General features: G+C 39.8%; 3 protein-coding genes and 1 long non-coding RNA gene across 4 annotated transcripts; 2 read left to right on the top strand and 2 right to left on the bottom strand.

Annotated features, from left to right (window-relative positions):
- The first annotated feature begins 1,935 nt into the window (after positions 1–1,935).
- Positions 1,936–12,687, top strand: GPX7 (glutathione peroxidase 7). The gene is made up of 3 exons (XM_020788143.3): positions 1,936–3,094; positions 8,685–8,946; positions 10,974–12,687. Exons 1-3 carry the CDS (start codon positions 2,888–2,890, stop codon positions 11,135–11,137), a joined length of 633 nt encoding a protein of 210 aa, XP_020643802.2. The 5' UTR covers positions 1,936–2,887; the 3' UTR covers positions 11,138–12,687.
- Positions 11,149–49,771, bottom strand: SLC26A8 (solute carrier family 26 member 8). The gene is made up of 19 exons (XM_072999537.2): positions 49,353–49,771; positions 48,738–48,877; positions 46,697–46,813; positions 43,423–43,598; positions 40,663–40,827; positions 39,041–39,190; positions 35,124–35,206; positions 33,717–33,864; positions 32,428–32,541; positions 31,047–31,124; positions 30,294–30,389; positions 29,397–29,503; positions 28,658–28,727; positions 25,781–25,873; positions 25,556–25,690; positions 19,060–19,401; positions 17,607–17,661; positions 17,296–17,489; positions 11,149–15,593 (listed from the first exon to the last, which is right to left on the bottom strand). Exons 1-19 carry the CDS (start codon positions 49,556–49,558, stop codon positions 15,330–15,332), a joined length of 2,733 nt encoding a protein of 910 aa, XP_072855638.2. The 5' UTR covers positions 49,559–49,771; the 3' UTR covers positions 11,149–15,329.
- On the top strand, positions 49,771–85,526 carry SHISAL2A (shisa like 2A). The gene is made up of 4 exons (XM_078392890.1): positions 49,771–58,380; positions 68,146–68,291; positions 77,572–77,651; positions 82,400–85,526. The coding sequence occupies exons 1-3, from the start codon at positions 58,199–58,201 to the stop codon at positions 77,601–77,603; spliced, it is 360 nt and encodes a 119-aa protein (XP_078249016.1). The 5' UTR covers positions 49,771–58,198; the 3' UTR covers positions 77,604–77,651; positions 82,400–85,526.
- Positions 85,527–93,959: 8,433 nt separating this feature from the next.
- LOC144589054 (uncharacterized) lies at positions 93,960–106,490 on the bottom strand. The gene is made up of 2 exons (XR_013544930.1): positions 96,742–106,490; positions 93,960–95,389 (listed from the first exon to the last, which is right to left on the bottom strand). It is a non-coding gene; the product is annotated as an uncharacterized LOC144589054 (long non-coding RNA).
- Positions 106,491–134,228: the final 27,738 nt, after the last annotated feature.

Consider the following 134,228-nt stretch of genomic DNA (forward strand, 5'->3'; position numbering starts at 1 on the left):
TGTCTCAGGAATTTAAAATCAAAAGAAGTTATTCAAGGGCAAACAATAGGGTATTAACAATTAATTGCTAGTTTAGACTAATAAAATAAGCTGAATGTTTAACAAGGAAGCTTGGAATTAATGTTATGGAGAACCTTAGTTCAACTGGAAATGGCATGTGGTTTAATATGTATGATAAAAAGGATCCTAGTCATAAAAATAAAACCCTGATGGATAATGTAGCAATTCCACTCCCTGTTCATGTAATGGCTCAGCACTGTTAGGGCCTGCTAAGATAGCCTTAAATCTTTTAATGGTTACATAGCAAACCCTTACAAACTTCAAATGTAACATAGCAGCAACTGATTCAGCAAGCAGCTGGAATAATTTTCATCCAGTTAGTAATTTTGTTGTTATGTGGCACCAAGTCTTTTCATTTATGGCAACCCTATGAAATACTGACTTCCAAAAGGTACTGTCATTAACAGCCCTTCTAAACTCATGGCAGTAGCTTCTTTATTAAATGAATCTATTTCTTATTTGATCTTCCTCTTTTCCTGTTGCATTCAGCTTTTCCCAGCATTACTGTCTTTTCCATTGAGTTTTCTCATGGTGTGACATAAGTATGATACAGTAGTTGCACATTACTTATTATGGCTTCCAGAGAGATTTCGGGCTTAATCAAATCTAGCATCCACTTATTTATCTTTTTGGCTGTCTATAGTATCCACAAAGCTCTCCTCCACAATTCCAATGAATCCGTTTTTTCCTGTCACCCTTTTTCACTGTCCCGTTTTCTTCTCAGTATTTAATGTTTAGTAACAAACTGCCACACTGTATTATACCATGGTATACATAAGGCTCACCTTTATCTTCAGTAACACATCCTTACACTTGATGAACCTCTCTAGTTCCTTCATATCTGCCCTCCCAAGTCTCAGTCATAATGATGATAAAAAATCTTTAACCATTTAAATGTCTTAATTAAAATATCAAAGTTGTAAATGAAACACTGGTTATTTCTTCCTCAATATGTGGTAAAAGTATTTATTGCAAAACCCAGAGTATCACTTTATTTGCATGGGAAATTTGTACAATCGTGTTAGAATTACTGCACTCTTTGGTGCATCCTTTCTTGAGGACTGGAATATATACTGAACATATCCAGTCCAAGGACCATTGTTTTCTCTTCCATATTTATTGGTCCATTTTTGTTAGAATTCTTACAGATTCCGTTTTTGTGACTTGAACTAGTTCTATTGGTATAATTATAAGAAGTGTACAGTAATCTGAATTTATTTCCTTCTCTCTCTCCATAACTTTTTGTGTCATATCTTAAATATAGATTGTAATTCTGAAAGCAGAAATTGTGATAAAACTACTCAGCAAACAAAAGAAATGAAAATTTACTCATGTTCACTCATTGTGAGCAGATGGAGACAGCAGCCACAAAATTAAAAGATGCCTGCTTCTTGGGAGGAAAGCGATTACAAACCTTGACAGCATCTTAAAAAGCAGAGACATAACCTTACCGACAAAGGTCCGCATAGTCAAAGCTATGGTTTTTCCTGTAGTGATGTATGGAAGTGAGAGCTGGACCATAAAGAAAGCTGACCGCCGAAGAATTGATGCTTTTGAATTGTGGTGCTGGAGGAGGCTCTTGAGAGTCCCTGGACTGCAAGGAGAACAAACCTATCAATTCTAAAGGAAATCAACCCTGAGTGCTCACTGGAAGGACAGATCCTGAAGCTGAGGCTCCAGTACTTTGGCTATCTCATGAGAAGAGAGGACTCCCTGGAAAAGACCCTGATGTTGGGAAAGTGTGAAGGCAAGAGGAGAAGGGGACGACAGAGGATGAGATGGTTGGACAGTGTCACCGAAGCAACCAACATGAATCTGGCCCAACTCCGGGAGGCAGTGGAAGATAGGAGGGCCTGGCGTGCTCTGGTTCATGGGGTCACGAAGAGTCGGACACGACTAAACGACTAAATGAACGAAACGAACTCATTGTGAAGGCACCTCAGGACATTCCACTTTCCCTAGGTCTGTTAATATTAACTGATCAAACCAGATGAGAAGAGGAAAACCTTGTGTGCAGCTCTCTGGTAGCCCTGCAGGAGGAGTATTTACAAGGAACCAATGTACCTAATAAACTGTAAAAAGGGTTTCTCCTCTTATTACCCTTTTTTAAAAAAAGAAAAGTCTTGTCCACAAAGAGAGGCTTTGTTGCTATGGGTGTGTACTGGCATGGTGGTCTTTCAGCATCGTTTCACGTGATCACACTATCTGAGTCAATATGAACGGATCCCGGGGATTCTAAAAAGTTGAGCTATCAAGAACATAGTCAAGAACTGCAAATTGAGGGTGGGATTCCCGACTGATTCATATTTCCTTTTGGTCATATGGTCAATGGGAAAAAATGTGAATCACCCCATCCCAGTCCCTGACCATTTCCTGCATTTTTTAAATTAATATAGTTGCACCCTAATTCTTGCAAAGCATTTCCAAACAAGGAGACGCAAAAAGAAGCAACGTTGATCTATGGAAATTTTAAAAAAAATTAAAAAAATCCACAGGTGGGCCTTTATTAGGATCAACTGTAAATGCACAAAATATGCAAACTTGTGTACGTCGCTGTGGAAACCTTTTTTGAACAAACGCTTTAAATAATGCAACAGTTATATAAATCACGAAAGCAGAGGTTTAACAGGCGGATTACACACACGCAAAAGCCGAGTGGCATTGCTTATTTTTATTTTATGTTTTGAACGATGCTTCAACTAACGGGGGCGGGGGGAAAACTACTGTTGCAATTCTTCCCCCCCCTTTTTTTTTTACAGCAGCAGCCCTTTCTTTCCGGCAGGGCGTTGCGAGGGTGGTGGACGTCAAGGCAGGATTACCGTGCAGTATGATAGACCCTGAGGACAGTGTGGAGCACAAGGCGGATTTTTCGCTCGGCAAAGTTGTCTTAATCCTCTTAGCCATGCTGACCCTCCTTTGCGCGTTCCTCTTCTTGGCGTTTTCTGCCTCCGAGCAGAAAGAGGATAATTTTTATGCGTTCAAAGTGGTCAACATCCGGGGCAAGCTAGTCTCCCTGGAGAAATACAGAGGCTCGGTAAGTTTACGGAGGAGGAGGAGAAGAAGAGCTGAGCCGCCCCGACTAACCCGCAAGTCCCCTCTCGGCATGCCTGCATGGCGGAGCGGGGAGGGAGGGCTGCCTTTTTAGACGGGCGCGAACCGATGGGGTCCCCTCTGGCTTTGCGTCTACGGTTCTCTTGCGTCGCTCTATTAAAAACATTTGCAGCCGGGTCCTTTCCCTGCTTGTGTGAGAGTCTCTTTCTTCTGAACATCTTCTGCCGTCTACGTGGCAGGCGAGCCAGACGGCCGCGCGTTCCACGCTTTCGGGCTGCAGCCACGTTGCGGGTGTCCACGCGGTGTCTTTAAGGGAAGCTTTTACGGGTCTGTATTGCGTGGACGTTCATTCCCTGTTCTAACAAACAAACTAAAACAAACAAACAAAACCAACTTTGGTTTAATTGGGATTGAGAACGAAATGGGGGGAAATCTCAGTAAGTATACAAAGGAGTATACGTCGGGTGTAATATTTACAGCTAAGTAAAACTCTTACTCCTCCTTTCCATGCTAGCCATGAGATGCACAAAGTGACCTGAAGAAGACGCAGTGGAAGACTGATTGCGTGTTCCCAACAGTCTCTTCTAGTTTTCATCACATTCCACCATCCCTAGTTAGCAGGGCTATACATACTGGCTGGTGATGAGAGAAGCTCTAATCACATTTATTTTATTTATTTGAAACATTTTTACCCCGCCTTTCTCCTTAAAAAGGACCCAAGGTGGCTTACTTCCTTGAAATACAATATTTAAAACTGAAAACAATGACTATACAACAGTGGTTTGCATCCTTGAAAGACAATATTTAACACTAAGGACAGTTAGTATAAAGAGATGGGGAAAGAAGGCAACAGATTGCCAATGCTGTTCTAGAGCATATTCTGAGGATTTTCTCATATGTTACTCAGTTGCAGCAAAAGTACACATGTGTGGCATTTTTTAAAGTAACTGATTTATTACACATGCATTTCTGTGGTCTACAATTCATTTCTGGTGGATGACCTGTTAGGTAAAGGTAAAGGTTCCCCTTGACAATTTTTTTGTCCAGTCGTGTTCGACTCTAGGGGGCGGTGCTCATCCCCGTTTCCAAGCCATAGAGCCAGCGTTTGTCCGGAGACAATCTTCCGTGGTCACATGGCCAGTGCGACTTAGACATGGAATGCTGTTACCTTCCCACCAAGGTGGTCCCTATTTATTCGCATTTGCATGCTTTCGAACTGCTAGGTTGGCAGGAGCTGGGACAAGCGACGGGCGCTCACTCCGTTGCGTGGATTCGATCTTACGACTGCTGGTCTTCTGACCCTGCAGCACAGGCTTCTGCGGTTTAGCCCGCAGCGGCACCACATTCCACAAGGATGACCTGTTACCTCGAGTTAAATACATGTGAAATCAGAATGAAGGTATAAGTAGTGAGAATTTGGTTATTATAAACACTTTGAGGAATTCACAAGTTCTAATATATATTGTGCAGCACCTGTGGGTTTCTGCGGGAGAAGTTTTGGGGACCACATGGAACACACAACTTCTAGCCATAAGTCTAAGAACAATATGGAAAAAAAACCATCCTATCTGAAGCTATGTGAGGAATTATGTACAAATACTAAATTAATGTAGGTAAGAAAGCTGATCAAATCCTGTTTACGTAGATCACTCTACAATAAACGGAGTAGTATTGTAACACATATAAAATGTGTCTCATTACATAAGCTTTCTGTGGGCTTTATCCCCATGCACACCACTCCATAGAGGTATTCTATGCACTGATTGTTCATATCTACACAGAATATTACAGATTAACTCACAGAAAGCACAGGACAGTAGACATGACTATTTGAGTTTTTGTAAGAAATAAAGTATCATATAATGCATCAATCTATCAGTAATAAACACTACTCTGATCCTCCTGTTTAAATAGGCTTCTCGTAAGCAGCTATTGCATCCAGTTCCTCAGGGCAAAGAACGTACGTTCTACCAAGGTACAGCATCCATCCCAGCCTAATGCAATCAAGGCACAAACGGATGTGCATCCCATTCTTTTGTCTGGTTATTTGTGGATGGCCTTTACAATCACTCTTTTTGCTTTTGCAGTACAGCAAATTTCAGTGTGTGCATTCCAGAACCTTGGAAATGGCATGCATTAAATTCATTCCAATGAGCATCTGGAAAGGTGCAGCGCATTACAATGAAAATTCTGTGCTCTCCATTTTAACACATACCTACCACAACATGCCAGTGTCTCTGCCACTATCTCTCTGATCCAGAGGTCTAGTTTAGGGACATATTGGCAAGCAGCTGCTGAAGAAAATGTGGCTGAAACGCAAACCGGGAAAGTCATACTTACACTGGTTTTATTTTTATTTTTAATTAAAATTATGCATACAAACAACATTGATGCACCATCTTTCATTTACCTAATTCTTTTTTTATTAAGTTGTACTATTGTTCATAACAGTATTATTATCCACAGTAAATTTTAAATATCTAGTCCTTTCTCTGGCCCCCTTTATTCATTTCTTCTGTTTCCTGCACTTGTCTGTAGATAATCCAGGTAATCCAAAATTCAAAGTTTGGCAATAAATGTTTGAAGCACAAAGGTTTCAAAACACAACAATATTTCTGCTAGTTGAAACAAATGAGAAATTTCTATTTATATTGAGTATATTGACATTCCCACGTAATTAACCTGCTTTAATTTCACCCTAGTATATTTGTAACTTTCCTCCTGCATCTCCCTGACACCCAAGCGCAAGGTGCTTGCAGCTTACACTAGATGGCAAACTTGTTTCAGTTTCTTCACCACAGTGCTGTGCTAGCTATGCTGCTGGTGGCCGATCTTTGCAATAGCTGTTACCTGTCGACAGAGGCCAACACCCTCCTGAGCTTCATCCCAACACCTAAAGATTCTAAGGGGCGAGGACAGTCCATCTGAAGGAAGAAGCATTTGGAGTTCTCTCTTCACCCTGGATGTCTGCATTGCTCAGTACAGACTGTCTATTTGAACAGTTTAAAAATGTGCATAGGACACACCTCATAATGCTTATGCAAAACCTACTTCACTTTCCGCACTTATATTTCTTTATAAACCCCAACATGTTCAGAAACTATATAACTCATATAGTTCCCTCCCTTTTTTTGAGAAAAAAAGTGTGAAAGCTGCATTATTACAAAATTTCTGTTAGGCATTGTATACTAAATTGAGAATAACTGGCTCCATCTGTAATGTGGAGCAATTATTTGCACAGTATTTTAATAGGGAGTATCCAGACAGAGATTTCCCATGCTTCTGGAATTATGTGCATTTGACTATAGGATGCTGCTGTTAGCCATATGTCAGGTAGGAGCCACCTGACAAAAGAAAATGTTAGTTAGATCGTAGCTTCCATTGCCATTCAGCCACAACAAAAGCAAAGATGTGCATAGCCAGCAGTGATTCCCAACGCAGTCAAAAGTGTTGGAAGGGGTATTTTTGCCTTGCAAACTATTTATTGTTGCTGCTTCTATTACCACAAGCCAACACCATCCTGAAAAGAAGCATCGCAGCATATACGATGTCACAACAGAGATGGAGAACGTGTGGCTCTCCAAACATCGTTGGATTGTACTTCCCATTAGGCATCAGCACTGACCCTACTGGCAAGAGATGATGGGAGCTGCAGTTGAGCAACAGATATAGAGCCATGTGTTCCCTACCCCACTGTGGTAGATGAGCATCTGAATACGTGTTTAAAATGTTAAGCCTGCCAGTGGCTTAAAAAGAAAAGTTCTGTGTTTCTTCCTCACCTCGCTCGAAAGCAGAAGGAGGTAAAAGTAGCCAGCAATAGTTCAAAAGTCAGAGTCTCTCACACCATGGTTTCCTGGAGTGCATTAACAAAAATAGAAAAACACTTGCTTTACTTACGGTGAATGATAATGTCCTTTCCTTAACAAATCAATTATTCTAGAGCAGTTGAACAACATGATGTCCTTGGTTTCATTTTATGTAATCTTTGGCCTAACTTCAAAACCCTGATCAGTGCAGATCTGTTTCTAGACTCAGAAAAGTTAATTGTCTAGACCAGTGGTCCCCAACCTTTTCCCAACCGTGAACTGGTTGGGGGGGGCATGGCACGCTTGCACAGGGGGTGTTGTGCTCGTGAGGGGGGAACCAAGTCTTCTGATTGCTGTTAATATTAATATTTAATTCTTCTTCTCTTGTTTTATGATATTCCCCTTTAATTGCCATATTGTTATATATATATATTGCCATGTAGGGTCTTTGAGATGTGTAAGTTTTAATTTGTAAACTGCCAAGAATAATGTGTGCACTAATGGCATGGTGGTATGTAAATAAAATAATATAAATAATAAAAGAAAATCCATATATATATATGGATTTTATTTCTCCTGGTATCTACTTGGCAGGGATGACGGGGCAGTACAAAAAAGAAAGAAAGAAAGAAACCAACAAACAAACTAGGGAGTGAGAAAGAAAAGGCATGATCTGGCCCCCATTTGCCCCTGGTTTCACCCCTTATTGACATCAACCACATCCACCACCAACAGATAATTCCTGAGGGAATTTGGATCTGCCCAACATGTTCTAGTAATCTCCTATCCTCAGTTCTGATTGAAACATTTTACACTTTTAAACATTAAATACATCAAACGTGATATTAAGAAATACAAGCCCCATGGGACATTTTGATATCTGGATGACTGAGTGCTGCTTTTGGTAAATAAATTCTTCACTTTATTGTCTGTTCAGTTCTATGCAAAGCCTTAATGTCCAGTCTCTGGACATAACTGTCATGTTTTGTTTGGTTAAGTAAGAACGGCAAGCATGGCTTTCCCCAATGATGCTGTATGTCAAGTGATGCATCTATTCTGTGATAGCGCAAATAGTCCTAACTACATCCAGATGAGATAAAGAAATGGCATGATGCTTCAAAATGGTGCAAAAAGCTGTTGCTGTAAAGAGGTCTTGGTTCACAAGAAATATTGTTGCAATAGCTACAGCTAAGACTACAGCTAATAATTCTTATCTTTGGTTTTCCATGTCTTCAGTTAATTTGTATGTCTCTAAGAAGCAAGTGGACCTCTCATTCAGGTATCAATCAGGCTCATATCTATTTAGCACCAAAGATGAAACCATATAACAATATAAAAAATTTTAGTTCAATGACTCACAATCACAATGGTCTCCAGAACAGAAATGTAGGAAGCTGCCTTATAGTGAAGATCATTATCCATCTAGCCCAGTATTATCAAGTCTGACTAGTGACACTTCTCCCAAGATTTCAGACACACACTGCAGAAATGTGTACACAAATACATATCGTATTTTCTGATGGTATGCAAATAACAACATTTGAAAAATTAAAATTATTTTTGGATCTAGCTGGTAGGAAACTGGTAAGAGTTCTTTCTCCTCTTTTAGTGTAGGTTTGGAATAGCTTTAATTCCTAAAGTTCAAATATGATTTTTATTTGATACTGCTTTTCATTTCATAATCTATCAGCTAAAAGCAAGGCGATTGCTAATAACAATATTCTCTGTAAGTTCTCAACTCTACTTTTGTTATTTTTGTTCCTTTAGGTATCCTTAGTTGTCAACGTCGCAAGCGAGTGTGGGTACACTGACAGCCACTACAAAGCCTTGCAAAAACTGCAGAGAGAACTTGGCTCACATCATTTTAATGTGTTGGCATTCCCTTGCAATCAGTTTGGACAGCAAGAACCAAATAGTAATAAAGAAATTGAGAGCTTTGCCAGAAAAATGTATGGAGTCACTTTTCCTATGTTCAGCAAAATTGCAGTTAAAGGAACTGGGGCCAATCCTGCTTTCAAGTATTTAATTGGTGAGTGAGTATACCAGATACACTAAAGCATCTGCCCTTGACTTTGAAAGGCTAGGGCCTGATAATTCTAGGTGACTGATGGCAGCAGTCTCATTGCAAAATAGGAATAGGGTAGACTAAGTTACATTAATCTAAGTCCAATGCTCTCATGTGTGTTCAAGGTCAAATAGTGAAAAAGCAGTGGATTTTAGCAGTAGCATTTTTTGTGATTGTTTTAAATTCCCCTCCCCCTTTTCTGGCATTAGGGCAATAGGAATTCAGCCTAGATTTAATTGCCTTATGATTCAAACCAATATACCAGATAGATTAGATGCCTGAAAAGGTGAAGAAAGCCTTGCCTGCCACAGGGATGGTGAAAGAGTGGCTTCCCCAGTGATAGCAGGCTGCAGATCCCATCCTTCCTTCCCACTGACTATGCTGATGATGAGAGTTACATCTTGAGGGCCACCTCATGTTCTGTAGGTTCCACTCAAAATTTTGCAGACGCTGCTCATGCAGTTTTTGCAAAGGTGGTGAAATTCAGCCTGTGTCTAGTTCACTTGGAGCACAACAAGAAAGACTGAAAGAAGCCCTCAGTCATCTCAACTATTCTGCTCCAACTAGATTGAGGAATATGCCCATAGGGTCTCTGGCAAAAATATGACAGTTTATGTTTAAATTAAGGATGAAGCTAGGCAATTAAATGATCCCGGGCTAGATCCGGCTAGACAGTGTTAAAGAGGGTCACTTTGAGGTGCCATCTGTCATTTGGGACAACCCTTGCATCCATATGCAAGTATCAAGTGGGTTCGGAACAGAAAACCACACCACATCACAAATAATCCTGTTTGGCCCAAATTGAGAAATTTAAGAAGGACTTTTTAAAAAATCCCCTTCTTGTCTCCTCATCTCTCCTCCATGGGGAAGGCAAGAAGAAACTTTCAATTTTTAAAAAATACAAGTGGCATAGTACATCATCACTGCCTTACAAGTCTTTTGTTTTAAAAAAAGCCAAAACTTTTAATTCCGCTCTCTCTTTCTCAAGTGGAGAACAGGAAGAAGCTTTCAGTTTCCCAAGATCATGAAGTACCTTAAGCAGACAGCTTAAGCCATCTACTTTGGTTCAGTTCTGGTGATCACATATGCTGGAACCAAACTAAAACAGAGGGGCCCTTTCTGCACATTTTTTTAAAAAAGCTCCTGATATGACCCCAAAAAAGTGCAGGTAGACTTTGATGTGAGATGGGCTGGTTCATGATAGTCTGTTATGTCATGTGGTTCCAAAAAAAGGAGGAGTGAACCAGCCCATCCCCAGGCTAAACCACAGGATAAATTGCCATCTAGTTGCACTCTATGTCACTGAGTCATCTCACTCAGTCCATACAAAAGTACCAATGTGACGAAGTCGACTGTGTGACAAATTTGCATGTGGAAAATGCACGTTCATTGATCTCTTGAATGGCCTCATAAAAGTTCCTATCTTTCTGGCTAAGTTATTTCATGGAACTTAGTGAGGTCAACCAGTTCAGATTACTCTAGGCTGCTTTGGAGAGAAGAATAAAGGGAGTCATGTTAAATAATGAGCAGAACTGTCTATATTACATTAATATTGAAAATATATTGCGCAGAACATCAATACATAGCATGTGCTTTTATTTTGCTGAAAGTTATAAATAAAATATGTATGTCTATTCATGCAATAAAGCCCATTTTCAAGCACATCAGGAAGCTGCTGCAATATTAAACTTAAGAAGAAATACGCTACTGTTAGCCCTTTCCAGGATTTTCCTGTCAGTTCCATTTGTCCCATGTTGTTGCCAATAAAACTGATCTGCCACTTACCAGCATTGCGATCTGTACACAAAAGGGCTAAAACTTTTTTCTTTTCCTAAGATGTTTGATATACCCCCATTTTTATGTTTCTGAATTTGCAATATCATTTTGGAAGTCAAAATAATCCTTAAATCTAATATGCCTTTTGAAATGAACTGCATTGCTGTAGCCATTGTACATAACATGGCTTGTCTGTACTTTATTTTTCTGCATAGAATCCACTGGTGAAGAGCCAACCTGGAACTTCTGGAAATACCTTGTAGATCCCAAAGGGAAGGTGGTAAAGGCTTGGGATTCTAATGTCCTCATTGAAGAAATCAAACCTTATGTCACTGAACTTGTGAGGAATATCATCCTGAAGAAAAAAGATGAATTGTGACTTTTACACTGTTTTATTTTGTGTGTGTCTAATTAAGATTTGGACTACTGTTTAATTCCTTACATTCCTAAAAGGAAATGCAATTGAGAACAATTTTTGTCAAGATGAGTTAGCTCCCAAACCCAAGTATACTGTAAGTTCTTTTTTTTTCTTATATGTAATTATTCAGAGTAAACCAAAAGGCAATTGTGTTCTCTCTTAAGAAACATGAAACAAATACCAAGGTTATATTTATTTGAAATCTCTAGCTGGAATCTTGTCAGTGCAGTTCTGTATGTGGAAGTCTGATGACATCATCAGCTGCAGGCTTTAAACTTTAACTAAAGTTTCCTCCCCCACCCCAGTTCTCTCATGAGAAGAGAGGACTCCCTAGAAAAGACCCTGATGTTGGGAAAGTGTGACGGCAAGAGAAGAAGGGGACAACAGAGGATGAGATGGTTGGACAGTATCATTGAAGCGACCAACATGAATTTGGCCCAGCTCCGGGAGGCAGTGGAAGACAGGACGGCCTGGCGTGCTCTGGTCCATGGGGTCACGAAGAGTCGGACACGACTAAACAACTAAACAACAACAAAGTTTCCTCCCCCACCCCAGTTCTAAGGCTCTCTAGGGATCCCTTTTAACATATTTGTGGGCCTTTAATGTTCACAAATCACCCCTGTCACCTGTCTCAATCCTATCAGTGGTACAGTGGAAGAGATTTTGGGACATTAAAGGCTCCTCCCTATCCTGATGACTTCAAAGGCTTTGCTAGGGAGCCTCAGAATCTGAGGGGAAGAGAAAAGGGAAAGTTTTAATTAAAGATAGAAGGCCACAAGTAATGATGTCATCAGCCTTACATGGGTGGAGCTGCACCAGCAAAATTCCAGCCACTGATAGATTGCGGTGACTTAAAAAGCTGGATAGGATGTCTGGAGAGATAATCTCTCTGAAAACAGAATTTTCATAAAGAAACCTTGCTAGTAGCTCTCTTTCATCATGAACATTATTATCAGTATTATTTGGGAACCAAAAAACTGAAGAGGTTGCTTGGCTTTAGTCTTTGTGTAGTTACAGCTAGCAGTCATTATGCTGGGAAAACAGCACATTTCTGCATGAGTCATCTCTTGAACTGAAACAATTCCCTCACTCCTCTATTCCTGAAAATCCAGTCATTGGCCAAAATCCTATAGGTGTTTGTGTAAATTTCGTGTAACTTGTAGTGACAAATTGTGGCTAAATGCCAGGGTGTTAGGGTGTATCTTCTTTGTGTACCCGATCATGCACCTGATTGCACATTCAAGATATGTTCCACACTTCATCAATAAGCTGCAGATAACCAAGGCCACTTAAATGGACCTTATGGAAGAACAAGGATTCCCTCCATTGAGTCATATTTCAAGATCTTATGAGTTGAGTTCTGCTGACAGAATGGATGCTTCTAGCAGCAACAAAAGTGGGAACTTCTAACCATTCAGATAAGGTTCCTCATCATCTCTGAACAGCACTGTTGTTTAAGCTAGGACAGAGAAGAATGGTTGGCAATATTTTTGCTGAAATGTAAAATCCAACTCCCCCCAAGAGTAAGTGATCCCTTTGTTGGACTTCTAAAGTACCATAAACAGTTGCATTTTCAAGTCTTGTGGGACTCTTCCTCAGGCTGGGTATTGCAGAATTTTGCAGTTGGGGATGTTAGGGGATGGGAGACCAGGAGAGAGAAAAAACTGAAAATCATCCTGGCTAGAAATTGAAGCTTCAGGATCTGTAAGTCAACTAAAATTCCAAGATGGAGACTGCAAACTTGAAACATCTATTAGAGCTGTGTTGGCATTATCAGTCAGGGCATGAATGGTCAGCTGTTTTTCCTCCAGATGGGTATGAAAAAATGGCAGTCACTTTGTGAAATCCTCCACTGCCTAGTATTGAAGGAGATGGCATATCACAAAACCTGGAGAATACATTTAGCGGCACACTCAGGCAACAAACACACAAAGAATCACATACAGAGAAGTGTCAACTGAAGCCAAAGTCCAAGTACTGTACTACGTTATGGGTGGCAGGAGATGTAGTCTCCAGTAATTTGTTTAAGAAAGCCTGCTGCAGCTGACTCTGGATTTCTTTGAATGGAAATGAAGGAAAACTAACACAGCTGTACATATCTGTGTTACAGCAGTTTGGGGAAAAATTTTCCTCTGCCTCAGCAATGAGGTCCCCCCTCCCCAAAAAAGCTTCTGCATTTTCTCAAACTTGGCCAGATTCTCTGAAAGAGCTCCTTTTGCATGGGTTAGATAATTCTCAAACAGCTTTCAAGAAGGGTTATGCCAGTATAATATTAAAAGAATAATATAGTAATCTATGTTTTTACGTGGAATTATACGTGTATTTTCTGCATAGTAACTGCATTATTGTGATTTACTCAGAACATGAACTGTCTGGTTATAACCACTTGTGAAAGGAATGGGCAGTTTTCATTGACTGAAACAGAATAAAATGGGATCCTGAGGTCATTTTAAGTATTTCTGAATTTCTCTTAGATTCCAGGACAAACAAAAACAGTGCTTCTGTTGTGAAAAGTTGGAATAGTGGCAAACACAAAATTTGAATATGAAACACAGAACTCAAAAATAAACAGACATGAGCATATTGAAGAGACACGCCACATATGAAAAAGAATTGGCTTCTTTTTTTCATTTCAAAATGAAACACATTGGATACCCATTCTTAGATGCTATATATCTGAATATTTAAGCCAATGCAAATATATGGTGAGTGACAGTGCAAAAATAGAGAAGTGCTTTGTGTAGGGAAGGGGATCCTTGGTTAGGCCTTGGCACCTCAAAAAATGTTTGTGTTGCAACTGGACTACAATATGGGCTAGCAATATGGACTACAATATGGGCTATATACATCTTTTTACATTTTTCACATCTTACTGTTGATTCATTTTTCCTTCTTAATCCATGAACAAGATTCTCCTTTTTTTGTCAAAGAGCTGATGTGTTTCAACTCATCAAAACATTACCAGCAATTTACTGGTAAATTAACTGAAAGTTTTGAAGGGATGTTTTTCAGATGTATGTAGGTATGGAAGATTTGCCAAAGTTGGATGCTGAACCTGGCTGGTCCATATGAATCTTCCCAGTGATGTAGCTTTAGGTGCCAGTAGCTTACATTTTTCTAAAGCCCTATGTATCATATTAAGGGACAATTGTAAGTGACTCAACCATAAAAATCTGCCAGTCTTCTTTCTAGAGAAGATGTACACTTAGCCCATGCAGTCACACTCATCACCTTTTGTGATAGCCTCTCACACTGATCAAGTTTTACAACTGTAGAACATTTGAATACAGTACTCTTATTTGCTGATGATATTAGGAGAGTAGCACTTACGTGGGCACAACAACAAAAAAGAGGCAAAAGAAACTCATTGGGCACAAAGTTACACCAGCATACTTCCTATCCCCTTGTTTCAAGTACCCAAGAGCTCCCTTTTCCCCTAGGGAAGCCTTTGGGAACTTCAGGATGGTGGGGTCAAACCTTGGGGTCAAATCACTGCTGCTGGGATCAGGACTGCCACTAACAATCTGGTACCAATTTCTGACCATAAAGGGCTCCCCTTGTCCTGAGACTCCCAAAGGCTTCCCCAAGACAAAAGGTAGCCATAGGAAGCCTCAGGGCCTGAAACAAGGGGGATGTGAAGCTTTTGATTTATTTAAATGAATTATTTCCAGCACTGGGTTTTGTTTACACTGTTCTAACTTTACATAACAGGATTTTGCCTGCTATGTTTAAAAGACAGAATTTCCTACAAAGGACCAGACCAAGATATTTTGCTGCCTGAGACAGAGCAATCTAGGATGTGATGCCTCAGGAAAGGAGAGTGACTTTGAAGATGGGGAAAAGCAGGAAAAAAACATTAAAAAGGAAATTAAAGCTTTGAAAGTTAAGCAGCTTTTAAGTATTCTCAAGTTTTAGAACCAATTCTAATCAAAAGTCTATAATTTATAAAAAAAGGTTTTCTGTATTGCATGTATTTCTGACTAGTCCTATAAAGTCTGCAGCATTTCTCTCAGTAAAGTCAACAAAATAATGGTTATGTATTTTAACAGCATTAATGTAAATGTCAAAAGCAGAAATATGCAAATAGGAACTGCTTCAGGTTGATCACATCTGTCTCACTTTTTATGCAGGTTATAACAATAGCTCTTATAATTTATACATCACTAGTATATTTCCATTTCGCTTCCCAATTGTTCTCATCTTCATTTTCCTCAAGGCCAGGTGCTTCCAGATGGTGGTGAGGCACCGTCTCTGTGTCATTTTGGAGAGAAGATGCGCGGAAAAGATCTGATATAGGCTCATCAATATAAGTTTCATTCTGGTCTGTTTTAACTAAAGTAGTATCTCTGATCCCATTTAGCTGTAGACTTCTCCGGCCCGACTGCTGACTTCTTCCTGACTGTTGGCTCCTTCTATCCTGGAAGACACAAGCGTGTACAATGTCCATGCTTACATAAATCCATCTATGGTTATCAGAAAGGGACTACACATGCATACAAGCCCGTGTAGGATGCACAGATCCAGAACAGACCAAAGAGCTAAACTGGACAGGAAGTTAAACAAATATTTCTAGCATGTGATATGTCTGTTCTTCAGCAATGGACATTTCTCAGAAGTTAATGTCTCAATAGACTTGCAAAGGAAGCACATTGTTATCTTCCAGTGAATAATAATCACTGGCCGGAATCCAGTTCATGATGTTGTAAAGTAAAGTTAATAATAATTGAGTGCCATCAAATTGGCTCCGGTTTATTGCAAATGTTTTGAGGGTTTTCTAGGTGTTGAGTACTGAGAAGTGGTTTGCCATTTCTTTCTTCTTGGGGCTCCATGGGACTGTGCACCTTGCCCAAGGCCACATAGGCTAACTCTTCTCCCAGGAGGCCAGTGGGAAATTGAACTCTCATCCTCTGGCTCCACAGCCAGACATCTAAATCACTATGCCATCATAATTGTGCAGTTGTGTGTGTGCTCCACCCTGCACTAAGGAATGTGCAAGGTGTTTACGCAATCTATAATGTGGTTCTCATTTGACAGAATGTATAATATGCTGCTAGAAGTCCTTTATGGATAGCATTTCTGCTTTGGCATTGCAGGTGTCTGTCTGCATAGCTATGCAGTGGAATTTTAGCCATTATGTCTTATCAAGTTGACTCCAACTTAGGTGAACTTTTCTAGTTTTTTGTAGAAATCAAACACTCAGACATGATTTGCTATTCCCTTCTCCTGTGGATGCTCTGGGCCTGTGTTGCTTGCCCAAAGCAAGGAACACTGGAGAATCAAACATACAATGTCTGGCTCCACACTGAATTGAAATCTTCCTACAACCAATCACAAACAAAGTGTGGCTAAATTCAAAATGTGACAAAAAGCATAATACTATGGCAATCATACATTTTTCACCACACAGGGTAACACTGTTCTAAATATGTGCTAAGTGTATTGAATAAATAAAGTCAAAATAAAGGATGAAGTCATTCTTTCCAGTCTATCAGTCAACCATTAAGCAGGCAATTATTCAAGCTGACAAAGACCAAAATCCTTTTTGCAACATCTTTTAAAAAACAATTTTAAAAAATCTTACAGTAGTTCGGTTACTCTGAGGAGAAGAGGGTTTGCTGGTACTAAAGAATGGCCTTACTTTGTGCCCCTACTGGATCCTCTACATTTTGTGAGTATTTTGGTATTTCTGCCTGGCAAGCTTGGTGTACAAGTTAAAAACCTTGTGAATTTTGATAACTCCCTGAGGCACTGAGGAGTCAGGCTGACCGAGAGTGTTGGGAGAGGGTACAAGACAGGAATATTTCTTCCAGCCATCAGCACATTAACCCTTCTGAAATTTACCTACACCAGGGTAGTGTAGCTCAGAGGGTTCTGAGGAATTTTCTCTCCCAGCCATAATCTCGACACCACTGCAAATCTCTTGTGAGATTCAGGGTGGGAGAAAAACAAATAAACTGGCTGAACATGGAGTGGAGCACCCAAGGTCCCCCACCTCTGATCTGAAAGGGAAAAGCCAGTAAAATCAAATATTTAAATAATTTGTTAAGCTGCTTCTGCTGATTTACTGTTGTAAAACAAGTACTGTATCTTAATTATGGATTTGGAATCATATAGTATACCTTTTGGTCTTCTAAATACATCTCAGCGAACACTTCCTCAGGCAGTATATTGTTGGTCTGAACAGGTACAGTCTCTCCCAAGAGTTTCTGTTCTACAGCAAAGAGTACTGCATCATGTAGTGTTGGAAAAAAGCGTGCTTTAGTAAAACACTGGTCAAAAAAATCTGTCTTTTCAAAAGTTCGTATTACAGTGGCTGCAAGAGAAAAATGCAGAAAGAGGTACATGCAGCATCATGATTAAAAGAATGGCGTTTACCTTGATGCTATGAATAGAAACAATATCTAAAGTAACTAAATAGTATTGTACTTACGATGACATGCAGCAATCAGAATTGTGATACCAATATTCTGAAACACGTGACAGAGCTGTAAAATAAAGCCAGTATTTTAATATTATTACCATTCAAATCCACATTCTCTCTCTTTCTCTCTAACGTGGTGTAATATAATATAGTAAAATGTTTCTTCTTCTTCTTCCTCAGTCAGAACGTTTGCAAAATCACAAACCATTATCTGCTAGAATTATATCCAGAATTTAGGACATAATGCTGAATCACCTTTCCTTTTAGATAGAGAGCTGAAGCCCAGTAAAATGTGATTGATTTATATGTGCCTAGTGAAAGGTCATACATTTCTTTATTCTTTTTTATTATAAAATCATGAATGAGATAATTTTCCATATCTAAACTTAAATTTTGAGAAAATCTAAGATTATTTCTTCTGGTAAATAGATTTCAGTATCTCCTGTATAGTGTGACAAAGTCTCTATGCTTATTCTTTAGTTATTGCTGAAAGGACTCATTGAAAATTTTGTGAATGACCCACTGCATCCCCATGCAAATCTAAGAAGGTTCTAGTTAGAGCTCACAGGATTACAGTGTAGGGATATATACTCAGCACTCTTTTAATAGATCTGTTACTTACAGTTGCAAGATTTGTTACTACAGTATTTAGATATGGCCAGGAACCTGTGTATGACTCAGGGTTTCCCATGTTTTGCAAATAGTAACCAAATAATTGGAGAAGACGTTTCAGCATTTTAAAAATGTGTTAATAATAATTACAAGTGGTGAAGTCAGTTTTGACTTATGGTGACCCTCTCCTGGTTTTCTAGGTATAAAATACTCTAAAATTGTGGTGTTCTGAGGCTGTGTAATTTGTCCAAGGGAATGCAAGCTGGCTTTTCTCCCAGAAGATTCAGTGAGGAATCAAATTCCCAATCTACCCAATTCAAAGAGCTATCCAGCCATCCTATGCATTATTGGTTTTTCAAGACATTGCATTATTGCCTATGCAACATCTTGGAAAAGAGGACAATTAATAACTGGATTGAACTGTTTGCTTGGGAAAAGGGAGACTATTACTATATTAAAGTCCTTCTGGCATGGCAATATGAGATCTTGCACTTCTGCAAGTGATGTGGATACACAAGTGAGGAGCTTCCAGATTTCTTCTTGCACAATCAACAAAAAAGGTCAAATTACTTGTCCTATGTTCATTGCAAAAGCAGTTTGACTCAAAGAAGATGCTAGCAAAAGAAATAATTGTGGCTAGTGAGAAACAAGCTGCCTGAAGTCTTTCAGTTTCTTCAGAGACTTATTTATGCTATGTTACTTGCATGTGCCCTTGCTTATTTCTTTGTATAAAACTGCTAAACAGAGTTATGTCTCAGATTTTATTAAACATATCAATAGTGATGATGATAGAAAATAAATACTCTAGAATAATAAAATTAACTGAGATGCATTCGTGTAGGTGACTTACCTCCCGTAATAAATTGGATGCTTGTAAGTCAACGAAGTGCACCATGCTGAAGTCTAAAATAATGGTATGGATCATGCATGTTGCAGACTGTGAATCGAGTGGGTATAATTGAGTTGTGGATCTTGTTAAAGGAGGGTCTGAGCAAGACCAAAATTTGTTCAGATCTTCTTTCCTCTCTACATATTCATGCTCTGTTGCCCTTTCTATGATATTTGGGAAGTACTGAGCATCAGAGGGGTGTCTATTCTCATATCTTGTCCAACGTACCAAGGCCAAAGAAGAAGAAGAGAATGACTCATCAGCTGTATGATTTCGCCTTATAAGTTTCTCTGTATAAGGAACCTAAAATGCAAGAGATGCTGGATCAGAGTAGGATGATACTGTTTTTCATATATCTGTCTTTTATCAAAACTTTAGACAAAACTGTCTTTAACATATATGGATACTTAGATGTTTTTAAAAAAATCTAAGCAGACTCTGGTTACTTTATACACCCAGAATCCTCACGAACTCAAGACTTCTGACATTCTGAAGCCATGATGCAATCATACTTCTACACGCTATAAAGGAAGTCTGATTAGGCTTAGTGGGACTCACTTCTGAATAAATGTGCCTAGGATTGGACTGTGCTCTGGTACCAGTGTTGCACAAAATGAGCTCATAACTTTTAAGGCAAATAGGCATCTTAACAAAATGACATAATATAGTATCACCTGAAATCAGATTATGTATTGACTGCACTGCTGTATATACCCTGTAAATACACAGTTGGTGTTGGGAGAAGCTGCCTGTGTGTGTGTGATTTATTTGTACCTCCTAGACTGGACATTACTCTGCTGATTCTACTGGATTTCTGTGATTTTGCACTAATAAGGGGTTATGGGCCCAGCAATGCACCCTGTGATGCCTACTTTGCACCAAGGAAGCTGGTGAGTATCAGAGGGTGCTTTAGAGGCATATGGAAGAAGTCCAGGGAGGTGAGAGTTCTGCCATTGAGAGCCTAAGAGGGGAAAGAAAATGGAGGACCAAGAGAAAAGGCAGCAGCATTCAGTCATTCAGGGCAGCAGGAATGGGAGGCTTTCCCTTAACAAGGCTGAATGAAAAGAATTATGAGACATAGGCGGTTAAAGCCGAAATGTTGTTAAGAAGGGAGGACCTGTGGCAGATTGTTGACAATCCCCTGGCCATGCTTGATCAAGAAGAAGAAAGGCTAAATGAGAGGGCTTTAACCATGATAATTCTATGCCTGGAGGACAGCCAGTTAATCCATGTGCGTGGACTGACCTTGGCTAGTGAATGCTGGCAGGCTGTGAGATTAATTTATGTCAGAAATACAGCAGGAACAAAGATGTCTTTGACCAGAAAACTGTATAGAGCCAGACTTGAATGTGATGGAAGCATGTCTGAGCATTTACAGAATATGAAAAACCTGTTTATAGAGCTTCAGCAAAGAGGCATGGTGTTTATAGAAAGCCACGAAGTGTATGTAATCTTGAGCAGTCTCCCAGAGGACTTTGCTGTGCTGGTGACTAGTCTGGAGTCCATGCCAGAAGATGATTTAACCATTGAGTACCTAACAGGTAGACTGCTGGAGAAGGAGCAACGGAGAAGTGAAAGATATGAAAATAAAGGGAGGAATGACAGCCTGCAGCAGAAATGAAAAAAAATCAGCCCACAGTGGAGAAGAGCTGCTTCCAGATGTGAAGGAGAGCAGAAATCTATGACTGTAAGATGCTGTTTTAAATGTGATTCTGAAAAGCATTTACAGAGAGACTGCAGAGAAGCTGGCCGCAGAAGCAAAAGAAAGAAACAAGGGAGGATTTCTCTTGTACAGGCTGCTGATAAAGCCAAGGTCACCAGCTGGATACTAGGCAGTGGAGCTGTGTGCCATCTAACTAACAAAAAAGATTTATTTTATTTTCTAGGAACCTCGGAGCACAGCTTCGTGAGCTTAGCAAATGGAGAGAAGTCTGCCGTCACTGGAGAAGGGGCTCTATTTGTACCAGGTTTGAAAAGGGAACTTAGAGGTGTTTTACTAGTTACAAAACTGGATTGTAATATCCTAAGTGTGTCTAGCCTTGATAAAGAAGGTTATTCAGTGTCATTTGCTGATAACACTTGTGCAATTAAGAAAGGAAACAAAATATGTGCCTCAGCAAAGCTAGAAAATAATTTATATGTGTTAAAAGGTAAAACACAGAACACTGTGAAACATGCCATGATTAGGAACACACCTCAACGTGATCAGTGTGCCCACTTGTTGCATAGAAGCCTTGGTCATGCAAATTTTAGAGTGACTCAGAAAATGGAAAGCTTGGCTAAAGGTGCAAAAATGAAGCCTTGTAAAAATTATTTAGACTGCAATGTGTGTAAACTTGCAAAATCAAAAGAAAGTCCAAAAAGCAAAGAACATAACAGTCAGACACAAAGGCCATTTCAATTAGTTCATGCTGAAATAATTGGGCCTTTTGTGCCACCTATGGGAGGAGCAAAGTATGTTCTAGTAATTGTAGATGACTATACACGCTATTCTTTCTGCTATTTGATGAAAAGCAAAGCAGAGGTGTTCAACCATTTCAGAAATTGGGTGTAATTTGTGGAAAAACGTTATGACTGGAAAGTGGCTCAAATTCAGACAGACAGAGGATCTGAATTCATGTCAGGAAATTTCCAAACATGGTTAAATAACACTGGAATATTTCACAGGAAGACCAGCTCATATTCACCTTTCCAAAATGGGGTTGCAGAGTGTAGGAATGGAGTTCTGCAAACAATGAAGGATGCTGTATTAGCAGATGCTAATATAAGTCATCAGCATTGGGGTAATGCTCCTTTGACCTCGAATTATATTGTAAACAGACTGTTTTCTTCAGCTATAGAACAAACCCCATATTATATGTTGTACAGGAGAGAGCCTTCTTTACAACATATGAGGGTGTTTGGGTATAGTGCCTGGGTGCACTTACCAAAAGAAACCAGAAGAAAAGGGAGACAAAAAGCTAAGAAAATGAGGTTCTTGGACAGTGAAAGAGGATCCAAAGCATATTGTTTCCTGGATGGAAACAAAAATGTAGTAATCTCCAGGTCAGCAATTTTTTGTGAGCATGGGAACTGGGACAAGGTACACACAAATTCCCAAGTATACATTCCCATAAGAGAGAAAAGTCAGGGAAATGAGATAGAGCCAAAGGAAGAGACTGAAGAAAGTACAAGCCAACACACCTCAGAAGAGGAGGAGGATGGACATTGTAGTCAGATAGTGAGTCAGCCTGTAATTAAAGAAGAGCCACAAATCCCCAGAAGGTCTGAAAGGGCTAATAAGGGAATCCCTCCAACAAGGTTTGGTGTAGGGGAAATAAAAGTATGCCAAGAGCCCAAGAATTTTGAGTAAGTGATGCTTCTTCCAGAAACAGAAAGAAAGAAATGGCAACAGGCCATGAAAGAGGAATTAAAGTCCATGGATGAGCATGGAGTGTTCATAGAGACAAAGTTTGCCACCAGAACATAAGGTAATTGGTAGCAAATGAGTCTATAAAAGAAAATTGCAAAACAATGGGGATTACAGGTACAAAAGAAGATTAGTGGCTCAAGGGTACATACAAAAGAAAAATATGTATTATGATAAGATATTTTTGCCAACGATAAAAGCAGAAACAATGAGGTTGGCTTTAACTTCGGCTGCTTCCAGAAACTACATAGTAAACCACTTTGACATTACAACTGCTTATTTAAATGCAGAGTTACAGGAAGAGTTATACATGGCGCAGGCTCCTGGTTTTGAAAGCTCTGAACCAGGAGTGGTATACAGATTAAACAAAGCTATTTATGGATTGAAACAGTTGGTGAGACATTGGAATCAGTGTTTGCATTCAGCATTGGAAAGGTTAAAATATAGAAACAGTTTGGCAGATCCATGTTTATATGTAAAAGAATACGGAAAAGAGCTAAACATTTTGTTAGCCTATGTAGATGACATATGCTTTATGTCCAAGGATCGAAGCCAAATAGATTTATTTGGAAGGCAGTTGAAAAAGGAATTCAAATTGAAGAACCTAGGCCCAATACAAAATTACCTGGGGGTGCAAATTCAGAAACAAGACAAAGGTTTTGTGCTAGGTCAAAAAGTGAAAATAGAACAAATGCTGGCAAAGTATAGCATGCAAGAATGTAAAAGTGTTCAAACTTCTATGATAATGGACTTTCAGAAGTCAGAAACTGAAAGTAAGGAGTTTGAAAATCAGGAAATTTACCAATCAGCAATAGGAAGTCTGATGTATCTTGCAAATTGGACAAGACCAGACATTGCTGCAGTGGTGAACATCCTGAGTAGACATGTGTCTAAACCTACACTAAAACACTGGCAAAAGAGTAAAAAGGGTGTTCAGATATTTAAAAGGAACACTTAACAAGTGTCTAGTCATAAAACCCTCAAATGAATTAAAGTTAAAAGCCCATGTAGATAATGATTGGGCAAATGATACAACAGACAGAAAATCAGTGTCTGGGTTTGGAAGTCAAGGAAACAGAGTTCCATCACCACATCAACAGCTGAAGCAGAATTTGCAGCCTTATCAGAACTTTGCCCAGAAATTGTGTGGTACAGACAGTTAATCACAGATTTAAAAGTTGTAGTGGATCAGGCCATAAAGGTATATGAAGACAATACATGCATTCATATGAGAAGATGCGGAACAGAAGTAAGCACATTGATATAAAGTATCATAATGTCAGGAAAGCAATAAAGGAAAAGTTAATTGAGTTGCAAAATTGCAAAACAGAGAGAAATATAGCTGACATTTTGACAAAACCCCTGAGTATACAAAAACATAAGGAAATAACTGAAGAATTGGGTATATGCTCTGTTCAGACGTAAATTAGGAGGGGTGTCAAGAGTAATTTCCAAGGCTGAGCAGAACAAGGTATATTAATGAGCGGCCATGATGAACCGGTATGTAGTAATGCTGAGTCATGATGACTCATGAGTGCTGACTCATACATGATGTAATGTCTAATGTGATTGGCCACAGGCAGATGTGCATAAGTATATATGTGTAAGCCTGTACAGTAGATGTATCTTCCTGTTCTGTGATGAATGCTATCTTGTTATGCTGCTAGACTGCACTGCTGTATATATACTTCAAATACACAATTGGTGTTGGGAGAAGCTGCTTGTTTGTGTGTGATTTATTTGGACCGCCTGGACTGGACATTACTCTGCTGATTCTACTGGATTTCCGCGATTTTGTGCTAACATATCTTAATAACCCAAAACAGTTATGCTGAAAATATATCCTATGTATAACTGAATGACTGCCAGCACTAATAATGATTCAGTGGTGGAGTAAAAAATAACTTTGAACACCAAGATGGATTTATATAGCATCTGTTCGCACATCGCCCTTCTGTTTCAAAGCAAGAGTAATAAACATACTGTACTGTATTTGCCTGCATTGATTGGGAGACTCGTGAATCCAGTCATTTAAGTTTTATTAAGATGCACAAGAGAACAAAGGCATAAGCACATAAAAAGAGTTCTCCTGAATCAGACCAAAGTCCCATCAAGCAAAGCGTGCTGCTTTGCTTGATGGGTCCAGTGTCCCATGAGAAGCCTACAGGAAGGACATTACTGTCATATCACCAATTGTCCCAGCAACTGGTAGGTAGAGACAGATTTTATTCCACAAGACAGCTCCACTATCTATTCCTTTTTGTGTGTGGTATCAATGTCCAGAACTTCTTTTATTTTGTCATGTGGTGGGACCAGCTCTCACAGCCACAGCAAAGGAACAAGTGTCAAAGGCCATGAACTCAACCATACTTTGTCCTACAATGTAGAAGGCATAAGACGCAGATGGGCAACTCTGATGAGTCAGAGGTCTTCCCTTCCCCAGAATCTAGGGATCCACTTGGTGGGTGTATAACTTGGACATCTGAAATCTTCACCAAACTTGGAGGGATTGTACAGGAGAATCGGGGGAGCTTCTCAGCAATTTTGGTGACTTTAAGAGCTGGGGGGCATTTTATAGGGGTTTAATGGCAAAAATAAATTGACAAATCAATTCATCAGAAAAAATTGTAAATTCATTATTTGTGATTCATTGACTTTGACAAACCATGCATTAAAACAAATCACCATTTTACTGATTTGTTCTCATCTGTACTTCAAAGTATTGGCAAGTCATGTCACCTAAAGCCACTGGGGGTGTAATTTGTCATGGGGGGGCATCAGGAGTCCTGTGGACCACCGTTGATTTGTTTATGATATGAACCATTGTTCTTCACTTGCATGTTCCTGAAATGTAATGTTTAATTTATATATAGTACTATATGGAACATATGGATTATCCAATTCTATGTATGTACATGTATAAGCCAGTAACTGTGGGCTTTAACTGTATGGTTTACATTTAAGGAAAGTGGAATAATTCAGTGATCTCTGTCTAAAACATTTGGTAAAATCTGAACAGATAATAAAAACACACAAGAAATCTCTGACCCTGGGTAATGGTTCTGGGGGGTCGCAAACACAAGCAAAATTGAAATCTTTGTTCTGTCCTTTAACACTAGACATGCTGACTGAGATCAGCTCTCTCATTTCCTGCTCATCAAGTGGTACTGCTTTCATATCCATCTGAAACAGAAAGAGAAGTTGTTTATGAAAGGCAAGGCAACTGTTGATATGAGGGCAACAGTTTTGAATTTTTTGGTCATTGTCATTTACCTTATGCAAAATAAAGGCTTTGAAATGTTTCATATTTGCATACGAAATGGAGGCACAGCACTGGAATATTTTCACCCCCTGAATCTCTATGGCCTAGAAACAAAAACAAAATGTAATCTTTACAAGTAGGACCTGCAACAAAATGTGGAAAGTTGTGGTGCTCCAGTTCAGTTGTGGTATTCCAGCCAACCAGCAATATCCTTTCCAAAAATATTCCATTCCTGTCATCTTTTGTTTCATTCCAACACACACACACACACACACATACACACACACACACACACACACAGAGAGAGAGAGAGAGAGAGAGAGAGAGAGAGAGAGAGAACAAGCTTAGTCAGAATGCTTAACACTAATTGAGGTTTCCCAGCTTAGGCCCCTGGCTATATACTTTCTTCATTTCTGCTGATAACTGCCTTCCCCTGTGCTGACTGTGACATTTGAGTTGTGATATTCATTCTGAGAATTAGTTTTAAGAGGATGGATGGACAGACGGACAGGTTTTATCCAATGGTAGGTAAAACACTATGAATTGCTGACTCTGGAAATCTATAACAAGATTTTTGTTCAAGTTTTACCAGTATTTTGCTGGCACTGTAAATGACTGAGCTACCAGCACAGAAGAATGACCTCTTGATCCTGTCCCCCCTGTCAGGGCTAAGCCACTTGGAGTGAGAGGGAAATCATCCTCATATTGACATGATTCAGCAGTGCTAAGAAGAGAGGGAAAGGAATTAGACACAACCCTCTGGGAAACGATGGAAGGAGAGGACAAGAGGAGAATCAACCTGATGGGAGAAGAGAAAAATGGGGGGGGGGAGAGAAGAAGGGTTCTGAAGGGAGAGAAAGGAGGAAGGCGGGAGAGATGGGGAAGGGCAAAGAGTTGAGGGATATGACAGGTCTGTGGAGAGGGAAAGGAGTGACATTCCCTTCAACTGGAAATCAAGTAAGAAGCATGAACAAGACTTGGGGACAGCCTGTTTATTGGAGGGAAATAGGGAAGAAAAAGGAAAGCAAGGTAAAGGAGAGCCCAAAGAGGGTATCAGCAGAGTGGGATGTTAAATCTCCATGGCAGAGAACAGAAGGCCAAGAGGAAGAAATAGTGTGGGGAGTGATAGAGACAGGAGACGTGAGGAGAGATCGTGGAGCAGAGTGGCAATGGAAGCCAGGCAAGAAAATGTAAGACCCACAACACAACTCTATGTATCAACGCCTGCAGTGGAAGCTCACCCACCATAGAAGTTATGAGAAGACCGTTTGTAAAATTGTTACCTGTTCACTTTGATTATAATCTTAAGATGCAACCTTGTTTTGAAGAGGATGAACCTGTGGAAGTTGTGGTGGAACAGACCCCCCCCCCATGTGAATAAAGGTTTGGTTTTGAAGCATGAACATATCTCATATTTTGATGGAAAACCTGGGTACGAACTGAGGATGAGAACCAAACCCACAGAGGGATGTAACTTCTCTTCTGAAATCAGTAGTTTGCATGAGGGCTGGTTTCAGTCTCCTCAAATACACTCCCCAAACAAACAAACAAACAAACAAACAAACAAACAAACAAACAAACAAACAAACAAACAAACAAACAAACAAACAAACAAACAAACAAACAAAAATAAAATTTGAAAGTTTACATTCTATTTCATCTAAAATAAATAATTAATTTAAATGTAGAGCCATGTCCTAAAATAGAATTTTTATCAATATTTGATAAAAACCAATGGAAATGAAGTACAGTAGTACTTCATTTTAATTAATATCAAACCTATTGACAGCGGCAAAATTAATAATAACAAGGCATTGGAAAGCAAAATGTGGTTTTCAATTAAATGAATGGTATAAAGGAAATTGAAACTTGACCATTAATGACAAGTTGATGTGTAATCTTGTCATTAAGAATGATTTGTTAAATAGGAATAATTTTATAGATATCTGGGGATAATTCATTGATTACATATTAGTACAGGGGAAAGGCTGATTACCAGTACAAGAATTAATGCAGTTTTGGAAAGGGTAGGGGACTCTGTACGGGGAAGAAAATTGATTATATTTCCAAATGGTCCTGATGGCAGGGAGAACACATCGTGTTATATTGTATTGTTTACATTGATGTATGTTGTTATGTTGTTAGTTATATAAGTTTTAATTATAGCTTTCATTGTTATAGTCCTGGGATTTGTCTTTCTTTGTTGTATTTTTAATTTTTAACTAATAAAAATAAGAAGAGCAATTGGTCCCTTAGCATTATCTAAAAATATTAGCATTATCTAAAACTAATAATTATGTGCCATTAAGACAATTCCAGTTTATGCCAACCCTTCTCAAGGTTTTCTTGTTATGCAGCACTCAGAAGTGGTTTGCCATTCCTTCCTTTTGGTGGCAACTTGCCCAAGACTGTGCTGTTATTTTTCCTGGGATGAGCAATGGGGAATTGAACTCCTGACCCCATGCAATGCAGGCAGGTGCTTCAAGCCAATGAAGTATTCAGCCAACTTGTATGAGATAAATTCAACCTTATAAATGATGTAGGGCATGCAGGAATAAAATGCAAGTAATAACAGCTTGCATTTCATACCACCGCTTTCATTGCTGATGTCAGGCTATCAAGGTGAAATCAAGCAGTATGTACTGTAGCTGTTAATTATCTACTGTCAGAACAGCAACCATGTAGTGTATTTATCAGGATGTCAGCAACTGTTTTTTCAAGGATAGCTCTTCATTGCCAGTCACAGTTGTGGTAATTATTCACAATAATAGCCTTTGGAAAAAATCATTCCTGGAATTAATTGCAGTGGATGTGTCAGCTATTGGTGTGCTACTGACAGGGACTGGCCATAGCAAATAGCAGTTACTCCATCCCGTACCACCACTTACCTCACTGAAATCAGAAAAACTACGATAAATATTGGTGTTCGGAATCTGACCCAAAGTCAAAATCTTCATTCTGAAACAAGATATAAATCAGATCTTCCTTCATCTTAGCTACTGTACAGCCAATCACATCATAATTTTCAGGCTATCTGGGCTATTTTTTCTTGAGAGAACCTATCCTGGAATAATAATCCATTTACAGAAAAGTAAAGAAATCATGATGAACACACAACTATCTGGTTGTGAATAATGGCTTCAAATAGTAGAATAGTTACATACAACTGTCCTGGAGAATCAATACAAAAAGTGGCAAGCAAGGTCCTGCTTTTATTTTTTCCTCCACTAATAGAAAAAGAGGTTTCAATCAAGTAAGGGGAGGCAATCTCACTGCCATATTGAAAAGCCATCCTGTGGTGGCATGTGGCATGTTATGGCTGGTAAAGTTCAATTTTAGAACTGGTTGTATGCTTTGAGTGAGGGCACACATGAGCTAAAACAGCCAAGATGTTACACAATATATTACATATGTATTTTATTTTTTACAATATTTGCATCACAAGACCAAGAATGTCAGAACCAGTCCAACATTTTAAACTACCACATTCTATTTAGCAGGGCTCCTGTCCCATGTGAACAATATTTCTTAGCTCTGTTCTAATGTACTCCTGTAACAACATATTTTCCTTTCTTTGCAGACTTTTAGGTGCAGCCCAATAATATAACAGTCAATAGAAGACAGTACCTCTGTGACCTGACACTTATTACAAAAAATGCAAATCCCATAGCAATTCCTAAGCCAATATCCAGACCGAGACAGAGTACCGCCAGAAAGGTCACGATCCAAATTCCCTGTAATAAATGATGAAATAGTTATAATATTTGCTACTTAATGGAAAGAAGACAAAGAACTCTAAAAATCTGTATAGAATTCACATCCTAATTTCAGGATGGGATCCCCATACCTAGATATTTTCAGTAATTATAAATTCTGTGTGCAACTGTTCATATTGGTTCAGTTGAGATATAACAATCCTGGTGTAATAAATGTTTCAATAATGTGGGAACAAACAATGTGTACAGTACTCACATGTTCCTTGGTCACCTTCCTTTAATTGTATACCTAACTTCAGAAAAACTGTCCCAGAGTTTTAAAAATCAGTTTCCAAGCCATCCAAACTCAGAATCCATGGTTTAAAAACAAACTGAAAACTTACAAATGAAACCAAAATTTGATACCAGCTTTATATTCTGGTTTGGAGGAAGCCTTTAAGCTACTTTTTCCAGGTTGGGAAGTTGTTCCTTGTTCCATTATGAAACATTTGCCTACGCCTATAGAATGTGCCTAAATTAGTCATTTTCATCAGGAAAAAGTGTGTAGGAACAAGATGTTATTCTCCCTTCACCATCAACATGGTCCTAATTACAATGGGCCTAGTTTCAGCCGCTATTTTCTTTTAAAAGAGAGAGAGAGAGAGATGGGAGATCATCAGGCAATGGTTCTCTCTCTTGTTACTGAATCTATTTCCTTTGTCTAGTACAAGACAGATTTTGGTGGTTCTACAGTGGTTTAGTCTAGCACTGTTCTTGTGGTGATGTATCATTTCTCTTTCCAACTTCATGTAGATTATGTGACACTTACAAAATCGTATTTATCTTGCCTCCACAAGAAAGGGATATCCATAAATTTCTCAAGAAATGGGAACATGTTGACCAGTACAACAGCTGCCAAAACAGCCTGTGGAAATTAGAATAATAATAATAATTACTTTGCCGGTACTAGATAATGTTATGCACAACACCCACACAATGCTGTTAGATAGCCTGTTAGACTGAGCCCTTAAAATACACCACTAGGAACAAACTTTTTTTGCCAAGAAATTTGTATGTAATGCTGGAATCCTGTTGCACTTGATATAACATAAAATTATGACTGCTGAAGTTCCTAGAGAGTTGTGCCAAGACAGTCCACACTGAGTGCCTGATTGTACAGCTCATATATAGATTCAAGGAATATTTGAGTTGTTTTTTCTCCCCACATGCAGTAATGGAAAATAGGCTTGCAAGGCCAAGGACTTTTTTTATTAGCAAGGATAATGGTATTATGTGCTGCCCCTCTCAGACTTCCAGGTTCCGTGTGAATTTAGAGACAAGCTATACAGTACAGGCATTTAGCCCTCTTTTAGTTTGCTGTAGGGATAGGCTCATTCATTCCTAAAGATGGTGACTGGGCGACATATTAGCTGATGCAAACCAGACTGAGTATGCCAATGTTAAAAAAAGAGAAGATGCCCAATCTTTGCAGAGAGTTATCTTCTAAACAGATATACAGTACCTCAAAGATATTTCATAAATGGCATCAATTTAAGAGATTCTATTTAAGATATTAACTTACATTAGGAAGGGACTGGAAGTAGTATCCTAATTTTAGCACGGCTCCAAGCATTAAGGAAACTCCAATCAGGGCTGCAAGCTAATAATAAGAATATAAATGTAAACAAATGCATCTTAAAGTTATTTTGGAACTGATAGATATTGTTTTGTTCTGCTTCTGTGTTGGACTCCCAATGAACATCTGACTCTGCAGCCAAAGACTGAAACCACTGAGTTATCCACCAGTCCATATAAATTCATATTTTGTCAGTCACAACATTCTACTGAAGCATTATTTTGTATCACATAACGAGGTATTTTATTAATTTGATAAGGATAGCTTTAGATCTACAACAGCTGTTTTATGCAATGAAAGTATAATGTAGCACTTTCATAGTGATAAGCAGTTTCTTTCTAGGTCAGTTCAATGTGCTGATTATTACGTGTAAAGTTCTAAAGCAGTGGTTCCAAACCCTGGGCCCCCAAATGTTCTTGAACTTTAGCTCCCAGAAATCCTGGCCAGAACAGCTAGTGATTAAAGCTTCTGGGAGTTTGAGTCCAAGAACATCTGGGGACCCAAGGTTTGGAACCACTGCTCCAAACAATCTTGCCCAAAGATATCTGAATGAATGCCATTGCTGGCCTGTGATCCAGGTGGTGCATGGGAACTCATATGGCAGTGGTGTATTAAGACTCTGGCCGGACGACAAGCTACCATGCATACAACCATCTGCTTAGTTGTCTGAAGCAGGTATTTACAATTAACAAATTGTTGACTTCACAGAATTCTATGAGTCTGTTCCCTGCTTCATTTCTGACTCCTAGGCCCATTTCCCTAACAACGTAAGGTTCTGCTGTATTTTTGAATTTTGCCTACCATTCTCCCATGATTATCAAGACATGCTCTCTTTTTCTGTTCAAACAACCAATCAAATACTGTGCAAACAATGAGTCAAATGTATTCACCCTGTTTCCCCGAAAATAAGACCCAACCTGAAAAAAGCCCTAGTATGATTTTTCAGGATGCTCGTAATATAAGCCCTACCCCAAAAATAAGCCCCAATTTAGTGAAACCCCACCACCCACCATTGTGCAGCATTGTGCAGTAACAACAAGATAACATGACTGTATTTAAATAAATGTAGATTGTTGTACATGAAAAGAAATCTGCTGAAAATAAGCCCTAATGTGTTTTTGGAGCAAAAATTAATATAAGGCCCTGTCTTATTTTTGGGGAAACACAGTATTTGTTAGTCTGTTTGTTTAACTAAAAAAACAATCTATGCATTGTTTTAGATACTGAATCGACAAAAATGCGTTGAGTGTATTTCAGATGGCCCCTAATAAATAAAATGTGAATGAAAATTTGAAACAGTAAATGGCTTTAAGATCAGCCAACTCACCTGAGTTTTTCCACCCATCTTTTCCTGAATAACAGTTGTAGAAAGAGCACAGCTAACAACAAAACTCTTAAAAAATGAACTGAAGATGTTGCACAGCCCAACTGCCATTAAATCCTATATGTGATAAATCAAAATTAATCTCACTCAGATGGTTGTGATAAAAATACTTTTGAAGAATTATATCTTTTCTCAACTATGCTAATCTAAACAAGGGAATGCAAGAAGAGAGCCTTGAGGGGAGTCCAATTACATCAGTGAAGGCAAGACAAGATCTGAAAAAAATATTCTCTCCTCGTGAAAGTTCTAGAAAACTCTATAAACATGACTCTTATCTTGAAATGGTTGGGAAGAAACTTTTATCACAGAATCTCATCCTCCTGCGATGAAGAACGTGGGCCTAAATCTGATAACTAGAGTACATCAATTGAACCAATAGCCAAATAATAAATAAATACTTGTATAAATGCCATGAATTCAATGGGTCTATTGATTTTTTTTAAAATTAGGCCTAGATTTCCATAGAAATATCTGTTCCTTCTAATGAAACATTGAATCCTAATATGAGTTATCCTGAATTGCACAGTTACTTTATTGTAATAAAGAAAAGTCCTTTTTAATTGTGACATCCCATTTTAGAACCGTTCATATTTATCACTTTTGATAGTTTTTCAGATATAGCAACATCTGAAAACTATCTGTCCACGTTTTTGTAATGTTTAATGGTTTTGGGTTTTGTTTGTTTTTTGTTTTTGCTTTTAAATAATATTATATTCCAGCATATATCTCAGCATTGTTGGAGATAAATAAAGGTCAAATATTTGCATCCTGTCTATAGGTAAAGGTAAAGGTTCCCCTTGACAATTTTGTCCAGTTGTGTCTGACTCTAGGAGGCGGTGCTCATCCCTGTTTCCAAGCTGTAGAGCCAGCATTTGAAGGTTAATGGAAGTTTATGTGGTCACGTGGCCAGTGTGACTAGACACGGAACACCATTACCTTCCCACTGTGGTGGTCCCTATTTATCTACTTGCATTTGCATGCTTTCAAACTGCTAGGTTGGCAGGAGCTGGGACAAGCGACGGGAGCAAACTCCATTGCGTGGATTCACTCTTACGACTGCTGGTCTTCTGACCTTGCAGCATAGAGGCTTCTGCAGTTTAACCCGCAGCACCACCACATCCTGTCTATAGTCATCCATAATCATAGGAAATTCCACTTGATCTTATTTGCTTTAATGTCCCAGAGCTCTACAATTTTTTCAATATGTCTGGTGTTTGATGTTTAACTCGTACCTGGGTGTGTCTGATGTGATAGTTATGAATATCCGCATACTTCTTTCCCACAAAAATAAGAAGAAAATAGCTCACTATGGCCAAGGATGAAGCATGTAATGCAATCTTACTCCATCTTGAAAAATCAGGTAATGTAGGATGCAGAAAGCTGAAATAAAATAAGTAGTTTGAATTTTTTTGTACGCATTGTACGAAAAGCATTCTTGAGAACCTCATTTATGGTAATGACCTGTGTGTGTGTTTTGTGCAATCAAGTTGGAACCAACTTAGAACAACCTTAATAGTGTTTTCAAAGTACAGTGGTGCCTCGCAAGACAATGTTAATTCGTTCTGCGAAAATCACTGTTAAGCAAAAATATCATCTTGCAAAACACGTTTTCCCATTGAAATGCATTGAAAACCTTATAATCCGTTCCAATGGGAACGGATTGTCATCGTTATGCAAAAATCGCCATAGGAAACATCGTTAAGCAAAACATGTTTTCCAAGTGAATACAGCTGTCTAATGAAACACCGACCATTAAAAGACCCATCTAGCGAAGCAAGACCAAGCTGCCAAAAACATCGTAAAGTGAAAAATAGGGACCTAAAATGTAACCGTCTTGCGAGGCAAGGTCCCTAACATTGTAAAGCGAAAATCGCCCATAGGAAACATCGTTATACGAAGCGCAAGATCGCTCAAAAAACCTCATCGTAAAGCAAATTCATCGTTATGCCAAGCGATCGTCTAGCAAGGCACCACTGTAAGTGAGAAATGCAAGGAATGGTTTTCTCAGTTCCATTCCCCCAGTGAGTTTTCATAGCTAAGTGGGGATTTGAACCGTTTGCCAGAGTCCTACTCGCATCACTCAATCCACTACACCACACTGGTCTGCTTATTTACAGGGTTAACATTTTCTGTTTCAGCATAAATGCAGGATCAACAGTCAGATACTACAGTGAGAATGAGCTGTTAGACCTCATATAATTAATTTTAATGGATTGCTATTAGTTATATTAGAAGCATTTACTGAAAGGCAGGGTATAAAAATACTTTAAATGAGAGAGAGAGAGAAGGGCAGACAAACAGAATCTGAAATGGAAACCAATTGACAGAGCATGCTACTGTTGCCATGTTCTGTTGAGAATGCTTTTCTGCAGAAACATCATAGTAATTATAGGATGTCATGACTACTTGTGGTTTATATGCACTACTGGCTCTAAAGGAACAAATCCATTTCCACTGATATGTGACCGCTGCTATTAAATTCATTAAGTGTGCATGGTTACCTCAGGGAGCAGTTGATGAAGAAATGCTGTGTAATAATTCTAATGAGACAAATTGTGCTCAGTTTAGTGAGTGCTAGTGACTTGCATGTGAACACCATGCTAATGGATGGAAGTCAGCATGGGCTGTGAGTTACCAACCTGTGGGGGGCCATTGTAAATACTCCTTTACTAGATTCAGCATACAGTCGTGTTTGGGTTGAAAGTATGGTAAATACAATAATCTGCAAAAGACAACAGGCCATTATTCATGAGACTATACACTATTTGAGGCAATGATTATTAATTCCTGGTCAGCATCTGAGATCATGGGGAAGAAGGCTATAACATTTAATGTTAAGAAGGCACAATGGTAAGCAAGACAGAGTCATATAGAAAGAGGTTTCAGGAGACAGAGCGGATCCACTCATGTAATCTTCAGCTACACACTACCACAGAACACACCTGTTGGCATTTTCCTAACACTAATTGCTGCAGGGAGTAGGAAGTTGAAGCTGGGAGGGGAAAGCTGAAATACTCCCCTTTCTCATATTCTATGCTCCTGAAGATAACTGCCCCAAATTTAATGTTTAAAGCACACTACTTAATATTAATCATGTGACTAACATTACAATTATTTTGTTGTTTAGTCGTTTAGTCATGTCTGACTCTTCGTGACCCCATGCAGCAGAGCACACCAGGCCCTCCTGTCTTCCACTGCCTCCCGTAGTTGTGTCAATTTCATGCTGGTTGCTGCGCAGATACTGTCCAGCCATCTCATCCTTTGTTGTCCCCTTCTCCTCTTGCCATCACACTTTCCTAACATCAAGGTCTTTTCCAAGGAGTCTTCTCTTCTCATGAGATGGCCAAAGGATTGGAGCCTCAGCTTCAGGATCTGTCCTTCCAGTGAGCACTCAGGGTTGATTTCCTTTAGAATTGATAGGTTTGTTCTCCTTGCAGTCCAGGGGACTCTCAAGAGTCTCCTCCAGCACAACAATTCAAAGGCATCAATTCTTCGGTGGTCAGCTTTCTTTATGGTCCAGCTCTCACTTCCATACATCACTACAGGGAAAACCATAGCTTTGACTATGCGGACTTTTGTTGGCAAGGTGATGTCTCTGCTTTTTAAGATGCTGTCAAGGTTTGTCATTGTTTTCCTCCCAAGAAGCAGGCATCTTTTAATTTCGTGGCTGCTGTCTCCATGTGTAGTGACCATGGAGCCCAAGTAAGTAAAATCTGTCACTGCCTCCATATCTTCCCCTTCTATTTCCCAGGAGGTGATGGGACCAGTGGCCATGATCTTAGTTTTTTTGATGTTGAGTTTCAGGCCGCTTTTTGCACTCTCCTCTTTCACCCTCATTACAAGGTTCTTTAATTCCTCCTCACTTTCTGCCATCAGAGTGGTATCATCTGCATATCGGAGGTTGTTAATATTTCTTCCAGCAATCTTAATTCCGGCTTGCGATTCCACCAGTCCAGCCTTCCGTATGATGTATTCTGCATATAAGTTAAATAAGCCGGGGGACAATATACAGCATTGTCGTACTCCTTTCCCAATTTTGAACCAATCAGTTGTTCCATATCCAGTTCTAACTGTTGCTTCCTGTCCCACGTATAGGTTTCTCAGGAGATAGACAAGGTGGTCATGCACTCAGATTTCTTTAAGGACTTGCCATAATTTGCTATGGTCCACATAGTCAAAGGCTTTTGCATAGTCAATGAAGCAGAAGTAGATGTTTTTCTGGAACTCTCTGGCTTTCTCCATAATCCAGCGCATGTTAGCAATTTGGTCTCTAGTTCCTCTGCCCCTTCGGAATCCAGCTTGGACTTCTGGGAGTTCTCGGTCCACACACTGCTGAAGCCTACCATGTAGGATTTTGAGCATACCCTTGTTAGCGTGTGAAATGAGTGCAATTGTACGGTAGTTGGAGCATTCTTTGGCACTGCCTTTCTTTGGGACTGGGATGTAGACTGATCTTTTCCAATCCTCTGACCACTGTTGAGTTTTCCAAACTTGCTGGCATATTGAATGTAGCACCTTAACAGCATCATATTTTAAGATTTTAAATACAGTGGTGCCTCGCATAACGAGCGCACTGTTTAACGACGAATTCACATAGCGATCCATTTTTTGGGATCGCTAATGCGATCGCATTGCGATGTTTTAAGTGGCAAAACATCGCATTCCGACTGTCGGTAAGTGTTTCGCTTACCGATTTTCGCATTGCGATTTTTTTCAACAGCTGATCGGCGGTTCCAAAATGGCCACCGGACGCCCAAAATGGCCACGTGCAGCATTTTCGCGCCCTGCCCTAGCTTACCGAGGGCGCAAAAATGGCGGTTCTATGGAGGAACTTCGCTCAACGGTGAGTTTTGGCCACAAACGAAGTTTAATGCATTCCAATGGGTTTTTCCGTTCCATTTAGCAATGCTTCCTCATAGCGAAGGTTAATCCGGAACGGATTAACCTCGCTATGCGGGGCACCACTGTAGTTCAACTAACGTAGTTAGTCCTAGACAATTCAGCACCTTGGATAGTGCAGTGGTGAAGCCAGATTGTTTTCAAGTAAGGTCAAAAGAAAAGCAATTCTCAGAGTGCCATGTTTATTAAAATATTCAAGGTATATGTACACACACACATCTTTGATTGGGAATAGGCCATAAATAAAGGTAAAATACATTTAAAATTAATTAACTAAAGAAAATACTATTTCAACTTTTAAAAATGAACAGCAAACTGCAAATGCTTTAAAATGTGATCCACTTCTATATCACAGCATGCCCTATTTGTCAGAAGTGCCTGAAAAGTATGTTACTAAAATCATTATTTTTAAATGTCCACATTCTTTTTGAGAAAATTGTCAGCATTCCAGATCTACAGACCATGCTCAGTCCTACTTGATCCATGTTAAGCTGATTTTGTGACCCCTCCTTAACTTCCCCAATTACTTTTTATATTGCAGACTTGTGATTCCTCAAATTTTGCTGGCATTTTCCTCTTGCATGTGGGTGGTACACTTTGGGCTGGATAACGACTAGTACTAAGAGACTTGCGATCACAGTTAACATATCCAAATGAGACCTACAACAATACTGTAGTATAGAATGATCTTGCCAGTCAATTCCCAGACACACCCAATTTTCCATTCCATTCCTCTTCCTATTATTATTGTTTTATTTGTATTTGTATTCCTTTTTATTTGTATTAATTTTATTTGTATTCCTATCATACAATCAGTCAGTATTCCAATGCCCATTGAGCACGCTCATTCCCCAGTAGGTTATTTTGTCATTTTCTTCCCATCTTCCCAGCATTTTCTTTCTATTTGTTTATTTAATTCCAAGTAAATTTCTCTGTTCTCAAAAGCCTACGTCTGCCTTTTGTGCATGAATGGCCATGGAAGGAATGGCACTCAGAGAACAGAGTCTACTCTGTATGATGTATGATGACTCTTAGTATGTACGATGACAACAGAGAGGAGAACTGAATAAATAATTGAATCATAGAATAACTAAGTTAGAAGGGGCCTATAAGGCCATTGAGTCTAACCCCCTGATCAATGCAGGAATTCAAATCAAAGCAGATCTGACAGATGGTGGTCCAATTTTCTCTTGAATGTCTCCAGTTCGAACGCTAACGACCTCCCAAGGTAATTGGTTCCATTGTCGTCCTATTCTCACAGTTAAGAGGTTTTTCCTGATATTCATTGTGAATCTGGCTTCCTGATGTGACCATTATTACATGTACTGCACTCTGGGATGATGAGAACAGATCCTGCCCCTCCTCTGTATGAGTACCTTTCAAGTATTGAAAAGTGCTATCATATCTCCCCACAGCATTCTTTTCTCAAAGCTAAATATGCCTATTTCTTTCAGTCTTTCCTCAAAGGGCTTGGTTTCCAGTCTCCTGATCATTCTTGTCACCATCCTCTGAATTTGTTCCAGTTTGTTGACATCCTTCTTAAAGTACAGTGTCCAGAATTGGACACAGTACTCTAGACAAGGCTCAACCAGTGCTGAACAGAGGGGGACTAGTATCTCATAGAAAAAGTTACATTCAGAGTAAAAAAAATACCTACCAAAATAAGTTCCATAGGAAACTCAACAGGATAATGTTTGTAAGTTATCTTAATACATCTACTGACCCTCAGCATTAGTAAAGAAAGCAGGAACAGCAATATGCTGGTAGAATTGGCTTTTGGGAGACCCATGCAGTAATATACCAAGTTCTGAAAAAGAAAATGTCAACAAAATTTTTCAGAAACAGTTTATTTTTTAAAGGAATAACTCATTATAGCACCATGTTCTTGTACCCCAAGCACTAGAATGTTTGCTTCAATAATCAATTGAGGAAAAAAGTCTCATTTATTGAAAAATATTGGTCTGAAGGTTAATGGAAGGAACTGGTTGGAAGACTGCAACAGATGACTCAGGTGTACGATCTGAAATCTTGTCACATTCCAGTTGTATCAATGGGAGTTTGACAGACTTTGTAGATTTGGAACTATATCTGGAATATATTGAACAATTTCTCAACTTTTAAGAAAAGGGATCAAGTTGCTACATATAATTCCAAATCAATCCATGGGTATGAGTGAGACTGTTTGTCAAAATCCTGTCCTACAATGTGTCTGGGAGAAAGACAAAGGAAAAAGAAACATTGAGATTCTCACCAATTTTACTATTTATGCGTCCACTTCTGATATGTGTTGTGTAACTTTATACTAGAAGTAATTTCTGAGTAACCTCTTTGGGAACATAGGATTCGAGCCACACTGGTCTCTACCACATCCCAAATCAAACCTTTCCCTATCATAACCTGCTGCTGTTCCACCAGGTTTCTGCTGATTGAGACTTATTTTTATGCAGTGACCTCCATTTGATGACATACCGTAACTTCAATATGCTGCTCTGAAAATGCAAAGAGATTGGGTTCCTAGACAATGTAAGTGGAAGATAGGATTGTATCATCAATCATTTGATGTAAACAATAGTGTACTCCACCTTGACTCAGTTTAGCTTGCATTAAACATGATGAATTCTGACAAAAACTCTATATAACTTTCTAAACAGAGGGAATGCATATGAAACTCTATTTATGGTTCCACCCATAGCTGCACATACCAAATATGGTATGCATGAACAGACACTGTATGCATCCTTAGTGCATGCAGTTCAGTTAAAAAATATTCAGCAATCATGTATGTGTGTCTACATGTCTGTTCAGTTTTTACACACATAGGTACAATACACTGTGCACAGTCTAATGAGTATGTATCTGTAAGCTGTTATGGGGAGGCAAAAAGTCAGGATTCCCATTCTGCATCCATATCCCACACTCCAAGTGGAAGCACTCCCCAATAACAGGGTGATACTTGGAGTTATTCTTGTTGGAGATGTGTAAAATGTATAACTGAACACATTTTGGAACATTAATGGTACTTTCCCAATCCTCAGCATCCTACCACTCAGAAGTTACAGTGGATCTAATTAATTTGGCAGAATCCTTCCATGAGGAACAATACAGCAGATAAGCAAGACAATGCATTTGATGTACAGGACTACACTAATTTACAATAAGATAATTTAAGATGCTTTTAACCTCCATGTTACAAACTTTGCTACACAAATTTTTATGCTGACCTTTGCTTCCCCTCCCAAGCAATAGCAGTAGCTTTGAATAAGGGCAAAATTTACTTACATAAAAAAATGCCAACGGGCCTGAATGAAAGTCAATTACTATTCCAAAGATGAAGGAAAACTGGGATATCATAACATGCAGTGCTGCTGCCGTGAGGTAAGCATTCATGAGACTTTCCGATATATACATTGTGACGAATCCTAATCCAAAAACGCCTAAAAGGATCTAAAAGGAAAACATGAGGGAGTCAAAATAAGAAAACAGAAGCTTTAAGGCCAAGTCATAAACAACAGCTTCCTATAAGATCACCCCTACTTAGAGAGGGCTGCCATATTCCTTGGCTATACTGTAGTTTGAAAAAGATAGGCTTCCTTTCTGGAATCCATGCTATACATTCTGAAAGGAAAGGCAGAGTCCTCCTTTGTGAGTCTCCAAATTGTTCAGTCAAATCAGCCAGTAAGCTGTCTAAGTATGCTTGCAAAAGAAAAGTGGGGGCGGGGGGACAAAATATTGAAGTATTTTCAGAATGAAAGTTCATGCTACCAAATAAATAAATAACTAAATAAAATAAAAATTTAAAAATCTGTTAGCCTTTCAAGTGCAACAATGTTTTGCCTTTTTTCTTTTTTTTGTTAACAAATTAGTCAAAGTTATCTAAGAAAACCAACACCAGCTGTTTCTTTCCCATTAAAGAAACCTGTGTGTATGTATATATACTGTAGTACTTAATGTTTTCCTGCAACCAACAAATTAACTGAATAATTACCAAATAGCATGTACATTAGGGGCACAGATCTATAGGATCTGAGTACTAGAGAGTCCCTCTTGCACCACATCCCAAAATTATTGTTCACTAGATTTGCAGCCAAAGATCTGATTGATTACTTCAAATTGATGACCTTAACTTTAAGAAAAAAAATTAACTGGAAAATTTTCTGGAACCTTTTTCAGGCATATTTGCATTGTTTAAATTCACAAGAGGCTTGGGGGCTGTCCAGACAGGTATATAGACTGGTGTTTGGATTGCTTTTGGTATGGTTTGGTTCAAACCAAATTACTGCATCCACACTTAGATTCATCCATCCTGCCCCTTTGAGAGCTGTCCTGATCGTTTCTGGCATCGTGCTGGGGCTTCCAGGTTTTTTTTTTTTTTGCTTTGATTTAGCATTCTCTTAACTATCCCATTGTGTAGTCTGTGTAATTTTGCACCCAAATGTGGGCGGCATTATCTGATGTGACAATCCTGTGACGTACAAGGGGAGTTCTGACATTAAAAGGGAGGAAATCTTCTTTTAAAAAATATTTCCCTAACTGATTAGCTGGACAATTCCAATACTATGCAAAGTTGGCAGATTACTATTTTGACATGCCACTTACTTTATTTAGCGGGAGGGGGGGCAGGAATAGGAAAGTCACTGTGGTCTGCTGAATAAAGGCCACAAGAAAAGGTGGGGAAGAGGACTATGTCGACTCCAAGGGCTATGACCCTTACAAGGCAGAACAGCCCCAGCAGAGCCCTGGCTGAGACAAAAAGGCATGGAAACCGCGGTTACCTGCCTTCCATCTCCCCAATCTACACTTCAAAATTTTCTCTTCAATACCGCTGCTGTCCTTGGCTGTTGTGGCTGCTGCCTCTTTACTTGTGAGTAAACCAGGTAAACCTTGCTCACAAGTAAACTGGGTAAACTTTACTCATGAGTAAACCAGTGATCCAAAAACATGTGTGGACCCTTCTCATAGGAGAATAAACATCTCCACTGTGAACTAAAAGATCACGCAAGTGAGAAATAAAATAGATGGCACTGAAGATAAAAACCTTTTAAGTGCAAACTAGACAATTCCAAATTCCCCTTTCTGAACAGGCCCTTACTAAAGCTTTTCATCTCACTCCACAAATGCCACACATTAATTTTACATGCTGTATAAATATCTCAAAAGATATTTCCAGCAGCCAATGATGTTTGAATGGAAATATTTGATTAGGAGAATAAATATCAGTAAACGACAGTGAATGTGGTCTAAGTTTTATCTGCAAATATAAGCTTTCCTCGGGAATTATTTTTATTAATCTCTAAATATTATAAAACATGATAGTTCAATAACATTCACTCCCTTTACATTGCTAAAATGTCAATTATGGGGGACCCAAGTCACTGAAAAATGATATTACTGTATACTACATATAGCACTGTCAAAGCTTCACATAAAACATATATCTAGCCTAAAAATATACCTCATTGTCATGTTTCATCCATATGTCATTGCAAGGAAGAGTTCATATTTATTGGTTTGTCCTTAGCTTTCCCATCTTTAGTGGAAGATGAGAATGAGGTGCTCCCACTTGTAGGTCATTGTCAAGAGTATCAGTCACAACAGGGCACTGATCCAACCTATTTGTGTACCTCTTCTTTTCATCTGATGAAATGTGTAGATCAGTGGTTCTCAGCTTTTGACCCTCCAGGTGTTTTGGACTTAAACTTACAGAAGCCAGCATGGTCAACAGTCAGGGATTTTGGAGGGGATGTCCAAAAATATCTGGAGGGTCAAAGATTGAGAACTACTAACATAAATGAAGCAAGAGGAAAGAGATTATAGTCATCTCAGAGAAGTTACAGTTTGAAAATACCTAGTTTCCTGGTATATAATGTCACTCATTCATGCTACAAAATAATTTTAAGAAATGGAAAAAAATTCTCCAGGAGATGGAAAGGCTATTTCAGATAATTTTCCACAGGAAATGATCTAGCCGGCATCTCTGGTTCAATTCTGTGTTCTTTAAATGTGAAATCATAAGGTGTAATGCCCAAATGGGCTTCCTACCTGAATCATGCCAACCAAAAATGTTGTAGAAGCAGTGTGAGTTAATGCCTCCATATAATTTTTCATAAAAGTTTCATCAGAAAAATTGGCCAGACTGGCATTACTGGACAATCTGACATTGAAATTAAGGTTGCTGTGAAAGTTTGCCACCATTGCATTCAAAATGCTGAAAGATCCTGTTACCGAAAAAAGAAGAAAACAAAGACTAAAGCCAAAGCCAATACCAATTCCAGCTATATGATTGTCATACTTATGTACTAACATGAACTAATGACCTCTTATTAATGACATACTCAATAGTCCCAATAACGTCTATGAAACTGATGGCCATGGCTTCCTTTATTTATTCAATCCTTCCAATTTTCCTACTGCTTTCAGCTTTTCCTAGCATTATTATCATGTCAATTTTTTCTTCCTGTGAAGTATCTACATAAACTACAACTTTACTTACATTTATTTTCTATCCCACCTTTCTGCCAAGGTTTTCAAGGTATGAAATACATTCCAAAATGTGTCACAGAGGCTATAAACAATCAATGTGCACTTGCTGTGTGTGGATACCATGGCCTCTCAATGGATTCCTAACTAGAGCAGGACAACTGAGGATCTGACTTAAGGTACCCATTTTAGAGGGCACACAAATTTGCTGCTCAAAGAGTACAGTATCAATATACCCATTGGAATTTGCTGCTGGAAGACTATGACCTCACCTGCATATACTACTTACAACTGCTCTTCTCCAGCCAAAAAAATACAGAAAACAGAGAGGTTCAGTATACAACCAGCATCACCATTGTGCACTCAGACATTTCTCCCCATTCCTCCATCCTTTCCTTATGTATACCAATCTCCCATAAGCCAAACCTAACCAGTAGGTTACCAAAGATCTAGGTACCATAATTGCTAGTTATGGCTTTGATTGTTGACAGAGCAGCATGGTGACCTGCTGCAATTTTTCTAGGGGAAGAGGGCAGAGTGGTGTAGTGCTATGTTAGCATAATCAGTGGACATTGTGTGCATCACTATAATATACAGTAAAATTATAAATACAGTGAAATTTGTGCAGATGGCAGAAGGCTCTTGTCTTCTCAACTGCTTAGCCAGCATTCAGAACTCTGTTTCCTTTACAGGTATGGTTTCAGGGGGCTTCATCCAGCACGTAGATCAACACCAAGCCTCAAGCCCCCTTTCATTCCCTTCGGTGGTTTGCTGCTTATTCATTTATCTCTTTAAGCAACTGGAAAATGATAGAATAAAAGAGAAGGAGCAATAACCTCTGCTCATTTTGCTTTCTTTGTTTAAGTTGCTCTGTCAATTGGACCCAAAGGAAAGGGCAAGCACATAGGCAGTGGTGACAGCAGTAAGGAGGAAGTGTCCATCTTGTACAGAAATCCCCAAACCTAGAGCTGGCACTATTTCTCCATGTGTAGATTCAAACAGAAGGTAGAAAGAGGTTCCTTATAAAAGTCCAGTATAACTCTATCTTGTGTGCTAGGCAGTTAATTTTAAGACAAAGCCCCTCCCGGACTTCAGGTGGAGGCAACTAACCACTTACTTTTCTCTAGACTCCTCTGTATGCTTACCTCAAGGCAAGAATATAAAGTTGCATCTCCTCAACACACTGAAAGAACTCAGAGAGTGGGAGAGCAGTCAGCATGGACCCACAAACATCTACCACACTGCACCAAGTATGTAATAAATACTACTTGATTCATTTGAATTCAGAAGTCCTACTCAGTCATTTCCTAAGCTCCTCATGTGAGCAGGAACCTCTCTCCTGTAGACCTGTCACTTTGCAATAGAGAAGGGAGGGGCTAGCTACTCCCCTCTCAGCATGGGGAGCTCACTGATCCCTTTCCTAATGGCATGATGCACTTGGACAAACATTTTTTTTCCTGCAACCCTTAACTTTGTGCACCTGAGGCAACTTCCTCACTTGCTTCACCCTTGTCACACTTCTTGGTGAAGTAAGATTCAGCTGCCAGTTTAGTCCACTGCGGTCTCTGAAATGGTGTGTGCGCGTAACATCTTGTCCTTTGTCTGAGGCAACAAATATTTTGGACCAGCCCTGTTCTTAGTCTATGCTCAGAAGAACCAGAAATAGCATTGAAATCTCATATGGTAGGTGGGGCTCGTCAGCCATGGAAGGCAGCCCATCTAGGAGAAGGAAAACTCCGATTTCAAACCCCCACTTCCTTGTGGCTATATCCACTGATGGAAAAGGCTTCAGGAGTTAACCTCGAGGCAAAATCCGGAGCTGGAGTACCGAAGGCAGTTCGTGTTGTTCTGCCAACTCCTGCAACGTTGCTGGAACCAGTTGTATTGGCTCTTGCCTTTCCATTGGACCATTTCAGCAATGTGGAGGGGGGGGATCTGCTACTTGGGTAACAGCCTATCCTTCATATTACTTTACCCAGGCTTCATGCTCTGGAGAAGACACTCCTCGATTCAGAGCATGTTACCATAGGCTCTGAAGGATGCCTATGCTAATAAAGTTTCAGAAGTATTCTCGCGCTTTCCCACCAAATGACAGACACTAATGGCTTATGAAAGGAGCCCAAATCTGTTTAGTACTGAAGCAAACACAAATAAGGCCCAGAGCCTGTAAAAAAGACACTTCCAGCAAAGATCATGGGATTCTTCTCACACTGCTCAAGGAGGCAGATGGCCTGTTGTGCCCCTCATTTCATCAGTCTGTTTCCATATTTGCTATCAAATCATGATAGCAGGGAAAGAAATGGAAATGCTGTGCCTGGGCTTCTGTGAGGGTTTCCTTTGCAATTTGGTCTTCTCCTGCAGAGGAATAACCAAAAAGAGACTCTTCTTTTTCTTTAACCCCCCCCCCCCCGGAATAACAGTTTTATAAATGTAGACAGATGTAAACAGTGATGTCTCTGAGAGGAAAATCATAGAGTGAATGCAACAACAAAAATCATTACTACATCAAAAAGTAATAGTTAATCAGATGAAGACATAAATAAAATATGACACATCATTACATTTTTCTGAATGCCTATGCAGTCCTCCTGACATAAACAAATCACATTTTCTTATACAGGATTATAACAGTAAAAATAATACCTCAGAACAAATAGCACATGTGATTTATGAGGCAATTATTAATTATAAACAGATAAATATTAAATTAAGATTGACATGTTAATGTGCTTCATTGATAAAAGCAGTAGTTAAATGGGTCTCCCTTTCCCTTCTGTTGAAAAAAATAACTTTGTGTGCACCATAGATTGAATTAAGAGAGTGAAGCATTACTTACCAATGGACATGTGGCGTGATGTTCCAAATATGACATATGTTAAAGAGCAGCAAAATGCAGAATAAAAACTATTGACAACTGGCAGCGGTAATCCAGTTAACAATATTCCTGATAGTCCTGGGAAAATATTTGTTTTTAGAAACATAAAATAAAATAGATTAGATGGTGCTGAATTGGGAGGCTATGTTTGTGGGGTTAAGCATAAAGCCACCCTTTCTCATTATTATAACCAATAATCATAAAATTGGTCTCCACTTTGTTTTTGTTTCCACAGTCTCTTAAATACACATGTGTCAATCTGCCTTTCCTATAGAATTGGTTTTAATGTGGCTCATTTTGGTCTAATTCAAATTTCTGCTACCATTGTGTTTTGATGTTTGATGTATTTTATACAGCTTTTTAGGCATGAAGGCTATGATTATTTTCACATTGTTTCCAGCTTTGAAAAAAAATAATTTGTATTATTGTTAATGAATTTTGTTTATAGATTCTCCCACTTGGAGAGGGCACTTCATCTATTTCTGAATAGATACTAAAATATATGAAGTTTTTTTAAAAAAATCTATAGCATTATTCAGTGCAGAAAGTGTTTTACGGCTCTTAGCTCTTCTGTGTTGAACAATCAATGATTCAAGCCTAATTTGCAAAGGAGATCAAGAGGAAGCAGTGTGGCTTTAAACCTGGTTGAAAGAAGGGGAGCATCTAGCACCAGTATGATTTATGCCAGTACATATAAGCAGTCTCTTTCTTTCCCTTTTTAATCTCCACAGAAAGCAACAATTTTGTTTTGTGACTTACTTCAGAATTTAACTAAATAAATTATTTATCATTTACTGTACTTATTTATTACGCACTGCTTTTTTTTTTTTTTTTTACTGCCAGAGTGTTTATTGGAATATCTTGCCTTGTGTGGCCAAATATTATCCCTGGTATTGTGCAACTTGACTTTAGAGAGTAGAGGTCAATCTCTTGATGCTCAGCCTCAGGCAGCAAAATGTCTCAGTCTTTGGATTGGAATGATTTGGGGACTGAAATGATGAAAACATACAGGAGAAAAAATCCAGGGTCCATGACTACTAATGTTACATTGTTGTCTATCAATTCCCTTACCATTCTTTGTTAACTACTGTATATAGAAAGGTGACCTGAGTTCTTCTGGAGCTACGAATAGATGCAGTTAATCACTATAGTGACTGTGGCACAGAAGGGTTGAACAAGATGATGCTTAGCTTGGATTTAGAAATTGTGCTCCTTTTGTTAGAACATGTTTTTCCTCATTTCATTATTTTAAATTCCAAGGTGCTTTGTTTTGTGATTGGCCTTTAGAAGGTATACATGGACTTACTTTACAAATCTAAATGTTCAGGCATTCAGCTCTGAGGAAATCCCATATCTGGAGGGCAAAAAGTGCTAACAGCAACAAGAATGCAATCCCCTAATTATTTTATTTGATCCTGCAAAAATGGTGCAAGTGAAACTATCTGCAGGTCAACTTTTTGTTGTTACAAATATATTAGAATTACCTCTTATTGCTACAATAGGCTTTAACACATCGCAAATTATATCTTGACACAATCTTTACACTGCAAGGGGAAATATTTTGACATATTAATTTAAAAGAGCCAAAATTCTTCCAGGCAATATTCAATAGAATCTAATATTGAGAATCACAAATAATCTAATCTAAGGCAATGTTTATCCAGCTCCTACGGTATTTCATTTTAACATTATTTGGAACACTTAAACTAATAATTGTTTCACCAACAAAGGAAAGATGAGTAACAAATCTGCTTTTCTTGTACATACTATCAAAAGGCGCTGCTCAACATACCAACATGCCAGAGTCTCCCTCGAAGAGGCCTTTTCATGAAGAGTGAGAAAAATTCTAAACCAGGTATAAAAAAGAGTAAAGAACTCTAGTACACAACAAGCTCCTAACAACATTTGAACACTGCATTGTGAGAAGCTAGAACTCTTGATTTTGATAACTGGCCTGAGAAAACTGGAAAATAAATAAAATAAAAAGGAGTGAGTTTTTTACCTTGAAAAATCTGCACCATCCCAACATTTATGCCAGCATGTATATCTCCTAGAATCCATTCTTTGACACGGTAGGAACAAACCCAATTTAGAATGGGAAACATCTTGATAAGTAGCTTCCTGAATCGTGTACAAGAAAATCTGAAACAAATTGTATTACAAGCTGGATGATTCTTCCTTGTATCTCAGATTTTAAATTATTTATTTTTATGAATTGGAAGCGAATAATACAGTTAATGTATGATGAAGTGGATCATATCAGAAATGCCTTTCAAGTATATGAAACTATTGATGCAAATACTGTAGGCATAGTCCCTCTACAGCAATGGTACCCAACCTTGGGTGATTTACTTATTTACTTATTTGATTTAAATATTGCCCCACTAGTGTAACACACTGTTCTAGGCAGTTTACAACAATAAATAAAACTTATGGTAATAAACAATAAATAAACAATAACAAATTAAAACATTTAACAAGGTAAAATCAAATGGCAACAAATTCTCTATATGACAGCAGGACAAGAGGCATAGACTCAAGCAGGATATGTGTGGAAGAGTTGAAAAATAGCATCATTAGTTACCTTCAAAAGAAAAAAACCTTTTTGATACTTTACCTGCATTGGATTTTTCGTCCAGTTGGAGGGCTCTCAAAATCCTTATTGGGTTGAGAATAAATCTTTTTGTCATGATCTTTTTGGAATTCTTCTTCATTGTATACTTTTCTTTCGATGTTATACATCACCCTCAGTGCACGTCTTTCATTGGAAATATTAACATTTGGGTTTGTTTCATCATACACGTCCTCCTGGAATGTTAACATACAAAAATAACATTTTGAAAAAAATGTTTTTGTACTTGGGCTATCCTGACTAAGAGGAATTCCAGGAAATTTAACCCCAAAAAAACTAGCTTTTCCAAGCTTACCCTATGGCTTCATGACTAGCAATAATTATCCTGGTTCTGAAACAGGTAAACTGTTTAGAGGCAAATGTAATCATGAAGAATTAAAATTCTCAGTCCTTGGAACAAAAGCAGCCCAGTGATGTATCAGGCAACCACCCTGAGTATCCTATAGGTAACGTTAGTGTAGGTTTCAGGTATGATCTCAACAGGGTTAGATATGTACCAAAGCTGGGTGGGTGGGTAGGGAGCAGGGAAATCTATGCTAACGCCACTCTAGCCCTATTGGCTGCATGCAAAAGCATGTTTAAAGTCAAATTGATTTATGTTTGAAATCTGAATGTGCATCCTTAGGAGATGTCGTGGGAAAATGTGTAGAAAAAGAAAGGCCCTTGGAGGAGCTTCAGAAACAGCCTTAAATGGTATAGATATGAGCCTGTTTAGAACATAGACATGATCTGACAATGACGTTCCTTAACTGAGCTTCTTTATCCTTGCCCTCTTTCTCCTCTCTCCCTATTTTACCTTGACTTCTCATTCTTATCACATTAACACCACTTCCTTCTTTCCCAGCCACAGCCCCTATACAGGCCTTTCCAAATCTGGTGTACTTAGAGTTGCCAGATGTCAGGCAAAAGGAGGACATGTCCTCCTTTTTAGCCTCATGTCCTCCATCAGGCAGGCAAAGATAAAAACCTTTAAAATGTCAGGGTTTTGTATATTTTATGTTATAATTTTGGATGGGAGGAGGAGAGGTGGAAGGACCCCTCCCCCCTGGCTTTCCCCGCCCCCACCTGCCCGCCCACCCCCTGGTATTTTGGGGGGAAAAGCCTCCATTGAATTTATTTTTAATTTTTAACATGACTGTTTCTTGGTCGGTTCACTAAGAGACATTTACTGTATTGGCAGCTATTGTAATAAAATTGTATTTACTGTGGGTTTAATCTGGAATGATTCAAATGAAACATTCAATATGTCCTCCTTTGTCCTCCTTTTTCTCTTTCTATGTCCTCCTTTTAGTACCTGTGTATCTGGCAACCCTAGGTGTACTGGAGTGAAACTCTGATGGAAATACTGCCCTTTGGTATCCCCGCTCCTTTTCCTTTTTTCTCTCCACATTTTTCACCACTGCCAGACACAAACCTCTATCTAATCAATCAATCAATCAATCAATCAATCAATCAATCAATCAATCAATCAATCAATCAATCAATCAATCAATCAATCAATCAATCAATCTATCTATCTATCTATCTATCTATCTATCTATCTATCTATCTATCTATCTATCTATCTATCTATCATCTCTTAAAAAGAATACAAGGTGACTTACAGTATTAAAAGAAACAATATTAAAAGAAACAGAAAGTAGTTTCTCTCCTGCAATCAAATGTATATATGTGGAGGAATCTGGATCACAACCAACAAAAGGTGAGCTTTCCCTTGGTGAGCTTTCTAAACACACCATTGGCATGCCCAATCAACCTGGAATGCACTTGATTTATTCATGACCCACTGGCCGCAATCCTATTAATAGTTATACTTATCTATGTGACTTCACTGGTGTGTACTGTAACTGCAAATGGCTGTAAATTCAGAAACTGGTGCAAGCATTTGCTATTGCACACAAGTCACATGACCTGGTGCACAACGGCAAATGCCTATTCTGAATTTCAAATTAAATTGCATTTCATTCTTTTATGATTTAACTTGTTTTATGTTTTAACTATCTTTGTTTTATTCAGTGTCCCTATAGGTGTGTTGAATTTAATTTTTGAAAAACAGGCAGGATTTAAATCCAGTAAATAAATAACCTTTTCATATTGTCCTAATCCTAATCCTACCTTGTTCCTGTTCTAGAGGGGAATGGACATACTCAATGTGATCACACATTAAATACTGCATCAAGGATGGCCCCGGGTGACTTCTTCAACAAGTAAGTGACTAGATCGTCACTTCAGACTGGCTGAAAGGACAAACAAAGATGTTTGTTCTTTAGGATTCGTAGGTTTTGGCTTTCCTCCTAAATCTTTCCCCTGTTTTTCACAGAAGATGGGACAAAAAGTAGAGAAAAATCCTCATAATTTAAATCTGGATAATTTTAACATCTGCCAAAGTTCCCCACTCCTTGCTGTTTTCTTCTAAACTGAATGGTTAATATCAGGAGAAGCCAAACAAGATTAGAAGGCCAGACAAATTATATTTTTCTATGAAATATTTTTTAAATGGAGAATCAATGAGGCAGCAACATAGGAAAATAGTTTTTACAAAACATATTAGCAATTTCAGTGTGACTTCAGAGGTTGATGAATACATGGCATTTGTGATCTATTGATCTATTTTGTTAAAAATTTCATTAATGGTAAACATCCTTTCAAAACAACCTGTTACATAAATAATGAAAATGTCAGTCCTTAATTCTTAGTCATCTTTGTTCCAAAAGATTGATTAGATGGTGTCACTGTTCAGCAGTTTGGTCCAGTGACGGTAAAACACAGGATTTTGGAACAGTTACCTCCATGTCAGTTAAATAATTCATTATATTTACAGAAAAACAAAAAGTAAAATGGAGAGAAACCAGCCCACGACACTTTGTTGCCAGAGGCAACAGTCAAAAATTTCTCACACTCCAATTTCACATCCAAAAGCTGCCTGGAGTAGCACCTGAATCTTAGTTCAGCACTGTTAGTAACCCATCCTCCTCCTCAACCTCTAAGGGCAGCAGACCAGGTTATGCTACTGCAACTACTGCACACAGAATCATCTAACCAGCACAGTCATGCTACTTGGGATCTTGAACATGATTCACTCAAAGCTATTTTCCCCAAAACTCTGAGTGTTAACAGGGCATGCTGTGTGGCACATACAGAGCTCTGTCCCCATCGCAACTTCTACTATTCTGTTGCATTCCACATTTTTTGCATGAAATGATTTCCCTATTTCCCCCCAATGTTAATGCTGGCCCTATATACTTTTGCTACATTATCCTTTCTACGTAGCGAGGTATAATTGTTCATTCAGATCTTTGGTGTGCTTTCTATTCAGCAATAGCAGAGAAGCAGCCATATTTGAACAACACTCAAGGTGGTGTTTGATTAATTATATTGGAATACTAAAAAACTTGCCCTCTGAGTAATACTGTATATTATTCCAAAATGAATTCACTGATAACATTTCACCAGATTTAGATGCCTATTTTTTTCATATGAGCGCAAATACCTTGGAGTTAACCTGGTTGAACTAAGAAATAATGAATAGTAGCTAGAAAACTTTTCATCAACTGAAAGCTTTAATAAGCTTTCTGAAGAAAGAGAAGGAAAAGTTGATAAAGAAATGAAGAATATGAAATAGTGGCTGAAATATGAAATAGTGGCTGAAATTACTATGCTTAGCATAGTAAGTCACGCCTAGAGCAGATCCGTTTGGATTAATGGAATGTACAGTTGACTCACCAAATCTATACTCATTCAGTCGGCCTACTGTAGAGAATCATACTATACTGAGCATCAAGATTTCAGCTGATATATATTGCCAGTTTTAATAGAGAGGCTGAATTATTTAAGAAACAATTATTTTACAGTTATGGCTCATCAACACTGGCCCTTTTGAAGTGAGCTGGTGAAGTCAGAATAGGGTCACTTGAAGTTGAGCGGAGGTGTGGTGTACCGTTTGGTGTAATCCTTGCATCCAAATAGCATACAGACCTCAAGCAACCCTATTTAGTCTGGATCCTTCTGCTCAGTTTCTGGTATCATAAAATAAGTGGCTCAATAAGTCATCAAATCATCAAACTGAACAATTCCTCTGCTCCTCTGCAGAGCAGCAGGGGAAGGGAAATCATAATGTTGATCATGATAATGATAATTCTTATTTTGTCTCTTGTAGATCATCACTGACGGGCTGCATCACTTAGATTAAACTTTAAAAAATTATTTCTGTTGCCTTGTGTGTAGTGCTGATTGAGAAACTGCCAACAGCCAAGGTTTCAGTTGGCATTTCAGAAAAGGGAAATATATATATTTTTAATTTAATCAAAGTGAAGCAGTGCATCAGCAATGGTCTGCTATAGACAAAGTTATTTGAGAGAAATGATAAGCAATATTGGGAGTGGCTTGAGGTGGGGGACTTTGGTCTCCCTTTCTTTTACAACAAAGAACACCCCCTGTAAATATGGACAAACCTCTACCCTAGCTGTAAGCAGCTGTGTTTAATTGTCCTTTCGGGCAACATGGAAGGAACCTCCCCAAAGAATGTGAGAACTGTGAACACATCCAGGTATCTCTTGGACCATGAGGATTGGTTCATAGGAAACAGGAAACAAGTAATGGGAAACTGCTTGCACTGCTGCTTCCTAAACTGACTTTGGCTTATCCAAACTTTGGGTGTTGTCCTAAGTCATTCTGGGGTTGTTCAGGTATTTGTAGATTTGAAAGGATCGGCACAGTATTTGTATATACGGGGGGGGGGGAGAGAAGAGAGAGGAGGGGTATTTATTGCTAGATGTGCTGGTAAGCACTGGGATGTACCAGTACCACCTCTCCACATACATCTGGAATTTCTCCCTCCTGTCTCTCACCCAACACAGATTGCCCTATTGCCTATCTTCTCTGCCCTCTCCTGGCCTACTTCACCTGCTCCTCCCTTCCCTCCTTGTTTTACCTGTCCAGAGCATGCCATGAAGTGGGGACTGGCTAGCAGAAAAATGCCTGTACTGTACTGACAAATTATGTCACAAAGTACTCAGATCAGCATAAAACAACACAATACTAAGGTCTACACAAATGGATCCTATACTAGAGCAAGTCATGCACCCAAACCACCACCACCACCACTTGGTAACATTGTTTTTAAACCCCCCACACACACACACACAACAAAACCCAGCAAGCAAAGTTTTTGTCTTACTTTGAATCTGTTGACACAAATCTTAGCCTTGGGTTACCTTGACCCTGGGATGAGAGTTGGTATCATGAGTACAAACAAAGTTGAACAAATATGCAGTGTGGATGGGCTCTTATGGTCAAGATAGCACTATCTGTAAAAGAAATTGCTTGTGGAAGGGGTTTTTGCTGCTCCCTGGGAACATAACTCCTATATTTTAAGGTAAAAGATGAAAGAATGGATGAGACTGAAACAAGTGTTTTGTCACTACAGGAACCTGCCTCGCCCCTCTTTAACAGCAGCAATTGCCTTTTAAAAATACTTTGTTTTTACTTTACACATTATTGCCTTTAATAAGTCACCCATTGTTTCTGCTCACTGTTCCCTTACCATTTTGACTCCAACCCTTTATTCTGCTTCGTTCCATCAAGTAGCGATATTACTGGCTGCTCTGTAGCAGTTAGAACTGTTTAGAATCTCTGCGTTTTTAAAAATAGTACCAGTGCTCTGCCATCTTCCTTGATTTGAGACCGAATATTGTTCTGTGTGAGCAGAGCCCCAGACTTGCCTAGCTTCTTAAACAGTTTGTGGATGTTGCGTGAAACAAATAGCATCACAACATTAGTTCAATTGTTCTTAATGCTTTAAGCCCCCCTCCCCCGCACTTGTTTTGCAGTTCTGTTAGTGAAGACACCTGCATGGTAGGTCATCTTTGAAGGAGTTTGTGCGAGGTTTTTCAACATTATTTCTGTGGACCTTTGTGGAAGTTTGTTTTCATTTTTCTTACCATTACTACAGCCCACAGTTCACAGCACAGTGCTGTGAACCATCATGAATAAGCCCAAGTTGCTTCCTTTCAGCAGGATGTATTGTGCCAATGATGGTAGGAGCTCCTTCTGATTGTTCATCTGCCTCCTCCCTCAGGAATGCTCTAGGCCAGGGTTGTGTATTCTTTCTCTTTAAGTGATTAATTGAACAATTATTCTTCCCCATCATCAACAAGTTCCCCACCAAAATAAAAATGGAAGTCTTAAGCAAATATGCATGCTTATTATACATACATAATTAGGAAAAGACTGTGTGGTCCTTAGGAATTTTTTTTAGTGTTTCACTAATGGTATCACCCTATTCTTCCATTTGTTATATATCCAGTGAAGGTGCAAACCATGCCATTTTGTTGACCAAAGTGAGCAGCATCCCCTTCCACCAGTTGCATGTCAGGCTGCACAATTCCCAAGAACAACCAAAATATTTCGGTACTAAGGCAACCCATCCACCCCTGCAATCTTCCGCCTCTCTGACAACAAATAATACAGCAATATTATTCAGAACTGGGATTAATATCTAGCACTCTGAAGGTTAGGTAGCAGCGTGGCAGGTGTTTTTGACCTACTGCCCTGTCTCTGAGCGTCTTGCAATTTAGGCAGTTGCTTCCCTCCTTCGTCAAAGGCTGGATGCAAAGTCTTTGAGATCTTAGGCTGCTCCTCTGACAGTTCAGCTTGGAAGAAAATTACATTTTACAATTATATGCAATTTTAAAAAACACAAATATTCACATGTGATTCTGGTACCCTGGGGAGGGATGAGGAAGCGCAACCTGTTGTTCCCTATACATTCAAGGTTCCCAGAAATCTGTCATCAGGCATTGTCTTGGTAAATTGATAAACCTGTCTCAACAGCCATGGAGTTGGACTGCAATGTTGCTACAGTATTTAGAAATGAAAACAATCCTGATGCATGAAAGCAAATGCTGCACCGTAGTCAATGTTACATTCTGCACTTGCATGGAATTGTAAACTAGATAACCTTCACTATGGCTGCACCTGCTTTATTTACAGATGGATTGTGCACTAGGGCATGAAAAGATGACAGCTGTCTTGTGCTCATGGCAGAATTTTGTAGTTAAATTGTTTGTTAAAAGAAAATGGAGGTGTTTCATTCTCTGGGATAGAAATCCTAACAAGAAATTGTCAGCATCAGCTGTATACTTCACAGGCAGCAAATCAATCATTTTTAGTTTTATAGATATGGTAGGAAGAATGAAGCACACTGCATTTCTCGAGAGCAGTGACATGAAGTGATATGGGTGTATTGGCCTTAATTCTGATCCTTGGTGTTCTTTATAAATAGGGCAAACATCATAATCATCACCATCATTTTAGAACTGAAGGGCCAGAAGGGACCTTATGAATCATCTAGTCCAACCCCTGTCAAGGGGGCACAGTGGGGAATTTAACTCCCAACCCCAGAGACCGGCAGTTCAACAATTCTCCCTAACGTATCTTTCCTTGGTGAATGAAAGAAGAAAAAATCAGCATGTTCCATGTACAACTAACCTTAATTGTTGTATGGAGCTGTGGTTTGATAGGTTCTTTGTTCGTTTTTATTTACTGTAATTGTTTTGCTTCTTTTACCATTCCTGGGTCGTGGTTAATTGTATTACAGTACTTTCTCCTTATCTGAATATAATATTAGCACACGTATGTCTTCTGGGATTAAAGTTACACACCCATACATACACCTTTAATCCAAGAAGATGTATAGTCCGGTCTGCTAATATTATCACTCAGGAACATTGACAGGAGTAGCAGTTTGTGTGAACCTGGCTGAAGTGCATCCCGGTGTGTAACTTCGAAGGGCCCAAACCACAGGTGAAGAGCGCAGCTTTACGTAAGTAAGCTTTGCACTCTTTAACTTGACTTTGATTATGACGAGTCTGGGTAGAAGAAAGAATGTGAAACGAACGACATAATGAATCTACCCATTATCGTTCAGTTGTTCAGTCGTGTCCGACTCTTTGTGACCCCATGGACCAGAGCACGCCACGGCCTCCTGTCTTCCACTGCCTCCCGGAGTTGGGTCAGATTCATGTTGGTTGCTTCGGTGACACTGTCCAACCATCTCATCCTCGGTCGTCCCCTTCTCCTCTTGCCTTCACACTTTCCCAACATCAGGGTCTTTTCCAAGGAGTCGGCTTCTCATGAGATGGCCGAAGTATTAGAGCCTCAGGTTCAGGATCTGTCCTTCCAGTGAGCACTCAGGGTTGATTTCCTGCAAATGGAAAGGTTTGTTCTCCTTGCAGTCCAGGGGACTCTCAAGAGCCTCCTCCAGCACCATAATTCAAAAGCATCAATTCTTCGGAGGTCAGCTTTCTTTATGGTCCAGCTCTCACTTCCGTACATCACTACAGGGAAAACCCGTTATAGTGAATTTAGATTTATGTATAAAAGGAGTGCTGGGCGATTTCGTCGATTTTTTTTACTCTTCTTTTCTTTCCCTGAGGGAAAACTGACTGGGCAGGAAGGGGTTGGGGCGCAGTGGCGGGAAAGGGCGAAGGGCGCTTTCTCTCATTCTCTCTCGCTCTTCTGAGGAGAGGAGAGGAGAGGCGACCCACCCACTTACTTATTCACCGGCAGAGGACGTGGGGGGCACCAGTCGAGGATCGCGAGTTAGCGGAGGCGGCGGCGGGAAAAAAGAGAGACAGAGAGAGAGACGGCGCGTTCTCCTCTGGGGCACCCGAGTTGCGCCTTCCTCGCCGCGCGGCGCCGCCGCCCCCTGGCCTCGAAGCGGTGACTTGGCTCCTCGTTCCGGCGACATTTCTTTCCGCCAAGAGTCGCCCAACGGAGGAAGCGGACAGCCTCGCCCGCCGCTGCCAGCGCCAGCCCGGCGGACGCGCACCATGAGCGCCGACTGCGCGAGTTATATGAACGCCGACAAGGTGCTGGTGAGCGCCTTCAGCTGCCCGCAGGAGGACGGCGAGGCCAGCGCGATCTACTGCTGCGGCTTCCAGGACGTCAAGTATTGTTGCGATGACCCCAACAGCTTCTTCCCCTACGAGCACAACTACATGTGGTGGCTCAGGTAAGGCCGGAGAGAGCAGGCGGGGTAAGGATCCGGAGACCGAGGCTGTCCTGGAAGCCGTGGCCGATGGGGAATAGGAAGCCCCTTCCCCATCGCCCCAGGTAGGGCATGTTAGAAGTGCTTGTTTCTGGAGACTAGCGCCCTCAGCACATGCTCAGAGAAAGGGAGAATGATTATGTTCTGAGCCTTAACTTCAGCCTAATCTCTGCCACTAATTAAAGCCTGGGATCTGATAATGGTTTGGAAGCCTGAGTAACATATCACATAGGATTTGCTAGGGAGAACTTGTCCTGGGTAGTGTGAAAGTCTGGGACCCAGAGGGCTTGGGTTCAAATCCTTCCTCAGCCAGGGAAGCTCACTGCACATAAGAGGCACACCTATGTTGGTTTATGGGGAGGGAATCTCCTGATTGGAGTTCAAGGAGGCAGATGTTTGCTCCAGTCTGAAAGCTATTTGGAGCAAAGACACAGAGAGATGCATACTGAAGAGAAAACCTGACCCATGGTATATTTCTGGTCAGTTCTGTTTTCCTCAGATCAAAACAAGTGAGTATCATCTTCTAATGCATGCTTTTTGTTGAGTGACATTTTTAATTCCTGTTTGCTGTATAAAACTAGAAAGTGGTTGTTACCATAGATTCAGGTGAATCCAAATGAAAGAGTTGTGGTCTTGGGTAGAAATGTCTCATCGTGAAAACTTGCTGGACGAATATTCTTCTCATGATGCTGATTTGGTTGAACTGCTGTCATGGTACATGCTCTCTCCGTGGTCTTAGGCAGGTTACTTCTGTTGCACCACAGAAGCTGGCTGATGGAAAGATTAAACAGCCCTGGCAAGGATCACTACTGTACTTTGCAATAGGCCTGTAGAAATGAAATCACTCAGCATCTTCCCAGTAATACTTCTGTTATTTATTTGTGTCTCAACAAAGCAAGAGAAGAAAGAAGGGGGGGAAATTAGTATGGAACAACCCAGCATGGTCACCTGGAGGTGATTTGTTATTCCCATAGGCAAAATCCATGAGTGATTGTGTAAAAGGCTGAAATAATGGATGAAGAGCAGTTTTAATACTCTTGACATTCTTGAAATCAAAGCTATTATGTTTGTAAGGGGACTTAGAGGAGACCATGTGTTCTTTCTCCTGTTTGTGGCCATCTAAAGCACAACTCTAAACTGACCTATTCAGATGTAAACTGGATTTATTTCAGTGGAACACAATAGTATGTTTACAACCAGCTTGCTTCACATGACATTTGGCTCATTTCCCACTGTACACCTATGCCAATTGTGCGAGCTGTGTTATGTCAAAGCAGGGGATTTCTATGAGATTTGCAAGAGGCTTCTGCAAGAATTTTTATGGCCAGTAAGATTGGTTAGTTTTTAAATTGCTTTTGATGTTTTAATTATAAAAATGAAAGTATTACAGTCTCATTGACATTTGCACTGTGCTCGCATGTGTATCTGGTTTGTATGTTGAAACTAGATGTTTAAAATTACATATTTGCATAATCTGAAATAACTGTCCATTTGAATGGGTCTGCTTGAACATAGACTGAGGCCAAAAACTAACTAAAGATAGCCTGTAATTAGAGTGGAAACTCAGCAGAGAGGTGATATGCGGGTTTGTGAAACCAAAGGAATCACATAAGTCCTGAAGATCTGTCACCAAACAAAGCAAGCTAATTTGCACACTTCCAGAGGTGAGAGCAGATCCTGCTGTGGAAGTGAGAAACTCGTGACTCTCGGAGGTTTGCATTAGTAAAGGATTATCCTCCTCTGGTTCTAATACGTGTTTCTGGTCAAAAATATCTGTTTCCCTGGACAGAGGAATTTGTTCAAGGAGGCACACTGGGGGCATAGCCTCCATATGTACACTGGCTCTGTATGTGTGTAGATTTTGAACCAGTGACTCCATTTTAATTTAGCACATATTGCAGAATTGCTATGAGTATACAATGGGCAGAACTTGAGGAAAAAAGTCTAACAAGCAAATGTGAATCTTCTGTTGCTTCTTAAACAAAATTGTTGAAAAAGTAGATTAAAATTCAACATCCATTTTGTAATCTGAACTGAGTTAACACAGAACAAAAATGTTATCCTGGATTTCTTTGGGATCTTTCTGTTCCTCATTCCCAGGGAAAGTTGACACTTTACCAACTTTCCATTCTAGGGGCCCACATGTTACATGCAAATGTCTGTAATAAAGTCCTGATAAAATTTCCTTTGAAGAAAAAAGTTTACAGGGAGTCTTTTTCAGCAGAATGAAAGGGGGAAGGCAGTTTGATTTAATTTTTTCACCACCATCGATTTTCCTGCATGTCTTTCTCCAGTTCCAGATGCATATTGTTTAGCCTTGCAAACACGGATCTGCATTTGGTGGCAGAGTGAATAAGTCCTGCATTCATATCAAGGTATATTCACATGGATCCCCCATACAAGGGGGAAGCCTGGGCCCAAATCCCCCTTTATGTACTTTACTGCTGTGATCTTGTTTTCAGCAGGAATCCACAAAGAAAGCACTACAATTAACAAGGCACATGACTGAGTACACAATAAGTTCCTTGTTAATTATGTACAATTTGCTGCCATGACGTAAATAATTTCGTTTACCAGGAAGTAAAATCTCAGTAGGATTCTGACCATATTAATTTACAGACCACTGGTACCCCATATGCAGTACTCAAAATCACCAGTATTTGCAGTGATGGTATAGCTCTCCTCTTAGCTTAAGACTAGCCCTTCATTCTGCTGCATATATCAACCAGACCAGTAGCTGAGAAAAATATAGAACTTGGGTGATTTTCAGTGACTAACTGAGCAGAACATTAGCTATAGAAGGTTTTAAGGTGCCTCCAATATCACTTCTGTTTATGAGCTGATTGGTGAATAGTGTGAGTGAGCACCAGGTGTATTGGTCATGCTTGTAGTAGGGAGTTGGATTAAATTGACTTGGGCCTCTTATATCTTTGATTCTATGTTTACTTAGGCAACAACAATAAAGCAGTGGGAAAATTTGATATGTTTTTTTTTGTTGTGCACCATTCTTGATGAAGAGGAGAACAATGTATAAAACAAACAAACAAACAAACAAACAAACAGAATGCTATAGGCCTTGTATAATATAGCACAGGGACCCATGTCATACACAAGAGGAGCAAGATGATGATAAATGTGGTGGGTTCTTAGACTGGAAAAGGACTGGAGGGGGGCTGGAATGTGTTCCAGGGATTTATAGTCAAACAGAGATGGAGAGAGGTTTTGGTGATGATGATGATTAAGCTGCTAATACCAGCCCAGGGGAGGTGTTCCCAACTTATTTTAGGAGAAGGAACTCTCTATGAATGTTTCTTAACAGAGATTGATGATTACGTGTGTGTGGCATAAAAATGTTGAATTGCAGATAGAAAAAGGTCAAAAACCGTCTAGTCCAACTCCTTTCTGCAAGATAGAATGACATGTTGCCGAGTTTTGAATTTCAAAGAATAGCCGCAAGTTCCCCAGATAGTCCACCCCTTTCTTATTAATTGGCACTTAAAGTATCAATAACTAATTCTGAGACATCTGTAGGAGAAAGAATAGAAGTGTTGCTTTACCTGCAGTAGTAAACATAACAGCAACAAACTTACAATTGACCTCAACAGATTTAAGAGAGGGAAAGAAACACTCAGCAGATAGCAGGGCTCTCTTTGAATTCAGAGGTAGGAGGGAATGATTGGTTAGAAAGGATATGTATAAGAGAGTGAAAGATCACTACTGAATTTTTGCATCTTTACCAAATCATTATTCTAGTCTGTTATCTTTATCTCTTCTTGTGCTTTGGGACATCCTTGGCAAAAGTATGTGTGACCTGAATTTCTTCATTAATTATATTTGAAATCTCTTCTGTGAATTTCTTTAATTGCACATAGTCAGATTGTTGGCCCAGTTCTATAACCCTATTTTCTCACAGTAATTTCCACTGGTCCTGTGCGTGGTATAAGAAAATCTCATCGTCTTCTTGCTATTATTTTTGCTTCAAATATTGAATATTAATTTTGCCAAGGGGTTTATATTTCTAAAATCACACATTTTCTCTGTTCCCAAATGATTTGCCCCAGAATCGCTGGAAGACTTCTGACTTGCTCTGAATTCAGCCCTCATTATGTTTTCAAGCCTTCTCTGAATTATAGCCCACCGCACAAATTCATATGTGTTCTTGACACTTTCTGTCAAGGGGACCACTCTGCCTGTTGGTCCAAATGATGTAAGCTATGGTGCAAGTAGGCTGTGGGGCCTATCTAATATTCTGCCCTCCTCATCTCTTTTGCCCCGTTGCAACTACATCACACAGTCCATCTTTATGTTAGACACTGTGTGAAGCTCAGCCTGCTGGCATTCTATAACAACATAACTGCTCAGCCACTGTCTGGTCCAACATTCATGTGCCATCAGCCCAAAAATGGGGAGTCTTTGGTTGTCCAGTTTTGTTTGTTTGTTTGACTTCAAGTCCCATAATCTCTTACCATTCACAGTGATAGGTAAGGCTTTTGGGAGTTGAAGTCTAACACAGTTAGAAAGACCAACATTTCCTATCCCTGCTTCTCCTTGTTTCCTCCCAGGTGCCTCTTGACCCATCTTTCCTTTGGCTTCCTGTTATTACACCCTTATCTCCATTGGTTTATCTGCGACTTCTTGGGGCAAGGGTCACTCAGTTTCAAATCTCCTTCTTGGGGTAGATGTGGAGTGGAAAAGCTTTGGGCTTCCACATCTCCTAACATTTGCTAGGCTGTCTGAGGCTCCTGGGAGTTGGTTAATAATATCCTTGGGACAAAAGAGTCTTCAACCCTCAGCTAACTTGAATGTTAATATCACTGAAACATTTGTCCTGATATCAGTTATTAGTAAAAAGGTAGGTTGGCAGCCCTATTATATGAGGAGACGCAATTCCCAGACAGAGCTTCCCCCCAACCCAAAACTCTGCCAGCTCATGTAGGCCAGTACAAATGCTGGTGGGGTTTGCTGCTTTTGTTGTTGTTTATTTACTTTCTTTCATTTTTCTTTCCATTGACGCCAGTGGGAAGGTATTAACTATGTCAACTCAGTGCTGACATAGCCAAGGGGCCTTTCATGGATGTGATAGGGAAATGAAGGGTCTTTGGATCCTGTGTTGCTAAGGCTGCCCTGAGGCACCTATCCTGTCTCTACTCCTCTCTGCTAGTGGTCCAGCACTCATATCGATTTCTATAGCCTGAAAGCTGATGGTTTTCCCTCTTCAGGATTTCACAATTCAGTGGGATTTACTTCTGAATAAACTTGCCAAGGATTACACTACCAAGTGAATATTTTAGAGACTTCCCAATGCCTAATTATGTATCATGAATTTATCATCTAGGATTTCACTGGAAGTTTAGCAAACATCTCCCTGCATGTAATAGCTTTAATTTCCAAAGGCAAATGCTATTATTTGTGAATATGACACAATGAGGCAAATGCTATTATTTGTGTGACTATCTAACTATGCAGATTCTTAAGTTCACATTCTGTGACAGAGTCCAATTACTTTAATAAAGGTTGTGTGTGCATTCTTTCTTCCTAGCAAAGCCTCTTTCCATGCAAAGTGCTTTTTGAAGCTAAGAAGATCTAAGCCTTTAATATAGGTTGTAAAAAAGGAATGCTAAAATCCATTCTCTTAAATAGCTAAGCTAATGTAATAAAATATTTCATTATCCTATGTAAATTTGAATCCTATCTGATACAGAATGTATAATGCTGTATTTATATTAGCAATAGCATACAAACTGAACATTATAAAACTGCTATCAAACTTGGAGGTGTGACTCCTGTCTTTCTTGGATGCAAATAACCACAAATCTTCGTTGCTACACTGTACTGCACAAATGGAATGGAGCCTGAAATATTAGAATCCAGTCTACTATTTGGCACATGCAATGTATTCTAAATTTGCAGTTTTGAGAATCTCATGGAAAAGAAAGTGTACCGAGCCATCACAGTTTAATGAGGGCTGGTAGAGATAATTTCAGGCCTAAGTCAGGTACAAAGGAAGTACAATCTTGACCATAGCTTTCCTTTTGTGAAACAGATGTAGAAGCAGCTCAGGTTTAAAGTCCTTGGTATTCCTGTGGGACCTCTGATGAAATATTTTATAATCAGGCATCATAGGATAGCACTGCCTTATGTGTTCGAAATCATACTGTGTGGTGCCAGGCATATATATATCAGTCCTCCAAAAGCAGCAACTAAGAATGTAGAGGGAGACAGGCATTGACATTCAAGAGGAGTTGGTAGTCAGAATATGACACAATGAGGCAAAGATTAAAGATATAGAAGCATGTGGTATAGTCCAGGACAAACAGATAAACTGCAAGGGACATTAGTGCGGCTATTCAGGCAAAGAGCTGCTCAGACTGTGGAACCAAGCCAAACGGAGTTCTTAGATAAATTTTCCAAGTCTTTTGCATTGACCAGTTGCATTCTCTTTTCAGAATGGTGCTACAGAGGTGCAAAGCTCCGGTGAACTATTCTTTTCTCTTGCAGGCTGTCCTGATGGGACAGGAAGTAAGGTATCTGAGCCTTGCTGTAATTCCCTCTTTTGATCCACTGGGGCCTTAGCATGTCAGACAAAAATTGTTCAACCCAAAATTTTTTAAAAAATTAAAAGCTGCATGGTCCTTTTACACAATTTGAAAACAACAGTAGGCAATAACTTTATCAGACCTCTAAACTCTCATAGGTTAATTTTGCTTAGTCTTCCAGTAGCTTTCAGGCATGGTATCCCTCAGGATTATTTGTCTTTGAGCTGGGCATTGGGGCACCACTTTGTATTGGTTCTGTTCCAGTCTTTTGGGTAGATTCTGGAAGTGCTGGGGGACTGCAACCCAGCACCATGAATACTTTACACTGTAAGTAGTCATGCTATTTCATTTCTTGCCTGAGACACCTGGAATTCTGTAAATTGAATCCAGGTTTATTTCTCATGAAAAGCTAGAATGCTGAGAGGATAGAGGTATAAAACTTTACTTATTTCATTCTTGCGAGAACAACATTTTTTTTAAAAAAAAAACAGTGTTCTGTCTAGTAGGAAGTATTACAAAAATGTTTGTGTATTCTTTTTATTTCTCTATTTTTTGTGAAAATTTTGCAGAAGGGTTTTTTACCTGTATTTTGCACAAACCACACGATTTTTAAAGGCAAAATGCTAGTTTTTCACACAAAAATTGCAGGGCCTTTGTGTGTGAATTCTGTTCATGGTGAAAAAAGTGCTAGCTTTCATTTTAACATAGAAGCAAAATAATATCTAGGGACGTGGCGGCGCTGCGGGCTAAACCACAGAAGCCTGTGCTGCAGGGTCAATATTACTTCAGACTACTGATGGGGAATGCCAAATGCCAGTGCTTTCCTACATTAAATGCTCCTTCAAAAATATTTGTCCGCAATATTCTAAATGTTTTTGTTTGCAAGGATTTACAATTTTGTATTTTCCCCCCATAGGACACGAGGGTGGTGATGTGTTCTGCTTTATTGATGAAAGTCTTCTAAGAACTGTCAAAGAACAGTCCCCTATTTGAAATCCTCATCTCTTTCAATTGCTCTCCCTTCCATGTCTGGTTTAAAGACAAAGAAACATAAGACAGGAAGTGTAGGGGCCTTGAAGTAACCTATCAATAGGTTACTGTACTTGTATTTGTCCACAGACTGAATAGCACACAATGTTATTCCAGTCTTCTCCATTATGATGAGATGTCATGCAGATCTATTTGAATCATACTAATTCTTTCTGTATTTGCATCATTACATATAAACTAGTTTAAACAAATTTAATTAAATCGGGGGGAGAAAAAGGTAGAAGCATTTATACCTTTCTAGAATCTACCAGTGGGTGCACTACTATTGAATAATGTTTGCAGGTGGTGATCCCCAGCTGTAGTGTTGCAGTCTGTTTTTCTTCTTTATTCCCACATCCTTCTGGTGCATGTTTAGACCTGGCTTTAGGTGAGACAAAACCCATGCCTTGAAATGATTATGAACTGGCTAAAGCATGTTTTTAATTCTATTCCTTTTAATATTATGAACTGCTTTGGGTCCCCTTATTGAGAAAATGGTGGCCTATAAATAAAACAAATGAAAATGAATAAAATAAATACACTCCACCTTTTGTCTTTGGGTATCCTGATTCCACTCCTAATGGTGTGTCTTAGTTGCTGGTTAATCTGAACATCACAGCAGAAAACCAACCAACAAAACTAGTGTGATGATGATAATGATGATGATTAGGCGGAGTATGATTTTAATATGATGAGAGGCCTTCAACAATCTATACTCAGGCTTTTGAATCATTCTCAAAACTGCCTTTGCTGATAGCAAAAATTGTCATTTAACTTCCTTACAGCCAAATTTGGAGTTTGTTTAGTCTTCTAGCAGGCTCAAATTGATATGGAGGCAGGTATCCTTCATATGATTTGTTCTGCCTTGTTTGTAACCCTGACCTTAGAAGCATTCATGAAACCAAACTACAGTAAAACCCTTCCCTTTGGCACACTGACTGCATTGCTCCATGAAACCAAACTATGCATACAAAGCAGGTGTACAGTAAGAATCTATGTTAGGAAATAAGGTAGCACTCATTATCTTAACCATCTAGAAAGAGGGGGAGATCCCCATGACTAAGGTTAGGAGCAGAGAAACATGTCTGCTCTTGGTGAAGGTCAGGAATGAAGAGAGGAGATAAACACTCATCCAGAAGTGAAGCACACAACAGGAAGAAAGGAGGAGCAAGCCAGAGGTGGGAAAAATAAATTTGTTAATTGGTTAGTGGCAAGGTACAATTGTAGCCCAGTGTTAGTGCATACAAGACTGTTACCATGCCAACACATACAACTTTATACATAAACAGAGCAAGCATATGTTTTAAAAAAGACACAGTGATTCTACCTATCTGGTATGAATTTTGGATCCAGTAGATATGGTGCAGCACATGGCCCTGGGAGTTTTGGATCCAGATTTCCACATAGTCATGATGATCCATCACGTGGTTATATCTACATTATTCTCAGCTGCATTCTGCTCAGAAAAATGGAAATGCCAGCAGTTTCCTCCCAAGTATTTATAAAGACAAATACCATAAAAATGATCAAAGATTTTTGTGCTCACAAGGACAACTTCAAGGTACTCCAAAATTGAAATGAAATAGTGGTTATTTGAACAGCTGAAAGTAAGGTGTTCTAAAATTAATGAATTCTGATATTCCTGTATTACACTGATCTGTCTTCCTCACTACATCTTGCAGCTTTTGAAGATGAACATACTGTAATTAAAAAAATGTAACCAATGTATGTGTAGAAATTGCATTCGTCTATCAAGACTGCTGATTTCTTTCGTGTGTACCTGCGTACAACATGTCTCCCCTTCTTTGTAAAACTTTTCAGAAGGCAATGAGAAAAAAGAGAGATTTAATCTAATTTTTTTTAAATGGTATTAATTTCCCTGATTTCAAAGGAATGGCTCCTGTTTTATTCATATATAGCTAATAGTAATTTTAAATTTGCTAAAGTTGGAAACACAAGAAAGCACTCTACATGTGGTCAGATCTACAGATCTATATAATGATTCTCAGAATAACATTACAGGGAAATCAATGTGTCCCCTTACTGTTGAAACATCTGCCTTTTCCATTAAGTACATGCACCTTCAGTATTTCCCAGGGCTATGTATTGGCAATGCCTCCAGTCTAGCTAGCACATTAAATGTAAATGCTCTTTCTTTTCTCAGCGTTGGAGCACTTGTTGGCTTGTCAATCGCAGCAGTGGTCCTGCTGGCTTTTATCATCACTGTATGTGTTCTCTGTTACTTGTTTATCAGCACGAAGCCGCACAGAAAATTGGACACAGGCTTAAGCTTAAGCTTACAGACAGCAGGTAAGACTTTCTTCTTCAACAGAAAATATCCATATATCTTTAGTAAAGTGGCCCTTCTTTCCCACCTGGGTTTTAAAGGGTTCTCTGACATTCTAGGGCTACAGTCCTCTCCTAATCCAGATTAATCCCTTTGAGCTTTCTCGGAGCAGATGGCTGTAGTAGCATTTATGCTTGCTGCAGCTCTAGAAGAAGCTAGATCAAAAGAAGCAATTCTATTTAAAAATCTCGAAGGAATACATGACAGGAGAAGTCCTGGCTTGGTTGCTCAGCACAACTGTGATAGGAGAAAGCATACTACAGTGCAGCCTATAAGATTTCAGGTTGCGCTGTATGGGAAACAAATGGAGAAGAATGTTACACTGCTTGTCCAAAAGGCAGACCGTGAGCAAGGAGGCCATAGTATCTTCATTAGCTATTGTCCACATCACTTTTTTCTGACTTTGGCCTGAGTAATAAGATGAGCACCACAGTTTCATGTACTGAACAAGAGTTGTGCAAGCTATGGGAGACACAGACTTGTTCCTTCATGCATTCCCCCAAGCATGAGTGCTGGCTTTTTATTTTTAGAGACTCAATTTTTAGAGATACATGGAGATGGGGAAAGAATTGATAACAGGGCAATAACTTTATTAAATCCAGTCAGTAGCCCACAAAAGTGTGCAAGCTTTTGGATACAACAGAGAACCCAAATCTGTGATTGGCCAATTCTTCGCATATAGAATAATTAGATTTGGGCCTTGCACAAAAGCTTGCACAGTTCTGCACCATTTAGATGGGTCCTAATAAAGATGTGGCCCAACCAAAGATTTAGGTGCCTCCTATGGACCAACATACAGTAGTTACTTTTGTCATCCTTGTAGAAGAGGGTTGGTGGTTGACTATCTTTTATCCAGTTCAACAGCATCCATTTTGTGATGATAAGCCTTGAGAACACACTGTAATTCCTTTAAGTTTCAGGGGTGGGTGATATGGGAATCTTAGTTACATATTAAAAAACTGTTGGCTAATCAGCAATCCAGATGCAAATTTCAAGATGTGGGAGGAAGGGGCCTGCATCACAAACTAACTTGGTTTGCCTGTTTGTTTACATGCTAACCAATCAGACGGATGTGTTGTTTCACGGGCTAGATAAGCTCCGCCCCTTGTCACTCCCCTTCTCACCATGCGGTTTGCGAAACTCCATTTTGTAACACAGATCCTTTTTCACTATGCAAAATGCTAGACCTCTAGGCAGGGTCTCTGAACCCCAGAGATCCTCCTAGCCACATGGGCTGACAAAAGAAACCTGTGCTTTTCCTATTTTTCCTTTTGTATCAACCTGAAACCTAATGAGTGGCTATTCGTGTGAGTTAAATATACAAAACCCTTTTTATACTTAAAGATCGCCTCCTGAGTGTTGTTTTTCAAAAGTGCTAGGCTTTGGTGAGAGTGGATAAACAAGGGAACCTCCGTAGTTAATTCTAACATGAGGTAACTGGCCTTCTGCTGTGCATTTTACACAAGTTCCCAGAACTCTCAACAGAAACAACAAAAAAGAGGTGTGTTATAACCCATTTTCAGACCTTCGGCATTCTGTCTTTTCAGACAGAATGAGCAGCCAGATTGAAAGCATAACTGTTTTAAACAGTCTAACTTGCAAATGGAAAAGGTGACACCTGCCTTTTAGAGAGGGATAGATGTAATGTTACATGCTGCTCAGAGCAGCTAACATAAGAGTGAAAAACAAATTATGGTCTGTTTGGCTTTGCTTCTTTAATCTACTGGAGTTTTCATACTCTGGATTTCCATTGTCACTTTCAAATAGCTTGAACTGCTTTACTTCTGGGCTTCACCATCTCATCAATTTTTCTTCTGTTTTCTTCTCTAATGCATGGATGGCATGTGTTTCTTTTTTTTCTCTCCATGAATATTGTGCATTAAAATATTCCCAGTAACAATATCTGCTAACTGCTTGTTCAGTGCAGTAAGTCTTGTTCTGAACCAGCATCCTTCAAAAGCTGGTTCTGGTGGTGAAGAAACTCTGAAAAGGGTCAAATGTTCTCTGAAGCAGTGGGTGATCAAGTTCACTTATTAGAAATCAGCCTCTTCCAACTTATATGCTTTTGGCTAGAAAGTCAATATTTTTGCTTTCCTTTAGGGCAGTCCCATTTAAAGGTGCAAAATATTAGAAATTTTTGTTTATTTTGTCAGCAGGGTGCAGCAAGGCAAATAGGTAAGCTTATGGCTGTGACTTCAGAGTGATCATTCAGGATGATCATGCTAAGGTAAAAGGAGAAACTCATGCCCACTTAAAATCCATTCAGGATAAAACCTAGCCTAAAGTATAAAAGCCCTAGAGCTAGCAAATGTGTCTGCAAGAGTGCTCAGGTCCACCTTGGAAGCACATTCACAGCTGTCTTTCCATTTCAAACAAAGGAGAAAAATAAACTATTCCCTTGAAGCAATGGGAAAATAATCAAGGAAGACATGAATTAAGGGCAACAATTTACAAGTGCTTACTTGCAGAAAATCAAAAGAGTCCAAGATGCCCATCTCACCTGGTTATCTTTCTGTCTTCAAACCCCCTCCCCATTACTTTAAATACTAAATTGCTGTGCTTATGCTAATGGGTATGGCTTCATGTCTTGCTGTTTAAAAAGTTTTGTTTTCTGGAAATTTACTATAATCCTGGCATTTGAATTCAAAGGCATATCCAGATCTATAAGCTTAAATGCTGACATGCAGAAATCTCATGCATGTCCATTTTGAATTAAGCTCTACTGAATTCAGTGCAAATTCTGGTTTTGCAGCCCTTGAAAAATTCATTACATATGTCCTCACTTTTCTCTTACCAGTGGAAGTATGCGAGAGCATTTGGCAATAGCTGAAGCATATGAATAAAGGATGTACATGACAATGTTTTATGTATTTCTTTTGTTTCTGTATTTCCCAGTTACTATATGTTTTGTTTTACATTAAAGGGAAAGGTTCTTTCAGTTTTCCCATTCATGTTTTCTGGCATTCCAAAGTCCAAAACAAAACCAGAGGCACAGCAACAGAGAAACAATCTACTCCAAAAGTAGGCCACAGAAGCACGTAAGAAAGAAAATATATAACCAGGCATTAACTGTTATTATCACATTCAAAGTAGCAGTGTAAATTCACTGTGACCCACTCAGCACAATAAACTCTGGGCCTGGGCAACAAAATGGAAAAAAAAGCAAGGAAGCAGCAAGCCAGCCAGGTGCTGGCACACAAAGACACCCATTCACCAACCACCACCAATACAATACTACGGAAAACAAGAAAGAAATGCCCCAAGGTGTGCCCAGCTAACAACAACAAAGTTTCACACAGCTCAGTGGCACATTATAATGACATCATCCCCCACAGAAGCAAACAAAACAGTCCCACTACCCGTCACCAAAATATACACCTTAAACAAAATAAATGCACAGTAAATTAATTTGGGTCTTAAACATTATACAAATAAGTCAAAAGAAGAAAGCATAACATACTTAAACATGGGAGGGGAATAGCAAAATGAAACACTTACCTGTGTTAAATACAGGAAACTGTTAAGTGTTGTCTATTAAAGACAGTAACTGTACAATTGCACTCACTTCACATGCTAGCAAGGTCAAAATCCTACAAGGTAGGCTTCAGCAGTTTGTGGACCGAGAATTCCCAGAGGTCCAAGCTGGATTCCGAAGGGGCAGAGGAACTAGAGACCAAATTGCTAACATGCGCTGGATTATGGAGAAAGCCAGAGAGTTCCAGAAAAACATCTACGGTACTTCAGCAAACTATGGCAAGTTTTTAAAGAAATGGGAGTGCCTGACCACCTTATCTATCTCCTGAGAAATCTATATGTGGGACAGGAAACAACAGTTAGAACTGGATATGGAACAACTGATAGGTACAAAATTGGGAAAGGAATATGACAAGGCTGTATATACTTTGGCCATCTGATGAGAAGAGAAAACTCCCTTGAAAAGCCCCTGATGTTAGGAAGTGTGAAGGCAAGAGGAGAAGGGGACGACAGAGGATGAGATGGTTGGACAGTGTCATCGAAGCGACCAACATGTATTTGACCCAACTCCGGGAGGCAGTGGAAGACAGGAGGGCCTGGTGTGCTCTGGTCCATGGGGTCACGAAGAGTTGGACACGACTTAATGACTAGACAACAACATTGAAGACAGTATCACCACCCTCATTAAGTCATGCACACTGCTAACAGTCATCACAATTGTCTGGTCTGGCCCCATTTATCAAGTTCTAGATTGGGTTTTTCATTATCCCATTTTTGCCACTGAGAAAAATCCCAAAGAATCACATAGCAAACATTCACATTTCATAGCAAAATAGAAGTAAATTGATGTTACAATGGAAACAAGAATTTAATACATATTTTAATATTCTTGCTAGGTATCCTGTCAGAACTTCAGAGTTTTCTAAATCGTATCTACATTTTTGTTCTACCCATCAATTAGGAAAAGTTGCAAGATTGTCCACCTACCACATGGACATTTGAATGTAAAACACTTTATGCATTTTTGCTACAATTCCTATTAATTAAAATAGGTTTATGTGTATTTTTCAGCTGTACACATCTTTAGTAATTTGCACATGTTTTTACATGTATGAAGTGGATCACAAACCTGTAAATATATAAATTTCTGTGAAAAATGTGCAAGTCTCAGGCAGTGCAGAATGGGTAGTTCAAGTGAGAGTCTTACACCACTGGCATTCTTTTTCATCCCTACTTGTAAATTATACAAATAAAGAAAATTATGTCTGGGGGGGGGCAAATGCACACAATTTTTGTGGGGAGCAGTTTGTATGGAAATTAAAGGGAGAAGGCATTCTTCTTTGATTTTAATTAGCAAAATATCATTAATTCTTATTGTCAGAGGAAAAACTGTGTCTGATAAAAGCAACAAGCCACTTTCCTTGTTTCTTTTTGTTGATGATTCCTAATGGGAGATTGAATAGAGATGCCAGGCACAGAAACCTACTAATTAAAAGATTCTCAGTCCTGGCATCCTGTCCCTATTATCAAAATAGAGTTACTTGCTGATTTAATGCCAAGCCATGACATCTGTTCTGTGAATTTGGAAACTCTATTATGGTATTTTCCACCATAATAGGAACTAAAACAAAACCAACTCTTCCTCTCATAATTATTTAAATCTTTCTAAATAGAGAGAGATGTGAAAATAATAATGGAGTGGCATTTTTATTTCTAACTATGTAACTACTCTTAATATAGAAGCAGAAAACATGTCACTCATTGGGTCATATGATCTCCAAGGGACATCTGAGCTACGTATGAGTGGGGAACCTTGGCTTGCCAAAGGTTATAGAGTTCAATTCCCAGAAGCAGGTCATATAAGCCTACCGATGGTAAGGGGTTATGTGAACTGTAGTTGAGAATGTTTACAGAAGCATGAGTTCCTCATCCTTGATCTGAACATTGCTTTTAGATAGTTAACAATCTTCTGTTCCTCAACATGTTAGCGCCATCATTTCTTAAGGAAAAAACACCCCGTCTGATTTGGTACTGAAAATTGTAGCCTTAAAGTTAATCTTAGAAAGAAGAACTATGAAAGGAACTCCAGTATCATTTATGCTTCATTTTGATGATTTGCAGAGGCCGTCTTATGGTATTCAACATCAGTGTTGTGCTTCTTGTTCAGTACAGTGCTTACTGGGGAAGTGTAATGTTGAATGGGAGTTTTTAACAAAAGATGAAAAGACAATTGCTATACAAATCCTACACAAGTGCATGTGGGCTGATTAGCACACTTTATATGTCTTGTAAGGTTTGCAGGAGAACAAATCAGTAGTTTCAGAATGGTATTCTGGCTTTTTTGGGATGTGGTGGTGCTGCGGGTTAAACCGCAGAAGCCTCTGTGCTGCAAGGTCAGAAGACCAGCAGTTGTAAGATCAAATCCATGCGATGGAGTGAGCTCCCATCACTTGTCCCAGCTCCTGCCAACCTAGCAGTTTCGAAAGCATGTAAATGCGAGTAGATAAATTGGTACCACCACGGTGGGAAGGTAACAATATTCCATTTCTAGTCATGCTGGCTACGTGACCATGGAAACTGTCTTCGGACAAACGCTGGCTCTATGGCTTGGAGACTGGGATGAGCACCGCACCCTAGAATCGGACACGACTGGACTAAATGTCAAGGGGAACCTTTACCTTTACCCCATTCTGGTTTTTATGTTTAATCTTTGCTATTATCAAGACCTTGATGTTGGGAAAGTGTGACGGCAAGAGGAGAAGGGGACGACCGAGGATGAGATGGCTGGACAGTGTCTGCGAAGCAACCAACATGAAATTGACAGACCTCCGGAAGGCAGTGGAAGATAGGAGGGCCTGGCGTGCTCTAGTCCATGGGGTCACGAAGAGTCGGACATGACTAAACGACTAAACAACAACAACAATTATCAAGTAAAACCAGAGGTATACAGTGGTGCCTTGACTTATGAACGCCTTGACTTACGAACATTTTGAGTTACGAACAGCTCTGTTCACATAATTTTGCTTTAACTTGTGAACAGAGCTTTGACTTACGAACAAAAAGCAGGAAATGGACTTTGGACTGCCTGGTACTGTAATTTTAAAATGTAAAAATTGGCTTTAAAAGTGCTTGGTTTGGTTTAAAGCGGCTTGGTTTTAAAGGTATTCTGTTTAAAAGGTGTTCCCTCCCTCCCTCCCTCATTTCCTGTCATTTTTTAAACCTAAATTCATCTTAGGTTAAAAGAAGAACAATTCTTCCCCTAGTGGTAGAGGATGGATTAACCAGTTTTTCATTCGCTCCTATAGGAACCAATGTTTTGACTTACAAACCATGCCTTGACATAAGAACAAAAAACAGTCGAAACGGATTAATCAGGTTTCAGTGCATTCCTATGGGAAATGCTGCTTTGACTTATGAACTTTTTGACTGACGAATATCTTCTGGGATGGATTAAATTCGTAAATCAAGGCACCGCAGTAATCTGTTGTTTTGGGCTCCTTCCAGTTCTAAGATGATGATGACAATGACGATGTTGATGTTGATGGTGGTGGTGACTAGTAAATGTGGTTGCCCTAGAAGATGTTTATCCTCAGCATCCTTGCATTTACTTAAGTACCCATTATCTGCTAGTAAGCTCCATTAAAATCAATGGGATTTAGTTTTGTGTAAGGGATTATGTTATTAGGTATCCTTATCTGATCTATTTCTTATACAATTATACTGAATCCATAATCAATAGTTGTGGTTATTAGAGAAATACAATTATTAATACTGTTTTTTAAAAAAGAAGTCTCAAGCAAAATTTATCTTCCCCTTTACAAACCATTTTAGTGCTTAAAATAAAGTTTTGCACAAAGTAACCTGAACTACACAACTAACACTTTAACATAGTAAATATAAATAAATCTTCAGGAGTGGTTTGGGCTTGATGACACTTGGGGCCCCTTCCAGCTCCAATAAATATTGTGATTCTATAATGATACAGAAAATGTGAATTATGAAAAATGACTACTGCATTGTTACACAGAATTTTGAATTAGAAGGGTCAAAGCAGTTGTGGCACTTGTTTTGTCCAGAAACAGTTTGTGCAAATCATGGCAACATTGATGAGAAAAAATAGTATTCAGTCTATTAAATTTATTTATTTTTTATTTAAAATATTTTTACCCCACCTTTCTCCTTGAAAAGGACACAAGGCACCTTACAAACAATGAAAGACAAAACAAAAACAAAAACCGATGAATATACGACGGTGGTTAACATCATTCAAAGACAATATTTGAAATTACGAACCATGAATAAGGAGACAACTTACAACATTAATAGGCAATTTGAAGGCAAAGATCAATAAGTATACAAAAAGTCACTCTGAGAAACAGAAAACACAAAAATTGAAAACACAAATAGTACTAAAAATACAGTCAAATTTTTAATGTATAACAATCTATTTAATAATCACACACAGGTAATGCTTTACTGAGAGAAGGCTTGCCTGAAGAGAAAGGTGTTTGCCTGCTTGCGGAAGGATAACAAAGATGGGGCCAGTCTGACCTCCAGTGGGAGAGAATTCCAAAGTCTGGGAGCAGCAGCAGAGAAGTTTCTCTACTGTGTCCCCATCAGGCGCATCTGTGAATGTCACAGGCCTGAAAGAAAAGCTTCTCCTGATGATGTTAATATCCACACTGGCTCATAATGGGTGATACAGTCTTTGGAATAGCTTGGACCCAGGCCATTTTAGGGTTTTATAGATTAAAACCAACACTTTAAATTGTGCCTGGTAACTGATCAGCAGCCAGTGGAGCTACTATATCAGGGGGGTTATGTAATCCCTGTAACGAGCCCCAGTCAGCAATCTGGCTGCTGTATTTCGGAGCCATTGAAGTTTCCTGACACTTTCTATCAGTCTCTTGTTGAGGGGTCTTGTGCCAAGGCAATCAAAATCAGTGAGAATTATCATTTAATTTTACTCTTTATATCCATACCCTTAAGTCCGTGAGGGCAAAATCTGGTATTTGAACCTCTTCCCAACCTTCATCAGCTACTATAGATGTTTCCATGGTGGCCTCAACATGCCACCCCCTACCCATTGGAACTCACTCAGCCCTGGAGAGAGGCAAAAACTGGGGCATTGAGAGTATGTTGGGGTGTGGAGGGGAAATTGACTTTGATTTCCTGGAGCCAGTGCACTTTTGGCTCATTAGCTCACCCCGGCACAGAGAGAAATGAAGAGGCAGCTCAACGTACATCTGCAAAATATGGTCACCAGGTGGGTAAAACAAGGGAGAAAGATACTAAAGGTAGGCTTTGCAAGAGCCTAGCAGGGCTTTGGGCATGTCAAAGTCTCCAGCTTCCAAGCACTCCATTTTCTGGGGGCCCAACCTTATGACTGGAAACTAAGGCGGGAGGAAGGGGCACAATATGATCCTGCAGCTGTTATTGGATTCCAACTCTCACCCTTCCTTTCTAGCAGAACCAGTGGCAAAGGATCATGGGAGTTCATTGAAGTCTGACTTGGCAGATTTTCATACACCTACTTAGGTGTGGATTATCATGCAAGCATATTTGTTGCACTCTGACAAATGAGTCCCAAATTCCATTTAGCTGAAATGAAAAGCTTATACAGGTGGGCAAAGTACGGTCCTAAATACTTATTTAGTTTTCAAGATACTACAGGTTAGTCTTCACGTTTTTGTTGCAACTGATTGACACAGCTATCTCATTAAAAAAAAAACCTGTAATTTCAGGATGCCTGGTTTGTTTGTTTTTCAGATATAGAGTCTAGAAGGAATTCTGTATGTTGAAGAAAGATATACAGAACGAGAGACATGCACACCAGTTCTGCAACCCAGGTATGGTGTTCTTTGCATATGCCTGGTACACTCTATAGCTATGGACTGATTTCTGTCAGGAACCAGGATCTTCGGTCGGGCTGGGCAACATACAGCTCCAAGCCTGCCTCCCTTCTGGCAAAACAAAACAAAAAAAGTAAAAGAACTGCCAGTGGTTTCAGGAGTAGTGGTTCAACTTCTAAACTTGCAAGTTCCTCCACAACACCCTCAGTCATCCATTGTTCAATACCAAATGTGGCTTTCTGGCCACATTCTGTTTCATTTCCTTTTCTTTGGCATTTTTTTACAGTTTTGTGCAGCCATGGGAGAGACTCAGGGCTGCACAAAACTGTATGGATGCTGAGCCTGTCAGAGTTGCCCAACCCAGTCTCTGGAGATATATAAGTGCATGTACAAATGGCTGGCAGCAATTACCAGTCTTTGTATTGTCCCCACACAAGTTAATATCATGTATGTGCAAAAAAAAGAGTGAAAGGGCTTACAGGAAGACCACTGTTGTTGTTCAGTGATTGGACTAATCAGAGCATTGCCAGCTTTATGGCCTTCATTCTCCAGGACCAAATTACAGTATTCCACCCAGAGCTTGGAACATTATTGTATGAAGCTAATATATTCGTTTTACATGTTAGCATTACTCACATAAAATAATGTACATGGTACAACTAATATACACTTATAAAGTAATGTGTTAGATGTTAATCCCTAATGTATTACTTTGTTCTCTTTTGTTTAATTTTTTTCCTGTTCATTTCAGACATACCAGACTTTCCCGATTCCCCCCCAGAACTGTTCCCCAAGTAATATTTTTGAAGTAACTGGTAAAGAGCACCAAATACACTAAAAGGAGCAGTGCAACAATCATTATGCTATTTCACAAAAGACTGTCATTATATCCTTGTAACCCCAACAGCAATGCATTGCAACGCAATTACTTACAATAACACTATTTCAGGTTCTGATTATACCTTTCATTTAGGTAAAAAGCTAGTTCTTTTTAAGATACCTTAGTAACAGGGATAAAGCAAGTGGGCTCCCCCCTTTTTTCATCTTATGGAAGAAGAAAATAAAGGTTACAAAACACTTTATACTTGTTGCCATAGAAAAAGATGAACATTTGCGACATCTAATAATAGTTTTAGCATATATCTTACGTATTGGAGAGTTCCTAGCATTCCATGTACATTCTCAGCAATCCTTCTAGCAGCGGTGTAAACTAGATCAGTGTTACTGTTGCCAAGCTGTAGCTGGGAATAGGGTTCTGCAGCTGTTATTAACTTACTTGTGCTTACCTAGTGAGTTTTTGGCAGAGCCACTATTTGCAATAGGAGTTTCCTAGTTCCAACCTTTTTCAGTCACTGAGTAAGCCATACGTCTGCTTGTTGATGCTGTAACTTCATACAGTTGTCCCTCATTAAGAGTTGTCTTTGTTCCTTTTACCTCACTAGTGTCTTCACTATTAGTAGTCCCATTATGGCCAAAACAAAAATAAAAGCAATACAGGAATCTTCTTTGTCTTAGTGCAGTCACTGAAGGAGTACAGGGATTACCAGCATCTGCATCCAAACCTCATTTTTAAATGGTCCTTCACAGAAAACTATTTGTCTTCAGGAAATCTATTGAGAAATATATAGGAAATCCATTTCCCTGCTGAAGCTTCTCATCTAGAAATTGTGTGTGTATGTGTACATACACATACACATGGTTATTGAATGCAAACTGGAAACTTCCAACTGAGAAGTTCTGATTGCAGAAGTGAACCTCACTGAACTGTGCACCACACTACCCTGAAACAAACAAACAAAAAACCCTGTGCCTTTTAACAAGGACAAAAAAGTATGGATATTCTAAATGTCATTGTACTAACCAAGACAACCAGAACATTGTATGGATGGTGGGGAAAGTATCAATAGCATCAGTGATAGATACGTTATGGATAACCACTGGCCTGTCTTGAAGAACCCACAGAGTTAATGTCCTGCTATATATCTTCTCTCTCTTGCAGTCTCTCTCATGCTTACCCTCTAGTGTTATCCCACCTGCATGAAGCTAGTCCACAGTGTACAGGTTGCCCATATATGTCTATTACAAATAAACAGGCAGTATGATATAATGGTAGCAAGCTCCAAGGGATGTAGAAAATTCAGAGTAAAACCACTCCTTAAATATCTCACATATATGTGACTGAGACTGCTTTGGTTGCCTTGGTAGATGACCACTGACCAGATGGGGAAGTGCAACTTTATTAGTTCTCAGCAGCAGTCAATACTTTTGAGCACGATATCCTATTGGATTGCGCAGCTAGGTTAGGTATTGAGGGTTGCACATTACAGTGGTTCTAATCCTCCCTGTCAGAAGTGTACAAAAAGGCAATGCTGAGGAAACACTCTTAAACATCGTGGCCTTTGGCTTTTGGATAATGACAATGCCTTATCCCCTATGTTAATTGACTGTATGAAGCTTCCAGGGGAGATCATTTGGAGCTTTGGAGTGAGCTGTCACCAATGTGCTGATGATGCTCATCTCTACAGCTCTTTATCTCCCAATGCTGAGGAATGTTTGAATATTGACCAAAATTCATAATGGGCTCAATAAGGAAGAACATGTTAAATCCTGATAAGATGAAGATGCTGCTGGTCAATAGAAAGTCCGGTTTAGGAAATGAGATTCAAGCTATTCTAATAAAGATTGTGCTTCTCCTGATGGGTCAGGCGTGTAGCCTCTGTGTATGTGTGTGTGTGTGTGTGTGTGTGTGTGTGAGAGAGAGAGAGAGAGAGAGGTGTAGTCTCTCTCTGTGTGTGTCCGTGTCCTTGACTCTGCATTGTTGCTGGAGTCCAAGGTGGAAGCATTGATGAATACTACCTTCACACAAGTCTGCTTAATATGCCAGTAGTGACCTTTCTTGAGTGGACTTGAGTTAGCAACAGTCATTCATGCCTTAGTTGCATCATGCCTGGACTACTGTGATGTGTTCTCCAAAAAATTGATCAAATCTGTTTGCTAAGTATTTTCAGCCATTATGATGTGCAGTTTGACTGAAAGTAATTTCTATAGTGAGTTGTGTAACTACTAATGCTGATCCTTTAAAGAAACAACTTCAGTATATTTCTGTTCAGTGGCAGCACAGTGTTGAACCAAGCATTCTGGTTGTGTCCTGACTGCTGTCCACTGCTAGGTGCAAAGGGGACCTTTGTTCTGGCACTACAAGAGATGCTTCCCCCAGGGGTACTGATGGTCTGAGACCTGAGCATGGTGGGGTGCCTCATCCTGCCACTTTGGGATGGCATGTCCACTGTTCAGACAATTTGGGCAGCTTTTTTATATGAAGAGCTGGGGTCCCTTGAACTGCATATATTTGGGGTAATTGTCCTTGTGGAGAAGGTAGCAGGACTGGCCATGGCATCTAGAACCATCATTATGCCAGCGAAGAGTGGCATGTAGTGTTTCAAGTGCTAGACTTGGGAGATTCTTGTTCAAGCCTACATTATGAGTTTTAGATCCCAACAAAGCCATGGAACTTGTTGGGTGACTAATGACCCAACTTATGACTCTAGTCATAATCTCTCAGCCTGATTTAACTTGTTAGAAGAATACTGTACATTGGGGAAAGAAAAGCCATACATACTGCCTTGCATTCATTGGAGGAAAGCTGTAATATAAATATAACTAATCAGGACCTAAATCTGTTGCATAAAGGGCATGTGGAACAACATTCTCCTCCAGAAGACTATTTTCTCTATATATGTTGAAACAGATGTCTAGATGGAATTTTACCCTTGACCACTTCTCCAAGGAGAAATGTCAGATGGCGTTTTTCTCCTTCAGCTATCTGTTTGTAAACTGTGTTTTCAGCAGATGGGAGTTGATTCAATCAAATGAGGACAGAAATACCACATACTGTACATTAAAAAGAAGATGCACATAAGATCTCCTCTTGCTTTTGTTTTGTTCTGCCATTAGCAACCTCACAGGGCTCTCTTAAAGAACGAGAGATCAGTGGTATATATGAGGTCATACAATCCCAAATTTGGAAAAATTCTTTTTTTGGATTAGAAACCCCAGAGTCCCCCAGGTACCGTGGCCAGTTTCCTCCCATATCCTTTTACAAATGTAAATCAAATAGTCTGATATAAAAGGGCAGTTTCAGAGACAAATGCCAAATCCTGTTACTTAATGTAATAAATCTCACTAAAGTAGACCCAGTGAATCAGTGGAGATTTAGGGAGTAAACTCAGCTGTACGTTCTGTTGATTCAAATGGGCCTACTCTAACCACAACGTATGGTGCTAAAGTAAATTACAACTAAAGTGGCCCCATTTGAGTCAATACAACTTACAGACAAGTTGACTTAACAAATCCCCATTGATTCAGTGGGCCTACTTTATGGCAAATTTACTACACCAGGCAACAGAATTTTGGACAAAATGTAAGGTTTTGTAGTTCTGTTGCCCTCTAATTATAATGCCACACTCATATGTTATTATTATTATTATTTTGCTATAGCATGTCTTGCTTTTTGTATATGTTCAGTTTTAGTGTTTTTATTGCACACCATCTTGTGTGCTTGGTAGGAAGAAGATGTGATGTCAGTCAGTCAATCCATCTTCACCAATGCAACCCAGAATTGCAATGAATTAACTTTTGAAAAGACAAAATTGTAATTAGACAAAATTTGCTCTTGTGGGAGCAAAGTAATAAAATACCTTTCCAAGCTGTGCTATTTATATTTTTGTTTGTTTTTTTCCTAACAGAGAACTGCATTCTTCAGAAACCACTAGCAAAGCTGTCTACAAAGCCCTATAAATGGATTGTAAGCTTGGCAGATGAAATGCAGCGCATGAATCTGAGGACTTTTTGAACCCTGTTTTATTGCCACTGTGATTGTTATTAATGCTCAGGGGTCCCCCAGAACATGAAATCAAAGATATGAAATCATGATTGTCATCATTTGTGCAGTATCATAGGCCGTGTTCATCACCCCTTTTTAAAAAAATAGGCATTTATGGTCCTACGTATGCAATTTTAACCTTTTCAAACAGTTTGAAAAGATGTAAGTAACAAACTAAGAACACACACCACAACCTAAAACATTATACATACAGATACTGTTATATAGCAGCCTATTTTGTCAAAAAAGGCAATAGTATATTTTGCATGGCATTCTTTGGGAAAGTGAAACTTTATTTTACACCAGCCTTGTGCAATCTTGGTTCATTTGGAGCAGGTAATAAAAATCTTAGAACTGCAGAATTGGAGGGGACCCTATGGGTCCTTGAGTCGAGTCCTTGTCAAGGAGGCACAGTGGTGAATCGAACTCCCAGCCTCTGGAGATGCTATCCCGCTGCTTCTTATTCAGGATTTTGCTGTATACTGTAAAACCTTAAAAAAGATTTCTACTAAAACATGTATGTTTCAATCTTGATACAGCAGGTGGAAGGTCAGAACACAGAAAAAAAGACATGCTCATTTGGAGGTGTTGCCCAATATTGTACCCTGTTTCCCTGAAAATAAGACCTGACCTGAAAATAAGCCCTAGTATGACTTTTCTGGATGTTCGTAATATAAGCCCTACCCCCAAAATAAGCCCCAGTTAAGTGATATCTTAGCCTCCACCATTGTGCAGCAACCAGAAGATGACATGACTGTATTTGCATAAATGCAGATTGTTGTACATGTAAAAATAAAACTTCCCCTGAAAATAAACCCTAATGCAGTTTTGGAGCAAAAATTAATATAAGACCCTTTCTTATTTTGAAGGGAAAATGGTAGTAAAGATGATCAGTTTAACAACTCTAGGATTTGGGCAGTTAGCAGTTATATGCCAGTGAATGGAAATGGTTGATTAGAAGCAAAACACAGATAATTAGAGAGTTCACTTGTTTCTCCAGATGACGACCAATAGCATTTGATCCCCAAAGGATTTTCTGGAGTGGCTTTGGATTTTCAAAAGGAATATGTGGGGCGAGCTTCTTCATTTGCCCTTAAATAAGCAATGGGCTATGCATTATGTGACTCCTGCTAATCATAAGCCATGTTTAATTTGCAAGACTGCATTTCTGTTTCTCGAAGGCTGCAGTTATTAATTTCTAAGCATCATAGACAGCAGCATGTGGTGGAGGTCACTTCCTTAAACCTGTACGTACTTCAGGAAAGTTGGATTGTGCAAGGGACAGGCGTGGAGCTCAAATCACTCTCATGACTGCTTCTGTTTTTGAGCTTCATGGTGCTTCCTCTGTTTTCAGTAGTAGAAATCACTGGGAAACCTGCATTTTCTCTCCTCTTTGTGCTACATGTGAGCCACATTCACAGAATTATAAACTAGTGTTTTTGCAAATCCTCCTATCTCAGCATCTCCATTTGCTACCTATTGCCTGCATTCCATTTGCACGATCATAGGTCTATCACATCTCATTTGTCACCTCTCTTTCTCCTGCTGCAAAGAGGCTTGAGACTGCAGCCTCAAGAGGACTGAAACTCTCAACAGTCATGTAGCACCCATTTTTGGGTTCCTGTCTACAATTTTTCTGCACTTTCTATTAAGGAGTTGTGCTAAGCCTGAAGAAGTGGAATTTTCTCCACAAAAGCTTGTAATTTGTTTGATTTTTACTGGCCAAATAAAAAGTATTTACATATGCTTACATATTGCATACTCTTACATATGCGTAATCTTGGGAACCACACAGCCTTTTCCTTGTTCTTTCTCTTGTTACTCCACCCATCAACTATTTCTTTTCTTACTTCAAGGTTTCTCAGCATTTCATATTAATTCCTCTTCTTTGTTTTAGTCCACAGCTTTCCTCCTGTGTTCTTGCTGATTTAGGTTACAGTCAAGGTTATATTAAATAGCATTGTTAGAAAAGAGATGGATGACCTGTAATCTTGTCGATGTTGTTGGTCTCCAACTTCCATAATCTTTTTTTTAATTGTTTCAAATGTAAGATGTGGGTGATCACAGAACAAAGGAAGGCTAATTGCCTTAGAGAGAGAACAAAGGAGTTGACAGGGGATGTCCCAGCCAGCGGATCCTATAGGCAATGCCCTGAGAACTCTTTTATTTACTTAGCATGATTTACATAGTATGTTGTGAGAGAGACAGATAGGATACTAGTTACCTAATAGCAACTAGGATTGCCTAAAATAACCCTTTGATCTTCTGCTCTACCTCTAAGTGAAAGGGCAGAATAAGGGGTTACCCCCGCCTGCTGGCAGCTGTCGCTTCCTGCCTGGAGTGTATGCACGTCACTGGAACAGACGGCAGCTACAACCTTTAAGCAGAGATTTCTCAAAGTAAGAGAGAACCATATGAATCAAGATTTAAAACAAAACAAAATAAATAAACAAGAGTCACAAAAAAACAACTTTCACATATCTGCATGGAAAGTACATCTCACTGCTGGTGTTGGTGTCAGTCCATGTGTGGGAAACCAAGTTTAAAAAAAAATTAATTTCCATAACCTCTGACCTTTGGCTTGAGATTACTTTCTTACATGTTTGGAGGATGCAGGTTTGGAACCTAAGGTCCTTTTCAAAAATAGTAGATTTTCATTCCCTATTAATATAGGTGTCCAAATTATTCTGATATTTGGAACAGGGAAACAGTTTGGGAGTTTGCTCCATTTGTATTGTGAAGTTTCTGGAATTGCCTTCTTAGCAAAAGTAGCCGTCATCTGTTGGCTCCCATCATAACCAAACTTCTAAAAATGTAAAGTGAGATCATAAACCTCTGCTGTCACCTCTCAACATGTACAACAAGGAGGCAAGAAGTCCAAATGCAGTTTTTTTTTTTGCCTCATGCTTGTGTAAATTTTATGTTGTGATTTTATGCAAAAGATTTAAAGCTATGATGTTCTGTAAATAAATGTGAAAATCAGAGTTGCATATCATATATTTGAAGTGCTACATTTCTCATCATTTTGGAAACTTCGCAGCAATTTCCCAACAACGGCATTTATGAAATCTACAGCATCTTTATTAAATCTGATTATACGGTACTTTTTGGTTTGATGAAGCTGTCTGAAGGAAATAGCTTTTGGAATAATGCTAACAGATACAAAATTAATTCCCTAAGAACCAATATGGTTTTCACACGTACATGTATTTCATATTTGTAACCATCATCCTTCTGTATCACATGAAGAGTTTTCACAGCTACCAGCAATACCTGCTGAATGATGGTACAGATAAAGAAGTTGGCACATAAGAATATAACATGAGCCCTGCTTAATCAAACTATAGTAAAAGGCTGTCCAGACCAGCAATGAAGTTCACAAGCAGGACATGAGTGTAATGGCTTTCTTCAGCTGTTGTTCCCAAGCAACTAGCATTCTGAGACATGCTGTCTCTGACACTGGAGATAATCTGTAGCCATCATGATTACAAGCCATTGATTGCCTCGTTTTTCATGGTTCCATCCAGACTGTTAAAATTGTTTTTGTTGGTGCCTACGTACAGCCAATTTCTCAGATGTTTGTATTTCACTAACTGGCACAAATGATAACAAAGCATCTCACCAATGGCCACACTGATAACAAAGCCAGACATGAAAGGATGACGGAGTTCAACATCAAAAGGTTCATTCCAGCAGCGCCTGATCAGTTTTGGAACTTCTCACTCCAAGCCATCTGGGACAAGCAGCATGGTCATTTGGCAGGATAAGATCGGTTTCCTCCAGTTTCCAGCAAAGTTTTCCAAGTAATCTCTAGTAACCTTGGATGCCTTGTCAGTGTCCAGGATGAACTTAGGCATTTTACAGCTTCTTTTAAGCAGTGGGCACAGAGAGGAACATTGCTGCACACTCTGCCTCCTCACCATTCTTCCACATGGCATTACAGAACACAAGTGCTTTTTGTTTTCACACTGAGTATTATCACAAGCTGTTGCTCTCTGGTCAGGGAGGGGGTCATGCAATATGGCTGACCCCCTGCAATCCATATGTACTAGAAGATTCACACTGTGCTAGTCTCACATCTACCTACATGACTAATGTTTAATCAGTGCAATCTATACAGCAGGCATGTGTGTCTCACAGGGAAAAGATACCTGCCTTGTGCCTGGGGGTATTTTTATATCTCCCACTGTATGCCTAAATGCCCTTTAATAATGGGGCCGTGTTCTCAGTATTGCTCTAAAACCCAAGCTGACATTCAGTGGCTGATTTCCTTCCCTCCTTCTCTTCCTAATGCTTTTTGGTTTCCTCCCACAGCTTCACATCACAGTGTAGTTTGAACGTCTCAAGTGTTATTAAACTGAAAGCAACAAAGGAGACTGAAAAATGAGTCTTGCCAGAAGGAAAATGCACCCTGACCTTCTGGCAGCTGATTCTTGGACAAGAGCATAATTTTCCTGTCCCTTTGTTGCTTTTTTCTCGCTCAGTTTCTCTATATAACAAAAAAGTTTCTTCTATGCTTTTACTTTTATTTACTGTATTATAATTTTATCCTCACTTCACTTTATGATTTTTTATTTTCACCCCAAGTATTAATGTCACTCTTTGCTATTTTTTTACTCTTTTGCTTTTTGTTCTTTGTTGTAAACCACCCAGAGTGGCCTTGGCTGCCAGATGGGCAGTATGTCTGTATCCAAATAAATAAATAAATAAATAAATAAATAAATGAATGAATGAATGAATGAATGAATGAATGAATAAATAAATAAATAAATAAATAAATAAATAAATAAATAAATAAATAAATAAATAAATAAATAAATAAATAAATAAATAAATTTTGATCCTAAGTTAGTAAGTCTATCACATATCCTATCTATTGTACACTGCACACTACCTGCAGAGACTATCTGTCAGGATACACAACAACAGCATGATTGTTCCATGTATGTTTTATTTCTAGAAGAGAGTGAATACACTTCATGGCTTAGACTACCCTGATATTCTGAATGCACAAAATAGTGATTAGCAATGCATAATAAAATAACAGTAATATGAAGCAGCTAGAGGGGAGAAGAATTTAGCAACAGCACCAAACTAAAATCACTCCTATTCACCACCTCCAACAAGAGCCACCAAAAGAGAATTATGTAGAAGAAAACCAAGAGGTGATGAGTTAATCCCTGACCTCACCTTTGAGCTACATGGTAGGCAAATGTTAACATCTTCTGCAATACAACTCTTTGTTGTGGGGTTTGGGGTGGGCAGGCCATGTCAATGCATGAGAATCATCATTCAAGCAGTGAGTGATCACAAATCTGACTACAACATGCGTTAAAATGATATTGAACTGGCACCAAATTATGGCACTACTGTATGTTGCACTCTTTGCTGAACCAGCTAACATTTGTGATTATAATACATATTGCAGAGTGGAACCAAATCCCACTGTGGGAAGCAGAGCTAATAGAAGTTAAAGAGAAATGCAGAGAGAAGCTTCCCAAGGTGGGAGAGAGAACTAATGGAATGTGAACAGGAGAACAGAAGTGTGCCGTCCTCCGTGAAGGAACCAAAGAAAGAACATGAAGATTGTGCAGTAGGGGAGTTGATAAAGTTGGACGATGAAGGAACAGGAGTTACGAAAGCAGTGGAAGTGTTTCTGGCGGAAGAGAAACAGAGACAGGCGAGGGAGGAGTTAGAAGGGTGGAGATGGGATGATATAAAGGAGAAGTGTGAGGAGAGAGGGGAGGAGAAGGAGCTGAGAGAAAGAAGTGTGCAGACAGATGAGACTGGAGAGCAAAGAGATAGGATCGCGAAACTGGTAAAGGACTTTTCTAATTTGATGACGGGAGAAGGATTGTTGCCCACTCCACCTGATCGACATCTAAAGGGGGTCGGTGAACAGAGTGAGAAATGGAAATGGGAAGTAACATCTCCTATTCTGGGTTTGGGGAAGAAGGAGATCCCCTATGGTACCAGTCCCTATCTCCCCAAGTTGGAGGGATCCCAAGTGGTGCACCCATGTTGCAGGACGGCTTGTGCAGTTCTGAGCGCGCCTTTGCAGAACCAAGTAACCAGCTCTATCCTTGGAGCGAAGAGAATGTGAAAGAAATTAGAAATGTTGAAAATGTTAAAGTTACAAGTTATAAGCTGTTGCCGGAGGTAGAAATGTTGGATCGATTTGGTTTGGGAATTTCTGGGGTTAAGGACAATAAACAACCGCTGTTTGCACCTGTTGCTTCGTCTCCGTCAGTTCTTCCTGCTGGAACTCCAGGCCCGCCCACTCTTTTGAAAGAACCCAATCACATGGAACTTAAGGGGAAATACAGGGAGAAACAGCACAGGAAGGGCCAATTTATATTTACTATCTAATCAAAATACATCTCATTGTGTGAGACAAAAGATGGAGATAGGCCTGAGAAAAGATGAAGCAGAAATTCTAGGTTACAACAAAAGAAATATTGCTTGAACCAGTATGGTTTAATGGTTAGAGTGCTGGATAGGGATTTTGGAGACCTGAGTTCGAATCCCTTCTCAGTCATGATACTCACTGAGTGATCTTTAGGCTAGTCACACAGTGTCATTCAGACCCACTTCTGGTGTGGAAAGGAAGTGGGAGAAAGGAGAGCCATGTGTGTCACATTGACCTCATTAGAGGAAAGATATAAGTGCAACTGATTATTTGCAAGACTGTAAAAAGCAGTATCTGAATAAATACACTCAGCCCTTGAAAGGGCAATCTTAGAAACACTTCAGTCAAGACGGCATTGTATCACTTTAGGTACACTTTAGATTGAAGGCTCTTTAGATGTAATCAAGAAGAGGAGAATAAGAGTTGCTTCATGTACTTGCCTTACTGGAATAGATCTATAGTCCAACTAATGCAACACTTCTCCCATCTCCCCTTGACCGTGACTAGCCAGAAAGCTCAGATAATTTGACAAGCAGTAAATCATGGAGATAGCCATTTATAGTTTTAGAAGAGGTTTCTCATCCACGTGGGATAAGTAGCAATATATTTCCTCCACCTTCTGTTTAAGCACCACAGCCAACTGTTATTCACAGACCTATTCTCCATGGATTTTTCTAATCCTTTTCAAAGACATTTTTGCTAGTGAACATCATGACAATCTTGTCAATTAATTCGAAATATTGATAATGTGTAAAGTGTGTCTGTATCTGATCTAAGTGTATTGCAAATAAATTTATTTAAACACAATTCTAATGGGAGAAAGATAAAAATAACTTATCCTATCCATTATTTTCAGTCTGTTCATAATATCTGTAAACATTGATAATGTTTCCTTTAATACCTTTTCTCCAGACTAGTAAAATCCAGCCTTGAGCTGTTTGTTACAGAAAAAAATGTTTCATCTCTCTCTCAATAATTTGGCTTTTCTTTTAAGCACTTTATAAAATGTCAGAAACATTTTTTCCTTTTGTTTTGGAGATGTGGTAACTAGACCTATTTTCCTGAGTTACACTCAGAGGGATCAATCAAAAAAGATGAAGCAGAAGGACTCATGGGAGGCTCTTTGATACGTTCGTATTTGTTAATGCTCAAGGAGTGGATGCATATCTGAGTGACCTGAGAGACCTGGTTGTACAATTTTGTGGTATATATATATATTGAGCAAAAGCAAGACAATTTGCAGTATATGTAATAGCTATTTAATGAATACCCCTCTGATGGAAGGGAAAATCATCAAAGAGGTAGAAGCAGCGAAGCAACTGGATCTCTGAAGAGGATAAATTTCATCATTGGCTGTGTCAGGGATTAGGAGAAACAACAGAAAACAAAGCATACCGTTGGTTTTGTGTGAGTACATCCAGTACCAGACCTGGAACTAGATAAAAAGACTGTAAGGCCTGTGAGAACTTCACTAAATCTAATGAATCAATAAAGCTAATAAAGGCACAGCCATCAGTGCTCTGAAAGTAAATGTCAAGGAAGAAAAACAAAACATTAGCCAAAGCTGGTGGAATGTGACTGAGAACAGAAAAAGAAAAAAGGGATCAAGTCATTCAGAAGAAGCTTTCAATTTACTAAAAATAACCATCAATGGTTGTTGGTTTTTATATTTAGATACACTTTGCACTATATATTTTTGCACTGTAGTTTGTTTAATATTAAAATAATTTTAGATTTTGATTTTTACTCAAAAAAAGCACTTTTCTAAAATGAAAACCTGCCAAATAGATTGTGGGACATTATCTGACCAGCACAGTGTAAAAAGAACACCCAACATTTAAACAAACAAACAACGGAAAGGCCCATGGATTTCAACAAAACTGCAAGACTTGAAGTAAACTCATTTGGAAATGTGAACCTGTTGCTAAGCCAATAAGAAATATCTTCTGCACCATCCCCACTGATTTAGGCATGAACACAGTGTGATAGGAAGGAATGTAAGAATTATATTTTAATTAACATATAAAAGACTTTCAGGTGCCATATGTTTTTGTCTTTTTTGTTTTGTTTCTTTGGATTTTGCCTAGTATGCTTGCACAGACTAACATGGCAACCTCTTCTAAAACTCGTAATATTTAATTTACAAAATCCCTAAAGCACTGGATTCCAAGCTGATGTTCTTGGATGAAAACTCCCAGAAGCCTTCACCACTAGCTGCGCTGGCAAGGATTTCTGGGAGTTGAAGTCTAAGAACATCTGGGAATCCAAGGTTGGGAACCACTACCCTAAAGGATTAAGGGTTATCAATATAACATGAGTAGCATACTACCATAAATACAATTAATAAAAATGATCAGAAGAGAAATATGAAGTAGGCAATTTTAAAAATCTCACTTCAGCTTAGTCATCCTGGTACCTTCTGTGAGGGGATGTCATAGGTAAAGGTGTGTGGACTCATCACGCCATTTGGAGCAAGTTAGGCAATAGGGCAGCAGCATTGGGGTTTGTGAGTCTCCTTGTTGCACAAGCTCTGGTAGCAATGGTACCACACTGCAAAAAAACTCACACCTCCCTCTGGACTGGCAGATAGTCTTCTAGTGTCCCAGCAACAGCACAAGGGCTGGAAAACTCCCCATGTTTCATATGTGCTGTGATAATGCAACAGAGGATGTGAGTCCTAGCAGAAAGGTGACATCAAGTGCCACGGCTAGACACATTATACCACCTGCCTGGCTGTTCCTCGCAGCTCTGGTTTGCCATACTGCCTTGGTGAGCTGGGTTTTACCTAGATTCTGGGCCTCTGTATGTAGACTCTCTTCATGCTCCTTTTCACACTCAGCTGGCCTAGAAGCAATGATGCCCCTCTCCACCCTTACCTACCAATTACCCATCTCCAACTTACAAAGACCCATTCCAGTCTTAGGCTTTGGCCCTAAGGCAAATCTCAGGCAATGGGATGCTGCTGGCAAACCAAGCCCACCCCCAACAAAACTACTACCGTAAATGGCATGTGAAAAGAGAGAGCAGCAGCCAAGAGGCCTAGGGTGGGTAGCTGGGCCAGTTGGAGAATGCAAAGATTCATCAACGCTGGTGCTGCCCGCTATAAAACTAAAAAACCCTAGCCATAAAACTATAAAACTAAAAAACCCTAATGATGTGACCCTAACAGTCACTGTAACACAGCAAAAGGAGTGAAAGAATATTTTACTGTCTTACAATCATTAATATAACTAAAGCTATACCCACTCTAGTGCAAACCCTAGTTACTGTAAAAAAGGAATTAACAGTTATTTGTAAGGACTACCATCCAAATTCTGAACTGGGGTATTACATCTAGGTAGGGGCACCTCTTCCCCAAATTTTGGGAGGAAATGCCCCCCTACCCTGGTCAAGAGCCACCTTCACTTTCAGGTAAGATTCTTACCTTTTTTAAAATTAAGGGTACGTCTATAATGGCAGCACAGTTACATTTGAAAAGATGATTGTGAAATCTACCGTCATACAGTGTTCTTTTAATTGAACAATCACAAGTTGTTTTCCAAGGGCATTGCCTTTTAGAGGTGAATACATTTGTTTTGATCAATACAGAGCTTGCAGCCTACTAATGGCAGTTTGCTTTTCACATAGAGCTCAGAGCTATATCCCCCCCCTCTTTTTGGGTTAAATACTGTATTGGTTTGTCTCCGTATTAATCATACACAGACAGAGATAATGGGATCCCTTTGGTGAACAATCAATGGTGCAGTGAGCTCTTTGTATCAGCATCTCTCAGGCTGCCATATGTCTTTGAAAGATGTATTAGAAAAAAGACCTTGTCTTGCAATCTGTTTTTGACCATTCAAACATACCTCACCAGCTACTGTGGTGAATATGAAATGGCTGGTAATGGACAAAATGGTGTCTTAATGTCCATTCATAAATGTTGACATGTATGTGAACCTTGGAGAGAACAATATTTGGCCTATGCCTCACAAAAGTCCATCCCCGGTCTCAGTTTTGCCCCTAAAATCTCAGAGAATGGGAAGGTGCTGATTTGGCAATACTAACCTCCATTAAACAGGTACAAATTATTTAGGGCAAACAATAGGAGGTCACCAATGCCAGGATGTCTGTATTTCATCTAAGACTTGTTTTGCCAATGATGATTGGTAATTACCTCCTTATCGCTATCTATAATTTCTGCATTTCAGCTCCTGTTCCCCAGTCTGTATATCTGCTCTTCATGCATCTAAGTGGTGCGAATGAAGTGCACAAAAAATGTCATAGTTATTTTGTTAATCTTTAAGATGCTAATAAACTGTTATTCCTGATACCAATGTACAATTGAAACACATGCTCTTATTTTCTTCCAGTTGTGTGCTGCTGAGACCCTTTCCCTCTGTGCATCTAGTTTCATGATATTAAGGCAGAATAGAGACATACAGTAACTTCTAATTATTCAAATAGATTCTGTATAATCTGAGACAGATCCCTGTTCTGCTTAGACTCTGGTGTCCATTCCATTGGCGAGATGGAGAGTATCAGAAAAAAATTGCATGGCCTCGTGGGCTTGGGTGTCTCCACTGTGATTAAATCCTATGAAATGGTATATATATCTAGGGTACTGGGGGTTAAAAACCATCCTGTCTTATTTGCCATGTAAAGAATATTGAAATCTATGGGACACTGTTTTAAACAAATGCTCATTTGTCTATTTATTATTAGTGATAGAACTAATTTATAATCCTAATGCAGAATTATGTGTTATGGGCACCCAAACAGAGGAAACTCAGCCTCATCAGTAGAGCAATATTCAGCTCATTAAATTCAAAACAACACTGAAATTTTTAGTGGTTCAATTTCTTATTGTAAGGATCACAAGGGACTGTCAGACTATTTATGGATAAATTTACAACTTGGTTTATGTGTACGGAAGGATAATTAGACTGTTCATTGACATATTGACTGCTTGTTTGAAACCTGGAATGGCTTCATTATTTGTTATTCTCTAAATGCAGGGTGGATTACATAGTCATTTATTTTTTTATTTTATTTTATTTATATCCCGCCTATCTGGTCGGTTAAGACCACTCTAGGCGGCTAGATCACCGTTATATGACTTTATGTACGTGTCATCTTTTTCATATGTATAATTGTATAGTTCCATCATCCTTCTTCCTTATATACTCATTTATTTTTGCATTCACCCTCAATTCACACTCCATTATGTTCATATTTCATCATATGCAATTCCTTTTCTTTCAGGTATTTGCCAGTGGGACACTTTCTTCCCCTGTGTTTGGTTTCCTGACTGGTAACACTTTTTTCCCCTTAGTATTGTTGGCTAGCTTGAAAAGCTGATGCCACTCTATTGTACTGAACAACCAAAATAACTCCAGTCTGATGGTAATTATTCATTCATCCCCCTGGTAACCAAACAAGGAAAACTAAGAAATAGTAGTAAGAAAGAATGTTATCTGGTACATCCAGTAAACTTCTAATACATGATCTCTTCTGGAGTCACAGTTATACTACCCTGTTTCTCCGAAAGTAAGACCTAACTTGAGAATAAGCCCTAGTATGATTTTTCAGGATGCTTGTAATATAAGCCCTACCCCAACAATAAACCCCAATTAAGTGAAACCCTGCCCTCCACCATTGTGCGGCAACCAGAAAATGCTGGCATGACTGTACTTGAATAAATGTAGATTGTTGTACATGAAAAAAATATATATAAAACATCCCCTGAAAATAAGCCCTAATGCATTTTTGGACCAAAAATTAATATATGACCCTGTCTTATTTTCAGGGAAACACGGTATAGTGTACTGATCAATCTAGAAATGTAGTGTTACCTTCCTTTTTAAAAAATGTTCTCTATGTATTCCAGTTGTGCATATATACATTCTAGTTATATCGCCAAACTTGATAACTTCTCAGCAGCAGTTTTTAAGGTTGTCTTATTAATTGTCTTACGTATAGAAGAGTAAATGAGAAATATATTGTATAAATATCTAGATTAAATGTATGTATATAAGAAAACTTTATTTTCAATTTATGTAGCCAGGCTAGCAACACCAGCACTCAAGCAATAATGGCAAGACGTCCTTGTACAAACAGTGAGGTGTGCAAAAGTACAAAAAGCTATTCAGCAAAAATCCTAGCAGAAACAGTGGAATATCACAGAGCAACATAAGCATGCTCGCTGAGTATCCATAGAATGATTGTTCATGTTGGAGTTTTTACAACCTTGCATGCTTCCTCTAGAAGGTGTGACTTGAAGGGACCTTTCTGGTCTGGGATGGCTGCCAGTTTTTCCTGCACTAACCAATTGTTCTTTCCTTGCCTCTGATTCTCTCTACTCTGTAGTCCTTTCTGTTTTGTTTGTTGGCAGTCTGTTAGTTTGTTGAGGCCTTTGCTGAAAGCAGTCATGTTTGTTCTTAGTTTGCTGTTTGATCTGTTCAACTACAAGAAATGAAATGTTGTTATTCTTTTTCTCACTAATGTTTCAGAGTGAGTTACTGAGACTGTAAGTGTTAGTTGATGAGAAAAAAGGATGGGAACTTTAAGCTATTCTGCTCTATGAATCCCTCCACTTCTGCTGTGCAGCTGAGGGCATTTAACCAGAATTCAAAGCTCTGCAACAATTCACTGGATAGAGATGGGGGGAAGTGTATTTGTGGTGGGAAGGGCTACAGAACTGATCAGGGAGCCCTTCGCATACCAACATTATGCTATGGATTCCTACTATGAATTATATCTTATTAACTTTTCTGATTTGTGCTGAATTGTGACATGTTCTCGGAATCATTTCCAATTCAATGTTGTGTCATTCTGAAGAGCTCTTGAGAGAAGAACTTTCTGTACCTGGCTCTGGATGTATTCATGTTCTGGGGAATACTCTTGCTTTTGCTGTCAACAATGGTAGTATGTACTGTTCGGTTCCATTTCATTATGCAGAAGGACATTGTGGCCAGTTTGCCTTCCACACAAGAAAATAAGCAAAGACTTCCCAACTCATTGTAATTCTAAAATAAAATTTGTAATACTTTTACAGTTTTGTAAATTAATAATATTAATACATTTTTAATCTGATATTCCTACATCCCTAAAGATGGCACCTTTGGGCCATCTATGGATATAAAGTCATACACCTAACTGACAGAATATACATTAAATCTTCATTTGGGTGTATCTGAGCTGCACTGACTTTAACCTTGATCTTGAAATGTACAATATCACCTGAACATTCTGTGCTGATGGAATGGATGAGTACAGTGCAAGTCAAAGTTATAAAACAATTATGTTAGTATTTTAGAGTTCAATGCCAAGTTGGTTTATTCTGAGCTTTTATGCACATGAGTATCTCATCATTTCAAAATAATTTTCTTATGTTTTAGTATAGATTTTTAACTGAACAGGATGTTTCTTCATCCAGCCCCATTTCCATTCTACATACTATAGAATGGTGTATATATATATTAATGGGATATTTTTCTTGCATCAAAACTAAACATTCTTACATAAGAGTGATTGATTTTCCAGTTACCAGAGCAGAAAGGCATACATTGTTCTGAAATTATTGACATCCTACAGTCTTCTGAATACTTGCATATTTACTCATCACTTTTATTTCACATTCCCTACGTTGCTAACTGCGTTAAATTTTGGTTGTGCAGCATATCCTGGTCTTTTATTTGTGTTTAAACCATTTCATCTGATTAAAAAATATCCTCTGTAAAAGCTGACATTTATTTATATTTCATATAATCTGACATTTTCTATTGCGTTCTAATATTAATTGAAAAGTACGGTACCTTTTGCTTTCCCTCTCAGGAAAAGCATCTGAAGAAATGTCATCCAGGATCTCAAATACGAGTACAGCTTCATGTTTTTTTGTTGTCTATTTGCCTGCTGTTTGTAAAACAAGGTGAAGTAAAGATATAGATATAAAGAGAGAAAGCGATTGCAGTATGTTACTTGTCTAAACTTGTTACCATGACAGTTGGTGCATTACGTTTTCCATTGTGCATACAAGAAGAAAGGCAGTCCATGGTATATATTGGAATAAGTTCTATGATTTGTGTAATTAAAAATTACTGATATATAAAATCAGTAGGACCCCAATGTGATGTAGTGGATAGTGTGATGGACTAGGACTCAAGAGAACTAGGTTTAGTTCCCTGATCAGCCATGGAAGTTCACCAGGAAAGTGCAGAACTGATAAAGCTACTCCTTAAATAGCTTACTAAACTTGAAATAGCTTACTAAACCTGAAAACCCTATTAAAGTCCCAATTTTTTTTCCTGTAATGTAATAGACATGGCTTTCCAATTATTTCCAGCTTAATTCAGAATTTATTTATTTATTTATTTATTTATTTATTGGACTTGTATACCGCCCCATAGTGCTACAAGCACTCTCCGGGCAGTTTACAATTTTAATTATACAGGCTACACATTGCCCCCCCCCCCAGCAAGCTGGGTACTCATTTTACCGACCTCGGAAGGATGGAAGGCTGAGTCAACCTTGAGCCGGCTACCTGGGATTTGAACCCCAGGTCGTGAGCACAGTTTTAGCTGCAGTACAGCATTTTAACCACTGCGCCACGAGCCTCAGAAGGGCTGATGCAGCTCCTAGATGTTCCTGAAGCTGCAAAAATGGCCCTCTAGACTTCTAGAGGTTGTCCACCCTTCCTTTCAAGTAATCTAGCTGGCATTGCTGCTTCTGCATCATTAATGAGTGGGGGGTTTTGAACTGATGAGAATCTTGGAGGAGAGCCTTACTCATCCTTATTTTGACTCCACCACGTGGAGGGCTGAAGTAGATAGTATGGTTAACACATCCTTTACATGAGACAGAAAAGTGCCTGATTGTTCTGACATGACAAGGACATTTCAAGGGAAAGGAGGCCGTAACCCTAGATTGCATGCAAGAGGGGCCTCATACATGGGAGCAATCACATCAACAAGGCATTGCTGCATTTTGCCAACCATTTTCTTTCAGATTGGCATTAACTTGAGCTCTATAAACCTAATGGAAAATATCACAAAAACCAGCTCTAATAGTGGAGGTACTGTCCTTTTGCTGTGACAGACTACATGAACAAAATGCTTGCAGCCACCAGTAATGCTATTAGTAACAACCTAATCTCAGTCCAACCACAGCCAGACTTCTGTTGTTATTGTAATTGTACTCCTCTTCTTTTTTTCCCTTCAAGGAACCTGAGACTGGATCATTCTTCCCAAAATACAGTAGACTGGCAAAGGATGCAGAAACTTTAGTGAGAGTTTACCTACTGTAATGGTCAAACTTTGTATTCTTTGTATCCTGTACAGCTCTGGCTCCCAGACTAAAAAAGTGTGCCTTTTCCATGGCGAGTGTGAAGGAATGCAAAAGGTAAACATGAAGATCAAAATAGAATGAGTTACGAATATGTGCCTAAATAACAAAGAGTGGTGGCACCAGTGGTAGGAACTAGGCTAGAGCAGGCAGATGTCATAAGCGTAGAATAAAGAAGGAACTCACCGCTTTCTGCAGAGAGCAATTGGACTAGTAGCAGGCAGAGGAGGGTGCTCAAGCAGTGCAGACATTTTCCAGACGCTTCATTGACTAGAACTGGAGGGAGAAAAAGAGAGCACCAAGGCACCCCAGTGTTCCAGGACAAAGGTCAGCAGAGGTTAAAACAAATGACATTACCTCTGGCCGGCTACTGCTCATGCACACTATCTGACCATTCAGTCACTAAAGGTGAATTTTGAGGCCATAGCTCTCATGCTGCCTTGACTCAAAGGATCATCTTCAGAGACACGTATCTGAAGAAACAGCTGGCTCCAGAGAAAGAACAACCTCTGACGGAGGACGGATAAGTAATGCATTCACATATGTAAGATAGAGGGAGCCAGGGTCACCCACCTGCTGTTGTCCGCTATTTTATACCATTACTTTTCTTTTCTTTTTTTTGTCCCTGCTTTTTGTCCTGCGGTGATGAAAATGTGTGGAATTATCTTTTTATCTCTCTTCCTCTTGTCTCTCCCATCAGCACGTCTCTACATTCTTTCTTCTCCCCTGATAGTTGTCTGATTTTTTAAAGTTTTCACTGGGTCATTGTTAATTTTATGTTATTATTATTTCCCATATCCCCCATTAGTTCCCTGTCAGATTGGCAGAGGCAGAACCACAGTAAGGAAGCATCAGCAGAGGTGAGACCAGAGGAATGAAAAAAGAAGTGGGGGGGAGGACTCTGGGTTAGAATGAGAGTTGCATCATATCCAATGTGAACAGTAAATTCCTGAATCAATCCACAATCCTTACACTACATTGCAAAAGCTGGGTTCTTGGAAGTTACTTTTCTAGGCTTCCTGCAAAACAAATCCTCATAAAGACCTTATTTGCTCCAACTTTGCCTCTACATAAACAAGCCCTTGGGCTTGTAGCTCAGGTTTGATAATTTCACCTTAGAGTCCAGCATCCTTTCAGTCTGAAATTTTCCCTCCCTGCCGTTGGGGGATTCCAATTTTTGTCTAACTGCCATGATTTGAACCAAATTTTGCCTGTGTGATAATTTGTTTCATTCTACAAAATAACTGGGGGGGGGGAGGGGATAACTTTAGGTGGTCTTCTGGTGACATTGTTTTTTAAAAAATAAAAATAACTTGGAATGACTAAGGAGGAATATCACAGAGATGGGTATTCTCATTGTCCCAAAACATCAAGCCCCAACTTATTTTATCATCAGAAAACTACCCAAAGTCATGTTTCCTCAGTCCTTTGGTAGAAAGAAACAAATGATCACACAGTCAAAACACTATTCAGACCATTGTGTTTAGAAAAACGTAAAAGCCCCTAGCAGTGGGGTGGATGAGGAATGTGGATTGGAAGGGGAAAAAAGGACAGGCTGATTTGCATTAACCTTTATGTCATGCCATCATTGAAAAATACTTTGAATTCACCTGTGTCAATTCTCAAGCAAATTGTGAAGTATTTTCCAGTGCACACACTTAGTCAGACAGTGTCAGTGACTCTTCTCCCTTTGTATAGGCCATGTTATCAGACACCTGAAGAATAAATGCTTCTTTCTTTCTCTCTCTCTCTCTCTCCCATGAATGGACAGGAAATGAAATAAATTCATCTCTCTGAATGTATAAAAAGACATTTTAAAGCTTGAATATGAAAAGACTTAGCACTCAAATAAAGAGCAGCAAAACAGGCTCAATTTCTGAAGGCATTTTATTATCTCCTTGATTCATATCACATAGACAGTCTTATTATTTCACCAGGCTGAGCTTAGGTGAAATATCCATTTGGTCACAAGCAAAGTCAGATATATGGCCACCTATTTATATTCAACCAATTCAACCAATTATAAACTTTAGCTTATATAAATGAGTAGAAAAATTGTTATTGTGAACTGTGGTCAGAGCAAGTTGAATTTTATGAAACTGCTTTTAAGATGTTTGAGGAATGTTCCACTCCCAAGCCAACCACACCAGAGCACAGAGTGCTGTCCTCTGAAGATGCCAGCCAAAGAGACTGGCGAAACGTTAGGAAGAACAACCTTCAGAACATGGTCAAAGAGCCCGAAAAACCCACAACAACCATTAGATCCCAGCCATGAAAGTCTTCGCAAATACATTCCTCATTCACTTTGCTTGTTATGTTGCTCTTTCGGCAGGGAGAACCATAACTATATGGGGTTTTAAATTTAAACCAGTTATCCTACATAGCTCAACACAGTGCAGGAATCTGTGAGTTGCTGATCCTATTGTTCTGTTCAGAATATAACTTTGTTTTAAATTTAAGAGAGAAAGAGAGAATAAATAGAGAAAAACCATTTGAACCCCAAAGAGTTAAACAAGACCACTTTCCAACTTTGATCCTGCCAAATGAGTAACAGAATTTTTGTTACATAAATTAATTAAACAAACAATTTGCACTACAAATAGATTTATTAAAATGTATTTCATAGACATTTGCACAAAATATTTAATCTCTATGCAAAAGCAACATTTCGCCCACTGCTAGCTACCAGCTAGCTAGATCTCTCTCTCTCTCTCTCTCTCTCTCTCTCTCTCTCTCTCTCTCTCTCTCTATATCTATCTATCTATCTATCTATCTATCTATCTATCTATCATCATGTGAAAAAAAAGTACATCCTGTGGTTGTGGATTTTTCGGGCTCTTTGGCCATGTTCTGAAGGTTGTTCTTCCTAACGTTTTGCCATTCTCTGTGGCCGGCGTTTGAAGAGGACAGCACTCATGAAAAAACACACAACAACCAATAGATCCCGGCTGTGAAAGCCTTCACAAATACAAAGTACATCCTCTTTGAATTCTATGGTTTTAGCTATCAGAACATAATAAAAATCATCTGGTCCTTAGCAGGTCTGAAAATTATGTAAATACAACCAATCTGATAAAGATTAATAGTAAATAAAACCAAAGGTTTGTACAGGTTGGTAACTCTGCAAATAAGCCTAATTTTATCTAAATGCAAATTTTATTATATAAAATGCAACTGTAGTGTATCTTTTAAATAATTTTTAATACTTTTAATCTCAAATGCTCAAAGTATTGTTATTTAATCCTGTTGATGACTTGTCACAGTTTTGATATTGAGCACTTTGAGTTTGATGGCTATTGGCTAATAAAATTATCCATCCAAAATACAATCTCAGATGAACAACAACACATGGCATATTACACTATGCCATGATGTGAGCCTTTGTGAGGGCAAAACACGCAGGTGCCACAAGGGTGGCATTATGGCCAAACATCTCCACTTTGCTCTTGTCTGTTCAAAGAAGATTGTTCCAAAAGCCTTTTGATTTATCCAAATGCAGTTTTGCAAACCTAAGCCGTGTTCTTTTTAGAGAGAAGAGGCTTTCTCCTGGCAACCCTTCCAGACAAACCATACTTGTTCAGTCTTTTTCTAATTGTACTGTCACTAACTTTAACATTTCACATGCTAACTGAGGCCTGCAGAATCTGATATATAATTCTTGGGGTTTTTGCAATTCCTCTGAGCATTGCAAGGTCTGACCTTTGGGTGAATTTGCTTGGACATCCACTCCTGGGAAGAGTGGCAACTGTCTATAATGTTTTCCACTTGTGAATAATCTTCCTCACTATAGAATGATGAACTTCAAATTGTTTTGAAATGGCCTTATAACCCTTCCCAGATTGATGGGCAGCAACAATTGCTTCTCTAATTGCTGATGTGTTTCCTTCTTGGCATTGTGTTAACACACATCTGAATGTTCCAGACCACAAACTGCTAAAACTTCTTCACATCTTCTCCACATCCTCCAGAAATAGAAAGCAACCACCAGTAATTTCCATTTTAAGAACAAATCTATTTGGTCCCAGCATACCCAGCAGTTAAATAACTATTGCCCCCAGAGGCTTTTGGGACTGCACCCTATCATTTTCATGTTTAGTTTTTTTTTCCTAACAGAGGTCTGCACTGAAGGATCTGGGGCCCCCAAGCAGTACTACAGGCCACTCTTTAACAATTTCTAGTTTTTAAAGGTTACTTCCATATAATTTTTCATTCAAAATACCCCACATCATTTTACAAAATAAACAACAAAGCTACGAACAACAACAAAATGAAGAAATCATATGAAAAACTCCACCAGTGGTACAATCAATAAAGCCATAGTCATTAACAGAGGTAAACAGATTTGGCTGGTGACCTGGAAAAAGCCTGGGCAAACAACAGAAACACCCTGCATTGGATATGTGACAATCTGAATGGGGAAACTGGTTCACACAGTGGGCATCACTTCCTTATGCGGACAATGTGTTATTGAAAATGTTTAATTTTCCCCCACCCCAACTATGACCAATGTGAAATTTGCTTTTTTCTCCAACCATTAACATTTTAATCTGTTTAATCTTTTGTACCTCAACCCCAATCTCCCTTTCATCACAACCAGCAAAGATTCCAGTTACATGTGAAACCAGGCTTTCCTTCCTTCCTTCCTTCCTTCCTTCCTTCCTTCCTTCCTTCCTTCCTTCCTTTGCTCTAACATGCACCACTTTACACTTGGTTATGCTGAATCTCATATGCTATTTGAAGGCCAGTCCCCTGAGGTGAGGACACATTCTTTTGGAGTTCTATGTACAGTACAGTACTGTAATCATATTTTTTATTTAACCAGTCTAAACAATGTACTGTACAGTACTGTAGTGTCTCAGCAAACTTGGCCATACTGCTGTTCAACATCAACTCTAGGTCACACATTAGCATATAAAAAAAGCACCGTTTTAATACTTAACGGTTCCACTGCTTACATCCCTCCACTGGAATAACTTCCTATTTATTCCTCCTCTCTGCTTCCTGTTCTTTAACACCCAAGATTGCAAAGTTTAGTCAGGAATGTATTCTTGAAGGCTTTCATGGCTGGGATCCGATGGTTGTTTTAGGTTTTCTGGGCTGTTTGGCTGTGTTCTGGAGGTTTTTTCTTCCTAACATTTCGCCAGTCCCAGGACTCCTGTCCTCTGAAGATGCCAGCCACAGAGACTGGAGAAATGTTAGGAAGAAAAACCTCCAGAACACGACCAAACAGCCCGGAAAATCTGCGACAACCATTGGTCAGAAATCTTTGAGGAGGGCCTTTGTCAATAGTTTTGTTGGCATCCAAGTAAACAATGTATCTAAGCATTCTCCTGAATATGTAGAGGGCTAAATTAAAGGTGGACATTTTAGCATGCAAGTAGGCCCTACCCACAAAGGTCCCTATTCACCTGGCAGCAGGAGAGATTTCTGTGCATTGAAGGTTCCTTCTCATGGCAGCTCTGTAACAACATTCAGCAAATCCTCTTCAGACTTTTGCACTGTGAAAGTGCAAAGTATGTGAAAGTCTGGCACACTTTTGGATGAAAGGGACATTCAGAAGCTGGACATACAGGTATACCCACATAACCACCATGAATTTTGCCATACACATGAGCAGACAAATATCTGCATAGGACTAAAAAAAGAAAAGCAAATAAAATAAAATAAAAAACAAAGCATACTGCTTATATACCACCCCATAGCACTTCAAGCACTCTCTGGGCAGTTTATAAGTTAATTCTGCCGGCTACACATTACCCCCCCCCCCCCCGTGAGCTGGGTACTTATTTTATCAACCTCAGAAGGATAGTAGGCTGAGTCAACCTTGAGCTGGCTACCTGGAATTGAACCCCAGGTCATGAGCACAATTTTGGCGGCAGTACAGCAGTACCACTGCACCATGAGGCTCTTACTAGGGTCTGTTAGATCAGCCTAGTACATCGTGATGAGAGTAGTGAATCTGCTTTGGGCAGATTTGAGCGCAGAGATACATGTCCGACAGCTCTGCACATGTATGTATGGAACAGGGAGTAATTTTCTCCCTGCGCAAAGAGACATTGACCAATCACTTCACATATTTCTCTGAATGGAAGTAGGGGCATCCCTATGACATCACTGTGTTAACTTTGTAACGAAGGGGCCCACCCTCTGAGATCCTCTGGCCCCTTGATGGCTGTCTTGGAAAGTAGTCAAGGCCACATGGCCAGACCAATTTCCCCTGTTCTTCCATAGTATATTCATTCTGGATTCCACCGAGTGCAATAAGGTTGACTTCTCAATAGGCACAAGTGTACTGTAGTTCTACTGTACATGTTTTGCCTTACTATAGACAGCATTTTCCTTTGAATGAGTTGGTTTATTCTGAAGGCCAGAGTGAGAAAGGATGCTGATCATTCCTGAGTCTGGTCTTATCCTGAAATGAATAATTTGGATTCAAAGCTGCAGGTTTTGTCTGTGATATCGCCATTTGGCCGCATTGAACAGAATAGGATTCAGAAAGCTTTATTTAATTGGATTAGTATTTATTTGTTTGTGTTTATTATGTCTATATTCTCCTTTCCAGCTCAAGGTCAAGATGATATACAAGGACAACTGCTCATTTCCACTCCTACCAAAATGGTATACTCATAAACAAATCTCTGTAGTAAGTTTGGCTGAGAGTTTGTGATCAGTCGGTCCCTCAGTGAGCTTCCAGGAGCAGTGATGTAGAAATGGACCTCTCAGACCTCCTGCTCTGACACTCGACCCCAGACTTCCTCAAATTAGCATGCTCCAGATACATTGCCCTGCACTTCCTACCATCTCTAAGCCAGCATGAAGGCTCTCAAGGGGCTGAAAACCAGCAAGGGTGAGCTGCCAAATCAAAGTAATTTACTTAAAGTGCTTTACATTTTTTTTTTATAATGTATGCCTGCAATAAACTCTGCTGGAAATCTGAAAAGAAAAATGGCTATTTTGACATGGTTATTGAGAAAGGGGGAGTTGTTGCTGTCATTAAAATTCCTTTTCAAAGAGCATCCAGGAAGCAAAGCTTTAAAGCTAACAAATGAGTGAAACAAATAAAATAATTATTATAAATTAAGAATTTTTATCCCCTCATTGCCCTTTTTCCCAGTTAACAATTTAAAAACTTGCCTGACAGATAAGTGCTGTTTCCAGAAAAATTAGCTCTTTTTCATTTACTATTTTGAAAAATGTGAACAATTTTTAAAAAAAACATCTACCCCAGGGGAAGCAAACATATGAAATGTATGGTGCTGGCACTGTACTGAAGAGATTCAAGCAGAGATTAGAGATGACAGGGAGACAGCAAAAGAAGGCAGTAGCTGTTATGCGTAGTGGAAAAGCAATTTTTCTACTCTTATGTGATTTGTCTGCTTTACACATTGTCTCTGGTGCCATCAGAGAAGTGACATCTCATGTCTACTTGTTGAGCTTACCTTAGCAGGTCTTTTCATGAAAGATAGCAAGAGAGCTGAGAAGATTGGGCTGAACAGTTAATGTTGGCTGCTTAGCTTAGTATATAGCTAAAATCATAGCTTTTCCAGTAGTGATTCAGTCTTACTGCTTCTATTAGCCACTCTCCCCGCCCGCCCCCATCAGTGTCTAAACTCTGAATTCATAAAGAGGAAATGTATTTTTTGACAGGTTTGGAAGAAACATGCTTGCTGAGCATCCCACCATGAGGGGATTGTGCCTCCAAAACTGCATACAAAGAGAATGTTTTAGACAAGAACAAGAGGAGATATATTGTATACAGTTTTGGAGGCCACAATCCCCTCCTGATGGGATGCTCAGCCAGCATATACTATATATCACTTAATTTCTCCATGTTTCTAGGGAACCTTTGCAATGAAGATGAAAAACAGCATGGAGAGCTTTGTAAGTAACAAAACTGCAACATTTCAGAAAATAATGCAATGATTAAGGTGGAAGGGAATTTAAAAAACATTTGGGTGGCAGGAATAATGATTGACCATCCTTTGCTTATGATTTTTGAGCAATTTATAGGAAAATGGTCCATATCACAAAAGGGTCGTAGAGGCTTCAAAGCTGCAAAGTTTCAGACAGGTAAGTGCAGGGATTACGAAAGTAAGATAATGTTGGCAGGTTCAGGGCTTTTGCAATAATGAATGAGGAAGCATTATCAAAGCAACAAGGCCTCACTAGATAAGATCCTGATTCCACATCTAAAGCAGTGTGCCAAAAAAGAAAATACTGGCTGAACTCCTGTTCATTAAGTTACTATGTAAGGATTTATTTATTTATTTATTTGTTTGTTTGTTTATTTGTTTATTTATTTATTTATTTATTTATTTATTTATTTATTTCAATTTCATACTGCTTCTGTTAGTGCCAGTTACTATAATGTCCCGTTAGATGGCTAACACTATCAGCAGCTGGGATATATACATTTTTTCTATAAACCAAATATTTCCTACTTCTCTCCCAAGGCACCATATAATCCCTTTTATTGTCAGGAACCCATGGGAGCCACAGGATGGGAGGATGAAGTCTTTAATTAGCAACAATCACTGCTGCGAGCAAAACCATCCCGGTGGCAATTTTCAGTAATTAAAGATTCCTCCTCCCGTCCTACAGCCATGGGTTCCCAAAGATAAAAGGGATTACACAGGAGCCATGGGTGCCTCGGGACAGAAGTAGGAAATGTTTAATTTCCAAAGAGTTGTCCCAGCTGATGGCATCATAGCATTAGAAATCATAAGATATGCAAATAGGATTTCTGTCATTGTCCTAATATTTTACCACGAGTTTGCCTCAACTGCATGGGGACATCAGCCAGGGCCCAGATGAATTTCTGGTTGTACCTGTCATGAAGAGAGATACTGTAGGCTGAGAGTTGTAGTCGGGGAGGGGCGGGAGATTTTTGGCAAAGTCTTTTTGCAGTTGGCCAGCTGGAAGATACCATAACTTTGTTTGCTTTTATGATGTCTCAGCTTTATGACAGTGAGAGGTTTATGAATCTGCAGGAATAGTATTGTAAGAAGAAGTGCTAATTTCTATGAATGTGTAATCTTACCCAAAGTTTCTCTCCCCAAAGCACCAGAATTGGCCAGCCTCTCATAAAACATAGCCTATGATTTGAAAATAGGTCTGCCAAGCTCCGAACCTCATGGTTTCCCGTTTCTTCTCCCCAGCCTTGTTATGTGCATGCATGCACTTCCCCACTCAACCACAATATTGAGTTTGATGCCATATGATCTGCCTTTTGGGTTTCTTTCTTTCTTTCTTTCTTTCTTTCTTTCTTTCTTTTTAAACTATACTGTAATTGAAAGAACATGAAAACAACAACAGCAAATACCTTTTTATGTCTGATGCCGCAATCAAACTTTGGGCCACCTGGCAAAAGAGCTCATTGATTGAAGAACCTAAAAGACATTCTTTCAGATTCCAAACATAGAACTTGGGATTTCTGGCCCAGATTTTATCTATCTTGTAATGAATAATAGTTCCATCTGTCACACATTCATGAATTAATGAACATTGTAGCAACTTAATACCTCCGCCAAACAGTGTATGTACCCATAACCTGTCCTTAGGCCTATCTTTTTAATTTCACCTATACATGTGTGGCTTTCATTCACCCCTATAGGATCAATAAATTTCTGTAGTTGCAGATGCTGGTCTTGAGACAGTTCTTCATTCTCATTGACAGGCCAACGACTTCTGCTGTTTTTTTTAAGAACAGTTTGCTTTTTAAAGAAATACTTAAAGCCCTGGTTTCAAGCAGGGCCTTCCAAAGAACACCAACCCCATTTCTTCTTTTATGTTACTTATTTATTTTATTGGATTCTATTCCACCCATCTTCTATTTGGTGGGGTAGGAATCCAATAAAATGTATTTATTTTATTGGATTTCTACTCCACCAGAGGTCTACTCTGTTTCTTCTGTGTAGCAGAATTACTTTGCCATCTTCCTTCTCCATTGTTCATCTGTAGTTTATTCTCTTTCCTGTGTGTAAAAAGTAAATGAGGTGGCTTGGTCCGTTAAACACACACACACACAAATGTTGGTGCTTAAGTTGGAGTGACTGAAGCACAACTGATACCAGATAGCTTTGTGAGATGGGATAAATTTCTCCAGTGGGGTTTGGATATTAGAGCAGCACCACATGAAAAAGTGTTTCGCCTGTTAAAGCTAATGCTACAATGTTTGAAAGACAAATACCCAGGCAAGCTTCACAAGCTTTGGGTGGTTCTTTTATTTTATTCCAGTCATCAAATAATGCCTCATGAACACCAAGCCAAAAAGAAGGACCCTCCGGGCTCAGGCACTGCCTATAAGGCCCAAGATACCAGAAGCTACACCAATTCTGTCTAAGCAAGAGAAGAAAGCATGGGGAAATCAGTCTGGCCCCAGATGGATCCTTGGTTGTGCCTGTTCACAAGCAGAAATGGCTTGAGAGCTGTAGTGTAAAAGAAGTAATTTTTCCATCTCCGGTCAGAGCTCAACTCTTCATTCTGACCTTGGCCTTAGTATGTCTTCCCTAGTATGGGCTATTCTTTCTTTCTTTCTTTCTTTCTTTCTTTCTTTCTTTCTTTCTTTCTTTCTTTCTTTCTTTCTTTCTTTCTTTCTTTCTTTCTTTCTTTCTTTCTTTCTTTCTTTCTTTCTTCCTTCCTTCCTTCCTTCCTTCCTTCCTTCCTTCCTTCCTTCCTTCCTCTTTCTTTCTTTCTTTCTTTCTTTCTTTCTTTCTTTCTTTCTTTCTTTCTTTCTTTCTTTCTTTCTTTCTTTCTTTCTTTCTTTTGGTAAGCTTGATGACTTCTACATTGTTGCCATGTGTGTAGGTTGCTTGCCATTTAGCACAGTACTGAATTTTCTACTGATATGCTGTGAATTATTTGGGAAACAAATTTTATCTTTAAAAACCCAATACAAATAAAATAGTATGATAGATCACTGTATAAGTACGTACGAATGACCGAAAAGCCTATTGCTTAGTGTAGTAAGTTGCACTAGAAAAGGCCCATTGAATCAGTGGGTCATGTCCTGCACAGGTTCTGCTGAGTCAAAAGGGTCTTCCTTAGTTGCAATTTATTTTAACTTTCAGAGGAGTTGACTCCAAATCCCCACTGATTCAATGGGCCTCCTCTAGTGCAACTTAAGCAGAAAGATTTTAGCCAATATTTATTACCACTGGGTGCTAGCTACTAGATGAAACATACATATAAACAGACTCTGCAGAGTGGGGTCACTATGACATGAAAAAGAAGTCAAGAACAAATAGGAGAATCGGGTAGCAATCGACATTTCCTCTGTTATTTATAAATTGTTCTGGATTTGAAGTGAACTACAGTACATAAGTGCGTTTAAATAAATGCATATACATATACTGGTGATTTAAATATTAATTCATTTTGGGTATTAGTGTTCAATTATTAACCAAAATATCTCTAGTTTTATTTATGGGTGTTGTAACCTAACCAAAATCCACATTCCTGACCAAGCTCTTGCAGAAGGAAAATCCAAAATGGACTGTTATTTCACAAGAGCTTTTGTATGTTTGTATAAGTGTTCCCAGAATCCATTAACATTTTCTCCTCATTGAGGCAAATTCTAAAGTGCCCTGTTCAAAAGAGCTAAAAGGCTGGTAATTGTGAAAGTTTAAAAATGAAGACTTACGTAGCTTGCCAATGTAAAAAACACACACAGACACACAAATACCCTATGAATGTTGTTCTTCAATAGGTCAATCTGTCCACAGTTTCTAAAGCAGAAGACTCAAGGCTGGGCTGCAGTCTCATATCCAGCTTGGGGATTCAATTATGGTCATTAAGGTAATGGTCATCTAATTTGAGAGCAATCAATGTTGTCTAGATCAAAGTAATGCTAGTACATTTTTCTGACATGATAAAGTGAAGGTCAAAATACATGTTTACTATCACAAACGAAAGCAGCACATACCACAAGCATCTCTCTATATATATCTTTTATTTTTCCAGCTTATTCTAAAAGGCTGTCCATATATATATTATCCTGGAGTTATCTAGACAGCCTTTTAGAATAAGATGGAAAAGTAAAAGACAAGAGAATCCAAAGTTAACATGCAAAAATTAAATACATTTACATAAACAAGTAAATAAGTAAGATCATTAGTAATTTGTCAGAAAAAAGGTCTATGATTTTCAATAGGTATTTTTTAAAAGCATATATCTATAAGTTGTCTTTGAACTTTTGTGTGAAAGAGTTAATTTAGAGCTTGTGTAACCCCTATGAAAAATTGGTTCAGCCCAAAGGGATTGGACTAAGAAAGAGCTGGGTTGTGAGTAAGAGATTTGAATCAGAAAGAGCAGGGGAGCTGAAGAGACTGGAGTTGCTGTTGCCACTCTGACTGCTAAGACCCTTGCTAATTTGGTCTATGGCTCTGAAGACTTTGCTTATGAAGCTAATTCTTTTATGTTATGGATACACACGCCAGATGAGTAAGATATCTTGAATTTTTGCCTGAATTTGAAATTAAAAAGGACAACCTTTGCAGTTCTACAAGCAATTTCTATATTGATGCTTTGCTGAAGAATTGGATGCACGAATTGTAGCATTTTGTAGTTGCTATAATTGCTTATGTTGTCTGTCATTTAACTATGAAAAAGACGAGACTCATTTTGTGAACTTGTATTTGCAATGTTCATCAATAGAACTAAATAAACAAATAGGACTTTAAAGTGTAACACTTGCAAAAGTTACCTTTCCAGAATGCAACTTGTAGTTTCCTCCTGCCACCATTCTATGAGCAGTATTTCAAAAAAGTAAATTGCACAACACATTCACAGATTCTAAGCTATGGCTGCTAGACAAATTATCTCATTTTCACAGAAGACATTATCTGTCTGTCTCTCTGTCATGGAAGATTTTTTTTTCAAGGCAATACAGTAGGACTCCCATAATCTGTGATAGATTGGTTCTAAATCCCGTCACAAATGCTGAAAACTGTGGATAATAGGAAATACTATACAGTATGTGCAATGGCATCCTTCAGTCTCGGGAGACCATGGTAACATGCTCTGTATGGAGGTCTTGGAGAGTGTCCTCTCCAGAGCACAAAGCCTGGGTAAAATAATATGGAGGATAGGTTGTTACCCAAGCAGCAAATCCCCCCTCTCCACGTTGCTGTAATAGTCCAATGGAAAGGCAAGAACCAATACAACTGGTTCCAGCGATATCGCAGGAGTTGCCAGAACAACATGAACTGCCTCCGGGACTCCGGCTTTGGATTTTGCCTCGAGGTTAACTCCTGAAGCCTTTTCCATCAGTGGATATAGCCACAAGGCAGTGGAGGTTTGAAATTGGACTTTTCCTTCTCCCAGATGGGCTGCCTTCCAAGGCTAACAAGCCCCACCTACCAGGCATACTATAAATATAAGATAGTAAAACAACAACAACAAAAAACAGGAGAAAAAAATATATTTTCACACACATTACTAGAACTGACCATTAGAGGGTGCCAGATACTATGCTATGTATTCTTCACCAACAAGAATTCATAGCACAGTCTGGCAATACATGTGAATTTTTTTTTTTCTGGATTTTTTCCTTTTAATGTTTTTAATATTTTCAGACTGTAGATAAGTGAAACCTCAGATACTGATGTGTATGCACGGGTCCTTCTGGATTTTAAAAACTGAATCATTAATGGTACAACCTGAATCTTCTTTCTTTCTGCTCATGATATTAGTAAGGAACAGAGTGTGATTCTGTTTAAGTTGAATGAGATGGAATGTCGTGGTATCTCAGTGACAAATTAGTAAGAGACCTTGATGTTTCAAAAATAAATAGTGTCTTTATTCCTGTAGACAGCAACAAAGGTTGTGCTCATAACACGTTTAATATGAAATGATTTGTTCATTTTTTGCCATTTGCTCCCAGCTTTTAGTCAAGGAAGATCTGAAGATAGCTTACAGATTAGCATGCTTACATTATAACTTCAAGCTTTGGGCTGTGAAAGGAAATTATTCATTTAGGCATCTGTAATGAATCCGTAGGTATGAGGCTTATAATAATGACTGTTAAAGACTCAATATGGGGGAACGAGATAGACAGTTTCACTGCATGTGAAAAAGAGAGAGAATTCAAGGCAATATAATCTGAATTGATAGAATTTATGCCATTCTGTCAGGAATCAGTGCATATGAAGGATGAGTAAATATAGCCTCACTGACCTTCAATTCAAGATTGCCATAGGGCAGCAACAACATGATACAATAACCATCAAAGTAGTCTCACTTTTCATGAAAGGTGCAAGAAGGTCAGACTCAATATAAAAGAATTACTGGTTTGTACCTCCCACCAATTCCAGATTAAAACATGCCCTTGTGGTGCCTTTTGGAAAACTCACTCTGCCTCCTGAATCCTGGAACCAACAGTATAGCAGCCACTTAAAAACAGAGATGTGCACTGAGAGATACCGAAGAGATGTGAGAATCCCTGCTTCAGATGAGTTTTTATAATCCTGTGTTCTATTTCTTAACCAGAGGTGGGGGCGCTGTAGCCATCCACGTGTTTGGACCATTGAATGTGCTGAGTATATAGTTGAGGCTGTGTGAGGAGGCAATGAATGGTGCACGCACAGAGATGAATTGCCTCCACCACAGAGGCTGGTTTCTTTGGTGTCTGCCCCACCTGTCATGCCTGCCATATCTCATTAATAGTCACCTGGACATCATCTCCAAGGATGTAACAGCAGGGATTTCAGTCATCCCAAGGAACAGAGTAAATCAAAGAGGAGAAAGTTCTCATGGGCCCTTGTGTAATAAAATGCACGGTCACTCTGAAACCTTATCAGCTTTTTGAACAACCTCTGGGGAATCAACTCACAAACTGCCCAGAATGCCATGATCTTACGCATCTTCCCTGAGAAGTCAATGTGTTTCAGAGTGTGAGGTGAATGTACGAATCAAAGCAAGAACAGAACTGCATTAAGCACTGTACACGTTTCTCTGAATAAAGGGGCTTGAAAGATAATAAGGCTTACTCAGCCTGTTGCTCTCTACATGTTTTGCAATACAACTCCTGTGAAGAAACATGCTATTTTCATCTGTTTCTGTTTTGTTCTGTGAGCAGATTATGAGTAGAATGTCTGGCGTTTTCTTGTGAATGTCTCCACCTTTCCTCCTTTTGCTTCAAGACCAGTGATTCTCAACCTTGGGTCCCCAGATATTCTTGGATTAAAACTTCCAGAAGCTTTCATTAACAGCTGTGCTGGCCAGGATTTCTGGAAGTTGTGGTCCAAGAACCTAGACCTATTTGTCGTGTTGCACAATTCTACTGGTTGACCATGGTAACTACAATTCTTTCAAACACATGAAGCAGGTTGAATAGGCTTTGTTTTAATCACATCAATGAGGAAACAAGGAAGTCTGCTTCAAATAATAGCTCAGAGGCCCTTGATTCCTATAATCAACATGTCTTAATCTCTTTTCAGTATAAGTCACAAAAGAACCCTTTACATTTTCTGTTCAGCATTCTCCACCAGTTTTTTTTTTCATTAGGGGCCTGAAAGATACTCGTATTTTTTCTTCAGGATGTCTCAAAGTCTCTGGCTGAGAAGTCCCATCCCATCCAACTTTGTAAAAATCACACTCTGTTCCAGTTTGCCTTGACCCTTCCAGAAGTACAGCTTAAAGTAGTATTGCTTTGAGAGTATAAAGTATCTGTCTTTTCCCTGCTTTTCTCAAGGATACGGAATAAAACAAAACAACCTTGATTCTGAAAGCAGAGGTGGATTGGTAATGAGAACATAGGAAGGAAGGCTCCTTGACCCAGCAGTAGTAAACAAGTGGTTTGTGAAACTTTGACTGCTTTATCAGATATCCTTTGAAACAATGATTGAACGGAAAAAACAAGTAAAAGCAAGGGTTATCGAGTTGTATTGCTTGTTTTATTTGGGCCAATTTCTTCAAATACCCAGTTGCTTGATGTAAAAGCAATTAACCACTATGCTGGCATTACAGTATTATATATTTTACAACTTGACAATTTTGATGTTTTCCCAAAATCTTTCAGAAACTTTTTGAAGGTGATCACAACCAAGGAATCTGGATGACTGAGAATCTTCACAGATATATTGCTACACATTTTGGGGCAGATACCCTGAGGTTTGTATGAGAATATGAAAGGACAGCAAGGAAAGTGGCAGACCACAGGAACCACTTGTGTTTCAACCTGAGATGCAGACAACAGAACCTCACCTGACTAGCCTATCACTGTTAATGACTGTTCATGACTCATGACAATGGGTGGAGAAGGACTGCAGAAGTGGGATTTTCACTCATCCCCAATCTTTTGTCCATCTAAGGAGCCTTTTCAGACCAGGAAGAAGTGAAACCAACATGGAGAATATAACAGGGGTCTCCTACCAAATCTCCTCAAACTGAAGAAACTACTTGGATGACTAGTGAAATAAACATTTCAGCCTAATGAGAAAGAAGTCTAGTTGCTATGACTCAACATCCAGATAACCTCACCTGGATGATGTGGCCTTGGCTGCCAGATGGGTGGTATATAAATAAAATAAATAAAATAAGATGACTGAAAATCTTCACAGATATGTCCAAGGAAGTAACTCAACAGAGGAAATGAAAAGTGGAAAATATACAGTACTCACAAAAGACAGAGGTTGGAAGCCAGTCCTAGACATTTCTAGGTTTTCTTTCTTTTATATTAGAGAATAAATGACAACATTTATGTTTCTCTTATTCAGACACTGTTTGCTAATCATCCTAGTGGTCCACTGGTGTTGATTTCAGTCATCCCTGGCTTGTGGTGTACATGCCAAATGAGCTTCAATTATTGGTTTCTTTTTAATAAACTCAAGCAATTTGAGCTCCAAAATCATTTTTCAATAGTCTCTTAATTTTTGACGTATTTACTTTACTGAAGAAATAGTATAAATATATCCACCTACATATATATGCTTCACTTACAAATCACTTACATTTAATAACAGCGGCCATGGTTTGTAGTTATTTCAGCAACACTCAAACTAGGTAAATCAGACACCTGAAGAAGTGGCTTTTGATCCATGAAAGCTCAACACATAAATAAATCTGTTAGTTTTTAAAGTGCCACAAGAGTTTGCATTCTCCCACCAGCACCATCGCTTTTAAGTTTGCAAATAGCTTAGGCACTTCAGTATATTTTAGTGCAGCTCCAGGTCCACATCCTTCTTTAGAAGAGAGTACACCTGTGCAATTAAACCAGGGCTTGTTGTTTTTAACAAGGGGAACAGAAAGCCAGTGCTACTGCTCCCTATATTTAAGAGCTTGCAAAACAGATGAGGTCACAAATTTAGCTTGGGAGTCACAGATCTTAGGGTCCTGGTAAAGTGTACCTTCCACCACCATGCTTAGTTTCTTCCACAGTTGGATTTAAAAGAATCAGCCCAATAAGGTCTCTGAATGCTTAGGAGGCACAGGGTGCTGATCCATTGTGTGTGTGTATGTGTGTGATGGAATGGAGAGTTTTGAACCATAAACCACCATGGAGCATTTTGTTGCAGGTCTCTCTTTCTTATATCTCCTGTGAAGAAATTAAGAATTTGGGGAGTGTGAAATTAGTTGCTAGACTCTTCTATGTTTCACTGAGGCTGGGAAACTGACCTCACAGGCAAAGGTCAGGGTTGAAATGGAGATTTCACACATTCATCTCATCTCATGTTATTGAACACTTCAAAGGAAAGAATGAGCTGAGAAGCAGATATCTCCATGGCTATCTTTCTTTCTTTCTTTCTTTCTTTCTTTCTTTCTTTATTTATTTATTTATTTATTTATTTATTTATTTATTTATTGTATTTATACCCCGCCTATCTAGTCATTTTGACCACTCTAGGCGGCTTACAACATAAGAATAACAAGTTCTAAAAAAAATTATAACAGTTAATTAATTAAATGATTCTATAAGATGGGAAAAATAAAAATAAATCAAATAAAGAGGAAAAAAAGGAAAAAGGACAGGAATTAACTGGAAGGGAAGGCCTGCCTATACATCCATGTTTTTAGTTAGTTCTTAAAAGTACCCAGCGAGGGTGCAGCGCGAATCTCCGGAGGTAGGTTATTCCAGAGACGAGGAGCCACCGCCGAGAAAGCCCGGTTTCTAGTTCTTTCTTTCCGGGCCTCCCTCAGCATCAGGCTCCTCAGCCTCACCTCCTGGCTCACGCGGGTGACACGGGTAGAACTAGTTGGGAGTAAGCGTTCCGCCAAGTATCGAGGTCCTAAACCGTTTAAGGCTTTATATGTAAGCATTAACACTTTGAAGTCTATGCGGAAACGGATGGGCAGCCAGTGCAGCATGGCCAGAGTAGGAGAGATATGTTGGTATTTTCTCACTTCAGTAAGGAGTCTGGCCGCCGCATTCTGCACCACTTGAAGTTTCCGCATCAGTTTCAAAGGAAGCCCCACATAGAGCGCGTTACAGTAGTCTAATCTAGAAATTACGAGCGCAAGTACTAAGGTAGTGAGCGCCCCCGTGTCTAGGTAAGGTCGCAGCCAGGCAATCCGCCAAAGGTGGAAAAAGGTGGTGCGGACTACCAATGCCACCTGCGTTTCCATGGTGAGCATTGGGTCCAGGTGTACCCCTAGGCTGCGGACCCCACTCTACACGGCCAGGGCCATCCCCCCAAACATGAGGGAGTTTCCCAAGCCACCATCCACAGGGCCACTCACCCTCAGAACCTCCGTCTTGTCCGGGTTCAGCTTCCGCCCGTTCTCCTGCATCCACTGCTGTACGGCCCCCAGGCAGTGCTGGAGGGACAGGACGGCATCACGTGCAGTTGGCGAAAAGGAAATATAGAGCTGGGTGTCATCAGCATATTGATGGCACGATGCTCCACATCCCCTGATGACCCCACCCAGCGGCCTGATATAGATGTTAAACAGCATTGGGGAGATGATCAACCCCTGTGGAACCCCATAACTGAGACTCCATGGGGCCGAAATACTCTCCCCAAGCTGCACTCTCTGGGGGCGGTCCTCCAAGAAGGAACGGAGCCAGGCTAGAGCCAAGCCACTGATACCCAACTCAGAGAGCCTCCCCTGGAGGATACCATGGTCGACGGTATCGAAGGCCACTGAGATGTCAAGGAGGACCAACAAAGAAATTTTACTGCTGTCGGCCTCCCTCAACAAGTCATCGTACAGGGCGACCAATGCCGTCTCTGTACCGTGGCATGGCCTGAAGCCCGACTGAAAAGGATCCAGGGCACCTGTTTCATCCAGATGTGCTTGAAGCTGGTCAGCCACCACCCTCTCGACTATATATCAGAGGATATATCAAAGTTGCCCCCATCAGAACACTAATGCCTGATCTGTAACCCTGACTTCAAAGAACTTAGCCTGCTTACTTCCCAGAGAGTTATGTGACTTGGGCGAGGGAAATGGCATCAAGTTAGGAAATGGCCTTTTGTCCTGACAGAACATGAAAGGGATTGAAGATGAGTTGGCAACATGTGCTTAATGGCTCTTTCACTTCTCTGAAAAGGAATAGGGAAATTAGTTAGGTAGCCTAGAATACCTCTGAGGAAAACCATGCTTCGCTTCTCTGATGCCTGAAGGGACTCAGTCTGACTCATGAGTAGACTCGGGGTCTATTTGCCATCTTAAGAGGCTGTGCTGGGAGTCTGTACTCTGTGCGTGCCCAGAAATATGCTCTCTCTCTCAGGGTTGAGTATAGACAGGGTAGATTAGCTTTATTGTTTTCTGTCCGAATGCTTGAAACCCTATCTACACTTTGCTCCTGTTTTTGAAAGGCTGTTTCTTGTACCTGTTTGTAACTTTTATGCTTTAACTTTTTGAACTGTTTTTTCTATTGTTTTTGTTTTTAATGAACTACAGCAACTCGTTTAAGTAAGTTTTTCATTTTGACTGAAAGTGTTGAAAGTATTAAAATCTGTCCTAGCCTCGTCTAGTTACTGAGATGTTTTGCTATCTTGCAAGGTTGATGCACTCCTCAGTACCTAGCACTGAGAATTTCCTTGTTGTGTTAAACTCTCCAGAGCACCACAGAGTCTGGGAGATTAAGCAGGTGTTGATGGAAGGAGATAGTTCCAGTCAAACTCCCACAGGCTCTATCACATCTGACTCTACCTGGGTGTTCCCACCCCAGGAGAGCAAGAGTAGTGTGGCTAAGTGATTGTGAGAGGGGAAGATTGACTGTAAAAGAATTACATTTCATGAGACAAGTTCATAATAAGATACAGGTTATTCAACAGATGTGAAGAAAAATTTAGAGAAAGCCTTATCATCCTCAAGACTGCACAAATGCAAGAGTAGGTGATACCTTATTAGACCACTAAAAAAATCAAACAGCAAACCTTTGTAGATAAAATTCCACTTCTTCAGGCTTATGCACCAATACTTAAAGACAGTGCCGAAAAAATGTAAATAAAAGTTACAAAAGTTTGTGACAGATATCTGTGCCAGGTCTCCTTGAGATGAGTTCAAATCAAGACCACAAACCACTCCTGGGGGAAGGATCTCTGGCAGCAAAGTTGGAATTTTCCACTCAGTTCTTCAGATAAAGGTTTGCCAATTACTCTATAATCTCACATACACACTGCATATATATCTGCATATTGCTTGGTTTTGAAACAAAGTTCCTTTTTGACTGTGGAGCTTGGTGAAAGATCAAACACAAGGACATAGCAGCCTACACCAGAAGGTTGGCATTAGAATTTAGTATACTGACCAGGCAGAAGCCAATTAAAGCTGAATTAGCCAAACTAGTAGTTTTACTTATGTAATCTTGAGGACCACATGGCCTTTTCCCCGTTTTTTTCTGGACAATGCAAGATACTGTCAATGGCTGCTCATAGCACCACCTGGAGGACAACGTGGACACATGACATCTGAATGGAACTACAAACTGAAGAAAACATCTGCCTACCCTCATCAGGCAAACTATTAATTTGGCATTAATTAGTATCACATAAATCAGAAATGTTCAAAATTAATGGAAGCAGGCCATTGTCTCTGTGCTTCAGCATCTGTGTTAGTTTTCCCACTGTTTACTGCAGTGTTCACAAAATCATAGAATAATGGAGTCAGAAGGAGCTCACAAGGTCATCGAGTCCAATCCCCTGCCAAGTCCAGGAATCCAGATCACAAAGATCTGACAGATGGCTGTCCAATCCTCCCCTGAACGTCTCCAGTGCTGGAGTGTCCACCACCTCCCAAGACAATTGGCTCCACGGCTGCACTGCTCCAAGAATCAAGAGGTTTCTCCAATACCCACCCAAAATCTGGCTTCCCACAACCTAAGACCACCACTACGTGTCCTGCACTCTGGCATGATAGAGAACAGGCCATCCTCCACATGACCATCCTAGTTTAAGTACTTGAAAAGTGCTATAATACAAGGCATGTTTAGCCTTAACTTAGTCTTCCCCAGTCAATGCTAAACATGCCCAGTTCTTTTGGTTCTTCCCCATAGAGACCAGTTCCCAATCCCCTAATCACCCTTGCTGCTCTCCTCTAAACTTGCTCTAGTTTCTTGGCATCCTCCCCAAAGTGCGGTATCCAGAACTGGACACAGCACTCCAGATGAGGCCTGTTGTTGTTTAGTCATTTAGTCATGTCCGACTCTTCATGACCCCATAGACCAGAGCACGCCAGGCCCTCCTGTCTTCCACTGCCTCCCAGAGTTGGGTCAAATTCATGTTGGTAGCTTCAGTGACACTGTCCAACCATTTCATCCTCTGTCCTCCCCTTCTCCTCTTGCCCTCATATTTTCCCACATCAGGGTCTTTTCCAGGGAGTCTTCTCTTCTCATGAGATGGCCAAAGTATTGGAGCCTCAGCTTCAGGATCTATCCTTCCAGTGAGCACTCAGGGTCGAGATGAGGCCTAATCAGTGCCAAATAATAGGGGACTAGTTCCTCATTGGATTCAGAGACCATCAATGCAGCCCAAAGTAGCATCCACACTCTTTACAGCCATATTGCAGTGCTAGCTCACACTCAGTTTGTGATCCACAACAATTCTGAGATCACCCCTGCCCACAGTATCACTGAGCAAAGTATTCCCCATCCTGCAACTGTCTGTCCAGTTCCCCTTCCCCAGGTGCAGAACCCTGCATCCACCCCTGCTAAATTCATTCATTCTGTTGTTTTCAGCCCAGTGCTCAAGGCTATCAAGATCCCCTTTGAACTCTCTTCCCATCCACCAAGGCATCAGCTATTCCATCCAACCCTGTGTCATCCATAAATCTGACAAGCATTTCCTGTACCCCCTCATCCAAGTCACCAACAAAACTGTTGAAGAGCACTGGGCCCAGGGCTGAGCTGTGAAGTGCTGTGAGCGCTTGGAAGAATAATCTGCATATTTTCTCCAATTAAGAGATGGAAATATTCAAATACCCCCCCATAGGATTTGCCTTAAGCTTGTTTTGTAGTTGATAAATCATGCATCGAATGTAGTTAAATACAAGACCAAAATGCTAAAATGTTTGAAAGGAATATGGCAAAACTCAGTAGGCAGATGTCCACAGTGAGATTTCAGAAAGAAGCTATCAAATGTTCCAAGCTGTTGTATGTTTAATGGTGACAACATTTCACAGCATACGCATTCAGAAATTGTCATGCTTATTTTCAGCCCATTATTTTGAGCAGGCTCCTCCACATGATGAACATAATTCTTTACGCCTTTTGATAGTCTAGAGTTTTCAATTGCCTATATAATGTTATATTCTTGTAATTCTTTTAAGAGAATTCATTATATTAATTCTGCTTCACATTACTCGTCGTCGTCTAGTTGTTTAGTCGTGTCCGACTCTTCGTGACCCCATGGACCAGAGCACGCCAGGCCCTCCTATCTTCCACTGCCTCCCGGAGTTCTGTCAGTTTCATGCTGATAGTTTCACAGACACTGTCCAGCCATCTAATCCTCTGTCGTCCCCTTCTCCTCTTGCCGTCACACTTTCCTAACATAAAGGGCTTTTCCAAGGAGTCTTCTCTTCTCATCAGATGGCCAAAGTACTGGAGCCTCAGCTTCAGGATCTGTCCTTCCAGTGAGCACTCAGGGTTGATTTCCTTTAGAATTGATAGGTTTGTTCTTCTTGCAGTCCAAGGGACTCTCAAGAGCCTCCTCCAGCACCACAATTCAAAGGCATCAATTCTTCAGCGGTCTGCTTTCTTTATGGTCCAGCTCTCACATCCATACATCACGACAGGAAAAACCATAGCTTTGACTATACGGACTTTTGTTGGCAAGGTGATGTCTCTGCTTTTTAAGATACTGTCATGGTTTGTCATCGCTTTCCTCCCAAGAAGCAGGCGTCTTTTAATTTTGTGGCTGCTGTCTCCATCTGCAGTGAGCATGGAGCCCAAGAAAGTAAAATCTGTCACTGCCTCCATATCTTCTCCTTCTATTTGCCAGGAGGTGATGGCACCAGTGGCCATGATCTTAGTTTTTTTGATGTTGAGTTTTAGGCCGTTTTTTTGCACTCTCCTCTTTCACCCTCATTACAAGGTTCTTTAATTCCTCCTCACTTTCTGCCATGAGAGTGGTATCATCTGCATATCTGAGATTGTTGATATTTCTTCCGGCAATCTTAATTCCGGCTTGGGATTCCTCCAGCCCAGCCTTCCGCATGATGTATTCTGCATATAAGTTAAATAAGGCGGGGGACAATATACAGCCTTGTTGTACTCCTTTCCCAATGTTGAACCAATCAGTTGTTCCATATCCAGTTCTAACTGTTGCTTCCTGTCCCACATATAGGTTTCTCAGGAGATAGACAAGGTGGTCAGGCACTCCCATTTCTTTAAGGACTTGCCATAGTTTGCTGTGGTCCACACAGTCAAAGGCTTTTGCATAGTCAATGAAGCAGAAGTAGATATTTTTCTGGAACTCTCTGGCTTTCTCCATAATCCAGCGCATTTTAGCAATTTGGTCTCGAGTTCCTCTGCCCCTTCGGAATCCAGCTTGTACTTCTGGGAGTTCTCGGTCCACATACTGCTGAAGCTTACCTTGGAGGATTTTGAGCATAACCTTGCTAGCGTGGGAAATGAGTGCAATTGTACGGTAATTGGAGCATTCTTTGGCACTGCCTTTCTTTGGGATTGGGATGTAGACTGATCTTTTCCAATCCTCTGGCCACTGTTGAGTTTTCCAAACTTGCTGGCATATTGAATGAAGCACCTTAACAGCACCATCTTTTAAGATTTTAAATAGTTCAACTGGAATATCATCACTTCCACTGGCCTTATTGTTAGCCAGGCTTTCTAAGGCCCACTTGACTTCACTCTCCAGGATGTCTGGCTCAAGGTCAGCAACTACATTGTCTGTGTTGTCCGGGATATCCAAATCTTTCTGATATAATTGCTCTGTGTATTCTTGCCACCTCTTCTTGATGTCTTCTGCTTCTGTTAGGTCCCTCCCATTTTTGTCTTTTATCATGTTCATCTTTGCACGAAATGTTCCTCTAATGTCTCCAATTTTCCTGAACAGATCTCTGGTTTTTCCTTTTCTGTTATTTTCCTCTATTTCTTTGCATTGTTCATTTAAGAAGGCCCTCTTGTCTCTCCTTGCTATTCTTTGGAAGTCTGCATTCCATTTTCTGTAACTTTCCCTGTCTCCCCTGCATTTTGTTTCCCTTCTCTTCTCTGCTATTTGTAAAGCCTCGTTGGACAGCCACTTTGCTTTCTTGCATTTCCTTTTCTTTGGGATGGTTTTTGTTGCTGCCTCCTGTACAATGTTACGAGCCTCTATCCAAAGTTCTTCAGGCACTCTGTCCACCAAATTGAGTTCCTTAAATCTGTTCTTTACTTCCACTGCGTATTCATAAGGGATTTGGTTTAGATTATACCTGAGTGGCCCAGTGGTTTTTCCTACTCTCTTCAGTTTAAGCTTGAATTTTGTTGTGAGAAGCTGATGATCAGAGCCGCAGTCAGCTCCAGGTCTTGTTTTTGCTGACTGTATAGAGCTTCTCCATCTTTGGCTGCAGAGAATATAATCAATCTGATTTCGATATTGCCCATCTGGTGATTTCCATGTATAGAGTCGCCTCTTGTGTTGTTGGAAAAGAGTGTTTGTGATGACCATCTTGTTCTCTTGACAAAACTCTATTACTACAGATGGTCAAAGAGACATTACAGTGAACACATTTCATCCAATCTCTTCAAAGACTGTCAAAAAGAGAAATACAAAATGTACTAGGTGTTTTACAGCCTCTGTTAACATAAAACACCACAGCTTCTCATTATGCCCATATACGTATTTAATTTTGATTGCCGCTCCCGAAATATTAAATAGTTTAGCAAGCCATGAAAGCTTTATGTAAAAGATTGGTCCATACAATGTGTTTGACTTCTTAACAAATCATGATTTTTCTGGTTTTGGTCTAGAAATTATTTCTGCTCTTCCTTTCTCCCTTACCACACAGAGATCTTTCAAGGGGAATGTCAACAAAACTTGGGAACTATTTGAAAAGAACTGTGCAACTAGTCTCTCTCTCTCTCTCTTTCTCTCTCTGTGTGTGTCTGTGTGTGTGTGTGTAGAGAGGGACAGAGGGAGACAACTCAAGACTTTTTCAGTCTGTCACCCTCCAGGTGTTTGACTACAGTTTGACAGCTGAGGTTGTCATACAACACATTTCCTCAGGCTTTACCCCCTAGCACTTTTCTCCTGTCTCTTCTCCTCTGTCCCCCTGTACCACCAGCCTTTCTCAACTGTTCAGTTGAGTTAGACTGCAGTTCCTATAAATCCGCAGCCATCTTGGGATTTCATGCACTGTTCCTTTATATAGTACCTGCTCTTTTCTGTTTCATCCCTGGTTATATATTTCGTATTTTTGCTCTCTCAGCCCAGCTCTCTTCTAATACTTATCCTTATAGCAAACTGCTAATTTCCCCATCTCTCATTGCCTCAGATTCCTTGATATGTGCTTGCTGTTATACCTTTCTCTTCCACTCTCTCTAATTTGCTTCTTGAACTCAGTAACCTCTGCTGAAACTGCTCTCAAGGTTTCTAGAGACCTTCACCAGCTCATCATGCCTTTCTAATCATAGGAAGAAGAATATGATGATGTCACACATATTCCTCCATTTGGGCTTCTTTTATACAGTATTGCCATCTCCTGCTTATCATTGGAGAGCGTCCTTGAGTAAATGCCACATTGCAGTGGAAACTGAATCTTGTATACTGTATATTATGTTTTGGTTAAGTACACACACCAGTGTCTGGGGTGGGGCATTCTTGATCTTTAAAGTGTGCTGCTTAATGTGTTTAAGGAAATTATTTAACTATTAAATAATCAACTGTTTAATAATTTTTAAACAACGAAGACATCATTTAACAGCATATTAACTCTTTGGCCAAATCCCTTCCTCCTTTACTCATACTGCCTTGGGAATGCAGCTCCCTGACAGCCAATCTAAAAAATAGTCCCCAGCACCACCAAAATTGCCTGCTGTGGTCTATTTCTTAGTCTCACCAGCATTTTCTTAATCGTGTCCCAGCAATACTTCACATTTGACATGAAGACAGATACACTATTCTCATTCCCCCACTGCTCATGTTACTACTACATATGACATTAGTCATATGTAGCTAAGATATGATGGACTTTTGCTGCCACCTATTGCTACAACTTAATTTTTTATGATTCTTTGAATTTGATATACCAGAAGTCAAGTTTGTCTTGTTAAAAGGAAAGGATATTATCAAAACAAATGTTCTATGCACTAAATTCTCAATGCGGATTCACAGCAAAATCGAATTTCTATTCATCTGTAGAAAGGCTGTTATTGCATTTGACCATCTTAAGGTTCTGCTACAACAATCTAAGGTAGTATATTGTAATCCACAACATGATCATGCTGTAATAAATCTACCAGTCTAAAATGTGTTAAAACGACTGTAGACTTGGATGATTTTTGTCACTTTTATCGTATTTTGTGGATATTGGTCAAATTATTTCCAAGTCAACATATAGTTCTAAAACCCATCAGAGTTAAACTAACTCTACTTCATCAGTAAAAAAAGAAACAAGAGTCTTTAATTATATAAATCTGAATAATGTATAGATGGCATTGATTTTTTCTTTTTATGTGAGTCTTGGTAAGAGGTCGAGCAAGTTAGAAGCCAAAATTAAATGCTAAATAATGATTTATATGTATAAAGCACTATAACTTAATCCAGCTGTGTGATTACTCATTCTTCTCAGTTTACTCCTCTCTTTATTTATCTTTTGATCTGTCTTCCCAGGCATCGAAAATTATGGTGTTGGTCTTCTGCATGTGTAACAAAGCAACAGGATTTCAGCCTGTATGCTCAAAATATGTCAGCCTTAGTTAAATCAATTTAATTTCTATTGAAAGTTCAGGCTTGATTTGATCTACAACCCATTTGTTTTTCTTTCTGGCAGTCTAAAGCTCTCCTCCAACACATTTAAAATTACCTGATTCCTCCCCCTACTCCAGTCAGTTTTCCTTCCTGCCCAAGTTTCACATCCATACCTAGTGTTCCAAAATTACATTGCCTCAGATCTACCTGAGTCACCCGACATAGCCAGCGGGGACGGCTGAGGGGACTGACGCCGAGGGAGGCCCGGAAGGAGAAAACAAGAAACCGGGCCTTCTCGGCGGTTGCCCCTCGGCTGTGGAACATACTCCCCACTGAAATCCGGCTGGCACCCTTGCTGGGGGTTTTCAAAAGCCAATTAAAAACTTGGTTGTTTAAACAGGCCTACCCCCCAGTCAATTAAGTCATTTTCCTTTTCTTTTTCTCTATCTTTTTTCTTTCTTTCTTTCTTTTGTATACTACCATCTTGGAAACCTTTTGTTTAGAACTAATTAGTGTAAATGCATTTTATATGTTTTTAACTTGTTTTAACTGATGTAAGCCACCCTGAGTAGATGTTGTCTAGAGTAACCCAGTACAGTGGTGCCTCGCATAGCGAGGTTAATCCGTTCTGGATTAACACTCGCCCAGCGAAACATCGCTAAGTGAACTTAAAAAGCCCATAGGAACGTATTAAAACTGATTTAATACATTCCTATGGGCTTAAAACTCACCGTTCTGCGAGGTTCCTCCAGAACGTTGGATGCCTCATTAGCGAGGCAAAACAGCGGTCGCCATTTTGTTTTAGCGCTGGTCATTTTGGAACCGCCGATCAGCTGTTCGCTATGCTTTGATCACGTCCGCGCGATCATCGCATAGCGAAAAAAGCCCATAGGGGCCATCGGTTAGAGGTTGTTCAACATAGGTTGCTACTTAACTGAATGCCAACGGTTCACAAAGATTTATTTATTTGTTTCAAACAAGGGAAGAAAACTGGCAGCTGGATTTTGCTCTGCCACTCCCAACCACTGAGTCCTCGGATTGAATTCCTCGTGGGCTTCACATCTGAAAGTTAGAAAGGCATATGTATAATATATGGCACAGCGCTTTCAGAAAGAGGTTTTCCAAAGTTCAGCACGCCACCTCCCCATCCCACAGGCAATTTATCATGATTTCTTAAAACCTTGTCTAGATTGTCGACACTGTTCAAGTGTTACAGACTTTGGTGTGATCCTCTCTCATCAAGTAAGTCTTTGGTGCCTTACCTTGCTGGCACATAAACGGCGCCATGTCTGTACTGGAGGACCCAGAGGGGCTGGTGGTGGTGGAGGGGCCTCCAATTGACGCAACTGGGAGAGACAGGAAGAGGGGAAGTGGTGTGATTAATCCTTGTCTGTCGCTCTGCTATGCATTTCACTTTTATTTTATTTTTTGGTGCACAAGAGGAATTGGACTTTAAGTGGCTTTAAGTATGCAGTATTTAGCAGTGAGCATAAACCTGCTTAGAAACAGTACAACTTCCTTCTCAGTAAACATACCCAGGCTTCCAGTACAGAGTCATCTAAAATTACTTTTATACAAGGCTGAAATAATTTAGGCTTCATTCTGAACCAAGTCACTTTACAATAAAGTGCCACCTTCTTCTCTGTTAAATTGATAGACCTAAGTTGTGCCAAGGTGTGTGGCTTATTCTCATTCGCACATGCCTCCCCCACGTATGGCCAAGCATAAAGAACTGGAATGGGCTGCCGTTTTTTTCCTGGGCTCACAAATACTTGTGAATGAATATCTGCTTCCCCACCCTTTCAAAATGCTATGCAGCTATTTCCTGAGTATCTGGATATTCTCCTGATGGTGATGGCAGGGCTAGATTCCCATTAAGTACCTTTTTGAGGGGTTCCCTGCACATGTTTGAGCCTGATTCTTTAAAATATTTCCCCTCCCACACTTCTTGCTAGTAAGTGGTGCCTCGCTTAATGATTTTAATTGGTTCCACAAAAAACATCGTTATGGGAAAACATCGCTAAGTGAAACGCGTTTTCCCATAGAGATGCACTGAAAACCAGATAATCCGTTCCAATAGGAATGGATTATCCGGTTTTCTCCCCCACCATCGGGCGCAGCACTTTGGGAGAAGCCTCCCGGTGGGGGAAAAAGACCGGATCAGCTTCCGTCTTCCTTCCCCACAGCCCGGCTCCTCCCAAAAGGCTGTCCCGATGGTGCTTGCAGCAGCAGAGGAGGTGCCCGGTGGAGGAGAAATGCCAGATCGGCTTCTGTGAGTGAGGAACTAGAACTCAGGAGGCCTGAGTTCAAATCCCCACTCAGCCATGGAAACTCACTGGGGGTGTGGAACTGGCAAAACCACTCCTTAAATATCTCACTTACCTTGAAAATCCTTTTAGGGTCACTATATGACTTCGTAACACATAACAAATCACACTTGTTTTCTGTTCTTGACTGGAGGAAATCTCCTCCCTTGATGAATAACCCACGCCTAAACAAATTTCAGCTTAAGAATTAATATTTGCCATCTGCAAGGTCTCTATACCACCACCACCACCCATTGTTCCTGTCATGGAGATGAGATCGGAGAAACCAGCAGATGCAAGCTGTAAGAGCACCAGTGGCTTGCAGTGGAAGAGAAAACTGCTTTCTAAAACCAACAATTTGACAGCCATGGTGCTCCTGATCCTGAGCCAGGCTCCATCCCATATCCCACACACCACAGGACCTCTCTGTCAGAGTTACTTACCCAATTTCTCCCCAACACTATGCCTATAATGCAGGCAATCAGTGTAAATATATATATTTTGAGATGTTCAAAACATCTCACGCAATCCATTATAGCTTGACAGTTATATTTTTCCATTTTTGTTCTGTAGGGAAACTGTAATGGAAACCAATCAGAAGATAGAGCAGGGGGGCGGAGTCAGAATGATAGTTGGGACAGACCTCCCGTCCCCCCACCTGCGTGCACTCAACCCCGTGCGCTCACCCCGTTCCACCGGTCTGCGCCTGTGCACGTGCTCCAGCGCGCGTGGTGGAGCGGCCCCTGGGAGGCCTGCTCCACCATTTGCACACACGAGGTCCTGGCAGAGAAGTGGGGGAGGCTGCTCTGCTCTCCCCAGGACGAGCTGGGGGCGGCCTCTTCTCCTGTCTGCAATAAAATGAAGGATCAGAGCCAGCCGAGGCGAGCCAGCCAAGGCTTCAGCCTCCTTGCTCCAGACAAGAGCAGCAGAGCCCGGGAAGGACTCCCGAGTGCATCTCAGACGGCCTCCCCCTTCCCTCTCGTTTTTTCTCCTCCTCTCGCCTGGAAGCAACGTGCACACCACACACGGACATGGCCGCCGCCCCCACCCCCTCAATTTCCCACCTCCATCCAAGTCCTTTGCAGAGCAGTTAACTTTTTTGCTCAGCTGTCCACGTGCGCACCGCCCCCCCCCCATGAAGCTGCAGACCCACGGACGCTCTTCCTGCCGAGAAGGGGCAATAAAAGTGGGGACGCTGGGGGTGGTGGTCAGGGTCTCTGCAGAGACTGCCACATATCGGAACGAGATGGGGAGGACATGCGAGCGCCTGAGCGCGCCCGTTTGGCCCTGGCTGTTTGGCCTCTTTGCAGAAAGGAGGAATGAAGGAAGGTGGTGGTGGTGGGGGGGAAGCGGGGGTGGCAGCAGCTGAGGTGGTGGATTGGTGGGGGTCAGATGCTTGCCTCGCTCGCCCGGCCTCCAGCACTTCTGCACCTCCCTGGCTGCTCGCTCAGCCCCTCCCCAGCTGTGCCTCCAGGTTCAGTCCCGGCAGAGCAGAGGGGCAGGCGGTGGCAGGTAGGGCGAGCTGGGGGCCGCCGCTTCTCCTGGCTGCGATAGGCTTCAGCCTCCCTGCTCCAGCCCAGAGCAGCAGAGCCCGGGAAGGTCTCCTGAGTGCATCTCAGACCGCCTTCCCCCACTTTCTTTCTCCTCCTGCTGCTCTGGAAGAACAGAGCAAGAAAAGGTGGGAAGGGCACCGAAAAAAGTGAGAGGGGGAATCCCTTCTTCTCCTTTGCTCCAGGAGAAGTGGTTTCTTAACCCCCCCCCCCCCAATAGCCAAGGACAAGAAAACCAGCCTCTGCTGGGCATCCATGCTGTATGGATATTTCTTAATGAAAGGCAATTTGTGTCTAAATGTTATAATATTGCATTGCTGTGCAACAGAATTTAAGCCATTGACATATTTTACTTAACATTCCTGAGCTTATGTGGCACAATATGCTGCTGCGCTGATTTCTAAATTAAGAGCTACAGTGGATATAAAAAGTTTACACACCCCTGTTAAAATGTCAAGTGTCTGTGATGTAAAAAAATGAGACAAAGATAAATCATTTCAGAACATTTTCCACCTTTAATGAGACCTATGTACTGTACAACTCAGTTGAACAACAAACTGACATCTTTCAGGTACAGGGAAGTAAAAATAAAAAACTGAAATAATATGGTTGAATATGCGTGCACACCCTTAAACTAATACTTTGTCGAAGCACCTTTTGATTTTATTACAGCACTAAGCCTCTTTGGGTTTGAGTCTATCAGTATGACACATCTTGATTTGGCAATATTTGCCCATTTTTCTTTGCCAAAATGCTCCAAATCTGTCAGATTGCAAGGGCATCTCCTTGCACAGCCCTTTCAGATCACCCCACAGATATTCAATCGGATTCAGGTCTGGGCTCTGGCTGGGCCATTCCAAAACATAAATTTTCTTCTGGTGAAGCCATTCCTTTGTTGATTTGGATGTATGCTTTGGGTCGTTGTCATGCTGAAAGATGGAGTTCCTCAACATGTTCAGCTTTCTAGCAGAAGCCTTAAGGTTTTGTGCCAATATTGACTGGTATTTGGAACTGCTCATAATTCCCTCTGCCTTGACTAAGGTCCCAGTCCCAGCTGAAGAAAAACAGCCCCAGAGCATGATGCTGCCAACGCCATGCTTCACTGTGGTATGGTGTTCTTTTGGTGATGTGCAATGTTGTTTTTGTGCCAAACATATCTTTTGGAATTAGGGCCAAAAAGTTCAACCTTGGTTTCATCAGACCATAACACTTTTCCCCCACATGCTTTTGGGAGACTTCATATGTGTTTTTGCAAAACTAGCCAGGCTTGGATGTTTTTCTTTGTAAGAAAAGGCTTCTGTCTTGCCACTCTACCCCATAGCCCAGACCTATGAAGAATATGGGAGATTGTTGTCACATGTACCACACAGCCAGGACTTGCCAGATATTCCTGCAGCTCCTTTAATGTTGCTGTAGGCCTCTTGGCAGCCTCCCTGACCAATTTTCTTCTAGTCTTTTCATCACTTTTGCAGGGACGTCCAGTTCTTGGTAATGTCACTGTTGTGCAATCTTTTCTCCATTTGATGATGGCTGTCTTCACTGTATTCCATGGCATATCTAATGCCTTGCAAATTCTTTTGTATCCTTCTCCTGACTGATACCTTTTTAACAATGAGATCCCTCTGATGCTTTGAAAGCTCTCTGTGGACCATGGCTTCTGCTGTACGATGTGACTAAGAAAATGTCAGGAAAGACCTACTAGCACAGCTGATCTTTATTTGGGATTCCTAAGAGGCACTTTAAATGATGGCATAACATTCTACTGCATAACAAGTACTCCCATGCACGGATGCCCCCCATGCCCCCCATTCACAGACGCCGGCGGTGGCAGCCCCCCCCCCCGGTCCTTGGAAGAATGGTCTTCAACAAAACCGGTCCCTGGCATTAAAACAGTTGGGGACCACTGCCATGGCGCTTAAATCACACTCTGAATGGTTTACAATGTGATTATGTAGGCTATACATTGCACACCCACCCACAAGCTAGGTATTTAGTTTACTGAGCTGGGAAAGGTAGAAGGCTGGGTCAACCTTGAGCCAGCTACCTGAGTTTAGGATTGAAATTAGATCATGAGCAGAATCTTCATTGTAGTGCTGCATTAATCACTTTGCCATGAGGCTTTCAAAAACTCATTGTAGCAACCTTTAGATAAATAATAATATAATAATGAAAATGTGCAAGCTATTTCCCTTGGCCACTCCTCCCCTCTCTTCGGGCTATTGGCAAATCTGTAAAATGACCCTTAGCCCCTCCTATAGGTCTCTGTAGCGGGCCACTCTGAAGCCTCTACCAATACAGGCCTCCAAGAGTGCCTAATCTGCTGCTTTTTCATGATGCAAACATTTGCTGGGTGAGTTACAGAAGGAACATCCAGTTTTGGATTTGTTGATAGTGAACAAACTGTAGAAGAGTAAATTGTACTGGTGGAGCAAAAGTATAACACTAATCTAGGCAATGTAACTCAGCAGATGCCAAGCTTGGTAAGAAGGTATTACATAGCAGCTAATGAATTAATTTTGCACCTCATAGCTTTGAGAATGTATTCCATCTTACAAAACCTCTAGAGAAATAAATCATAGTGACTTCAATGATCTACTCCTCACAGTGCAAGTGGTAGGAGTGATGGTGACCATAAACAACAACCCAGCCCTGTCACCCTGACCATTTAGAGTGAATGACTGGGGATTGGTTTTCTCTGAATTGCCTAGATAACTTTATGTTTTTTGCATATTTCAGAGCACAGTTCAGAAGATGCAAGGATGGAAATAAAGGCAGGGAGGATTGGGGAGAAATTAAGAATAAAAGGAAATAAAACAGCCTACAAGGTTCTTCCATGGGGAAAGTACTGTACCTGGGGAACTTGCAAACAGACAAAGCTCATGGAGGCAGGCAGGACACTGTTTCATTTGGGCCGTCAGCAGTGGATTCCTCTTCCACTGCACACATCTCATACCTGATATTTTATATCAGGTATCATAATATCTATAAATCTATAGACCTCTGCTTCCTTCTCTTCATCCTCTAGGGGTGGTTTTACTATTTCATTTCCCAATCACTTGCCCCCAGTCTTTTATAGGATTTATTTTAAATAAACATTTATGTGCAAAACCCATGGCCTACGTGTGTTTGTTTGCTAATGCTGCTGCAGATCAAAATGGGGGGCTAGTCTTTTCTGTGCTGAGCAGACGTGAAACATTTCTCTGAGGTTGACAGTTTTTTTAAAAACAAAAATAGGGTCCAATATATGCAGTCACCCTTTTTCATCAAGGACAATTTGTGGATATTTGTGGACATCTTTCCTAGCTAGTGCAGCACAGTTCAGGGCTTCCTATGAGTTATAATCCAAGAATATCTATCTGCCTCCCCCAAATTTGGGAATCTGTTTTATATAAAAATTGGCCAAAAATAAGAGGACTTTTGTCTCTCCTTGTGAAACCTAACAGTTCATATTAAAGTATTTGGAAACTGTTATTAAGTTGATTTTTAAAAGACACAACCCCTTCCCTTAGGCTTTCTCTGCTTGAAATTTCAAAAATTTTCTGTAGGTGTGCCCAAGATAAAAGGCTTAGTATTTTTAACAGCCTTTCTAAAATAGGCTAGGCCAAAAGAACAAATGAGTTTTCATAATACAACTAATAATTATGTGCTGTCCAGTGAATTCTAACATATGGTGACTCTTTCCAGGGTTTGCTGGGTAGAAACTATTCAAAAGTGAGTTACCATTGCCTTCTTTTGGGGGCGTCCCAGGATTGTTGAGCTTGCCCAAGGCTGCACAGACTGGATCTTCCCAAGAGGCACAGTGGAAATCAAACTACTGTATCAACCTCTGGCTCTGCAGCTAGATATGCAACTCACTGAGCTATCCTGCCAGCACAGCAGAGGGGTAATTAGTGGTAACCAGAAAGTATAAGCAGGAGCAACAATTCTGTGTAGGGACAGATTATCATAGTGCAGCTCTAATTCACCATTATCAAATGGTCAATGCTTCTAAAGAGCTCTGGTTTAGAAGCCAAATAGATCATTCCAGCCTAACCTCTCTGCACGCTGGCCCATTCAGATGTGCAACATTTTACCCATGTGTGTTAAGTTTCGGCTTGAGCATCTTCTCTGACCCATAAAATATGAGATTAGCATTTCTCTAATTTAAACAGTCTGCAAAAGGCATAGGTTTAAAGGATTTCTTACCTTTTGAGGCTTTTAAGCTGGAAAGGAAACAGCTCATTGAAAGAAATCCTTCAGGGATTTCCTGTGGATTCTGAATATTGGGCTAATAAAATAAAGCTCCGAAAAGCATTGTGACTGGGAGAAGAAAGACCTAAAACACTTACGTTTTGACGGTGGTGGAGGACAGGAGGGCCTGGCGTGCTCTGGTCCATGGGGTCATGAAGAGTCGAACACAACTAAATGACTGAACAACAACAACCATTTAAGAATATGAACCAGGAGATGCTTTTCCAGCTAATTTAGAGCATATTCAAATAGTACCCATGCACGGCTGCTGAGGACAAAGCTGTGAAAAGGCCTTTATGGATGGCCCCCTAGCCTGCAATGTGCCTTTCAGGTGCATTCACTATTAGGTATATGATTACGTTTCAGCATCCTGAGGTTCAGATTTCCTATGTGATACATCCCATCCCTATTCCCATCATCACTGTTTAAAATTCATACTGTCTGGAAGATGGAAGGTTTTCTCAAGGGTATGGCCACACCTAAATTGGACCAGAATGTACAAATTGACATATTACAAGTACTATGTAAATCTTTTGTTTTAAAAAAGACAGTTGCATATTGTAATCCCTTAAATTCTTAAAGACAT

Source organism: Pogona vitticeps, chromosome 4 (assembly GCF_051106095.1).
Source record: "Pogona vitticeps strain Pit_001003342236 chromosome 4, PviZW2.1, whole genome shotgun sequence".
Taxonomy (NCBI): Eukaryota; Metazoa; Chordata; class Lepidosauria; order Squamata; family Agamidae; genus Pogona; species Pogona vitticeps.

What these genes read in the sequence shown, in the direction of transcription:
- GPX7 (XM_020788143.3), top strand. Translation starts at nt 2,888, where the DNA reads ATGATAGACCCTGAGGACAGTGTGGAGCACAAGGCGGATTTTTCGCTC. An exon ending in TGGAGAAATACAGAGGCTCG is followed by an intron (nt 3,095 to 8,684) that starts GTAAGTTTACGG and finishes TTGTTCCTTTAG; the next exon opens with GTATCCTTAGTTGTCAACGT. An exon ending in TGCTTTCAAGTATTTAATTG is followed by an intron (nt 8,947 to 10,973) that starts GTGAGTGAGTAT and finishes TTTTCTGCATAG; the next exon opens with AATCCACTGGTGAAGAGCCA.
- SLC26A8 (XM_072999537.2), bottom strand. Translation starts at nt 49,558, where the DNA reads ATGTTAACATTCCAGGAGGACGTGTATGATGAAACAAACCCAAATGTT. An exon ending in GGACGAAAAATCCAATGCAG is followed by an intron (nt 48,878 to 49,352) that starts GTAAAGTATCAA and finishes AATTTGTTTCAG; the next exon opens with ATTTTCTTGTACACGATTCA. An exon ending in TTCCTATGGAACTTATTTTG is followed by an intron (nt 35,207 to 39,040) that starts GTAGGTATTTTT and finishes TGTCTTTTGCAG; the next exon opens with ATTATTGTATTTACCATACT.
- SHISAL2A (XM_078392890.1), top strand. Translation starts at nt 58,199, where the DNA reads ATGAGCGCCGACTGCGCGAGTTATATGAACGCCGACAAGGTGCTGGTG. An exon ending in AACTACATGTGGTGGCTCAG is followed by an intron (nt 58,381 to 68,145) that starts GTAAGGCCGGAG and finishes TTCTTTTCTCAG; the next exon opens with CGTTGGAGCACTTGTTGGCT. An exon ending in CTTAAGCTTACAGACAGCAG is followed by an intron (nt 68,292 to 77,571) that starts GTAAGACTTTCT and finishes TTTGTTTTTCAG; the next exon opens with ATATAGAGTCTAGAAGGAAT.